Genomic DNA, 144,179 nt, shown 5'->3' with positions numbered 1-144,179 from the left:
TAATTAGCATGAAACATGTTCTAATGGGTGTTTACCAAGTTTGTTCAAATAAAAGCCCTGGGGTCAAAATTGGCCTCGCCCCGGGGGTCATTGATTTTCCTTATATATGTATAGCAAAAACTTAAAAAATCTTCTTTGAAAAAACCCAAATAGCTAGAGTTAAGATATTAAGCATGAAACATCTTCTAGTGAGTGTCTACAAAGTTTGTTCAAATAAAAGCCCTGGGGTCAAAATTGGCCCTGCCCCGGAGGGGGGGGGTCATTGATTTTCCTTAAATGTGTATAGCAATAACTTAAAAATCTTCTTTGAAAAAAACCCAAAAAGCTGGAGTTTAGATATTAAGCATGAAACATCTTCTAGTAAGTGTCTACAAAGTTTGTTCAAATAAAAGCCCTGGGGTCAAAATGGCCCGCCCCAGGGGTGTCATTGTTTTTAACTATATGTGTATAGTAAAAAAAAAATCTTCTTTTAAAGAACCCAAAGAGCTAGAGCTAAGATATTTAGCATGAATCATCTTCTAATGAGTGTCTACCAAGTTTGTTCAAAGAAAAGCCCTTGGGTCAAAACTGGCCCCGCCCCAGGGGGTCATTGATTTTCCCTATATGCAAATAGTAAAAACTTAAAAAATTTTCTTTTAAAGAACTCAAAGAGCTAGAGCTAAGATAATTAGCATGAAACATGTTCTAATGGGTGTTTACCAAGTTTGTTCAAATAAAAGCCCTGGGGTCAAAATAGGCCTCGCCCCGGGGGTCATTGATTTTCCTTATATATGTATAGCAAAAACTTAAAAAATCTTCTTTGAATAAACCCAAATAGCTAGAGTTAAGATATTTAGCATGAAACATCTTCTAGTGAGTGTCTACAAAGTTTGTTCAAATAAAAGCCCTGGGGTCAAAATTGGCCCTGCCCCGGGGATGTCATTGTTTTTAACTATATGTGTATAGTAAAAACTTAAAAAATCTTCTTTGAAAAAACCCAATGAGCTAGAGCTTAGATGTTTAGCCTGAAACATCTTCTTATGGGTGTCTACCAAGTTTGTTCAAATAAAAAGCCCTTGGGTTAAAATTGGCCCTGCCAGGGGGGGGGGGGGGGAAGGGGGGGAGGCCTATATACAGGTGAGCGACCTCAGGGCCATCATGGCCCTCTTGTTTTTCTTTTTACCACCAATTGTTTTCAAGGAAAACCTTGAGATCTTGGTTTAAATCTTGGACTACTTACATGTGATACTAGTATCTATTTCACTTTAAATTAATAAATATCATAATGATGCTTTTTTAAACTTTCAATCTTATTTCTTTAGAACATAAATGATAATTCTATTGTAGATTTTGAAATGATATTGTCCATTTTTTTAGCTCCCCTTTGCACAAAGTGCCCATATCTTTGCAGAAATGGCTCAGATATGAGGTTTTGTGATTATAAGAATTCTGTAGTGCATCATTATTCACAATTTGTCCTAAAACTGCAAGCCAGATTTTGACCAAACTTTACAGAAATGATCCTATAGAGATGGCTGTCTATGTAAAATGTTTAAAAGACCAGTGGGATGGATAAGTTGTCCACTAGATATACAAATAGACATTAAAAACATTATCTAAAAGTTTTGCCTCCACAAAAACTAGAAAGCCAAAGCTTTTTATATTCATTGATGTTTGATCACCTTGTTGTCGTCTAAAATATTTATTTAAGTCATGCCCCTGGTGTCAAATTTAACTTGCAGGGTCACTTAGTTTTATTTATTGATTCATTTATTTGATCAGTTATATTTATTTTGATTTGTTTGTTTGTTTATCAATTATTTAATTATCTGTTTTATTAATTTACAATATCACAGTCAGAATATTTATAAAACATGACACTATATACAAGCTCAATTTATAAAATTATAACAGACTTTAAATGTTTAACATTTGAGTGCTTTCTTGTTACTGAAACAGAAATACATGTATATTTAAATCATTATTGATTTTTTTCAAAGATTTGTCTTCCTTTACATCATCCATTATTTAATTAATCGTTATTTAATTAGCACATTATTTAACTAGTTGATTGTACTGTCTCCCCTGTCATTTTATCAGATGTGTTTTATCATGTGTACAGAAAAAGATGAAGTTTAGGAGTACTAACAATTGTGAATTATGTATGAAGTTTAGGAGTACAAAAATTGTGAATTATGAAGTTTAGGGGTAATAAAATTGTGAATTATGAAGTTTAGGAGTACTAAAATTGTGAATTCAAATTTCTGGAAAAATATTTGTGTAATGTGCAGTGCAAATTGAATACATGAAGGTGATTAGCTAGTGCGAAAAAATGAGGAAAAAATCTTATTTAAATATTGGTAAATAAAACTAAAAAATAAGATTTGTTCTCCTTTTTTCTCAAAATTTTAACTTAAAACTCAGTTTGCATGTGGTATGGTCGTTGCATGTTTGTAAAATATGTTTCTATTAGGCCATTATCCCAAATTAACTGTGAGATAATCCTTACTATGCTTGAACATACACATGTACATACGTACTATGTAACTAAGTGTTTCCTTTTTCTCTTTATCATTTTATTTCATCCTTATTGGGACTTTAATCATTCCCATCAATTCGTCACCTTAATACAGTAACAGGTTAACTCCGTATATAACTAAAGTGATAAATTTATCATTGGTCATAAAATTGTGATTACGGGCAAATTTCAGATAGAATGCTTAAAAAGGTTGTTGACTTCAAACCATTTGCCCCTCAGTGCTGTCAGAAGTGGTAAGGCACTTTGGATTTTTCATGTGGGGAAAGTTACCAATAGTTTAAAACGGGACTTTTTGATTTTTTTCTCCGGGGTGCCTAAAATTTAAATGCACAAGAGGGGCCTTCAGGTATTCCTTTCCCTAGAAAAATTTTAAAAAGGGGGGAAAAGGGTCGCCAAATGCCCTTTTTTATAATGAGTGTGTAAGCCCCAAACAATCTGTCAAACAATTACTATTTCTGTTAGATGAAAAATGAGTAATACTTCAGGTAAAAGCTACATCTAGTCATGTCACAACTTGTTCATTATAAATTCTTGTTTTGTACCATGTTCTTTTTTATGTTCTTTTTTATACATCACCTCGTAATTTTGTTCTTTTATAATTTTTATTTTTAAGGTACAAACTGGCATTGACACTTTATAACAGGCTACCTTCTTACATTTGTTCATCCTTAATTAGAGTCTGCACCAAATTATTATACATTTCAATTTACCACCCTTTCAAAATGCTTTTTAAATGTTTAAAGTGAAAAACTTAAAAGTACCTATGTTGCAACATAAAAATTTTCAGAGAAAAAAAAGAACATACCAAAAATATGTAATATTCTGAGTGATTTTAATGCACCAATTATTTAGCATATTTATTATACCTCCTGTTAACTATTTACTATATAGCCTAATGTGACATGGAATTATTGCGATTTATCAACCCATTAAATTAATATCACCTGGTCAATAAATTTTTGCAATATTCTTCAGGGGCGAGTATTCAAAATAGACATAATAAAACGTAATGTTCTGGTAAGCTCTCCTGGCCTTAATCAGTGATGAATGGCGGTGAAAAAATGATGTTCAAATGTTTGTTCAAAAATAATGTCTCTCAGGGTAAGAGTGCATAAAATTATTAGCAACTGGAGAACTGAAATAACATCCTTGACTCCTCCTCTATTGTTATTTCAGTTCTTGGGTTGCTAATATATTGCACTATTACCCTGAGAGGCGTATGTTATTATTATAATATTGTTCCATCTTAGAGACTTGTTAATTACATTAAATAATGCTTTTTGACCTGACCAAAGAGGCTGGGTGATTTTTACACCATTTCTCACATATCTGCAATAGTGTTTTGTTTTCTTTTTTTTATGTCAATTTTTGCAATATATTTCAAAGATTATTTTATGCTTAACTGCATAGATAAGCAGTATTTTGATTTTACAATGTGATTAATGTGCTAAATATGATAGCATAATGTTTATGTTAATCTATTTATTTTTTGTAATTTTTTTTCCATATATTTCTATTTAGAAAAGCTGTTTACATTCTTTTCTTGTTAAAGTGATTGAATATTTATGTACATATGTATATACAAGTATGTTTGTATTATTAAGATAAGAAATAAAAATTCATTACAGGCTTACAGTGGGCACTTGAATATTTGTTGAAACATTGGTAATATCCGGCTGTGGCTGAGTTGTTACGGTTGTTGACTTCAAACCACTTGCCCCTCACTGCTGTGGGTTTGAATCCCAACAGGAACTTTGGATTCTTTCATGCACGGAAGCTATCCAGCTGGCCTACAGAATGTCAGTAGTTTTACTCAGGTGACCATGCGTGCCTGAAATAATGCATGGAAGGGCACCGGAGGTCTTCCTCCACCAGTAAAAGTTGGAACTTAGTCATATAACCTATACTGTGTCGCTGTGACGTAAAACCAAATCAAATATTCATCTACTAAAACTTGTGATTGTATAAACCTCAAAGTTCTTAGATTAGTTTTCATTGGTAAAGATGTGTGTATAATTAAGATAAGTTTTTTTTTTCAAAGAGAGGGTTTATTTCACTAAGAATTAAATTTGTGATTTAGATTCCCGGAAAATATGTGAAACAAGAAAGCCATGATGGCCCTAGATTGCTCATCCCAGATTCATTGCTACTTCATCAAAGTAGTAAGTAATTACATAACACTGGTAGCGTAATTTTTGTTCACAACTGCATAAATCATAAAATATTTGTAGAGCTCTGCTAGGAAATGCTTCATTGTAGTTTTCAACAAGACTTGAATGTGCTTTCTTATAAGTCAGTATCAACTAAGAGACCCTAGGGCAAGGTTGACCCCAGGGGCATGACTTAAATATAACTTTTCAAGGACCACAAATTGATGGTACATGAAAATATCTAAGCTCAGTAAATTTAGATTTTGTTACTAGTTTCTAACAGGTAGGATGGTTTTTGAGTTGGAGATAGATGTTATGTTGGAGTAAAATAACTCAAAAGGCTTCCATCCCTCATTTTTGTGAGTCAAAGAATCAACTACATTAGTCACATTGATTTAGAATAACACTTTATTTTTCAAGTTTCAGGCCCCAATTGGATACCCTCGTTTATTCGCCTCCGTAAAGGGTACGAGATGGTCAGGGTCATCACCCTTAAACCCAACATTATATATCTTACATACATCATATTCTTATAATCAAACCATCATATTACACTATACATTCTATTATTGTTCATATCATAAGTTAAAACATATGTACAAAACTAATTTATATATAATAATAATAAAATCTTTATTTAGAGAAGGCAACAATGTTTACACAAAAAAGAGAACATGTAAACTAATTTTCAGTACCGCCTTCTGATTTAACTACATGTATAACAAAGACAAAGAATAACAACGATTTAAAAAAAATAAAATAAAAATACAAATGTACTTGTAGATCTATACAAAATTTGAAATTTATTTTGTACAAACAAAAATTCAACAAATATCTACTTTAATATTAAGCTAATATATTTTCATTCAATTATCCGACTGACGCTAGTATTAAATTAATCATAGTAATTATAAATTTACGTATTGCGCATAATTAAAAATAATAATACCAACAACAGCTACAATATAAAGTAGTTTCAGTTTGCATTTCAATTTTCATTAATTATATAAGTATATGTAATATGCAAAAACATATATTAAAATTGTCATGAAGAGAATTACTCAATATCAATTGAAAGTGAAGTTTTTAATTTATTAAGGATCTTAATAAAGGCCATCTATCATTTTCATCTTAGTCAATTAGGTTTTTTTTTAAATAATATATTCCATGCTAATTCAAGACTATTTTTAAAATCAATACATGTGATAACAAGTTTTAATCTCTTAAAGTGTATAACCAAATAAAGTTAATCTAACGCATTATTTTTATAACATTCATAAATACTAAGTAAAATTGATAAAACTCAATACAGGATTGGAGCAATACCTCTTCAGTAGACACTTGCAGAAATCATGATCACAAAATAGACAAATATTGATATTTTTTCGGTAATTCTTACATATTTCATTCATTATCATACATAAATTGGTGTGAAGAGATTGATAAGATGCTTTAAAGTTCATTTCGTTGGGTGCAAAGGCAAGACTTTATTAGCATTTAATCATTCAAGCCCCTTGTCTCGTATATACCGCAATATGGTATTAAGTGTGGTGCTTCAATCCTTTTTTTATTCTCACTGAAGTTAAATTATGTTGCTTCTGTAAACGTTTGGTGGAATCTCTATAAAATTGTTACACAGAATGTCTCTATCATAGATATAGATTAGTTATGTTAATATTTCACACAAAATTTAGGACTATTCAGTTCAGAACAATCATAAAACAAAAAGAGATTCGTTGTTGAAGTGTTGGAAGTTGTGGATCAATAAAATATGAATATAAAATGATGACATGGCGTTGCTCAGCTGATGATAATGTCATTAGTGGTCATCATGATAAGATGTGATAAAGTCTCTGAATATCTACGCGTTTGATACTCTGGACAATGATGTTGTGTTCATGATAGTGATGGCATGTTAAATAATTAGGATGATGTTATGTTACGTGTTCATGATAGTGATGGTGTGTTAATTAGGACGATGATGATGTGTTATGTATTCATGATAGTGATGACGTGAAAAGCGCTCAAAATGGTGATAAGGTGTTGAACACTCAGGACAATGATGATGTGTTAAGTGCTCACCATAATGATGACATGTTAAGTGCTAAAGATAGTGATGTGTTTTGGCAAAGTTTTTTTTTTTAAATTTTTACCACATGCATTTTGTGTTAGTATTTTAACATTATTAAAGTGACACTATGCCCATTCAAGGGTATACAGTGAGTGAACAGGTGAAAGTAAAAATAAGTTTTTATATTGCCATTATTCCTTTAAATTTAATAATTTACTTCACATAAACAATAAATAATCCCCAGATGAAACAGAATGTCTGTAAATATCAATTAGTGCTCGCCAATTTTTTTAAGCCAATCACCGACAAGGATTTTTCAAATTTTCAGGTTACAAATCTTAATAGAACAGATTTTATATAAACTGGACGTTTTATATTATAAAACGCAAGTGGGCGGAGCACTAAGCCGGTTAGAGTGCATATTGGATGTTCCTCGAAAATAAGAAAGCTACAGTCGCTTCGCAAGCTCCGCTCCTTTTTAGCTTTCTTATTTACGAAGAACACTCAATATGCACTCTAACCTATACTTAGATCTTATCTGAAACAGTAAGTTTATAAAAAGAGTGGGGCAGTCTTTTTTATATTTTAGGCAGATTTTAAATTTTATCCTAAATATTTTCCAAAATAAACTATTGGTCAAACACCATTGTAACAGTCAATCTTTTGAAATAAAAAGTCAATTCAGCCCAACTTGACTATGAAAATATGAGCATTATAATGTCACTTTAAGTAATATTATTAGGACCCTGAGTAAACACCTTTTTCTTCCACTGATACATATATTTTGTTCATGTTACCTTTAGTTCTGTTTAAACTTTTAATGCTGTAGTTAACAATTTAGTTTTACATAATAACCTTTGCATAATTCTCAAAACTTTTTTACTTTTCTAAAAGCTTTATTGTACAGTCTAAAATCTGCACAATAACTACCAGTATATTATGTGAAAAATGTGAAGAAAATAACACCATATATTCCCTTGCCCTTTTTTCTAATCTACATCTATCTGAAAGTAAATCCTAAACTTTGACCAATACAAATTATAACCATACTATATTACATTTGGATTGTATAATAACTTATTTATCGAGTAACAAATGCTTAACCATTTTAATATTTTCTACAAATTTTACAAAGTAACCAGACTGGTTCACAAATACAATAGTGTACATTAATATCACAGTTGCATTCATCTTTTCATGACAGCTAAGCCATCTGTTGTGTCTTTAAAGGCACATTAAGCCTCAGAACATTTTAATTTCTGTAGAAATAGCAAACCATGTGTTTCCGCCTTTGGCCTCTTGCTTATTTGACATTCTTCAGCCCAATAACAAGGCCATTATGAAAACACTTAATTATTAACATTAAAAATGTGGAATTAAAACATGTAAGATGCTTATCACCTGAAAAGATAGAACTAAATGTGAAACTTGTGTGATAAAATTAGCAAAATATATATATAGTAGTATTTTGACTTCCATGCAAAATACTAAATCATTATAACTGTATTAATTGCCCAAATGTAAAAGACACAAAGGATGGCTCAGCTCTATGAACATTAAGTAACATTTTAGAAACTATAACGAGACATCAAAACTTAAAATAACAAAAAATATATTTGCACTTTTTAGGCTAAATAAGCCTCAAAAAATATAATCTCAATGTAATACAACAGAACTTTAAAATTTCTAAAAAAATACATAATCCATTTGCTTAGTTATGCAAATTTTCCCTCAATAAAATAGAAATACTTAAAATTCACTAAAAAAATTGTTTCTTCACAAATTATGTCTATACGGTCAAAATTTGTAAGGTAAAACCAACTTGAGGTAACCTTTATGTACATGTATACTACATGTTACACAATAGTGCTGGTTATACTGGTGATGGGATAATTTCTCTGTAAGCCGAGTTTCTGTCGTATACACCAATACCACTGTGTTAAAGTGATATCCCATGATGCCTTGTTCTTACTATAGACATTTAGGTATATTCCAAGCACAACTATAAGTCCTGACCATACATACCTAAAACAAAGATACATAATATAAATTATATATTATTAGAACCATTATCAATGAAGTTGTCTTTTAACTAAAGTTATCTACGAAGTTGTCTTTTAACTGAAGTTATCAATGAAGTTGTCTTTTAACTGAAGTTATCAATGAAGTTGTCTTTTAACTAAAGTTATAGCTGAAGTTGTGATTTAACTAAAGTTATGAATGAAATTGTCTTTTAACTAAAGTTATCAATGAAGTTGTCTTTTAACTAAAGTAACCACTGAAGTTGTGTTTTAACTAAAGATATCAATGAAGTTGTCTTTTAACTAAAGTAACCACTGAAGTTGTCTTTTATCTAAAGTTATCAATGAAGTTGTCTTTTAACTAAAGTAACCACTGAAGTTGTCTTTTATCTAAAGTTATCAATGAAGTTGTCTTTTAACTGAAGTAACCACTGAAGTTGTCTTTTAACTAAAGATATCAATGAAGTTGTCTTTTAACTAAAGTAACCACTGAAGTTGTCTTTTAACTAAAGATATCAATGAAGTTGTCTTTTAACTAAAGTAACCACTGAAGTTGTCTTTTATCTAAAGTTATCAATGAAGTTGTCTTTTAACTGAAGTTATCAATGAAGTTGTCTTTTAACTGAAGTTATCAATGAACTTGTCTTTTAACTGAATAATATCCACAAAATACTTTCTTTTTTGGGCCTATAAAATGAATTATTAACAATAATAAGCATTTAATTTTCTAACAGCAATCAATTAAAGCATTACATTTCTAAAATATAAAACTAAAATATGAAAATCAGACTTACTGATATGTAAATGGCTTTGTAAAAAACAGGAAAGATAAAATAATGGTAACAGCCTTCCGGCATGTGGTCACTGAAAAACAGAAAAATATCAATTAGATTCATTTATAAATTCTTAATTTGTAGTGTAATGTAGCTGTGAAATTTTCACTAGCCCAGAAATAAATTTACCACTGTCAGGCTGGTGCCAATTTTGATGACTGATTATGAGTATCTTAACCCATTACCAGATAAACACTCCTTTTTACACCTTTTTTCACGCCCCCCCCCTCCCCTTTGTTGTCTCAAATGGTGAAAAAATGCCTTATTTAGGCCCCCAACACTTGTTTTTGTTTGAGAAATGTTGTTTAAAAAAGTGACCACTTTTTCGGTGCCGCCCCCTATCCAAAAGATACATCAAGGGGTTGCCAGAAGGGGGATGTGCCCCCTTCTATTTGGGGGATTGAAGGGCTAAAAATGACCCCAGGTCGATCATATGGTAATGTGTAACCATTGCTGAAAAGTCTTTGACTCTATCTCAATCCATTGAGAAGTTGCAGCATTTTGAAATCAATTTTGATGGAAAAAAATCAACACAAAATAAGAGTTTTTGGCTTTTTGAGATGTCCCCTCGTTGCCATGATAACAGGAAATTAAAAACTGAGTATGTTGTTACAGAGGCAATGGTTCAGTCAACATTTGTGCCAAGTTTGATTAGTATTGAAGCAGTTTTAATAGTTTTATAGCAATTTGAACTTGTAACGTGAGACTTTTCAATGAAAACAGCCGTTTTTCACAAAATGCTCATGTGGCAATGGGTTTAAGTAACTCCTATTTCTAAGTCACAACAACACTGTATAGGCCATATGGTAACTTTTCAGTTTTACTGGTGGAGAAAAACTTCAGGTGCCCTTTTGTGCATTACCTAGAGCACAAGATGGCACTGAATTTAAACTAGTGACATTTTGTAAGCTAACTTGATAACAATTTTGGTAAAGCTTTCTGTAAGGAGCATCTTAGGCAAGTTTCATCATATTTTGTCACTTAGTTTTAGAAATGTTGTGTCAGAAACACATTCTGGTCACAATTGCTGACATTGAGAGTGTTGTGCTTAGGTGAAATAAACATTTAATTGAATATATGAAGAACATTATTAATTGGAGTACCAAGCACACATGTAGAACCACCACCTTTTTTGGGACAGGCTAACTAGATAGTTTCAACAAATCCATTCCTACCCTACATATAATCTAAGAATGGTCAAAATTTTGTTATTAGAAAATCTTTGATAAATGTACTTAAGGACGTTTTCAGAGTTTTCATATAGACATATAGGCAAAATTAAAACTGTTCAATAGAACTTCTTAAAAATTGGCATGTTGTTAGACTATAATAACAGAAACATTTTAAGCGGAAAAAAATTGGGGTTACCATTCTTATTTTCGAGTTATCTGCCCTTGAATTGGACTTTTTCGTTAAATTCAAGGGCAGATAATTTGCAATGAAAAAAAAACAATACATTGTTTTTTCTTATTTTCATGAAGCTTACCTTCGTTTTAGTCCATATGCAAAATTTCAAAATGGGATTTAGAGTGGATAATTTTTCTTCCACTTCTTCTTTAAACCTGTGCATATTTTTCTTAAAAAATTAACAGAAATGATATAAGGAATTGTATGTTATTATGTATCATACTCAACAGTAAAAAGAAAAATATAATTCAGAAGAAAAAACAAGAATTCATTTAAGTATGTATACGTTATCTGCCCTTGAATTGACCTCAAATAAGTAGAAAATTCTGATTCAGGGGCAGATAACTCAGAAACGAGAAAGGTGACCCCAAATTTTTTTTCTCGCTTAAAATGTTTCTTTTATCATATTCTAGCAACATGCCAAGTTTAAAGAAATTCTATTGAACAGTTTTAATTTTGCCTATATGTCTATATGAAAACTCCCGAAAACGTCCTTAAACTTTACCTGTGACTGCTATCAGAGCACCAAATGATTTGACTAGAGTAAGCACAATATATAACCCTATATATCCAGAAAGAGAAAATATCAGACCATAGCCATATGTCTGCATGGGGTACTGAAACAAAATAATAGTAAAATAATTGACATATGATTGTTTATCAAAGAAAGTAACCACTATATGAAATTTACCATTAAACCCTAATAAACACCCAGCGCCACTTTTGACAATTAAAAATTAAAACTAGAACTCCGCAAGTCGGATGTGTCGCCTTGTGAACAGTATAGTTTAGGAGAAATGACCAGGACAAAAATGAAATATGAAAACTAACAAAGGACTTTAACTCAAAAATTAGGAAGTGCAGAGCAGCAGTCCTTGTGCACTGCACTTCGGGTTATTGAAAGAAGCATGCATACCAAGTTTAAAGTCAATCAGACTTATAGTGACTGAGTTATGCTCCGGACAAGCTTTAGGGGATGCCGACACCGACACCGCCGACAAATGTAACCCCTATATGTCGCCTTTTCAAGGCGACACAAAAAACCAATAAGTTAGTCGTTTATTGCTAGAATTTAGATGCTTTTTAATATTAAGGCCCTCAGTTTGTTTATTAGAGAATAAGGTACTTATTAGCATTAGAGTGCCATTTAGCAGATGTAAAACCTAAATGTTTTTTTTTTTTGTTTCTTTTTCAGGAAGCCATTGGCAAGATTTCATGTAGCACATCTCATTTTCCTTTTCCAAATATTTAAATAACAATGTTGCATTCCAATATCCAACAAATATCTGTTACCAACTTGTGCATCAGACTGGAAATATTAAAATAGTTGTAGAGAGCAACACCGGGGGGACCATGAGTCCACCTGGTTAGCTCTATAGGAATAATGTTGGACTGTGAATCTGGCGATCCTGGTTGGATTTCTGGACCGGCAGGTCACATTCGTTGTGACTGATCATGATATAATTTCAATGGTCATTGGCACTGTTCCTCAGCTTTGGCATGTACAGAAGTTATCAGTTCCTTGCAAAAGCCAAGGCAACTAGCACTGGTAAACTGCTCGACAGCCTGCCCTGTAATGATATGGTGGCTGAACTGTGCTCTGGTAAATTCAATGTCGCTTACTGCTGTGATCCGGAATGAAAACTACCAAAACCACTACCACCGGGACCATTTCTGTGAAGTTTGGTTATTAACTGAAGTCTACCATATATGGCATGTTGTCTAGGAGATGCTGTATTAAAACATTTTGGATCAAACCTACACCAGTGTAACTTTCAATGTGAATATCACAAAAGCTTTTATATGAGTATTTTGTAATTTGATGTGCTAAAAATAGAAAGCTTCTTATCAAAATAAAACAATGTAAAGATTTGACTTACCTCTTGACACACTTTGAATGCAGAGACAAAATCACCAAGTAATAGGATACCAATAAATATATACAACAATCCCAGTGAATAGGAGTAAAATACCTGAAAAATAGTATTTAAATAATCTTTATCACAAAGCTTACTATCCACTAGTATGTTAATTTTCATAATATGACAAAAAAAGTCTCTGTCAATGTCATTTGACAGCTTCTTTATTTCTTAAAGCACGCTTGAACTTAAAATATCATATTAAGCTCTAGGCATTCTAGTTTGTAAGTAGAAGATTTTAAAAGATTTCGTTTAAACAACTCCTATGACTTTATTTGTTTTGATTTTAACACTTTTTAAATGTTTTTTTTTGTTTTTTCTTGGTCACATCTTGACAGTTGGTCCCCCTGACCAGCTTTCCAGGATATTAGTAACTAACAAGTAGTTACCAATTTCTCCACAAGTGACAGACTACTAATCCAACATAATTTGAGCGAGCCTGTCATGACAAAACCAATATAGTGGGTTGGCGACCAGCATAGATACAGACCAGCATGCGCATCTGTGCAGTCTGATCAGGATCCACGCTGTTCGCTATCAGTTTCTCTACTTGTAATAGGGTTTGTAAGCGAACAGCATGGATCCTGATCAGACTGTGCAGATGCGCAGGCTGGTCTGGATCCATGCTGGTTGCAAACGCACTATGTTGGTTTTGTCATGGCGCGGTTCATTTCTGAATCAGCATCCACAGAAGCTATTGTATAAAGAAACAGTTGATAATAATGGAAGATGGATGCCGAGAGACAGACAATTTATACAATCGCATAAGCTTAGCACTTAGTGCTCAGATGAGCTAAAACTTTAAAATATCATCATCATTGAAATAAAGTTATAGAGATTTTTCTGGTAAAAACATTACCATTTCTGAATTTCCTGCAGAATATTGCTTTAGTGTTTTTTCTTGAAAATTTCCAATAAGTCCATCAGCACATAGGGCTAGAGTTATTAGTATTACACCTGTAAATAACCAGAACAATTTGGTTCACACAGAATTTATTTTACAACGTAGTTTGATTCTGTAGGAAGCTATAAGCTCATAGACATACATTTGAATTAATTTCTGGAATCAACCAGTACTCAGCAATGAGTGTAAAGTTTTTTGCTCAGGGAAACAATAAATTGCCCCTAGCAATTTTTTAGCTCACCTGTCACAAAGTGACAGGGTGAGCTTTTGTGATCGCTTTTCGTCCGGCGTCCGGCCGTCATCCATCTGTAAACTTTTGCTTCAAATGACATCTCCTCATAAACTACTAAGCCAATTTCATCCAAACTTCACAGGAATGTTCCTTTGGTGGTCACCTTTAAAAATTGTTCAAAGAATTTAATTCTATGCAGAACTCTGGTTGCCATGGCAACCGAAAGAAAAAACTTTAAATATTTTCTTTTAAAAAACCCAAAGAGCTAGAGCTTAGATATTTGGCATGAAAATCTTCTAATGAGTGTCTACCAAGTTTGTTCAAATAAAAGCCCTGGGGTCAAAATTGGCCCCGCCCCAGGGGGTCATTGATTTTCCCTATATGCATATAGTAAAAACTTAAAAAATCTTCTTTTAAAGAACCCAAAGAGCTAGAGCTTAGATATTTGGCATAAAACATCTTCTAATAAGTGTCTACCAAGTTTGTTCAAATAAAAGCCCTAGGGGCAAAATTGGCCCCGCCCCAGGGGGTCATTGATTTTCCCTATATGCATATAGTAAAAACTTGAAAAATCTTCTTTTAAAGAACCCAAAGAGCTAGAGCTTAGATACTTGGCATGAAACATCTTCTAATGAGTGTCTACCAAGTTTGTTCAAATAAAAGCCCTGGGGTCAAAATTGGCCCCGCCCCAGGGGGTCATTGATTTTCCCTATATGCATATAGTAAAAACTTAACAAATCTTCTTTTAAAGAACCCAAAGAGCTAGAGCTAAGATATTTAGCATGAAACATGTTCTAAAGGGTGTCTACTAAGTTTGTTCAAATAAAAGCCCTGGGGTCAAAATTGGCCCCGCCTCGGGGATCATTGATTTTCCTAATACAGTCTAACTTGCCCATGCGACCACGTGTATTAAGCGACTTTTGTCTTAAACGACCACTTTAAATTCCCCCCGATCATTTTCTCTCTATATCTTTAATGTATTAAGCGACTTTTGCTCAACGCGACCAGCAACCGCTAATTAGTCACCTAATTGACATCAATCTTTTCATTAAACGACCACTTTTACCTGTCAAGTAATTGTGTTTTTAGAGAACGCCACCTCGTTATGTCACAAGGGTCAGCAATCAAAACACAACAATAAACGTGTGAAAAACTCTATTTCCCATACCGTTTTAGCGTATGCAAATGAAGTTAAGTATACGCGTGACGTGTATTATCCAGTAATATCGGATAAACAATGCAACGCTCCGCCCATACTGAGATGGTGTATGGGCTTCGCTTGTTGACATTTAGACTGCACTGAATTGACCTTGAACTTGATCAGCCATTAAATTAATCGTAACAAATAGATGTAGTTTGTTTATTTCAAATGAAAAAATGCACAACAGAAAACATCTTCACTAATAGGGTTTTCGTGTTGGAGACAAGGAAAAACAACGGAGAAGTTAAAAAATTCTGGAAAAAATGTCAAACATGTACGTAATGGATCAAAACTGTTTTGTCAATAAATATCAGAACGTTATTTTTACATTTGCATCCGTTTAGATTATCGGAGCGTACTTATTATTCAACAGTTAAATTAAAATGAAGTTGAAAAACAATCCCATCGAATAAAAAAGATGTCATTTATAAATTTTGACTTTTATATCATGCTGACTGTCTTAAGAGACAGTTTCATTAAGCGACCGTTTTTGGTGTTTCCCTTGCCCGGTCGCTTAATACACGTTTGACTGTATGTGTATAGCAAAAACTTAAAAAACCTTCTTTGAAAAAATCCCAAATAGCTAGAGTTTAGATATTAAGCATGAAACATCTTCTAGTGAGTGTCTACAAAGTTTGTTCAAATTAAAGCCCTGGGGTAAAAATTGGCACAACCCCGGGGGTCATTGATTTCCTTATATGTGTATAGCATAAACTTAAAAAATCTTCTTTGAAAAAACCCAAATAGCTAGAGTTTAGATATTAAGCATAAAACATCTTCTAATAAGTGTCTACAAAGTTTGTTCAAATAAAAGCCCTGCTGGGGTCAAAACTGGCCCCGCCCAAGGGGTGTCATTGTTTTTAACTATATGTGTATAGTATAGTAAAAACTTAAAAAAATCTTCTTTTAAAAAACCCAATGAGCTAGAGCTTAGTTGTTTAGCATGAAACATCTTATGGGTGTCTACCAAGTTTGTTCAAATACAGGGCTCACACTGGCTCAAATAAAATAATAGCCAATATTTTCAACTTAAAAAAATAATAGCCAAAAGTTCAGCAGACTATTCACGATTTAGCGATAAACAACATAAGCACTTGATTGAATAAACATTACATTTATATAAAACTTTTTCAGTTTTATAAGGATTCTCAAATAAACTGATACATTTGTGTATATTGATAACTACCTTTTTTTAGAACCACAACTTTAATTGTTATTATAGAACAGAATAAAAACGTTATAATTAGTATAATTACTGTATAACAATAATATTAAAGATTCATTATAACTTTACATAATGTTGTTATCAGACAACTTCTTTTGTTTGTTCTAATCAAATTTTGTCAGCTATAACCACTGTTCACACAGAACTGGAGTAGATCTAGGTCATATTAGCCTAATAGAAATAACACAAGTTTGCAAACTCATTCACAGAATGCAGTCTTTTTTCTGAATAATTTACTGAAAAATATCATCATCACCAATGTAATACAATTTTTCTGCCATAGTAGTAAAGATTTTTAAACAAAACATAGCTTATTTCACCTTTGAATAAATATCAAAATTATCGGTGTTGCGAAAATATGTGACAATCAGATTTTTCCTGTTTTCTGAAGAATTAATATTCACAATTTTGGTTGTTGTGCAAATAGTTGTTTGGAAGTTAATACTTTTTAAATATTTTACCATTGTTTTTCACTGGCGATTTAGTCAAGTGGCTCAAAACAGAAAAAAAATCAAAATTTACAATTACTTCAATTCACGGTAAATTTTGGGTAAGTCAATATCCAGTTTATCAATTTTAAAACGATTTTTGTGGCTAATTGACGGATATTTGATGGCTATTACAAATGCTGGACAATATCTTTAAAGTACTTATACAATTATACATTTCACATGTATTTTAACACCTCGGGCAATATAGTAAACAGCACGTGACCGGTAAAAAGTTGTCACTCAATTAAATCGCACCCCGCTGTTGTTAATTAGGTCTACTGCATTCTTTATCGATTTTTACACCTTTTATAAACACTGTTGGAAGTAAAAAATAATCGCCAGGATTTGTAGCCAAAATGCAAAAATAATCGCCAATCTTATAAAATAATCGCAAATGGCGACTATGGCGACCGACAGCGTGAGCCCTGAAATAAAAGCCCTTGGGTTAAAATTAACTCTGCCGGGGGGGGGGGGGGGAAACTTAACATCATGAAACATCTTCTAATGGGTGTCTTAATTCCAAGTTTGTTCAAATAAAAGCCCTAGGGTTTAAACTGGCCCCGCTTCGGGGGCCTATATACAGGTGAGCGACCTCAGGGCCATCATGGCCCTCTTGTTCATTAAATTTATGGCCTTACAAATTTCTCTGATAAAAATAGGCTCGAATAGATTGAAACAAGATATATTTTGGTATCTAAAGAGAATTTGTAAAGAAAAAATGGATAGGTAATAGTATTAAGATGTGATCTGGTTTGAAACAAATAATAATTACCTTTAATTGTGCCAATTTAATTCAACAAAAACATGCAGTAAAGTCAAAAGGGAGCATACTTCAATTAACTCTGTTTGTCATATAAAATTGTGACAAAGAATAAAAAATAAACTGTAAATAAATGTAATAAGAATTTGACAAACCATAAGTATTAAAGGATGGAGAGACACTGTTATCAGCCAACGTAAATAGTATTAAACCAACAACCATCATCAACATGGCTGTTACATCTAACGGTGAGTATTTCTTTCCTGAAATATATTTTAGTAAACATTATTAAAAGTTAAACAAAGTTATTTAAATCACTATAACTATTAACTATACACAATCCTCAGTGCTGTTTATGTGTATTGCTTAATTTATTGACATATCAAGGGTCAACAGCAAAACTGTTGTAAGTCTTAATTTCATATAAGTTACTGTAGTTTTGCAATCAATTATATAGAGGATATTTGTTTGTTTGTGTGTAAGATGAAATTTTATTTCATCGAGTGGGCTTTAAAAACAGTATTCTCACGAGTGGCGAAGCCACGAGTGAGAATACTGTTTTTAAAGTTCACGAGATGAAATAAAATTACATCTTACACAACAAACAGACAAATTTTTCTTTTTATTTTATGCTTAAAAACAAGTTAAAACGAAATTTCCATAATTTTAACTTAATATTAAAACTGTTTCCCCCATTGAGAGCCCCCATTTATTCGGAATTTCTCATTAAAAAAAAAGAAGTCTTGAGCTGAAAAATAAGTCCGCCAATCAACATTAAATGACGGTGATATTTATTAATTTTATTAAAAAATATGAATGATCGCTTGTTTTGATAATAAAAAACAAACAATTCTTGTAGGAGAAAGAAGTCCAACCATCCATCCATATTTCTGTTACTTAGTGCGAATTTATATTAGACCTGGCTTTGTAAATTGTAAGCGGCAGCCATTTTTTAAAGTTGTGTATTTCATGGGAGGAAAATAATTGTGTAAGATTCAGAGGGATATAATTTGGATTTGTTAGTCATACACATTCTTAAAAGAAAGAAAACTTATTTGAGGATTGTAACAGACAAAAAATAAGTGTTGACAGATGTGAAAACATTCAGAAAGGAGCTAGGAAAATGGAAAACTTGGAAACCTGCTCAAGAACGCTGGGTTGATTTAACTTATTCTTCGAGTTATGGCTGTCAATGCTTTCAATTTTTCATAAAGCATACGGCAGTTATTGCTCGTAGGATACTTTAATATGCCCAAATGTCATCAAGAGCAGTTTTGCATGGGGAAGGAATGTATTTTTGAGACTGTCAAAATGAAACAAAAAAACGAAATTTGGTGATTGGAATTTCATGAATTTGAATGAATAGAAGTAAGTTTTCTTCTTTTTATTACTTTTGACATTTAAGTTATTTATCAATTTCAGTTTTGCTTTTTCTTTAAACAGCCTGACATTGTCAGAATTGTCAGCAAAAATAAAATTGAGGTACCACAAGGGGAAAATCTTAAAAAAGTAGTTTCGTCATTGAAAAGAGTGAAATTATATTTTGATAATTTTCACTGTGAAATTACCAAATATAATTTTCACGGATAAATCAGTAATCCACTGAAAAGCATAAAATAAAATGACTTTTTACATCAAAATTTTTATGTTTTTGATGTATTTTTGTTGTTATTTTTTGGGGGGTTTTCTTTTGGGAGGGGGTTGTTGGGTTTGACATCACAACAACACAGTATAGCACATACATGTACGGCGACTTTCCAGTTTTACTGGTGGAAGAAGACCTTAGCTGGATAACTTTATCACATGATGAATCCAAAGTGGTTGGTGCAGCTTAAAGAGATTTGAAGTACCCTGATGGTCTCACACAGAATTTTAGTGGTACAGATAATTTTCGAACAGTTGGATCACCCTCTAAGAAGACACAGGTTGTTGTGCATGTCATCATCTATAAAATTTCTTAAATTTCTGTTTTCTAGTGTTTACAATAGATACAGTACTGGACACGCGAAACCCGCACAATTCGCGTATTCGCGGCGAACTCTCATGCTTTATAACGCGAGCGAATTCGCGGCAACTTGAGACAATCGCCGCGAATTCAACTCGCGGCGATTTTGCCGTGAACATTTGCCGCGATTCGCGGGGAATAATACATGTTCATTTATATAATAAATGTAGATCTATTTATAAGTGTAGTCTGTGAACTTGAAACCAGATTATACATGTACAAGTACGAAAATTAATTAGTAGATCTACATGAAGTTGTATCAAGAAAATCTTGTAATTTGCTAAAATGCCCTTTCTCTATTTATCTTTGATGCCAACAGCAAATATAAATAACCACGGCCGGAAATCAAATAACACCGTTAAAAAACTTTCCGTGAATGGCGGAATCATGACCTCAAGTATAAATGCGACGCAGTACAAGTATGCGGCTCCATCTGCAGGTAAATAGTGTGCATGTACACGTGTAAAACTATTTTTAGGGGGGGGGGTACATATTGAGTTAAAGTAGAGATATAAATATAATATATGTGTAAAAAGATATTTAGTTACATAAAAAGATGCATAATTGATACGACATTAACTTGTTCATTTCTAAATGTAGTGGATCACCGGGACATTTCGTTCTCTCGGGTGATCATTACTCAATTTATTACACGTTTGTAAAAAATAACACACGCAAGATTTGTCTGCTATAATTTCTGAATGGCGGATATTTGCACCCCTGTTTTAAAAATGTTAAAATATTTAATTGTTAGTTACCGAAAATTATCGCCGATTGTTGAAATTCCATAGCGCTAAAAGACACAAAAACACTCGCGCAAAAAGAAGCATCCATAAATAAAAGGAATATAATGTTTCCCATTGTTAAATAATGAATACAAAATTTACACACGAAATGACCCTCTGAACAAATGACTGGTCGGCTCTTCTGAAGAATCTTTGATGTTTACACACCTGTAGTTGTTGCCGAATCATCAAAGAAATGCCGACACTCGATTGACTTTCACCTCTTTTTTATATCAGAAAAAAAACTGTCATTTCTTTTTGTCAAGGAATGATTACACATGTTTAATTATTGCTCAAGTAAAAAAAAATGTTGGATATTGATTGTGTCAATTATTGACATATTAATCGTAAGTGCATTTTGATTGTGATATTTTATTTACATTTTAATGATCTTGAAGATATTGTGCAATACTTGTGTCTGCTATCAAAACCAATAATGCATATGAAAGGATATTTTTTTCCGGTCAATTTTATGACCACGCTTCTACCAGAAATGTTTTATTGCATGGGCTTATATAGTATTTAATCAGTGTCGTCAGTCATAAAACAAACGAAACATGTACCCCAAAGCACATTAAAATTACCACATGGTAAACTAGTGACCATATAAATGCTTTACAAATATTCATTAATTTGAAAAAAAAAAATTTAATCCCGTTTCACACCTTAATTTGATACGTGCTATTATTAGTTAATTCAACTTAATTGCCGCGCGCATGCAGTACTGCGTGACGTAAGGAAAATATCCTTCCCTGGTTGGTCGCTATTTATGTAAATACTTTAAATAGTAACACCCTAATTTTATGCACAGAATGCCCTCATGAATGATCACTCGTTACTTTACATATTAAATGTGTGATTTAACTCCGATTTTATTTTTGTTTTCGAGGGAATTTTTTGGGTCAAATGCCCTGGCTGATTTGGCGGGAATAAAAAAAAATCTGATTTGCATCTTGCTACTCATGCACCTGGCATTTTTTACACGTGAAATTGAAGGTAAAGAATGTCAATTTAAGTGATAAAACTTTTACAATTTTCAAAACAATCATAATTAGCGTATTAGACGTAATAATTAGTTACATCTGTGAATCGGTGCTAAATGTCGCTTTGCATTGTTCTAAAAAATAGAATATGTGCGAAAGTAAACAATGGATTTTAATTACATTTGTATTATTATTCAAAATAACAATTGGACAATTTGTTTATCGTGCGTTCTTTGATGTAGTACCAATTACCTTTTGTAATTTCTATCTCGTTTTATTGTTAACTAATTTTCACCAGCACCTGATTGCTTTGTTTTAATATACAAAATGTATACGCTGTACATGTTCAAATGCTAAATATTTATAAATATACAAGACGTTTACAAGATTTTTTTAAAGTTTTCAAAATTAAAGACCACGGGAATTAAGGACCAAGTAGTACTTTCTAATACAATTATTGCTGAAGATTCGCCGTAAATTACGGCGATTCATCGCGGCGATTTTTCGTGACCCGCCACGAAATTCGGCGAACTTGCACGCGGCGATGTTTTACCGCGAAGTGTCCCGTCGCGACATAGACTACACTCGCGGCATAACGCGACTTTTGCGGGTTTCGCGTGGCCAGTACTGTAACTTAATATTATTAATAAATACTAAATATTATTAAATCTAAGGCTTAATTCCATGTATTTCTGGATTATCTCTCTTGTATTTGAAGTTAACTTTAAATTTTCTTGGCAAATAAAATAATGCATAATCCAATGCATTACTTTTTTAAGAAATTGTTATTAAACTTGATACATCATCTCTTCAAAATACAGTGATGAACAATAAAATATGCATTAAAAACATATCATACCTTGAATCAAAACACCACCAATCATAACTGGTATAAGTTTACAACACTTAAATATAACCTGGGTAGGGTAGTTGAGATATCCAACTGACGTGTTGGAAAGACCCATTGTAGCTACAGTCAGAAATGCTAGTAAACAATACATTTTCAAAGGAATCCTGAAATTAAAACAATTTAATTTTAGTGCTTTATAGTTGAGAAAATTTATTCTGTTTACTTGAAATAGTAGCGTAATATTATGTTCTGAAACATTTTATTCTGTTTACATACAATATTCATGTGTGTTAAAATGCAGAGCCATTCTATGTTAAAACTTTTTTGGGAATTGACCATTAGATTATAGAAACAACATAATTTTACTATTTATTAGTTCTATAAAAAAATTTCATTAAATTTAGCTTAATACCCTTTAATATGATGCTCTGTGATGGTGTTGCTCAATACTAAAAAAGACCATCTTTAAAAATCAACTTTCATGGAAAAAATCTATCAAATTTATTGAACCCATTTAGAATGTCCAGGATTACTAGGAATGAACATATATCTTTCTCATTATTATGCCCTGCACAAAAATTAAGTATGAAAAATTACAAAGGGCAATAACTCTAAATCTACACCTTCGAGAGATATAATTCTTACATACTGTCCTCCTCCTGAATAAGTTCTATCCATTTACAGTATAAAGTTTCCAGCTGCTATTCATTTACTAGTCAGTTCCAATAGCCACCTACAATGCTATGTAACCACTTCCACCTATATAATCACTTCCAACTATGAAACCACTTACGGGTATACACTTAAACAAAAATTTTAGGTCATTTCAATATCCTCCTTAGTAATAAATCAGTGTGATACAATTTAGTTGGAATGAACTGTTTTACTGCCAAAAAAGACATTAAATTTAAGCATTTATAAAACTATCACTTACTTTCTTGAACGATCTCCCGTAGCAACCATTTCTATGAGACCAAAACAAGTATAACAAAAAAACTGTACAAGCGTCAGATACCAGCCATGTGGGCGAAACTCCTCAAGTCTGAATATTAATTCCTGGAATATATATAAGACAAGAGCTGCTAGTAGGACAACTTGCTCAACTATTCTCAGTATTTCGTAGCAAAACAAGCAAACTTCTTTGAATAGGTAATCCACCCCCTTATGAAAAAACCACTTGAATGAAGCATGTTAATAATCTAATGTACAAAATAGGAGAGAATGTGAATTTGCTTTCTTAACGATTAATGATACAAACCCCATAATATCGGAAAATGTTGTGCCGAGCAAAATTGTTTTGATATCTTTGTGAGATGTAATAATAATAACATTACTTTCTGAACCCTTTTGTGAATTAGGATTCCTATTCTGAACACTGTGAGTTTGCAAAAAAATAACATTGACATTTTCTGTATTTCAAAGAAGGGAATGGCGAAGGATAGTAATCAATTAAACATCAAAGCACAGTATTACCTGAAAATATCCATAGATGAGATAAAAGAAAAATGTCGCTGAACACAGTATCAAAAATTGTGCAGTACTTGAAAAATAAGTTAAATCCACAAAAAATATTTTCATTTCCTTTTTCTTGTCAACTGTTTCTAAATTATCTCCCATTTCAATGTAGGTAATGTCCCTTAATCCAAGAATCTGTCGTAGGTGACTTTCTGTTCTAAGCTTTTTGGAGTCCCTTGACATACTTTATGCAAATGATAAAAATCAACCTGCAAAATGAAACACATATTATTAGTAACACTAATAAATATTTAATTCACCAATTTAACAAAACTTGTAAGAATATGCAAATAACTACATATTGCCAAAGGCTACAATAATTTAACATTTATCTGTAAGTCATATAATTTTAAAGTACCGTAAAATTCCTATTAAACTCCCCTCTCCTAATAAAAATAAAAATTTAACTTTTTATTAACCCTTTCACTGCCATAGGGACGGCATATGCCGTCCCTATTATTTTCGGCGTATTTGCCATATGGACGGCTTTTGCTGTTTCTATAATAATAATAATAATTATAATAATAATAATAATCATCATAATAAATATATAGATAATTATACCATCGCCAATAATTATTATTATACTAGCAGATTTGGAAACATTTATAATTATTATAATACTAATAATAAATAATCATAATAATATTAATTTATAATAAAGTAATTTCTTAGAAAATCTTCTCACTTCTGGCAAATAGGTGATCAATACATAAATAACCCTCTGGCAGCGTAAAGGTTAAAGATAACTAATGTACAGGTAGACAGTTACTAGTAAACCTATGTTGCTATTTTTGAAATATACTTAAAAAGGATCAAAGACTCAAGTTAGATTAGTATCACAACCTGGTCATTAAATCAGAAAAGCGCAAGCGCTATTTGCAAAAGGCGAAAAATATTTAATATATTTTATGCTATTTTCATAATAAAGAAAAGGGAAATTATAAAAAAAACATACTAAATAAATACAGTGAGAAAGTTGGATGAATTAATGAACACTGACCTCTCTCAAATTAAATAAAAAAAACTTTACATGTTTATAAAAATAGTCTTAGAAAAATATTAACCTAAATATTATGTTAAATTTTGATAAATATATTTAAAAAAATTTGTTTAACTTTTATTTTGTGTGAATGTTAAATTTCCTTCTGTCTATGTTAAAAGAATATTGTGAGATGCGCGAGTTACATACTATTTACCTCGTAAACATTTGTAATTTGTTATTTACCTCATATTAACAATTGTATTGTGTTTTGAGTGAATAATAAAATCTTGAAAAATCTTGACAATTTGTTCTTGTCAATAAATGACTGTCTGCTATTTGTATAAGCTGAAAAATAAAAGTATACTAAAAAAGTTTAAACTTTCAGATTTTATTATCAGTAGCAACAAATGAATTCAAACTGTTTTTTTTTATGTCAATATTCATGAATACTTATAAGATCTTTTTTTACTTGTAATAAAGTTTTGAAAACATTGGAAACTTCATTACAACCACTAAAAATAAACTTTTCAACCACTAAAAATAAAAACATTTTGAAGTTCATTTTCCACTTACTGTATATACATAATAACAAGAGCGATCAGTGATCACATGTGTCGCCTCATGATGGCCAATTTCATGTTGGGACAAGTTTTGTGACAGACGGACAGACAGACGGACAGTGCACAACTAGACTTGGTACTGATCATTCCTGTAAAGTTTGGATAAAATTGCACCAGTAGTTTATGAGGAGTAGTCCGGACAAGCTTTTGTGTATCTGGCAACACACAGAAAAAAACACCTTTTTTCAAAGGGCCATAACTCGGCCAAAAATCATTCAACCGGAAAACCCGTGCAATATGTGCAAGGACTTGAGCTACAGATCAATCATGTAAAGTTTCATTGAAATTGTATTAGTGGTATAAGAAAGTAGTCCGGACAAACTTTAAAAAATAAAAATTATTTAAGGGCCATAACTCTGACAAAAATCATTGAACCGGAAAATGCTGACAATATGCACAACTAGACTTGGTACTGATCATTCCTGTACAGTTTGGATGAATTTGCACCAGTAGTTTATGAGGAGTTAGTCCGGACAAGCTTTTGTGTATCTGGCACACACAGAAAAAACACCTTTTTATTGAAGGGCCATAACTCTGCCAAAAATCATTCAACGGGAAAACCCGTGCAATATGCGCAAGGACTTGAGCTACAGATCAATCCTGTAAAGTTTCATTGAAATTGCATAAGTGGTATAAGAGAAGTAGTCCGGACAAACTTTTAAAATTAAAATTATTAAAGGGCCATAACTCTGACAAAAATCATTGAACCGGAAAATGCTGACAATATGCACAACTAGACTTGGTACTGATCATTCCTGTAAAGTTTGGATGAAATTGCACCAGTAGTTTATGAGGAGTAGTCCGGACAAGTTTTGTGATGGACAGACAGACGGAAGTTCTAACAGGAGAGTAATTATGTGGCTACTCTATTGTTCTCTCTATTGTTCTTTTTAGCCACACAAAAGAAAATAGCCACATAAAAGCATTACGGAATGAATGACATCAAAGAGAAAGAACAGTTACCTATTGTCCCTCTAGCCACAAAATTACTCTCCTGTGAGTGCGGACGGACAGACAGACGGACGGACGACCGCGAAGTATACACATATAAGGAAAATCAATGACCCCCAGGGTGGGGCCAATTTTGACCCCAGGGCTTTTATTTGAACAAACTTTGTAGACACTCATTAGAAGATGTTTCATGCTAAATATCTTAGCTCTAGCTCTTTGGGTTCTTTAAAAGAAGATTTTTTAAGTTTATACTATATGCATATTGGGAAAATCAATGACCCCCTGGGGCGGGGCCAATTTTGACCCCAGGGCTTTTATTTGAACATACTTGGTAGACACTTACTAGAAGATGTTTCATGCCAAATATCTAAGCTCTAGCTCTTTGGGTTTTTTAAAAGAAGATATTTAAAGTTTTTTCTTTCGGTTGCCATGGCAACCAGAGTTCTGCATGGAATTAAATTCTTTGAACAATTTTTAAAGGTGACCACCAAAGGAACATTCCTGTGAAGTTTGGATGAAATTGGCTTAGTGGTTTATGAGGAGATGTCATTTAAAGTAAAAGTTTACAGACGGCCGGACGCCGGACGAAAAGCGATCACAAAAGCTCACCCTGTCACTTAAATTTGTGACAGGTGAGCTAATAAAATGTATATTTGTCAATCCCAGCAGTCATGTACTGATCATATATATCAAAAAGCTGTTTTAAAATTTTTTTATATTTAAACGTCTATAATAATACGTATTATACTATAAGTACTGGTGAGGTAAGGACCCTACTGGAAATAAGTGCTTGCACTTTCGTAGGTTATCCTTGACCCCCCAGTCTAAAGAAAATCAATTAATCAATCAATCAAGGTGCAAAATCTATAGATATGGTAGCCTCTTTGTACATGCACAGATCATTCTTTGCCGAAAACAAATCAAGGATGGACAGCAATCCAGTGAACATATTAAAGCAGCACGCCTCCAGATTAATGCTTATTTTCATGAAAATTTTGAAAATGTAATTAATAGCATAATATTGTATATTAACCAAAAGAAAGCAAAAGCCAATTTATACATTAGATTACCAATGGCACATACAACCCATGTTAATTACAAAAGGTTGTCAAAATATGCAAAAATTGCCCTTACTGCGTTAGTAACACAGTATAAATATAGTTACACATAATGAAAAAAACAACATTAATTGCCCATTACATCTAAATTATTACTTGAATCTTGAATCTTTCTACTTTTCCTTAACTCTTAGGATACATTTATTTTAGTTTGAATTTATCAAAATATTTTTGCTCATCTTGAGGCATGCTGCTTTAAAGGTGGTAAGTTGGGCCATCCTTAAAAAAAGGTTTGTTTGCAGTAACCCGCCCCAGAATTCTCAAGGTGGGTAGGTAGGTAGATTTTTTTTTTTTTATTGAACTGTACTCCCAAATAAACATGGAATTTCAAAATGCTGGAAAATAAATGCTTTGATAATCTGGTAACAATTAATAAATTGATAACTGAATTCTAATTTAATAAGACCTATATTTTATTTCTTCTATTAACCTTTAAAAGTACAAACACAAAGCACAAGGCATAATTTTCTGATTCAAAAATTTTTTTTTTTATCCAGACCATGAAAAAAAATTTTGAGTAGGGGCAAATTTTGTGAGTCGGTCGCATTACTGCAAACAAACATTTTTTTAAGGATGGCCTTGTGTGGAAAAAGAAGTATACCACAGTAGACTAGAATGTTTTAGCTATGTCTTTTTTGTAATGTTTTTTTTTTTCAATAATGTCAACTCCACAATAAACTAAAAAAATATTATTTCATATCATGTTATGTCACACAAAAAAAGTACCGTTTATGTAGATTTAGAAAAGAGAGTACTGATACGGATACACACAGTGAAACTACATGTATATATGACTTAATAGGAAAAAAAAAATTTTCTCTAAAAAATGTGATATAAAATAACATGACATTAAATTGATTAAATACAATTTATTTCAAGTGTGTTAGTTAATATATATTTTGTAGTTTTGGACATTCCTACTGTTGTTTTATTATTGCATCCCTTGTATGAACAGGAGTACCTCATGCAGTAACAATGCATGGCACTTTACTTCTTGATATAAATATAAAAGTTAAAATTACACAAAAGTTTGGGTACTTCCTAAATAAGTTATAAAGTGAAGAACAGAAGAAGGGGCTCTAACTCTAGACACATGTAAACCAATTGGTTATGTTCCTTGTCATACAGTTGTGCCATGTTTTAATAAAAAGCCCGAAAGCGTACAATACACCCATTGACAGTCTCTAAATAACCAAGGTATATCATGTGAAAAAATACCAGTTGTTTATGTTTCCCTATCTTCGAGTAAAATTGATATCTCTCATGGTAAAAGTTAAAACAATACAAATTTATCCCCTTTTAAACAACTAGTTTGGGGCCATTTAATGTCCGATTTTAAAATTTATTAAACCAATGAAAAGCTTGTGATCTTTAGCTTCATCTCAGTATATATTTCAACACATCGATTCGTTTGACACTACTTAAGGCATTTCAATTTACCTTCAAACCTACAACAAGTCAGACGGTGACCATTTTACATATAATTCATACAGTGAGACACGCAACCTATTATCTTTATTTGCAATTATACTGATAAGAATAACCTGTTGTCTGCTAGTTCGGAACTGTCAATTGTTTGGCTACATTGACCTTTTCTAAAACCTAGCTAAACACCGTTTTCTGGTCAGGGCCTAAAAACCCTTCTTTGTAGAGGCCGAATATAGGCTGCTTCCCTAACCAAACTAGCCTCTTTTTTTCCCCAGTTTGGTCCTCAAAATTCCCCAGTCTTTTAAAATTTCCCATAGAATTTAGAAAAAATTAAATGATGGGGTTGAATTAAGGTTTTTTACTGCCATATTTGTATTGCCCAGTGCTTTTTGCTTGTCTATTTTGAAAAACTTGTTAAAAGTTTGTGTTAAATTTGCAACCCCTTTTCCCAAAGTATGCCAAAATCACGAATTTTTTTCCCCAAGAAAAAGGCTGAGGCCCCTTCCCCAAAATTGGTGTTTTGGCCCTGGCGGTACCTTGCGGATTTAGCTCTTGGGAATTACACCAAATGAAGTACATAACACAGTTACATGATATTTCTATTTTTTATCATTATTTTACCGTTTAAGGTGAAAAAAATTAATGTATTTGAAATTTATCAATATTCCTTTAATATCTATTGCAAATTTTTCAAAAAATAAAATTGTTTATAATGAAAATCAATCAAATAAAAACAGCCGTAGTGGAATCTTCCATAATAAATAAGGTTATTTTCTGCGAAAACTTGTGTATTTACTTTATTTTTTGTATGCAATTATTCATAAAATGATATTTAATTGTTTTCTAACAAAGAAATATTTGAATTATTTCACTTTAATGAAAAAAGTCCAAAAACACCTCAAGTTCGTTATTACACTCCATTATGTGAATTCCCCAGAGCTATGTACAGAAAGTACCGGAAAACGGCGTTTAGCTAGGTTTTCGAATTCGTGAATAGAACCCATAATACGGGGAAGTCAAAGGCCGGGACCACGAAGCGGGCCCGGGCTTTGGCTTGCCCAGCTATAGACTACACGTGTATATTTAAAAGGAAATCAAATAAAAATCAATTGAAAAATATATAGAATTCCATACCTATCAATGAAATTTTCAGTGTCAGTTCTAGTTGGGCGCCGCCATTTTCAATGTAACTCAATGATAAAATGTGAGATATTCCAATAACGGCAATCGCAACTTTTCGGATTGATAATAATCATTGAGTGTTCCGAGTGAATCGGAAGTGGTGCATGAAATACCGAATGACACATTTAAAATGGAAAAATAAATGATTTTTTAACTGACTTAATTCCCCGTTCATAGGCTATGCCTAATTTCATATTATCATAATTCATATAGGCTTACCAGAGCACAGTTCAACCAGTACAAGATGGGTACACTTTCTGGAGGAACTGATAACTTCCGTACATGCCAAGGCAGAATGAATCAAAATACGTTAACTATAAAGCGGGGCGAATCGTCATAAAATGGGCGAAAAGTTATGGGACGAATCATCAGCGGGGTGAATACTGGCCGGTCGAATAATGTAACATTATCATTTCAGTCGATGTTAAAACGAATTATTCATTTTGTTATAAAATACGTTGGTGCAGAATATGAATTGAATGCATACTAACAGTTATTAAAGCCTTTCTTTTGAAAAATGAGAACACGTAAACCAATTTCAATACAGTGGCTGCTGCAGCCTGGTTCCCAGTCTAACGCAGTGATCTCCCCTTCTTTCTTGGGAATACGAAGGCAGCACACCACACTAAATGAAGTCGCAGCTTCGAATGGCCAGGGAGGATTTCATGGATATAGTGACTATTGTGGATTTAAATGACTGGTTGTCTTTAAAATGCATTTTTAGCATGAAATTTGTTTTTGTGACATGTAATATGATCATTGGCAAATTCGAAAACATGATTAGAAATCACATGCTGATAATTATTGATGTCAAGGTCGCCATTGTTTGTAAACATTGCTTTTAAACAGCATGCTCGGTGAAAACAAGTAATTTTACAGGGGGGTACAAACTTTCAGCAATAGCAAAAAATCTACAAGGCCAAGCACCTATTTCTTTGTGATATTTTGCATGCATAGGGAGTTGCTAAAGCAGTGACAGAGTTTTTGTAGACCGTATATTTGCAGGTATTTTTTGCCGGAGGGATGAAAAATGTTGTTTTGGGTCTCGGACCACTATAGATTTTTGGCTTTTACGGAATGAATTGGAATTTTTTTAACTGCCTGACTGTTGAACATGGGATGATTTCATTACAGATTTGCAATGGTATGACATATATGTTCTTAACAAAATGTGTTTTCTTTTTCCAGGTTGTGTAGTTTGGGATCAGATTTATCAGACATATTGCTTGTAGGACATTGACGGCAGAAACTTGAAATTTAGTGTGGAGTGCTACCTTAAGGTAAAATGAAATTTTTTCAATGCTTGTTTTTTCTTATTAAACTTTGTGTAAATACTCTAGAATACACACTGACTACAATGATGATGAAATTTCATAATAATATTAAACACAGTGTATGAAAGTCAGCTTTAAAAAGGGGAGGTAACTCAAATTCCAGAAATTCTTTGTGAAATGTATTAAAGGTGCTGTGTCTGCTGTGTTGATTACACCTACTTATTCTAGGAGATACAGCTTTAGAAGAATGCTAATTTTCACATATAGAGCTATGAAGGTTAAATTAGATGTTGTTTTCCTGCTTTTTGTGACTTTAAATTTAGGAAAAAGGCATGCATTTAATGAATTTCAGCTGTATGTGTGAAACATGGCCATCCGAAGTGTTTCGAGTGATGCAAAATCATTGTATGGAGGTAAATTTTTGCTGGAAATCACTTTTAAGGGCAAGTGGATATATAATCTAGGTTTTCTGGTGAGATTGTGACCATTTTAAAGCTGAGCGAGCAAGATCGACTAGTCGGAAAATTTGGTTTTTGCACTGTCACTTGGTGAATTTCGATTCCCTAGGAGACCCACATTGTGATGTCTATAATGCTGTGAAGGCCCTGACAAATGCTTTGTCTCTTTGTTTTTGACTTTACACATAAACCTATATGAACATTGTGCATGCCAAATAGATTTTCTACTGTGTAGGACTGAAAAAAATAGCATATATTAGTGTCTGGCAGGAACATATCTGATATATTTTGTGCCCCCCCCCCCCCCCACAGTGTCACATGAAGCCAGTTTATTCTTAAACTGTATGGCAATTTGTTGAATATTTCTTCCATATCATATGACATAAGGATATATTTGTGCAAATTAGTTGTATAGATAGTATGGAACCCATTTTTTCTACACCTTACATTGGGAATTCTTTCTTTTTCAACATGTACTAAAAACAGCGTGCCGAGGGCTGAAAATGGGGTAAACGGTATAGTTCATTAAAGGCACATATAAAGAAAAGCAAACAATTCCTAGCAAAATTAAATCATTTTATTTCTTGAAATATGCATAAATTTGCAGAAAAAGTCTGTATAAAGTTCAGCAATCAATGTTAAGGTGCTCCTTAAGGCAGCACACCACACTAAATGAAGCCGCAGCTTCGAATGGCCAGGGAGGATTTCATGGATATAGTGACTATTGTGGATTTAAATGACTGGTTGTCTTTAAAATGCATTTTTAGCATGAAATTTGTTTTTGTGACATGTAATATGATCATTGGCAAATTCGAAAACATGATTAGAAATCACATGCTGATAATTATTGATGTCAAGGTCGCCATTGTTTGTAAACATTGCTTTTAAACAGCATGCTCGGTGAAAACAAGTAATTTTACAGGGGGTACAAACTTTCAGCAATAGCAAAAAATCTACAAGGCCAAGCACCTATTTCTTTGTGATATTTTGCATGCATAGGGAGTTGCTAAAGCAGTGACAGAGTTTTTGTAGACCGTATATTTGCAGGTATTTTTTGCCGGAGGGATGAAAAATGTTGTTTTGGGTCTCGGACCACTATAGATTTTTGGCTTTTACGGAATGAATTGGAATTTTTTTAACTGCCTGACTGTTGAACATGGGATGATTTCATTACAGATTTGCAATGGTATGACATATATGTTCTTAACAAAATGTGTTTTCTTTTTCCAGGTTGTGTAGTTTGGGATCAGATTTATCAGACATATTGCTTGTAGGACATTGACGGCAGAAACTTGAAATTTAGTGTGGAGTGCTACCTACTGATAAAGCGGTATAGATGGATACCGAAAATAAGCTATTTTCGCGAAAATAAGATCTCGCTACGAAAATAAGATTTATTTTTGAAATAGTGCATTTATCTGTTTAAATAATTATGTAAGTTATATATTTATGCATTCTTTGGGTGATTTTACAGCAAATTGAAATTTCAGAACCAAAAAAATATCTAAAAAAGTGCATTTTGAGCCGAAAATACATAGCACGAATATAGCTCAAATCGCCGTGTGAGCGAAAATAAGATCGGGTCTACGAAAATATGATATAATATAATGCATTAAAAATGCATTTTTGTTGTTATTAAATGATTTGTATGAATGAAATTATATAAAATGAAATGTTTTGTAATGAAATATTAAACGTTTGTTCGGTAAATTTGGTAAATATCCCAAATAGTATAGAAAGAAGGCATGCGAAAATAAGGTAGACAGACGTTTCACTATTGAGACGGTTCACACCAAGACGGTTCACACCAAGACGTTTCACTCCCAAAAGGGAGTGAAATGTCTTGAAGACGTTTCACTCCCTTTTTATACCAAAATTTTTCTAAGACTGATGATATACTAAAATAAATAGACTTTGTATTTAATAAAAATTAATTACACTTTTTGTTAATGACTGTTTACTCCGTACTTAAGTTTGTGTATCATAATTGTTATCCCTGTTTCTATATTTATTATCGTACATGTGGAACAGGTAAGAATGCATTATTTCGTTATCATAAATACTTTTTAAACAGTAAATTACATTTTCATAAATACTTTTTAAACAGTAAATTATATTTTATAGACAAAATTCTGAAATTTTAGACCCTGTATTATGTACGTATATGTAGAAGGTTTAAACCTTTGTCAAGCAGTACCTATATAGATAAGTAATTTAACTTAATGGCCATTGCAATCAGAAATGCCTTTAGATAAAATTAAAATAAAAGCATTGGGACTTTTTCAATATTTGTCACGTAAAATCATTATTTTGTGACTAAAATTCAATATAAAAGAAAAATTGTCTTTCATAACGTGAGCCATCTTAAATCATAATAAAACTGATGATATTAAAGAATAATGATATTAAATATCAGAGAAGTTGCATGAAAACATATTAAAATTTATATACATTGTGATTCATGTTCTTCTTCTCTTTTTTTTTCTTTTTTTTTTAATTATTTTTTTTGTGGGGAGGGGGATATATGTTGGAGACTGGATATAATTGTATTATCTTTACAGCTGTTAATGATAAGAATTCATAGGTGATTTTCTTTGCATTAAGTATATATTTGCATTCTGCAAATTTTCTAAAATAATTTATGTATATATCGGATTAAATATTATTTTTATTTGTTATATAAACAAAACTTATAATGGAGAAGTTTCTGTTTCCAAGACTTTTGTTTTAATTGGATGTCATCTATAAACAATTTTTATGGTCCAATAAACAACTGATTAGTAAACTGTTGATGCTAAAGTGCAGTGTTTATACAACTGATTTAATAGTGATGTCAAACTGTTAGTTGTTGGTCTCAGTGTTTATACAACTAATAAGGTGATGAGATTACTGTGAACACCACAATTACCTACGTTTGTTTAATGGCTACTTTTTAATAAATTGATAAAGAAAAATTCAAAAGAATAATTAATTTTATACAAATCTTTTGCATATTATTGTTTAAGACTTACATGAAATAACAAATATTTTAATTTTATAATACTATTACTATATAATTGATATTTTTTATTATTTTAACAATAATTTTTTTGATAAAAATAATTGATATCAAGTTAATGACATTATTTCCATGTGACTTATTTTTTACTAGTACTAATGACAATATTATTCTCAAGAGTTTATATTATAGTTTATATAAATTACTTAGTATGAATTCCTTTTTAACAATAAATTATTGTGTGTTTTATTTTGAGTAACCAACATCACCTATTAAACCATTTTTCAATGCAACAAAAATAAAAAAATGTATATTACAGAACTTTAATTGCTTATCTACAGCAGAAAAACATACATCAATATAAATAATCAATCCTGATATGGCTATTAAAAATGGAAATAAATTTGTTAACTTTCCTAAAAAATATCTAAAAAATGGGAGTGAAACGTCCATACAATTGACAAATTGGGAGTGAAACGTCTAGGTGTGAACCGTCTTGGGAGTGAAACGTCTCAATAGTGAAATGTCTTGGGAGTGAAACGTCTGACATTCCGAAAATAACCCAAATGGCCACTACGAAAATAAGATCATACCTTATAAAATTGTATTAATTGCAAAAGTAAATCTTCTCTTACAAAACAAGAAAAGGTAGTGGAGTGAAAAAGCATCAAAATAAAAGCAAGAATTAACCAGTGCGAAAAATAACCCAGAAACAACTACTACAAGAATAAGATCTACTGTATATAGAATATGTACGAAAATAAAATCTATAGTGTACTCTACGAAAATAAGATCTGTAAGACTAGTATGTACATACGAAAATACGGTTATACGAAAATAAGACCTCTTAGTAAATAATACCTGTATGAAAATAATATATGTATGAAAATACTTATACTTGCACGAAAATAAGATCCAATTGAAAATCATGATGATCTATACGAAAATAAGATCTGTAAACAATAAAACCTGTATGAATTTTTTATGAATATGTTTTTTGCCAAAATAAGATATATATACGAAAATGAGCTATGTTTAAAAAAAATACCTGCATGAAAATACTATATGTACGAAAATTAGATCCTATTGAAAATGTGATCTATACGAAAATAAGATCTGTAAAAAATTACTGTATGAATTGATATATCTGCACGAAAATAAGATCTCTGCAAACATAAAATCTGTATGAAAATAATTTTTTAAATCAATTATTGATAACAAAAAAAAACGCTTTAAATACATTATATCAAATATAAATCTTATTTTCGTAGACCCGATCTTATTTTCGCTTTACACGTCAATTTGAACTATTTTCGTGAGAGTATTTTCGGCTCAAACTTCACTTATTAAAATTTTTTTTTGTTCTGAAATTTTAATTTGCTGTAAAATCATTCAATGAATGCATAAATATATAACTTACATAATTATTCAAACAGATAAATGCACTATTTCAAAAATAAATCTTATTTTCGTAGCCGCTATCTTATTTTCGCGAAAATAGCTTATTTTCGGTATCCATCTATACCCCTGATAAAGGGAAGTAACCGCTCCTAGGAGTTTGTCTGGTTCCCTGCTACTTCGATACAACCAACAAAAATACTGTAAGGTCAGACTTAAGTATTGAATTTCCCATAGAGTAATAGTCCCTATAATCGTACCCTAAAATTGACTTTTCGTGCTAAAGATCACAGGGACCCAGCACAGTGTTCGGACAGTGTAAAAAAGTAATTCTAGAAAAAAATATATACTGTATATATAATATATAGACAAGGGGTTGAATTCGCCAAATCGGCCATGTATGCCACTAGTCCAGTATTATTTATAAGTCAAAATTGCAAAGTCATTCTTACGTAAATCATATAAAGCTACAAATCAAATTGCAGCTAAATGACATCACTAGACGTTGACAATAACATAATTGTCCCCACTTATACCGTTTATGAACCAAAAAAAACCCCGATATTTCGGATAGAATATATCGTATTTTTGCTAGGTCGGACACGACCGCGTAATTAACCTGTCCCCACTCGATTTTCTACGAGTAAAAACGCAATTTCAAACCATGTCATTGTACCAACCCGCAATAAATCGATAAATCAAAACCAAAGAAACAACACTATCCCAACACTGTGCTGGGTCCCTGTGCTAAAGATGTGATTTTTTAGACAATGAAATGCCTGAAACATGAAAATGATCTTGATATCTAGCCAACCCTTTCATCTTTGCAAAATGAATTCAAAGAGAATTACTAGTACCCCAATGTTCTGCTGATCACAGGACTGCCATACACTTTTTTTATTATTTTTTTTTGAAAATATCCAAGCAGGGTCTTTCAAAAAGATTTGTTACGAAAATCTTCGATTAAGGAAGTCTCCGACGTTTGATAAGACAACACCAAAATCGTAGGTCGATAGTACGATAAAAACGGTCGAACGATCGTTGATAAGACGGGCCCCTGATCCCAGCCAGAAATTATCATTGAGACTTTAGCTACAGAGACCTCAGCGAACTTGTTTATGGTATTGCTAGACCTCTTCGCACAACGTCAAAATAAATGCAACATTTAAAGTTATGGAACCCGGAACTAATTACAAGACTCGTGAAATTTTTCATTTTCTTAAGAAAATACAGTTTTCATGCTTAAAACATTCCATTTTCATCCAATCTCCCCTTGTCTCATTTATTCTTACGGTATTCCCAGCATTATGTTACTACACAATATACAAGGGGTAGAATCACGCCGTTCGTTACTCAAACAAACAAGATGGCGGATGCAGCCAAAAAAATAGGGTTTCCCTTTTTTCTCTGAAATACGTGATGTTCTAATGTAAAAGTACATATAACAACCTTCTCAACAATTTCCTTGCACACAGGATTTTATTTCATGATGTTTCGTCCCGTACTTCACCTGAAACGCGCGTCACCAGATTCGAAGCGAAAGAATTTTCCACCGAAAAAGGCTAATAAGGCCTAATTTAGTAAGTGTGTACCTTGTAATGAGTCAATTACTTTTAAATGTGACTTTGTTTTTAACGGCATAATTGTACAAAGTTACATTTCAGAAAGGTATAGTGTGACTAAAAGGTTGGTCTAGCTCATACACATACATAAACTTAGGCCAATTGAAAACAACAACAAATATAGATGTTACAATTTTAAAGTTGAGAGCATTAAAAAATAGGTATTTAACAGTCATATATATTTTTTGGTACGGGAGGGCTTGTGTCCGCCTTGTTGATTTCACGGGAGGGATTTTGTACGCCAAGTCATTTTCACGGGAGGGCAAGCTTATGTCTGCCCTGTCATTTTTACGGGAGGGCTTTTGTCCGCCTGGTCATTTTTGGACGGGAGAGCTTTTGTCTAGGAGAGCTTTTGTCCGTTTCCCGACTGGCTGATTTAGGGAATAAAAGGCCTAATTTAGTAATTTACATGATGTACACGTTCTTGATTATTATAGTCTATATATTATAATAAGGCCTATAATTTAGTAATTAATTTACATGATGTACACGTTCCTAATAATTATAGTCTATTATAATAAGCCCTAAATTAGTAATGTACATGGTGTACACGTTCTTGATTATTATTGTCTATTATAATAAGGCCTAATTAAGTCATAGTCATTTAGTATGATTTACATGATGTACACATTCCTGCATGATTATTGTAGTCTATTATAATATGGTCTAATTTATAGTAATTTACATGATGTACACGTTCTTGGTTATTATAGTCTATTATAATAAGGCCTAATTTAGTAATTTACGTGATATCATTATAAGGCCTAATTTAGTAATTTACGAGATGTACACGTTCTTGATTATCATACTCTATTATAATAAGGCCTAACAGTAATTTACATAATGTACACGTTCCTGATTATTATACTCTATTATAATAAGGCCTAACAGTAATTAACATGATGTGCACGTTCCTGATTATTATAGTCTATCATAGAAAGGCCTAGTTTAGTTATTAACATAATTATGATATATATATATATATATATATATATATATATATATATATATATATATATATATATATATATATATATATATATATATATATATATATATATATATATATACGCGTTCCTGATTATTATAGTCTATTAATATAATACGTAACAGTAATCTACATGATACACACGTTCCGGATTACAATAGTCTATTAAAATAAGGCCTAATTTAGTAATTTACATAATGTACACGTTCTTGATTATTATAGTCCATTATAATAAGGCCTTACAACAACAACAACAACAACAACAATCACTTTTATTTTCCAGTCAGTTTACAATAGTAACAACATGACATATTATCAATATAAGTTTCAAACAGTATGTGGGTTTAACTTAGAACTAAGTTTTTCAGGGGGACAGTAAAATAGATTATGAAAATAAAAATATACATAAATATTTATATATGGCATTGTCATATTGACTTAGACAATTACGACAAATATTACTGTGGATTGTATAAATAGCCTCTTTTCTGAGTAAAATTACCGTGGGATTTTTTTTAACTACAGTAATTTACGTGATGTACACGTTCCTGATTATTATGGTCTGTTATAATAAGGCCTAATTTAGTTATTTACGTGATGTACACGTTCGATCCTGATTGTTATAGTCTATTATTATAAGGCCTAACGGTAATTTACATGATGTACACGTTTCTGATTATTATAGTCTATCATAATAAGGCCTAATTTAGAAATTTACGTGATATACGTAGTCTATTGTTCATCGTCATCAGCATCATTGATCAGCATTTTTTATACACATTTAAAATATTTTTATTGACTTGACTTCAAATAGATTAATTATTTAACAAATTAATAATTGATTTTTTTAATTTAACATCCAATGAAATTAGTTGGTATATATCCATACACTGTTGGTAGGATTGGCAATGTGTCAAGAGATCCTATTGGATGTCGCTTCCTTGTGACGTCACAATATTGATGACGTCTTGACAACAGCTGTATTTTCAAGATGGCAAGCGTGATAAATGATTTAAGATTTTCCCTACAACGTCTGCGCATGAAATATGTAAGTAAAATCACTTATATAACTGATGCTTTACTTTTAAGTGCCCATATCTGTATAAATTAATACATGGTATTATTGTTACATGTCAACTTTGTATGCAATTATCTGCTAGCAGCTACACAGTAGGCTAACGACAAATATTGAAATAAGAACGGGGTCGGGTAGCCTAATTAATTTGGCGTGAACGGTTTGACCCATTTTACAGACTTTTTTTTCTTACTGTCAAAAAGACAGCGCCCGTCCAAAATTATCTCGGTGTCTCTTTGACAAGTCTAATTAGTTGGACTAGGGGTCGGGGAACATTCATGTCATTGCATTTATAAATTTGAATTCTGATTTTTATTGTCTTCGCCTAGATCTTCTTTGTTTCCAATAAATCTTATATCAAATTCCATTTTGTGAACCTAAAAATAAGGATTAATACAGATTTTTTACAACTTTATAATTAGAATCTACTTTAATTTGGCATCATCATCCCACAGGAACTTGAAATTCTATCAATAATGACAATATTAATGATAATATCCAAAATATACCTCCTATACAGTATAAATAAACACTGTGTTTATTTATACTGTATATCGTATCGTATCGATTTATTCAGGGAATAGACATACATGTATACACATACAATTTTATCACAGATATCAACTTGAATATAAATAAAAACACACATATAAATGCACAAAAATAATTATACGATTAATCAATAAGTATGTTCTATGTAACCCTAGGATTGCCCATTAAGCTAAAAGCTTATTTCCAATGGGGTCCATTTTCTGTAAAATTATTACACTAATTAACTTACATAATGATAAATGAATTATAAAGAAGTTAAACTTAATGACAATTTTCAATAATCAAAACACATTTTTCAATATAATAAGACAAGTACATTGTACACAAACAAAATGAAAAAAGTTTCTTTTAAACTAAAACATATCAAGTACACATAAACATGTTTCAAAACCTTATCATAAGATACACATCAATTTAATAATAAATAAACATATTATTCACTTGTTTATCATTTTCATTACTTAAAAAAAGTTTTACTTTCGTAAATATACGAAATTTAAATACGTATTATTTATATAGTATAGGGGGTATATTTTGGATATTATCATTAATATTGATAGAATTTCAAGTTCCTGTGTCTGTGATCATCCACTTCATCATTTTCATCGCCATCATTTTAAGCACCGTTTTATGAGGTGACTTGTTAGTCTGTGTAATGGAAGGAATGAATAAAAAAAATATCAATACAAATTTCAAATAAATAAAAAAAAAAATTTGTTTTGACCAACCAATCAGAATATTTGTTATATATTCATACGCTGTTGCTACGGTAGGCAAAGTGTCAAGCGATCCTATTGGATGTTATTTCCTTGTGACATCACAATATTTATGACGTCTTGACAACAGTTGTATTTTCAAGATGACTAACCTGATAAATGACTTAAGAATTTCCTTACTGCGTCTACGAATGAAATATGTAAGTCAAATCACTTATATAACTGATGCTTTATGTTAATGTTTACAGATGTATAAATTAATACATGATATTATTGTAACATGTCTACTTTGTATGCAATTTTCTGCTACAAGGAAATGGCAAAGGTGGAAGGACACCAATGTCACACCATTCATGTCTTTGAATTTTGATATTTTTTTTTGTCTTCGCATAGATCTTATTTGTTTCCATATAATTCTAAAACAGATTCGTGTTCAAAGCCTTGGTATTGGCCGTGTTGTCACTCCGGTATTTAAACTCTGGTATTTTCGATTACGGTAAAACTCTCAAGTAGGGTAACAATTAATGAATATTATCAAATAGAATCTAATGACATAAAAAAATCTTTTGGATAAAAAAAATCTTTTGGATTTCCTCAGATGTATGTCTATGTTGTTTCATACTGTTTTGGTGACACTTTTGCTTGTGTCCCTTGTTGTTTTCTCGTCTACGTTAAGTATCTTCCCCATTACCCCTAGTTTTTATTTCTTTGATTAACCTCCCCCCTACCCCCGGTCTCCTGTCCCCTTCCCCTTTGACTTTGTGGGCCTATTATTCAATCATTTATTTGTTTTGAATTTATTTGAATTTCTAATCATTTACAAATTATTTATCATTTAGTGATTAACCTGTCCGTGCTCTGTCTTTGCCCTAACCTGTTTTTGCTTGGGGTCCGCCTGGGCTCCTTGCCACTGGTTCTTGTTGCTTGGTCATATGGGGGTTGCGTTCATTGAACGCCGCCTTTCCTTGTTGATCTTGTTTATCATATTTTGACGAATTCATTTGCAATGTTTGACAACTCTTGTCTATGGTCTTTGAATTGGTCTTCTTGTATGTCTGACAGCAATAGTTCTTTTGTAAATACACTTATTCATGTCTTTAAAAATATTTCTTTCTTCAGGTTTTCTCTTGATGTCTAGTACAGGGTACAGTCCTCTATGAAATGTGTTACTGTTTCCACTTCTCCACAATTACACAGACTTGTGTTTTTAGCCCCAATCTTGTTCAAATAATCATTGAGGCAATATCCACTTTGTAGTTGAAGTAACTGTCTTTGGTTGCTCAAGCCACGGAAGTTAATTTTTTTGGGATGGACTTGAGGCTTGAGTCCATAGAGATTCCTGCCAGTTTCAACAATTTCCCACCTTCTCTGCCGTTTAATGCAGACTGATTCTCTAGCTGAGTGGCGAATGTCACTTTGACTTGTTACAATGAGTGAATCTTGAATCTTCTGTTTCCATTTCCTCAGCTTCTTTTGCTGCTTCTTTTGCAAGTCTGTCAGCAATGTCATTCCCTTTTATGCCAGCATGACCTGGAGTCAAAATTAACAGTAACGTAAGCTAATTCAAGCTTCGACTAGAGTATCTCTGTTGACAGGAATTTGTGTGTCTTATTTTCCCAGCCGAGATCAATAATTCCAACAGCTGATTGACTATCACTAAGTAACTTTATCTTTTTTATTTCAAATCTTCCTATCTCAGTTAGTAGGGATTGAAGTGTTATTTTAACTACTAGAATTGATGGACATTTTTATACTGGTTGTTTCAGTTTTATAACTTCTGTGTTTGGAAAAAAATACAGGCTCCAGCACCACATGGACCTGGATTTCCTCTACAGGAACCAACAGTAAATGCTACCGCTGTTTTGGTATCTACATAAAAAAAGTGATGAGATGTGTTGTCTTTCATCTTCTTCTTGTTAAAGAGTTCTTGATTTGGAAGACCCTAGATTGTTCCAGTAATCTGGTCTGGTTCTAGATGGTTGCAGGTATTCAAGATATGAAAATTCTGGTTCAATACTGTTTAGTGTGATGGTGGTTAATGATTTCATGTCTTCTACCTGTGTGAGCATGCAAAAGAATGGAGATTGGAATTTTTTCTTGTAACTTTCCATATCTTATCTTGACAGTCTTTTTAGACTTTTTGCATGTTTTTGCCTGATATTTTTTGGGCAATTATTTTCCCCGCATTCTCGAATGGTCATTTTTTTCTCGCCTCAAATCAAGTGGAAGAACTCCAGCCAATACTTCAACTGCTTCTTTACTGGCTGTGTTGTGTAATCCACGGCAGTAAGCTAAACCTTTCCTTTGTATCTTGTCCAGGGGCTGACAGTTGGCAATCTGCCAAACAGTGAATGCATACTCCAACTGAGTTTAAAACCAAGCTTGTATAAAGATTTATCATATTTTTGACACTGATCTTCTCTGCTTTGGCTACTGACATCAAGGAAGCCAATGTTTTAGTGCATTTTCTTCCAGTGTATTCTATATGTTCTTTGAATGACAATTCAGAATCTAAGATAACTCCTAAAATGTTTGCTTTATCTTTCTGTTGCAATATTTTCTTGTTTAAGCAGATCTCTATTTGACCTAAGTTTTTCTTTTTTCCTATTAAAGATGGTGTATTCAGTTTTATCTAAAATTTATTTCATTCTCCATTCTTTGTCCATGTGTCCCCTTTGTATTGATTGATTTCTCTAAATCCATGTTTATATTTCCAGACATCCAAATAGTCCCATCATCTGCAATTTGATACTATTGCTTTTTATGTTTTGAAATATATCCAGTTAAGTATAGATTGAACAAAAGAGGGGAGAGCACTGAGCCTTGTGGTAATCCAATTGAATTTGGGAAGGTATCATCCCATTTCCATGTTACAACAACATCTTGCTGATTTTCCAGTTAAGAAGTTGGACAGCCATTGCCACATTTTTCCCTCTTTTTTCCCAATCCTTTGTAGCTTAACAAGCATACATCCCTCCATACACTGTCAAATAAAATAGTGATAAACAGAATCCCTAAAGAAAGCCAAACACGGCAAAAAATTGTAAAAATGTTGCAGGCTCGGTTGATTAGCCTGTTCATGGACGGTACTGGAAGGTGCAAGTCACCGTCCACGCCCCTAGCACCGGCTTAAGCAGAATTCAACATTTAAACACAAAAACGGTGAATTTTGAATTTAGAAACATCCGCAGATGTGTTCATACGGCGGTTATCATGGAACCTTCAATGTGACACAGTATAGTGTCATTCCATGAAAAGCGGCGTATGGTCCCCAAGAAAAAGAATGCTTGTACCCTAAACGAGAAAACAATGGGCGGAACTGAATAAAATGGAATTTTGAAAGGGGATCTGAGGTTATGAAGCCTGCATATCACAGACAAGACGTCAAAAGACAAATTTAAAAAGCAGGCAACATATCCTAAGGGTGATTATACAGTATTCAATTAGGAATACTGGTACCACCCATATTGAAATAGGCCAAATACAAGAAACTAAAAAGACCATCTAATACGTATACATAACAATAATGTCGTGCTGAACGATCTTCAAGGATCGAAAATATAACATCATTGATTAAATGTACGGGGAGACTTTTTACAGCCCCCACACGGCACAAATAACACGGATGTGACAATGAAATAGTGATAAAAAGAATCCCTAAAGAAATCCAAACACGGCAAAATTGTAAAATGTTGCAGGCTCGGTTTGATTGAGCCTATTCATGGACGGTACTGGAAAGTGCAAGTTACCTAGCACCCCTAGCACCGGCTTAAGCAGAATTCAACATTTAAACACAAAAACGGTGAATTTTGAATTTAGAAACATCCGCAGATGTGTTCATACGGCGGTTATCATGGAACCTTCAATGTGACACAGTAGTGTCATTCCATGAAAAGCGGCGTATGGTCCCCAAGAAAAAGAATGCTTGTGCCCTAAACGAGAAAACAATGGGCGGAACTGAATAAAATGGAATTTTGAAAGGGGATCTGAGGTTATGAAGCCTGCATATCACAGACAAGACAATGAAATAGTGATAAACAGAATCCATAAAGAAAGCCCAACACGGCAAAATTGTAAAATGTTGCAGGCTCTTTTCCAAGTCTAGAAATACATCTAGTGTGCACTTTTTTCATTAAAACCATCAAAAATACTCTGCACCAGCCTTAATAGAGCTTGTGTAGTGCAAAACCTTCTTGTTCATCGTCTATGATGTTCTTGTATTCAGAGTATGCATATAATCTGGCAAATACTATTTTCTCCATACATTTCCCAAGGACACTTGTCAAGCTTATAGGCCTGTAGGATCCTGACTTAAAATAGGACTCTTTTCCATGTTTTTTTTAAAGAATTTGACTGTTGCTGTTTTTCAGGCCTGGGGAAGAATACTGGTATCCCAGGAAAGTTGAAAAATATATGTGATGGCTTCAAGAAGGTGGTTATTTGAGTATTAAAGTAAATCCGTGTATATTTTATCTGGTCGATCCAGGTGCTTTATTTTTCTTTAAATGCTGGATAGCTGCTTCTACCTCTTGAACTATAATAGGTCTATTAAGAAAACCTTGACTTTCATCTTCTTTTGTATCATGATGTTTACTTTCTCTGATGTTAAACAGTTCTTCTTCAATATGCTTCTTGAAATCTTCATCAAAGGTTACATTTTGTAGATGTTTATCACTGAACAAGGTGTCTTCCAGTAGTTTAATTTGCCTTTTCTTTTCTATCAAAAATCACATCACCATTACTGTTTACAAGGGGGAATATAGTATCTACATCTTCTACTTGATAGGATGTTAAACTCTGAAAGTACCTTCATTTCTCTTTTGGAGTATCACACAGATTTATGTTTTCACACAGCATATCAGCCCATTCATCTTTAGCTTTTTCAATTTCCTCTTCATATTTTTGCTCACATTCTTTCAATTTTATTAAATTTCTAGGCGTTTGTCTTTGCTTGAAAACCTTTTTTTAATTTATTTAGCTCTGTTTTGATAGTTTTTACTTCTTCGTTGATCCAGGGTTGGTGTATCCTTCTGTTGCTATATTTGATAATTTTTCGGGGTACAGCTTCAGCCATACAATTATGGAAAATTTCCAAGAAACAGGAATATATATCTTCAGTGTTTAAATTTTGAAAGTTTTCAGATTTCCATGAGGAAACCCCCTCTTTAGTGCTTACTTGCCATTTGAGGATGTCCATTTCTTTGATACAAAATTTTTCTTTTTCAACAGGTTTCTGATTACAGTAGTCATTTATGTCCAAAAAAACTGCTATATGGTCTGATCTAACATTTTCTTGATTTAAGGTTTGACACAGTCTAATGTCTTTGTTCAAAGGTCCTTCGGGATCATTGATGCCAGCACTATTAAGTGTTGAGAATTGAGTACCGCTCAAGCCGGTGCTAGGGGGCGTGAGGGATGTTGCACGTATACATTATCCCTCATGTACAGACTCAATCAAACCGAGTCTGCAATTCTCTTGTAAGTTTGTTGTGATTAATGCTTCCGAGGGATCACTTTATTTCCAGATTTTTTTTACAATAAACAGATCAATAACAGTATTATAACACTGTTACTGTTTCTTCTTATAGGCTCCATATCATTTACACTAATAAAGTTTTCTGACCATAGACAATCCTCCAGTTGTTCCCCTGCATTATTATTCAACAAATTTCCCCACAGTTTACTCTTTGCATTAAAATCTCCTGTTAGAATGATGTTTTTAAACATACTGTTACATATTTTTAATAAAGATATAAGTAGAGGTATTTGCTCCAGATTACGTGGTGCAATGTAAGCTGTAATTAATAGAATTTTCTCCTTTTTCCTCAGTTTCAAAGTGGTGCATATTGCTTCTAAGTTTTTTATTTCAAGATTTTCTTTTCTCTGCATATATATATTTTCTGATGGTTAAGCTAAAACTGCAACACCTCCATGACTGTCATTAGATCTAAGTTTTGAAAATGATTTCCAGTTTAAATATTTAATTTCCTCTTTCGTGGTCTCCCAAGTTTCTGTTAGGCAAAGAATCTCTAAATCATAATTTTGTATAAATCTATAAATGTCTGTTTTTGCTGTATTATAGGATTGACAATTAAGTGTTATAATCTTCATATTTACTAAAATTTCACTAAATAACAAAATTAAATAATTGTTTGTAGGGTAAGCTTGCGCCTTCTGTCTTGGTATACGGGACAGTCTGATGATGAAGCTCTATGGGTTCCTTTACAGTAGGCACAACAAGATTGGTTTTTGCACTGATTAATTGTATGATTGTCCTCGCCACAGTTTTCACACTTAGTATTAGAATTACAAAATTTAGCTATATGGCCAAATTTCATACACTTGAAGCACCTTATTATTCTAGTGTCTTTTTCTCTTTCAACAATAGTTTTCCTATTGTTAAATCTCAGATCAAAGTTTTTATTTATGGCTTGATGTAGTGATTTTGCGCTAGAGAAGGTAATTTTAGCCAATGGCATTGGTTTACCACCATGTCTGTGAAAGCACCTTTTTACTGATTCAATTTCAAGAGAACTATCCAATAGTATATGTCTCACTTTATTTTCAGAGAATCTTGGGTGAGAATCTTGGGTCAATGTTCCTCAAATAGCCAACCTTCTTTTCCTTTTTCTTTACAGGCTGATGAACTATTTCACTTTTCCCAAAAACAGATTCAGGCCAAGTATCTTGAAGATTTTTTCTTCTGTCTGGATTTTCACAATGTAAACAATACCACCTCTTGGAAGACTATACGCAAATTCTACACATTCAATTCCTTTTTCTTTTATTCTTTTTTCAATGTCTTTTGAAGAGCAAAATTTTTGGCAATCATCTATAACAATAACACTATCAATATTGTCAGAAAAAAACTTACTTGATAAATTCTGACTGGTACACTTTGAAGAGTCGTCAATGTTATTTTTTTTTGTACATGTAGTTGACAGATCAGTAACTGACAGTTTTTGAGCTTGGAATCTATTTGTGGAATAACGATGGTATCAGGTGACACTCAATTTTGGTTTTTTTTCTTGCTTGTATCAAAGTTGGTTCATAAGAGATCTTTATTTCTAAGCTGAATTGTATCTCTTATCCAAGGGGAATTATCTATAACACACAATACACAAGGATACTTTATGAATCTGAAGACTTTAGCACTTTCAGGGTCTAAACAAGCACACTGTAAATGCCACCACTTATGACAATAATCACACTTCAGCCAGGTAGCTTCTGTATATTACACAACTTGTGGGTCTTCCAAGTAACACCCTGCACAAGTAACTTTGAAGAATAATTTTCTTTTCCTACATGACTTTTCTGCGCTGATGTTTTTTTTTCTGATTTTATTCTCTTAATCAAGTTACTGTCACATACACTAGTAAAATATTTTTCTTTCTTTTCTGAATCTATATATAGTTTCAACTCTGACGTTAGTTAAACTGTTAGGACAAGCAATTTGATTTTTATTTTTTAGTAATGGTTCATTTTAAGAATTAGTACAATTATTTTCAGTTTCAATTTCAGGTTTTTTTTCCATATTTTTGCCTCGCTTTGGTCGAAAGTCTTGCACTCTTTCTCATTTTGGTGAATTACATTTTTATGAAACAGAAAATCTAAAAAATATCATTAATTTTCAGATAAATACCTTTTTCTTGAGAATGAGAACAATTCTTACTTGAACCTTGACCTTGATCTTTATTTATGAAAGCTGTTTACGGTTCTTAGCAACGCTGTTGTTGTCAAACGATGTTTTCACTATTTTCTCGTTAATTTTGAGTCTGTAGGAGTCCAAAATGATGAAATGTTTCTTTTTGTAGTACCTTGTAGTATTTCCAAATGAATCAAACTGATTTTCTAGTCGATGTAACAAATTTTTAACTTCTGACGTATCGCTTATATACACTTCCGTTGTCAGCGCCCCAGCTGTCAAACTTGTCAAATTGAAAATGTTGATAAAAAACAGGAACTTTTCGGTTTTTGAGGGGGGAAAAACAAAAGTTATATGAAAAAGGTATCAGTTTGAAAAAATTGTAGTAGAAAATATGCCAAATATTCCTTATAAAAGATAAAGTTTCCTTTTAAAAGGAAAGGCTTGCACAGTTGTGCCTTCATCCCAACCCTTTAAAATTGTTTTTTTGTTTGTTTCAATTTATTATCACAATTTTTTTTTAATTACGGTATTTGTATATCATAAAGGGTTTATTTAGTTGGTTTATTTTTTGAAAAAAACGAATATTTTTTGCCAAAACGATTTGAAATCTATTCTCTATTGTATAAAACTAATAAAGAAAATGATCAATCGTAAAAATACTAACGTGGAGATCTATCTATCATACTGAACGGAAACAAGTGTGCACATTTCATTTCCCCTTTTTCGCAGAGAAATCATTCGTTTGCTTTATAGACAAGTAAATGCACTAAAATTCTTCGTTACGTGGTACCAATTAATAAGCATGTATCAACTATGTTATACGATCACAAATACGATGCGCTATCTGTAGATCAGCACGTGGCAAGGTTAATGATATGCATGGGCTATTTTTAGATTACCTCACCAAGAAGTTGAATTGCGTTCAGTAGATCTAAATATAACTCGATCATGCGTGATTTGGTAAGCAGGACCACCCTTTGAAGACGGAATACTACTACAGTCACCACTTTCTATTGTATAAAACTAATACAGACAAAAAACAATTATAAAAGAAACTAACTTTTGCGTCTTGAAAAACAATTGAAACGGAACGATTTCGTTTATAATTTATTACGGTTTAAACCGATAAATCAAGTAAAAATAGAAATCCTATTTATAAAAACAAACTGAGATTACCGAAGTAACTAAAATAGCTTAGATTTCCGTAATATTACTTCGTCTGATTCCGCAGTATGACGAAATCGCCCGAATTGTCACGATTGCAATCGGAACTACATCGGCTATTATCATTAATCCGAAGAGTGACGTAAAAGGCCGAAAAGGTGCGATTGGCACGATTGCAGCTGGTTTCCCGTTCAATCATGCACTAACAATTGGAAACAGGAAACCACCTTCCCGGAACAAGTTATTCAAAACAAATGTTTTGCTTGAATGAGTCGCTGCTTTTTAAAAAAAAAAACCAGAGTCTACGCATGCGCAATGTTTATCATGTTTTACATTTTTTTTTGCACTGGAGTTTACATTGTGCGAAAAAATATTCCTTTAAACGGAAATAAATACGCAACGGATTCAGTAGATCTACCGCCTGGAATAGACCCCGGGGGTCTCAACCAGGAGTATATATAACATTGACCTTGATATATAAAAGACAACTCTTAACCGGAAGTCCCAATCAGCTGTTTACGGTTCTTATTAACGCTGTTGTCAAACGATGTTTTCACCCATTTTCTCGTTAATTTTGAATCTGTAGGAGTCCAAAATGGTGAAATGTTTCTTGTAGTATTTCAAAATGAATCAAACTGATTTTCTAGTCGATGTAACCAATTTTTTACTTCTGACGTACCGCATATATACACTTCCGTTGTCAGCGCCCCAGCTGTCAATCTTATCAAATTGAAAAAGTTGATAAAAAAAGGAATTTTTCGGTTTTTTGGGGGAAAAAAACAACAAAAGTTATATGTAAAAGGTATCAGTTTGAAAAAATTGTAGTAGAAAATATGCCAAATATTTCTTATAAAAGAACATTTTTTGCTAGAATGAGTCGCTGTTTTTTTTGTTGTTGTTTTTTTTTAAAAAAAATACCAGAGTCTACGCATGCGCAATGTTTATCACAAATTTGTTACAAATTTAAAATTAGAATCTACTTTAGCTAAATTTAGCTCCATTATCAACATCATCATCAATTAACATCATCATCGTCATCTTAAATCTTTATTTTCTTATCATTATTTAAATAGTTTAGTTTGGTTTGTTTGTTTGTAAATTGATTACATTATTATTATATTATTATTATTGTTGTTATTTAATAATGATAATAATAATAATAATATTAATAATAATAATAATAGTTCCTATAAACTTATACAGTATGCTAAATCTAGACTAAAATATAATTCATTTGCCAAATTTAAAACTATATTTAATATTGCAGGTCTTAACCCTTAATTTAACGATTGATAATATAAAAATAACTTTTAATCTTATTATCTAGATCTCTATCATATCTATGGGCTTTGTGTGGTTGCATTTTCCTGATTTAAATTTAGTACTGTTTATTCACAGAACGAAACCAGGAGGGTTTTGATGTTACAAATATAGCCAGCACGGACTCACTTTAAGCTAATGGCATAGTTCAGCTATTATCCCGCCAGTGGTTACATTGACTGGAAGGAATCTTAAGTGACAAGTATTTTAGAAAATCAGGAATTGAGCTTCAGTACTAACTGATTATTTTGCATAATTATTCATAATAAATATTTTAGTAAGTTTGTATAAAAGGGTTGCTGCAGTATGATAAAACTCCTGAAAGTCTATATCACATACAACAATAAAGATGCCATGTTAAGGTATTATGCACTTTCCAGATGAGTTGCTGTAAGAGTGGAGGTGCAGATCAAAACACAAAAAATGCTGTAGTAGTGCATACAAACAAACACGGAGGTACACTTAGGCTTGGAAATGGTAAATAGATTTGATTTTTGTAATATTTGATCATGCTGTAATCATGTATGATGTACATCATTCATTATGGTGTTAATAATCATAACCCACAACCATTACTTGTTTTATTCATTGCGATATGACGTCACTATGGAATATGAAAAGAGAAAGCATTTTCGATATGAAATGAGGGCTGGAGATGAAGCTGAAGAAAAAAAAACTTTTTACTTCTTTCTTTCTTATGTCAAATATTCAAATGTCTTCTGTTTTCAGTTGCTTAATTCTTCTTATCACTTATTTATACTACTCTGTCTATTTCTGTTTCAGTCTAAAACTATCTTTATTCTAATCTATCTTTCAGCCATATCTGTATCTTCTATCTTTTCTACTAATCTACTCTTTCTGCTATATCTGTATTTTCTATCTTTTAGTCTCATATCTATCTTTCTGCTATATCTGTATTTTCTTTATTTTTTCTAATCAATTTTTCTATTATATCTGTATTTTCTATCTTCTATTCTAATCTATCTTTCTGCCATATCTGTATTTTCTATCTTTTATTCCGATCTATCTTTCTGCCTGATCTGTATTTTCTATCTTTTATTCTAATTCATCTTTCTGCAATATCTGTATTTTCTATCTTTTATTATAATCTATCTTTCTGCCTTATCTGTATTTTCTATCTTTTATTCTAATCTATCTTTCTACCGTATCTGTATTTTCTATCTTTTATTCTAATCTATCTTTCTGCCATATCTGTATTTTCTATCTCTTATTCTTATCTATCGTTCTGCTTTATCTGTATTTCTTATCTATCTTTCTGCTTTATCTGTATTTTCCATCTTTTATTCCAATCTATCTTTCTGCTATATCTGTATTTTCTATTTTTTTTATTCTAATCTATCTTTCTGCTATATCTGTATTTTCTATCTTTTATTCTAATCTATCTTTCTGCAATATCTGTATTTTCTATCTTTTATTCTAATCTATCTTTCTGCCTTATCTGTATTTTCTATCTTTTATTCTAATCTATCTTTCTGCCTTATCTGTATTTTCTATCTTTTATTCTAATCTATCTTTCTGCCTTATCTGTATTTTCTATCTTTTATTCTAATCTATCTTTCTGCCATATCTGTATTTTCTATCGTTCTGCTTTATCTGTATTTCTTATCTATCTTTCTGCTTTATCTGTATTTTCTATCTTTTATTCTAATCTATCTTTCTGCTATATCTGTATTTTCTATCTTTTATTCCAATCTATCTTTCTGCTTTATCTGTATTTTCTATCTTTTATTCTAATCTATCTTTCTGCTATATCTGTATTTTCTATCTTTTATTCTAATCTATCTTTCTGCTATATCTGTCTCTGTCTAACCAGGTCCTCTCACTTACACGTTCGGAAATACGAACCAATTCCGTTTACCCGGAAAGTATGCCGGTGTTCAATGTACGAGCATGGCCCTAGCAGCAATTATACACCAAAAATCTTACCCTAACTTGACACCTGCTGGAATAAATGCTATATTAGCTGAAGGAGACAAACTACACACTAGACTACGGTATGCAATCACAACATATAAAATATCGAATGAATATTACATATGTATTTAAAATACAGGCACAGTTGTTTATGATCGCGAGTTTGATGCACTGATCTGATACACGTTCATACTTGTTAGTTGAAAAATAAGTGATGACTGGAGCATTATAATCAAAGAATGATGCTAATTAATGACATTACATGTATATAATTGACCGCAAGAAATGAACGAATTCTTGATATTCTAATCTAAACTAAATGACTAAAGAGGAAGTCGACCTAACTTTGTTTTACGTGTACATGTAGGCATTAGGGACTTAGAGGTACTGTCCATCTACAGATCTCTCAAATTACTCACGCGATTCTAATTGTAATTTACACAAATATTGTCGATTATCAACTACGTTACTTTCACGAAATTGTTTATTAACATCATTTTTCTATGATTGTTATTTTCATGAACAACATATTTCTATAATTTGTTATTTTCACGAACATAATTTATTAACAACGAGTTTCTGTTATTGTTATATATATTCATTAACAACGAGTATTTTTTAACTTTAGGACTTTTTCTGGTTGTTATTTTCACGAACATAGTCATTATTTATGAACAACGACTTTCTATGATTGTTATTTTCACGAAGATGATTTATAATTAACAACGATATTCAACAACAATTATAACTCAGCATATATTGGTATTTATTTGTAATCATTTTGTAGAGATGACATAAGAATAAGCAAAAACCCCGACAGGAAAGTTGCAATAGACGAATTTCCAAGCGACAGGTATTTGAATGTTGGAAATTTATTTGGAAGAGACACATATGTCCGCTTGACACGCCAGTGCGAGTATGTTTTCACCTCGATGATTGAAGGTTTCGATGGATTTCAAACCATAGAGGTAAGTACTTTATTTCCTTTAAAAAATATATAATTTACATTATAATTTAAAGGTATTTATTAGTTACTCTTGAAGAATGATTTTTTAATGATAGTTTGGTAATATTAGGTACTTCATGTTCAAAATTCTATACAAGAGTTTCACGAAAGTTACAAGTAAATAAAAAAACATATATGTCGTTAATATCTGAAGAATATTCTGCATGAAATAGTAATTTAGTAAATTAATGTTGCATAACATGTTAAGATTATCTGTAATGCCCATTACAGGAATACGTGACACATTGGTTTAATAGAAGGAAGATGCGAAAGCTTGGGTTTTTGGTGACCGTTGGTGTGTATTCGCATGGTATAGTAATCAATGGAGATGGAAGTGTCAGTTTGTTTGACTCCCATGGGCAGCTGAAATACGAAGGAAAATTGATCACGTCTTTGGCCGGAGCTTTGAATTTTCCTTCGGTCAAAGAGCTTGCTGTTTTTTTGATAAGTATGTATGGTGAGGGCAGAAGCGCTGCAATTGCTCTGGTCAGTGTGCGTTCCCCCGGATCATCTCGCAGAGGGGTTTGCAAGAATGCCACTGATCATGAGCAAGCTGAATTTGGTTATCAACCATTCTGCATGAAAGCAACTGACACTTCGGCGAGCTATATCCTGCCAGAAATCCAAATAGAAGGCGAGAATGTGAATGAGAATGTGAAAGTATTGGAGGAAGATGATGTGTCACCGTATGTTATGCTTTTAGGAGGTGGGACTTAGAGGTAATTGATTTATTCTTGTATATGTATATAAACTCTGCATAGTTTTCAGCTTAAACATAGTTTTGTTAACTTCATAGAATTTAGAAAAGAAATTATAAAGGAGTATATTTTTGTTAGAATTTATTTTGATATATGCATGATTACAATATTATTTACAAATCATAATTTTGATTTAACAGCGCAGGGCCGAGTGAGATGGAGGAGGGAGGAGACGGTGGAGGGAGGGGCTAGTATAAATGTCGTGATGCATAAATGGTATGTACAATAAAGAGATGGTCTTTGGCTTTCAGCGTTCAATCATACACAAATAGTCTATATTTAAATTATAAGTCACAATTTTAGATATTTTTTTATAAAAAAATAAAAATAATATATGCTATAGATCTACATCATGAGTACAATATAATTTACAAATTATAATTATGATTTAACAGTGCAAGGCCGAGTGAGATGGAGGAGGGTGGAGATGGAGGTGGGAGGGGCTAGCAAGTTCTGTCGGGATGAATAAATGGTATGTACAATAAAGAGATGGTATTTGGCTTTCAGCATTCAATCATACAATCTATCTATAAACAAATAGTCTATATTTAGATAATTAGTCTATATTTTAGATATTTTTTCATAAAAAATATTAAAAATAATATATGTTATAGATCTACATGCACGAGTACAATATAATTTACAAATTATAATTTTTATTTAACAGTGAAGGGGGAGGGAGGGGTTAGCATGTTCTGCCGGGATGAATAAATGGTATGTACAATAATGAGATGGTCCTTGGCTTTCAGCGTTCAATCATACAATCTATCTATACACAAATAGTCTATTTTTAGATAACTAGTCTATATTTAGATACCTAGTCTATATTTAGATACCCAGTCTATATTTAGATACCTAGTCTATATTTAGATACCTAGTCTATATTTAGATACCTAGTCTATATTTAGATACCTAGTCTATATTTAGATAACTAGTCTATATTTCGATAACTAGTCTATATTAAGATAATTAGTCTATATTTAGATACCTAGTCTATATTTAGATAATTAGTCTATATTTAGATACCTAGTATATATTTAGATACTTCACTATAAAAAGGGATACTGCAACTGTTACGTACTTTTCTTACTATTTGTTTATTGAAAGCATATAGTTTTTGTTAGAATTTCTTTATCAAATATTTATATGATCTATGCAGGAGTACAATATTATTTACAAATCATAATTATGATTTAACAGCGCAGGGCCGAGTGAGATGGAGGAGGGAGGAGACGGAGGAGGGAGGGGCTAGCAAGTTCTGTCGTGATGAATAAATGGTATGTACAATAAAGAGATGGTCTTTGGCTTTCAGCGTTCAATCATACAATCTATCTATACACAAATAGTCTATATTTAGATAACTAGTCTATATTTAGATAATTCACTATAAAAGAGGATACTGTAACTGTTATTTTTCTCACTATTGGTTTATTGAAAGTATATAGTTTTTGTTAGAATTTTTTTTATCAAGTATTTATATGATCTATGCATGAGTACAATAGTATTTACGAATTATAATTTTGATTTAACAGCGCCGGGCCGAGTGAGATGGAGGAGGGAGGGCTAGCAAGTTCTGCCAGGATGAATAAATGGTATGTACAATAAAGAGATGGAAACAACACAAACCAAACAGCTATTTATTGCACTGAACAAAAGTCAAGACAAACTGAAAACTCTTGAACACAAAGTGGAAACTATACGTAGAAAGAATAAAGTTGAAATATATTCCTTTGTCCCAAACAGCTTCTTGAAAAACATTAATAAAATTGACAGTTTTGGAAATCTAGAAATAGAATGGAACAGAAGAGCATCTGAAATGGGGATGCCTGGATTTTCCTTTGGAAAACAACCTGTTTATGAGGGAAAACACGTTTGCCCAAAAAATGGTTGCCTCCAAGTACAAGAACTGGTTGGTTCAGGGAACGGATTCGAAAGTGTGTCTATAAGCTTATAGCTTTCTACACAATCGAACTAAAATAAATTCTGTATAAACCAAGTACACTGTAATTAACAACAGTATAATGCTGTATACTGAAGAAGACCATAGCACATGTAACAGAGTAACAGAGGAAGGATAAATATTACAGATATTGCAACTACTGGCGAGTGATGAAAATATGTTTTAGCATTTAAAGTTCACGTTTATAAAATGTTTGTTTGTTTGGTTTAAAAGGTGCACCAACACAGTTTAGCCTGCAAGTCATGTGGAGCCAAAAACAGGAAAAGATTATTTTGGCTTACCTCATGTGTTACAAACTTTAAAGCAACACCAGTGTTCGAAACCATCCCACCTGCTAGAGCTAAAAGATGCAGTTGTTCGAACCCATCTAGTCGCCTGTTACAATTACACAGGGATAAAAGGTGGTTGCAATTCTTATGCCTCAACCATAATAAAGGCAACCCATCAGCCACAAGGAGTGCATTTATAAATAATGTTTGACAAATAAATACATAATGTTACTTGCCTTGTCAATAGCTTTTACTGAAAACCATGTACTGCTATTTATAAACTGATTGCCGGTCAATGTTCAAATACAAAAAAATCTCAGTATCTCAGAAAAGACCAAATTTATTTCACAATTTATGAAACTCATTGATGGAACATCATTTCACATTTTGTGAACATGGGGCTTTAAGGTAAAATTTTCTTTCATGATCATATGGTAATCAATTGAAATGTGTCTCACGCAGAAAAATAGAAATTGTATCTATGATGGCTGAAGGTATGAGAACTGAAAAAATGCTTCTAAAATAGACACCAATAGGCTTAATACTAATAATTTTTAATAACACTTTTCATTTTTATAACATTGCCTTATTAATTAACCATAGATTTAAATGAGCCGCGTCATGACAAAACCAAGATAGTGCGTTTGCGACCAGCATGGATCCAGACCAGCCTGCGCCTTTCGATGTTAAATAGAAAAACTTTCATTTTGATATATAATGCTTTGGTTGAATGCATACTAACCGTTATTAAAGCTTTTCTTCTGAAAATCGAGAACACGTAGACCAATTTCATTACAGTGGGCTGCACCCTGGTTCCCAGTCTCAACGCAGTGACCTCCCATTCTTTCTTCGGAATGTACAGATAACGGGAAGTTACCACTTTCATGAGTTTGTCTGGTTCCCTGCTACTTCGATACAACCGACAAAATACTGTAAGGTCAAACTTAAGTATTGATTTTCTCATAGACTTACAGTATGAGTAATAGTCCCTAATTATAATCGTACCCAAAAATTGACTTTTCGAGCTTAAGATGTGATTTTTCTAAGAGAACGAAATGCCTGAAACATGAAAATTATCTTGTTATAGAGAGCCAACCGTTTTATTTTTGCAAAATGACTTCAGAGGATTACCCCCTTTTAATTGAACTTTTCTGTTGATCACATGATGTAGGACTGCCATAACTTTTATTTGCAAATATCCAAGTCACAAATTATCAGTTATGCTTGTCTAGTTTTACATATCAGTAGTAAGTGATATTTTAAACGAATATTTGCTTATATATATATATATTTGTCTTCGAGATGTGATAATAATTTTTTGAAGTTCATGTAGGTGGTCAGTTAGAAATGTACACTACATACATGTATATGTTTAACGTCGAACATAGAATTTTCACTTTAACTACGCTCAGGTTCAAAAGCATAAAGTTATAAAAAAATTCTTACATAGAGGGGGGGGGGGGAGAGAATGAAATGCAAGAGATAATCAAGAAATGATCGAACTCGGAAATAAATAGAAAAACGTATTTTAATGCCATATTCGGAGCCCAAATTGAGTGAAAGGCTTTGCTTTTCCAATTTTCACAATCGGAATAATTAATTATTCAGGAAAAACGAAGCGAATGATCTGAGATTTTGCACAAACGTAATTGGTTTATGATTAACATCAAATGGAACGTACTTCTTGATCTCAGAAAATTGTTTTTAGTCCCGACACGTCTTAAAATATCAGTAGGGTTCCTTTAGTCTTTAAAAATACTACATATATAAGCATATGCTTCCACCCATCAATTTTAATGAAATTCATGATCAAAAAATGTTTAATCTAAACATTAGTATAGATCTATGCAAGTTTCAGTAAAAAATCAGATGATCAATCTGACAAAAAAATGATTTTTAAGTGCTTTTAAAAGATTTTGTTAATCAAACTTTTAGTTTAAGTTTAAATGCCGACAACTTATACGGTAGTTTTACGTCAGCTGGAAGTGTATGTATGGTATGTAAATGTTTCATGTAATTTCTTCAGTCAGTGGCCTAAAAAAAGTTTTGTGCGCTGAAGAGCAAAGATTGTCTATCATTATGAAAGTTCAGATATTTTAAACGGTGCCAGAGATACGGAAAACCATTAAGGTCTTGTGGCAATAGCATCTGTTTTCAAAAGTAAAATTTAGGTTTTTGAATCGATGTTTCTTTATTTTTTTCAATTATCACAAGTCATATATAAGTTCACAAAAGTCAGTAGTGAATTTAGATCTGGTAAAAAGGGTCATATTTCCAATTTGCGTTTCTGCGTTTTGTGCCTGGAGCGCCATAACACACAGAATGACATATATATAGACCAATGTGATATAAAAATGGGAAGTGAGAGCTTTCAAACACAATTCCAATCCTCTTAGAAAACACTTCCGGTATGTATTTTCATAATCCGTTTCACACGTAAGTCTATGCGCTACATCCATCTGCCCTGTACATGTATATCCTCTGATTATAAATGTCAATTCTTGCTATAATTAAGAGTTCCTCCTGGCTAAACTCAAGTTAATGAAATTTTGAGTTCATACCATGGATCTTTGCCTAAAAAGGAAATGGCATTAAAAATGACATCCTTAAAAATGGCAGTAGATAGCTGTACCTTTAACAATGGTCGGAAGTTCGGAACTTTCAGTCGATGAACACTTTTGACGATACAATTACATTTAACATAACATCATGATAAATACATTGTAACAGGTACCAGAAATATAATTAAGAAATAATATATCCCAAACTGTGATTTTATCGCTCAATAACATCACTGTTTGGAGTTCGGATGCGAGGAATTATATCACGAGGGCGTAGCCCGAGTGATATAATGATGCGCATCCGAACGACAAACAGTGATTTTATCCAGCGATAAAATCACCGATTTAGATATATTATTTCGATTCTAACACGACATAAACAAAAAAAATGCTGCCGTACCTGCTATTAAGCAAAATTGCGCCTAATTTGTTTCCGTACTTAATGTCAGCGCGTCGGATTTTATAGTGGTTACGTCACATGTATAATGATTACGTCACATGTCTAAATATAGAACGTCAAACAGTGACTCTATTGCATAATAACACACACTTTCGGTTCTTCTATGTTCAATAGGGAAAAATGCGGGTCGTGTTAGAATTGACAATCATCTTTTCGTTCAGAGAAATCACTTAAAATTAAATTACATGTATATCTTATTACATAATCTTGCCGTTACAAACAAAAACAATAGTCTAAAACACTATAGCGCATCTTAATTATTCTTTTGAAGAAATAAAAGTTATGAACTTAAATCAGTGATTTAGTATTACCATGAACAACATGTGATTTCCCGACGAGCTCAAAACCGGCCTTCGTGTAAAGAGGTATTAGGTTCGATTTGCAGATGAGAAGTATCCCTGTTACGTTCGCCTGTTCTGACTTCACATTTTCTATAAATAACTTCAACATCTGCAGCGCTATACCCTAAAAGAAATAAAACCTTGTTAAGAATCAAAACTTTCACATTTTCAGTTGATTAGGATCGTTTACATAAGAACAGTACGTAAGTAAACGAATATTGATTTAAAATTTGTTTTATTTCTTTTATAAGGAATGCACAATTCATTAACAGTTATACTAGTAAAATCATATAATGCGCTATACGATAGCTTGTAATGTTTGGTACTCTTTATAGACAGTAATCCAATGACATCTTAGCCATGATATGAACAAATTACACAAAGTGTGTTTTTGATTTTTAATTTGATAATTTTTTTTCAAGTACGCTGGAATTTATATTATATTTAGGCGAGAATGGTGTTACAGAGAAGTATATATAGACTTGCTATAGTGATGACATAAGTGAATAACGAGTACATAATTCTAAACAGCCTATTATGACATAGTTTATTTTAGTAGATTTCTTTTATAAGTGTAAGTAAAATGCATTTTCAAAAAATGGACGGCAAGTCATGCTCCGAAGGACAGAATTGTATTGGTGTTAAATGTTGAAAGCTTACGTAAGTTATCAGGTGGTCATGTACTTTCAAAGTTTACAGGACCTAATATCATGATCATATGAATAAATTTCGCCATTACTGTACACTTGTACATCACAAATGTAACACTTCCTAATGCCTAGTCTGATGTGATATTCATTATAATGATAGGTTTTATTTTGATAGATCTACGTCTTTTAATGAATTTATTTCATTTCTACTTACTTTCCGTCTTTGGTTTCTTTTAACAACAACAGAATGTATACAAACACTTTCTGAAATGAAACAAGATGGTCATTATGGATTTGCATCGCTCACCTGAGAACCTTTGTTCGATAATGGCATATTTTCTTCTAGCCAAATTAAATCTGTCTGAACGGTTTGATGCATTTAAGAGAAGTTTCCTACCGTCATTGATGATCCACATGTTGACATAATTAAAAAACAACAACTAACAACCCTAAATTTTTTTCGCAAAACACTTACCACTGGACAAATTAAGTATTTTGGATTAGGTATAAACAGGCAAACATCATCGCACCATTAAGAGAATACATCGTATCTTGTTTAAAAAAGTAAGAAGTCTTAAATGTGAGCATTGGAGTAGCGATATACATGAATTTACACCTATAGCTATGACCTATAAGTACAACTTGCTTTGTGGGCAACGGAGCGCCCGTGCCGAGTGATTAAGGTCATGGAACCACTTGCCCCTCGACGCCGTAGACTCGAATCCCAAATATAGATTCTTTCATGCTATGCGACGGAAGCTATTCAGATAGCTTACGAAAGGTTAGTGGGTTACTCACTTTGCCTGAAATAATGAACGGAAAGCTGGAAAGTCGCCGTATGACATTTAATTTGGCGATTTGACTTAAAACAACAAAACAAGCAAACAACCATGTGTCCAAAAATGGATACCAAATAAAGGACAAGAAAATAAGTTGAATATATATGGCCCTTACCTCCATTTGGTATGTGCATGTTCATTGACTCATGTGTCAATTCTTTTCCATGATATCGGGTAGCACAAATAAACTGAAATAAGAAATTTAATAGTTTGTTAAAATGATAAAGTAAAAATAAACAAGGTGCGTCTATAAACACAATGTCCACGACCTTAACCTGCTATTACAGAAAAAATATGGTAAAACTTCCTGCTGAATTTTGAAGTTTTGAAGGTCAAGTTATTTTGTTATCATGGTCATGATGGTTACACGTGCATTTTTATATATAATACAACCTCTGCAGAGCGTACCTCTGTATGATAATAACCTCTTTAATTACTACATCAGATTAATATTTCCCAAAGTGATACTTTTACTTAAAACTTTATTTCATACAAATACTATATGTGCATGCAATTCATGCTGCAACTCTGAAAAATAAACACTTACCCCCACGAGATTCCCGTGCATGTATCCACCTAGAAATAGATCAGGAGCCTCTTTGTGTCTGTATGTAAGCATGTCAAAGCTGGCAGCTTCGTCAGCAGGATAACCTGTGAAAGATATAGCTTAGAATTATTGTTGATAAACATATGAGCCGCGTCACGACAAATCCAGCATAGTGTGTTTGCAACCAGCATGGATCCAGACCAGCCTGCGCATCCGCGCAGTCTGATCAGGATCCATGCTGTTTGCTTACAGACCCTATATAACAAGTAAAGAAACTGATAGCGAACATCATGGATCCTGATCAGACTGCGCGGATGCGCAGGCTGGTCTACATCCATGCTGGATCGCAAACACATTATGTTGGTTTTGTCGTGACGCGGCTCATATAAACTTCGAATACAGGCAAATCTTACTTCACATGTGAAATTCAAATGTACTTGAATGAGGTAGAGATAATTCGTTTTCAAATTTCTCTGTCTTAGCTGACATTGTAATGTCTAATTCCAAACCAAACCAAAACCCAAGTGGAATTTTGATTCCATTCCAAGATATTCAGCATTTCTTGTAATTATAGTCTGACATGGCGTAATTAACGGACTGCTGGCCTCGGTATTTTTTCAACACTTTCCCGAGAGTTTTTTTTTTTCATGGGATGCCAGACATTAGAACAATACTTCAGTTGGGGACGGTGTTTGTGTTGCAGGCTGCAGTTTTGGTCTTAGTGTTTTGACATTTCTTTGAATGGAACAGAGAGAGAATTAATGTTGCTTTTCAAGCGATTTTGTTGATATGTTTGGACTGAATTTAGATATGAACAGATGATAACCCATTTTGACTCTCATCAGTGCTGTGTATCCTATATAATTATTATATCAGGGAATCCTTCTTCCTAGAGATTTTTTCGATTTCGTGTTGATCTCGGTTATCTTCCACTGACAAGGCTCTCGAAACAATGGAAGGAAATAAACAAAATGTATTTTTGAGAGGTGATCAGAGGAATCTATCCATTTTCTCTGTACATAAATGAAAACGGCCGATTTTACCGCGATACATATGGAGTTTGTCACTAAAACAAAACATACAACAGGTTTTGACGCATATATGGCCAAGAAAATAAATAAGGTTACGCATTCGCTGTTTTTACGGAAAATACCTAGAAGTTGCGATTGCATCATCGGGTTCTTTTCTTCTGTTTCGTCTAATGAACTGGGATTGCTCTTGATCGAGCATATTAATCACGAGTACGTACAGTACAAATGGTGGCTGTACAATTAAGGGTTTAGGTTGGTTTAAACATATCTATAGAAGCTCGATTGCGGAACAAGTCCCTGCAACTTATATTAATCACTTTCGAGTCCGTTTCCTGGAACCAACCAGTACTGGTGTCATATTAATAAACATGGTCGTGACCCGATTATAAGGCTCGAACCCATGATCCCTTAAATTTTGGTTGAGAATAATAAATGATAAATAATGCAGCCCCCTCTTGGTGGTCTATATGCTATGAATGCCTACAGTACGTGTGTAGGTTTTGGAATGGAGCTATCGCAAGCCTTAATTAAGTTACTTTGAGATCTGCATGGTTCCATTGGCGTTTAGCTGAAGGGATGAAGATGAAACGAAGATACATTTGTAATCTGCTGCACAGAATGGCTTAAATAGTTTGACGGCAATAGATGACGAGAGGTTAGAATATAATTATGAACTAAAATATCTAATTAAACTTTATTCTAAATTAACGTACTGCATGTATATAGTCCCTGGGATGTACTATAACGTATTGTATGTTCCAGATAGTCCATATCTAATGGTGCATTCCAAAACAAAATAATTAACTTACTGTCAGATTCCATAGAAAATATACTGCTTATTTCAAAATTTGATATTTCCTTCATAGAAATATCTAAAGTTGATTTCTCAATAGACATTTTGTACACGTGTTTATCTGGCTGTCAAATATCTACCGGTGTACTGTGTTGTCACATGATACATCACGTGATCGCTTGAAGGGAGAAACTATTATATGTTGAAAACTAGACAAATGAATTTAAGAAGACAGTATTTTATCCGATCTTTGATTGCATAGAATATTATATTCTCCATATATTAATAAGTTTCGATGCTAGTTTTAGTGATTTAAATCACAAGGATTGTCTTTGGAAAATTAAAGTACACCAAAATAATTTTAACATGTTGTAGTGAAAATGGCCGACACTGGTGACAACATACACGCGATAGCATCATATTTAGGCGTAAAGTGTGGAAAAATAACATACGATGGACCAGAAAGAGTATAAAAGCCTTTTTGAACACCTATGATATTGATAATTTCTTTATTAAATAATAGTATAAGTGAATCTGGTTCAGATATACCCTGAAGTACATTATTCCAGTTAACTCGGCCCAAGTAATCTCGACCCTTTACAAACTCGACCATTTTTCTGTTGCTGGTAATAATAACTGTTAACATTTGTCATTTTAGCTGGCCTGTTTCGAAGAAGTACGAAACTTGGAATACCTGATTATCAACGTGCAGTTGTATAACAAGGGGCATAATTCTGAAAGCTTATTAAAAGTTATTTTCAGGAGTTAGGCCCCTTTTTAAATTGGAATTGTTGGCATAATTGCCTAAATTTTCAGTTTTAAAAACTATGAAACTTGGAATCCTCGTTTATCATGACTAGGCACATTTGTTAGACAAGGAGATTTATTATGAAAGCAGTATTTTTGGAGTTATGCCCCTTTTTAACATACAAAATTTTGAAATTTTTTGTCAAAGTTGCTTATAAGTTGAATGATTTTTCATGAAAGATATCGAAATGAAACTTGGAATATTTGACACAGTCGTAAGACAAAGGGCATTATCCTAAAAAAATAATTTTGAAGTAATGTCCCATTTAGCTTACAATATTTAAAAAGAAAATTGGTTATTGATAGACATTGCCCTTCACAGATGAACATTAAGCATAAGGCTGCATAAGATGCAATTGTTTTCAATTATTATCACCCACATAAAGAATAATGCTCATTAACCTTTTCCCTCATATAGACATGTTTTGACGGCTTTTTGTCCCCCCACCCTTTTTGAGACCTCAAACAGTGAAAAAATGGCCTATTTAGGACTTTAAACACTGTTTTTCGTTTAAGAAATGCTGTTTAAAAAAGTGACCTTTTTTCGGCGCCGCTCCCAATCCAAAAGATACATCAGCATTCAGGGAGATGCCAGAAGGGGGTTGTGCCCCCCCCATCGCCAAGAAAATTTTGGACATGTGATAGGCAAAAAATGGCCTCACTTGGGTAGATCTTAGAGTAGCGTGTAATCAACGCTGAAAAGCCTTTTACTCTATCTCAATGCATTGAGAAGTTGCAGCACTTTGAAATCAGTTTTGATGGAAAAAAACAATGCAAAATAGTGATTTTTTGGCAATTATGAGACCTCCCCCTGTTGCCATGGTAACAGGAAATTTAAGATTGAGCATGCTGTTACAGAGGTTATGGTCCAGTCAACATTTGTGCCGAGTTTTATCAGTATTGAAGCATTTTTCATGGTTTCATAGCAGTTTGAACTTGTAACAGAAGGCTTTTCAATGAAAACAGCAATTTTTCACAATATGCTCATGCCTGAGATAATGCAGCAAGGGGCACCTGAGGTCTAAATTCTCCATCAGTAAAGCTTGAAAGTCAGTATAGAAAATTAAAAAATGTCTTATCTGTGTAATTTGTTAAAAGTACTCTAAGGGAAGCACTATGCAACAGAAATCTGCAGAATCACTATTTACAGCTCATTAAGGTGCAAGTTCACTTTTTTATTGCAGATCCCTGTGATGAAAGGCAAAACGGGTACCAGGAGAGGATTTGTTTCTATTGTTAAACATCTTACAAGAGCAGCAGAGAAGAAGCTGCTTATTGGTGAGTATATAAAAATATAGAATTTATGGTAGATTTTCATATGCATTTGTACATAATTTAAAACACTTTTCAAGTATCAAGGAAACTTCATTTTACCATATCAACCAGTTTACTTCTTATTTCGGGGCATAGATCTATTAGTTTAAACATTTTTTTATTTTAAACAACTTCATATAGTATAAATACAAATATATGTAATACCATTAAGTAATGCACATGATACAGGCATGAGATACAGGCATGAATTGTTGAAAAAGCTTTGGGTCTGAAAGCTGAGCTTAGAAAGGTCTTCTTATAGCTTTACAATGCTTATATGATATGACAGTATACATGATTTGCTTGAAATTATTTATATATTAGATTTTACATCCTTAACATTTAAAAGTTAAGATTGTTTATTTCATTCACATGTAGTTGTATATTATACAAGTTACATTACACCAAAGGGGAGCAGTGGCCTAGTGGTTAAGGTGTTTGCCTCTCAACCCAGGGATCATGGGTTCGAGTCCTAATCAGGTCACAAGCATGTTCCTTCATATGACAGCAGTACTGGTTGGTTCCAAGAAGTGGACTCGAAAGTGATTAATATGATCCACAAGAACTTTAAACCAAACAAGTTACATAAAAATCTCACTGAACTTTATTTTTGTAGGTGAAGAAGCAGCAGAGAAAGCTGTAGTTGATCAATGGCTGGAATATAAAGTTTGTCATTTAGACAGATGCCCTTCTGATAAGGATAAATTTATCATGTTAATGGTAAGCTGCACAAAGTTGTTGAACTTACTGATTGTCTTTGATTACCTTTGCCATTGTCTTGTTTGTAGTGTGACCAGATTCTGTACTTGTTGTACAGTTCAACTAGAGTATTTTAAATTATTTTATCACTTATAATAAATTTCACTCCTGGTCTAATTGGGCACAATGGATTTTAGCATAAATTTGCATGCTTCATACAGTACATATGAATCCATTCAGTGTAATTTTTAGTTTGCATACTTTAAATTAATGGTCAAATGTTATACCATTTCATGATCCTATTTCAATTCTATTTTGTTATATCTCAAGAGGATATCATGTACTTTAAGAACTTTTTTTGCTTGAAATTGTTTAATATTATGAGTGTATTAAAGTATCATTTGAGTGAAGATACCAAAATTTTAACTTTATTATGAACAGATTACATACTAAGTCATCAGTCAAATGATTTGAATCATATGACAGGGGATACCAACTTGATGAATTTGCTTGTTGAATTGACAGTGTTTTATGAGTATACATGTATATTAATTGGTTAATATGATAATTTATTTCAGGATTTGGACCACTATTTGAAAGATAAAGTGTATTTTTTACATCACAGATTAAGCCTGATAGATCTAGCATTGTTTTATACTCTCCAACCAACCTTTGTAAGTATTCATTCAAGTATTCTTTGACATTATTCTCTAATCTTAATTTCAAGCTGAAATAAAAATCACTTTATAGGTAACAGAATGTACAGTTTTTTCTAAAACTACAAAGCCCAAAGCAAATATCTGTGGTATAAAGCATTACTACGGTATGTATTTCTATATAAAAGTTACATTTATCATATACTACACCAGCACAACTAATGTTTTTATTTGTTGATTTTTTTTTCATTTAAAGACACACCGATACTGTTAATGTCACATGGGATACTTTCCAGCTCTATTAGAGGGTGCCCTTTTTGCATTATTTCAGGAACAAGCAGGCACCGGAGTAGATCACTGACTTCCTGTAAGCTTGAATTCTGTAACATCAAAGCATGGTTATGACCTCTAGCAAAACAGTTCATTCATTTTATTTTAATGTAATAGCCCTATCTAATATTAGAACCAAAAACAATGCAGTTTAGTCATAAAGCAACAGGTATGCCGCAACTGATGAAAGAAAGAATTGTTAAAAAGAGAAGCCAGAACTGAGCTTGCAGTTACTTGAAGCTAAAACTATTTGTTATATGACAAGGGATATCTATGGCTAAGTGGTTATGGTTGTTAATTTCAAACCACTTCCTGCTGTGTGATCCTAATCTGCCAGCGGCTTGTATTCTTTCATAGCTAGCTTATGGAATGTTGAATGTTCTACTCAGGTGCCTTCTTGTTCTGAAATAATGAAGGTAACCAACTTAGAGACATACATGTAACTCTGGCATTGGTATTTTGACTGAATTACATCCCTTTGTTCTTGTATATATGTTAAGGTAGGTTCTAGGATGGTTTTACAAGAATAAATAAAGATAAGATTTTTATTTTCAGGCTGATCTGACATTTTATGACAAACAGAAATTGATGCATTTATCAAGATGGTATAATAATGTAAGTGTTTCTTACAAACATCAATAAGCTCAGTATGAAGTGTCCTGTAATGAAGGCTTATATTATTTATGTATATATCGAAGGGACAATATTCTATAATTACTGTATATGGATATGAAAAGATGAATACTAAGTAAGGGCTTTTGTTTTCAATAGATAGTCTCTTTGCAGTTGTATTGTCATGTATACAGTAAAACTTTCACACGAGTAGTTCCAATCTCAAATAGAACTTTCTTGTTTCTTGAAAATGTTTTGACAATGGGAAAACTTTGATTTAGAAAGAAACTTTGATTCAGAAAGTATTAAAGATTATAGGATTATATTTGTTGGAAAATAAAAAACTTTTGTGAAAGCAATTTATAGACATTCATAGACAAAGGGTTATATCTTTCGCTAATTATTTATTTGTGAAATTGCAATTTTAAATTGTTCATGGAATCTGTATTCCCTGAAATCCAAATCAGTAATAACATGTAGTAACAATGTATTAAAAAAAAAAAAAAGTTGAAATCATGAATTTGAGTTCAAGAGGTTGAAATTGTGAATTCATGAAGTTTAGATCTTGAAGTGAATGTGAATAATGAATTTCAGTCAATGAATTCGAAATTGAAAATTCATAAAGTTGATATTGTTAATTCATGAATTTGAAATACAATTACATGTATACATGTATTGGAAAAACGTCTTGAAATTGTTTATACCATATATGTGAAGTTGAAATAATGAATTTGAGAGTTGCATTGGTGACTGACATTATAAAAATTAAATGTCTATGCCTATATTCGTAGATACATTTATATTGAATTAAAGTGCCGACAGAATTAAGGTTTGTGGTATTTTTTCAGGTACAACAGTCACCAACTATACGACAGTCATTCCCAGCAGTAACATTTTCAAAAGTACCCCTATATTCAGGATCAGCTCACTGACCAAAAAGATGTTGTCTTGACTAATTGACATTTACTTTTGTAATGCAACTACCTTGATTAAAATCTTGAAGGTTTAAACAATCAGAATATATTGCTGGATTGAACAATATGTAGTTCCTATTTGAATACATACCTCATTGAAAAGCTATTTTTTTCAAATTTATGGTATTAACTCAGGGTTTTCATCATACTTTACAGATTGGCGATCTATACATGTATCATTGGTTGAAATGCAGTTAAAATCTGCTGTATTTACAATTATAATATCCCCCAGCCCCCTTGCCAGACTGGTTATTTTGGTTGGCACATATGAATAAAACATTGAAGACTTAATTATGCTTGAGGCATGTTTGAAAAATGTTGGTTTGTGTGTTTTGTTGGATTTTTTAGTCATACCAGACACTGTAAAAGTCATATGGCAACATTTCAACTTACCTTGTGTAGGAAGACCTCAAATGCCAAGTTATAGATTCTTTGGTATAACTATATGTACTATTTATATGTACTATTTATAGGCTTTATGCTGTTTGTAATAAAACATGATATACAGCAAAAGAGATAAGTTTACTATACCTTGTATTTTGAAGTCAGTAATCATAACTGTAATTTTTGTGCCCTCACTTTAAAGGCATTTAGATTTACTCTTGACTCACATGTAGTAAAAATTTGCGATTTTCAACTTGTGTCACACATAGCTCAAAAAGTATTTGACAAAGGGTCTTCGTTTAGATTTATTTAGTATTTGTAGAGTAATTGTCCTTGACTTAGAAAAAATTTACAATTTTCAACTTGTGTCACATGTAGCTCAAAAAGGATTTGACATACGGTCATGAAACTTTACAGGAATATTGATCAGCATGTGAAGTTGTGCACCTTGGTTTCGCTTGTGAATTAATATGTTTTGTCAGAGTTATTGCCCTTGACTATGTGAAAATTTTCAATTTGTGTCTTGCGTAGCTCAAAATGTATTTAACCGAGTCATAAAACTTAACAGGAATGTTGGTCAGCATATGTAGTTGTCCACCTTGGATTTGGCATGTGGATTTATCCAGTATTTGTTGAGTTATTGCCATTGACTTAGTAAAAACCATTTCATTATGTTGTGGAGTTAGAATCAATCAACTTTGCAGTAATAATGATCAATATCACTGTGAAGCTATGCCCCTGGGATTTTTTTCCAGTTTTGTTGGAGTTATTGCCCTTGACTTAGTATAAATTTGCAGTTTTCAACTTGTTTATGCATAGCTCAAAAATTATTTGACCTGTAGGCCTTAGAGTTTACAAGAATGTTGGTCAGCATGTGTACTTAAGCACCTTGGGGTTTGCTAAAGTTATACCTAGAGTCATAAAATTGACAAAACAGTGGAGTGTTGGGGCACCCGTGTCCTATGGACACATTTCTTGTTTCATTAACATTAACACATTCTTTTCTCTATCACACTTGTAAATCTCTTTATTTTGTGTAAATGTGTTATGGACATTATTACGTAAATGCAAAATAAAATCGGGGAAAAAAATATTACCTGTAACACAAAGGGCCGAGTTTGTATAGAACCAAGATGATGACTCAGGGTCTCAAGTCAGTCTAAGGACCAAACTGACCTCAATTCCTAAATTATGATAGTGGTAAAATGATACCTCAGGCATTTTGTTATGATGATCAATTACAAAGCAAGAAATAAACATTGATATTTTCATTTTTAACTTTGTGAATTTTTTGTGTCCGTCTGCTTAGCTCAGTATGGAGAGCATTGGATTTGCAATCAAGGGGTCGCTGGGTTGATCCTCTGGCGAGATGAAAGATTTCTCTGACAACTGATCTCAGGCATTGAGTCTAATGGTCAGTTGTTTCTCAAGGCTGAACTGATAATATGTGGGGTAATGGTTAGTAGTAAGTGACTTGTGGAGAAATTGGAAACATCTGGTTTAGTTATGCAGGAAAGCAGGTTATTTAGGGGTTCCACCTGCCAAAGTATGACCTAAAATGTGTTGAATCAATATAAAAAAGGAACAAATGTCTCAAGAGGCCAATATAAAATAAAGAACTGCTGACTGGTAAAGGACCCAATTTATTTGTGCATATCATTGTTGGCAGTTTGATATTTCTGTGTAAAACAGTTACTGTTCAGTCAGATAAAAGGTGTATGGCAGCTTTTGAACAGAGTAAAGTCATGGTGTGTAGGATTCATCAAAATGCACCTAATACAATTTGAAATGGCTAGATGTCAATGTACTTTTAACAGCTGCTTTTATGTTCAGAAGTCCGGTTACCTCTCTGGCGTGGGTTCGATCCCCGGGAGATGCTTTTGTAGTTTAGCGTGGAGGAAGGTAGTCTAGTACTGGTGTAACTTTCCAGGAACGATGGTTAGGAAACTACCCGCCTATATGACTGAAATACTGTTAGAAAAAGGTGTAAAATCGAACAATGTTCAGAAAATACAGGAAATTCAAACTTTACAGCTAATTTCCATGGCCATTGGTTATCTACACATACTATTTATAATAGGAAAACATTACTGAATATGACTACCATAATTTTGTCAAAATCTTCAAGAAACCTTGAATAAAATTTTTGAAAGCTTTTAATTTTATAATTAACATTTTTAATTTTATAATTAACATTTGTCTCACAGGCCTATCATTCATTTTGTATAATAAAAGGTATTTTAATACTTACATAATGAGATTATCTTGACCATCCCTTATTATTAAACAGGTATTTAGTGGGCCCTGTTTAATTAAGGGACCCCTAACTTCAAGCCTAGTGACATTGCATGTAGCTAAGCAATGGGCAAAAGCATAATGGTGATTGCATGCACAAACTGAGCAATAGAAAATATGAACGTTAAAGATTAACTGTTTGTAAAAAAAGATCTGTTTACAGATAATTTAAAATAGTTGTACAAAATATATGAAATGGCAAAGAAAAATCAAACACAACGTAAGAATTTAGTTATATTTCCAAATAATTTTAAAATTATTATTACATGTACATGATATTCTGTCAACAATAACATTACCTGAAAATTATGTCTACAAATTAAGTGACAAAATGCACCTTGCCTTAAAGACTGCTTACCATTTTAAAGAAAAGATTGTGCAATGGACATAATGCATTTCAACCACATCTTTTATTAAAAATATACATGTTGATTAGCTTAATTAATCAATAAACAGGGAGAAAACAGACTGGCCATCAAAGGAAAGTAAAATGTTTCAAACAAATTTAACTTTTCTCCTTGGAATAAAAGCATCTGATATAGAAACAAAGATATATAAGAAATGCTAAAATAAATTCGGATTTTTCATGAAAATACAATTTTGATACACAACCAATATTTTGTGATCGTTTTCTTTAAAAGCTGGAATAAGTAATATGAAAAGTTCAACTAAACACTTTGAAACATTGCATTATAATGGTCATTTATTGGGGCGGCCTATGAAATAGAACATTCTATGATATATTATTTCAGCAATATGCACCAATATCTTTTTTATCCCCTACCAGTTCACTGGAGAGGACTGTATGTTAGCTCTCTGTGCATTTTGGCGTCCTTGCTGAAAAATGGCACCATTAAGAATGTAAGAATAAAAGGTAACAAATCATTCAGCAATTTTAGGTCTCTGGCTAATAATGCATCGCAAAAAAAGGATCATAATTATGGTACTTCAAAAAGTACTTTAGTACTTGAAATATCAATATTTTCATAAAACTTTAAACCTGGCAAGATTGCAATATTGAGATTATGAACATCAATTTATTTTGTTCCTTAGTTCAGAAAATGTGGTTGCTATGCCAACTAATAGCCTTGAAATTCAAAAACTTCTTAATCCTTTGATATTACAAAAAGGACTTGTAATAATTTTATGAAACTTGACAACACGCATAGATGACAATAGGGTGAACTTGAAAAAAGGATCTGCACCAATACAAATTGTGGAAAAAAAGTGGACACAACATAAACAAATACATGGAAGACTGACAAGTTGCTGTAAAAAAAACTCTACTAAGAGCACTTTGTGCTAAAGACAGCTAATATAAGAATCTAACACCAGCTGCTGGTTCAGGCTGGTAATGAGGCTCTGCTGAGTTTCGGCTAAACAGTTACCAGAGATACTCCCATCAGTGATTCCAGCTAGTATAAACTACATAATAATTGTATTTGATTATTTTCTTGCGTATTAGATACAATTGATGAATCATATTTTCAGAAAGTAATTATGAAAACTAATAATTGTAGCACATTTTTCTTATGAAAGCGTGTCAATTTTCACCTTCAAATGTAACATCAAAATGATATCCTCCTAACTTCCTAAGAATGCAATTCGTAATAGGCAAACAGGAATGGTGTCATTTATAGCATCAACTTGTGTAAAATAGCATTGTGAAATGTGTTTCTCTAGCACCAGTGTAAACAGTAGAAAGTCCTGTCTTAAAAAGTCATAATTATGCAAGAAAAAGGCTTATGCAGTCCATGATAAATAGACTTAGTATGGCAATATATAATGTAACTAGACTGAAAGACCTGCACTTCAATGGATATGTATAAAATGAATGTTTATAATCACTCATTGAGGAATATATACAAAGGACACTTCGTGACAACCTATCTCTTCTATTCCTTTAAATTGTGATAAATATTTACACCACAAATTTCTGTGTGAATAAAAAATCCGAAATCCTTGATCATATAACATTTTCAACACTCCTAGCCCTTGTATTAACTCTAATTTTTCTGGTTCTCCCACTATTGCAATATGTAACTCTATAAGAAGTTGTTTAACATTTTTCACACCCCCTGTCTCAAAGATCTGTATCAAAGTTTGCCATTCAAACTTTTCTGTGTCAATTTTTAAAATGTCGATTGTGTCCTGAAATGGGAACAAGTAAATAACGAGAAATTCAAACATATTGAAAATGCAACATGAATATGTAACACCAAGTAATTTTTAAACAAAGCATAAGAAATAGGCTGATATCTACTGTCATTTTAACATTATTGATATTTACGTATTTTAATTTACTAAATAACTTGGCTTGAAAAGGATATATATGTAGCATAAATTATATTTTAATATTAAACTGTAGCACTTTCACTTTTTTATATTCTCATCTTTTCCAACCAGGATATCTCAAATTAAAATAGTCTTGGTCATGTTTTAATCTACACAAAAATCATTCATCAGTATTTGAGATATTTTCAAAATTAAGTACTGACTAAATAGCAAACAGTGCAGACCATGATCAGACAGCATGTATGTGTAGGCTGGTCTTGGTCCGCACTGGTCTCAGGGATAGATTTAGTTATGGTCAGCAGGGCAGACATTTATGTAACATAAGTAATTTTATATAGATAGTAATAACTAAATAAATTATCTCCCATTGAAAATCGTCATACCTCCACATGACCTTGCTTCACCAGAATATCATGTAGTGTTGAAACTTTCCAACCATTTCTCAATATTTGGGTTTGTTCTGACAGCCCTGTATGATAAAACCATTGTCTATTTCTTCTCTCACCTTCTGACATGTTCTTCATACTGAAAGAATAGTAAGTCTACATCATGCAACACTGACAACAGTCAATAATAAGCAACTACACAATCTCCCCGAATAGCTCCAGTTATGAAAAAGGAAATTTCTCAAGGAAAACTGTTAGCACCAGTATATTAATTGACAGAACTATGCCCTTTGGTATTTGTCAGAAAAAATATAAATAACTTTTTAATAAGCATGTTATTTTATAAAATTGAAAAATATTCAATTTGCCAATAAAGGTTAAACAAATACTGTATATGTATATGTAATTGCAAAACCTTCACCTAAAACCCAGTGACCCAAAAACTCCACTAGAAGTTGGAGGAAAGCAAGTATCAACCTACTAAATATGAAATAAATTACTTAATTAATAAAGACTGTATGAGTGAATTTTAGTACCAGTGACCTTGACCCAATTGACCCCTAACTTAATCATGAAAATCATTGGTCTACGAATATTAAAAGGTCAATTACTGGTTAGCCAAGGTCGAGTAAAGTCTGTTCTGCTTGAAAGTCTTGTACAAATAGTTGCTGTATTTAAGTATGAAGTCAATCCATTAAGAAAATAAAAAATTATGGTTAATGTTTTGGTTAATGTTTAAGTTTGAAGATGGCAACGGCAATCATTAAATACCATGACTGTTACAATAGCTTAAATTGATTTTTTTTATTCAAAAATGTCCAGCTAATATACAAAGGTAAAATAACAGTGTGACAAATTAAAGAACAGAATCACATTGTCTGTTTAAGTTATTTCTTACCTCGGATCAAACGAGTATACCATACAATTGTATCTGTCTGCCATATGATCATCAAATGTAAAATCATTATTTATCCTGAAATATACAATCAAAATCAATCATTTGATACGTTTGCAGCAATATCTTTTTATCTATTTTTAGCCAATCTTTTTAATTAATTGTCAAGACTGACCCAAAAATGAAAAGCCAAGTTTAAATGATTTCAACTGCAAAACATGATTTTCAATTTATGTTTACTTCCTTATAAATTAATTTCATTTAAAATGCTGCAGTTGATCCAAATACAAACATTAATTTTTAAATCCTTTGGACCTCAGTGGAGTTCCAACAGTTAAACAGAAGGCCACCAAAGGACCAATCCTGTGAAGTCTGGTCAAAATCCTCTTTGTGGTTTACAAGGAGCTGTTGTTAAAAGAATATGTGGACAATAACAAACAACAACAACTGTGCAACAGACAGATGCATTGTCATCACAATAGTTTAAAATCCAACTTGCAGTTAATGAAATGTTGTTGACAGATATTGTGAGTATATACTGACAAACAATGTACAACATTCCATCATAAAACCTCACCAGAGCTCAGATGAGCTAAAAATAATAAAGGAAAAAGATTTCAAATACCCAAATGAATACACAAGGCAGGGTTGACTAGGTCTAAATTCCCTGTCGTCACAAATCTCCCATCCTCCGTCTCCTAGGCTACCAATACGTACAATACGTCTACACAATACCTGTACTTGATTTATATATCTGGAAATATATATAAACAGAATAACGATAAATCACCTTTGCCTACATTTGATATTTTGACAGCGATTTACCAATCATAAAGTATGCAGTGATTGAGAAAATAATCAAATGCCTTGATATATTCCCTGATGTATGGTAAAAAAAATTGCTTTGAAGCTTACCTTACATAGAATAGGAGTGAAATGAATTTGTTATCATTACTTAAAATGGTAATTAATTACAAATTGTTCATAAATTTGAGCAAAATAGCACTGTCACAGTAAAAGATTTCCTTTGAGATAAATGACATTCATTTAAGATGCTGCAAACCATATATCTATGCTCTTGCTTTTGGTGAAGAAAATCGAACTTTTACACTCCTATGTTGACTTCATGCATTGCAGGAACATTTCTTTTAAGTTTCATCAAAATTGGGACAATGGTTTTAGAAGAGATGTCATTAGAATGAATTGTGGACAACCAACTAACGATGGAATCGGATGGACAGCCAATAATCCTAAAAGCTCACAATAAAGTGTCAAAGTGTGGTGGGTCAGCTTAAAGCAGGCAATGCAATGAAGAGTTATAAAACTTGGCCTACTGTACATTCCTGTTGTGACCTTCCATTATACTTAAGTTTATTTCAACTTTCAATTAGTATCTCTTCTACAAATTACAATGTAAAACTTGTTAGTTTCAGATATTATTAACACTTCAACTGCTGGAACTGGAAACGATTAGCCAATGCCACAAATAATAGAGCCAGGCCTGGGCCTACCATCCATGCAGTCTGACCAGGCTTTATAATATTAGATGTCCAACTTCCCATTTTTATCTTAATTTCCTCAAAATTTTAATGGACAGTTCCAAACTGGAAGATGAACTAGTCAATTTAAGAAATTTATAATGACAACTGTAGGACATGGACAAAGTGATTCCTATAATTAGCTCCTTCCTTAATTTTTATTTTCAAGATCAGTTCTTGGTGATAAAGAAATTGAAATTTAATACAAACCTATGATATAGCTGAGCAAGCTCTCTATGAGACAACTGTTTCAATTCTGGAATAGTGGGCAAAACTGTTTCTTTCACCTTTAATAAAAACAGGTAATTACAATATACAACAAGAATTATAAAATATGAATTTGAAATTAACATACATGTAGATGTCTTGTCAATAATGGTAAAATTACAATAAAAATTATCTTCTCTTGATAATCAACAGCAAAATACACGTTTGTCCTCCGTTTCCAATGCTGAGGATAATAAATTAATATCACAGATTTTAGTTCACAATTAAATCAACAGGTAATACAATGTATTTATTATTAGTATTACTGGTTCAACTTAAAGATACATGAAGGCCTATGGTTGACCCAATACTTAATAAATTTTATATTAATCACAAAAGGAATTTTAAATGCAAGATTGGAAAGCCGTAAGATGAAGACTATGTATATTATGTGAATCTAATGTCTTAAATTTATCTAACCAATATTATGATTTATAAATGAAATAATGTTAGAATTAATAGATGCAAATGTATGTAGACCTAGCTCATACATTTATGATAATAATAAATTATAATTGTACAATATGCAAATTTCATAACTTAATATTATACATTTTCGCCCAATTTACTATTATATTAATAAATATTTAATTGTATATGTCTATGCTGGGTTCATACATTATCAAGTTTAGTATGTTAACTATTCAGTACTAGCTAAACAATAACAACAACAACAAGAAAGCAAACATTTTGAAATATTAAAACACAACAATACTTTACCTGCTCTACGTCCCAGGTAGGTTTGAATGGAAGAAAACCTAATATGTAAAACAATAAACATATGGAAACAAGGAATAAAGTCCCGAAGGCAGCGTTTGACAGTGTCTTACAAGACCGTTTCATCACTGCAAGAAACTATATTGATTCGCCCTACTGACGATTCGCCCCATAACGATTCGCCCCGCTTTACCGAGTTAATGACCTTGATGTGGTTCGGTCCGCATTATACTATTCTCTATATTTTTTTCGGAAAAGTAATTTGCTTAAGGATTTTTTATTCATATATGGTATTTGGGAATATATTTTGTTTGATATAGTACGCTCATTTAGTGACTTTACTTAATTTTTGCAAAGATAGTCATGAATAGTTTATTTATAAAAATGACTAGATTTGATGTACTTTACCTACATGTATATTGCTTTACAAGTATGTATATATGTTTGTACAGTCATCAAAGATATGATAGTATATTTATTTATGAGTAAATATACTTGATGGTTGGTCACACTTAATATAATCTCACCACGCAACTAGATTAATAAGCCAATAATGGGCAATAATCCAATTTTTATTAATTTTGCATGAATAGGTTTGGCCATCATCCCCTCCCCCCACCCCTGACTGTCAACATTGACCTATCCAAAATTACCATGATGTCTCTTTTACATGTCTGATAACATAGACTAGATCTCAATGTAATATCTAATTATAATTGTTATTGTATGATTTTTTAATCTATTATTTCATAGTTTACTTTCAGACAGTTATGGAACTTGGTCTTGAATTTGATGATGGTGATTTTACAGAGAAAGTCAGACAGACTGAAACTCTTACATCTTACAATGCTAAAGTGTGCCATCCTGAGGTATTCATATAAAACAATAGACTTGCACCTGGTATTAAGAATATTTTGTGTTTTCACTGCAAATCCAGGGGTTCCAAATAAGATATTTACAGTTTAATTTGAGTAAATACATCGATAATTATTAGCATTAACACATTGATCACCATCAGGCAGGACCATAATAAGCTATATCTTGTATATTGGTAAAAGAATATGTAAATTGTTTGTAGCCTGGGAAAAACCCACTTTTGTTGAGTTCTCAGAATAACATGTACATGTATTAGACTCGGAGCCCGTGATAGAATTTCAAACAGAATTAGTAATTCTAGTCTGAAAGTAAATTTGTTGATGAGATTTGAACAAAAGAAACACATTTCTTTTTTCTCTTGAAAAAATCAAGCATGCCAAATATGTGTTTTGAAGAAGGCAATTATTTTTGCATCATTGCAGTTGTTCCAGAAAGTTATGCTGTTTTGCAATTCTATGATGTTCAAATGCTAAATTGTTGTTAGTTATAAGTTTAGTAAATGAACATTAAAAAATAGTGTAAAAATATATACAATAACATGCCAAAATAAAACATTAATTTATTAGACCACTTAAATCATTAAAATCTACCATTTGGCCATGTCGCCAAAACACTTTTGCATATGTTTTAATTTGGTATATTCAGCAGTTACTTCCAAAATTGTAAGATTTAAATTTTTTCTTTGCAAATTTTCTCTAAGAAAGCACCTTGATGAACTCAACCTGTCAATCCATTTTCAGGCCAAAAGTCAAGGTCACTTGGACTTGTAATTGACATAGAAACTTCAAACATTGTATGAATATGCACCTTGATGAGTCCTACCCTCCATACTCATTTTAGGTCAAAAGGTCAAGGTCATTTTGAAATTTAATTTACAAAATTTGAAAATGTGCAGTTCAGAATGCTAATGACTGTTAAAAGTGAAGTGTGCTGCTTTTTGGACAGCTCTTATTGCTTCATGATACCCTGTTAACAAAGTGTCATCTGGCGGAATCTGGCAGTTCTAATGAAATATAACTGAACTGTATCTTTAAAGCCATGCAGGGTATGGCATATATTGTATATCTTTCAATTCATTATTATTACTGCAACAAATATTGGTGTTTTAATATACTAGTAGTAGTATTATAATGTTATTTTTACAGTGGTTCTTTTCTGATCGTGCGGACAATGGGAGAAATGATATGGCAACAGTGTACAAGTTTAGAGGAGATTACCATTTTCAGAGGGAGAATCACAAGTCTGCAATCCATTGTTACAAAAACAGTCTAGGTAAAAAAAAATTCATGCATGTATTATAAAAATACATCATTTTGTTAGCTTTTAGCTCACCTGAGAATAATAAAGATATTTGATTTGTTACTTTTTAGCACATCTGAGCACAAGGTGCTCATGGTAAGCTTTTTAAGATTATTAGCTGGCTTCCGTCCATCCATCATCTACATTTGTTTCATATGACATAATAAATCCTTGTAACCACTTGCCTAAATTTGATTGAACTTACCTTAGATTTCATAATTTGTACCGGAGTACTATTTGAAGTTGTTCAAATGGTTCTGGCCCATTGCATTCATGAATCACAGAAGCTTACGATAGATTTTAAAAGTGTAATTGTAACCTTTTAAAAAAAAATTTCGAAAGCATATTTTGGGTTTGCAGGGATCTTTTTAATTTAAATTTCTAATCAACCCAAATTTTTTGCAAAATTTCAATCCCCAAAGGGGGCAAAAAAAAGTCCCAAACCCCCGGGGTCAAAAATTTTTACATAGTCACATATAGAATTCTTTTTTAAAAATTTAATGATATGACATAATAATGTATGACATTACAGATAGACTAGGTGAACATAATCGTACAATGCGACGAGAGCTGATGGAATCATTGGCCAGATCTCATATGAAAACTGGAGAGTTTCAGGCATCTCAGAAATATGTTGAAAATGTGGTAAGTATATGTATTTAAAATTTAAATTTGACATCATTTAAAGGACGGGCAAGACTGTGGGGTTATGTACAAGGCTGTGGGGTCATAGGAGCATGATTTATAAGAAAGTACACTAGGCAATGCTACATTCTAAATGTCTACGCTTGAAAATGCTGAGACTAAGATTTTAATAGGATTTCCATGCTGTATGATCCCCAGGATGGGGTCAGTTTAGACTCTGGGGGCAGGTTTATTATTATCCCCCGCCGAAAAATTTCAGCTGAGGATATAGAAATAGTCTCCGTCCGTCCGACCTTCCGTCCGTCCTTCCGTCCGTCCGACATTTTTGTCCGGAGCATATCTCTAAAAGTATTTGAGTTATCAACTTGAAACTTCATAGGTGGATAGACCTCATTGAGGAGGAGTGCAGTGCACAAGAATGATAACTCTACCTTGCATGATTTTTGAGTTATTGCCCTTTGTTATTTTTCAAAATTGATTTTTGTCCAGAGCATAACTCCAAAAGCCTATGAGATATTAACATGAAACTTCATAGGTGCATAGATCTCACTCAGGAGGTGTGCAGTGCACAAGAATGATAACTCTACCTTTCATAATTTTTGAGTTATTGCCCTTTGTTATTTTTCATACCTAATTTTTCACCTGAGTGGAGCTTAACTCAAAAAGTGTTTGAGATATCAACATGAAATGTCATAGGTGGATAGATCTTATTGAGGAGGAATGTTGTGCGCAAGAATGATAACTCTTCCCTATAAAATTTTTGAGTTATTGCCCTTTTTTTTTTTCATGCTATTTTGTCCAGAGCTTATCTGAAAAAGTATTTGAGGTATCAACTTGAAACTTCATAGGTGGATGGATCTCATTGAGGAGGAGTGCAGTGCACAAGAATGATAACTCTACCCTGCATAATTTTTGAGTTATTGCCCTTTGTTATTTTTCATTCTATTTTGTCCAGACTTTATCTCAAAAAGTATTTGAGGTATCAACTTGAAACTTCATAGGTGGATGGATCTCATTGAGGAGGAGTGCAGTGCACAAGAATGATAACTATACCTTTCATAATTTTTGAGTTATTGCCCTTTGTTATTTTTCATACCTAATTTTTCACCTGAGTTGAGCATAACTCAAAAAGTGTTCGAGATATCAACATGAAATGTCATAGGTGGATAGATCTTATTGAGGAGGAATGTTGTGCGCAAGAATGATAACTCTTCCCTATACAATTTTTGAGTTATTGCCCTTTGTTTTTTTTCATGCTATTTTGTCCAGAGCTTATCTGAAAAAGTATTTGAGGTATCAACTTGAAACTTCAAAGATGGATGGATCTCATTGAGGAGGAGTGCAGTGCTTAAGAATGATAACTCTACCCTGCATTATTTTTGAGTTATTGCCCTTTGTTATTTTTCAAAATTAATTTTTGTCCAGAGCATAACTCAAAAAGCGTTTGAGATATCAAAATGAAACTTCATAGGTGCATAGATCTCACTCAGGAGGTGTGCACTGCACAAGAATGATAACTCTACCTTTTATAATTGTTGTGTTATTGCCCTTTGTTCTTTTTCATACTTAATTTTTCAATTCAATTTTTTTCTCAAAAAGTATTTGATGTATCAACTTGAAACTTCATAGGTGGATAGATTTTACTGAGGAGGGATGCAGCACACAAGAATGAAAGCCTACCCTGCATTATTTTTCAGTAATTGCCCTTTGTTATTTTCAGCCATCAGTATTCACATAGGTTTCAAATCTGTAATCACTATATCCATCAGTTTACATTACAAAAGACCTCTTAAAATGGAATTATTCCGCTCTACTACATATACATTCTTCCAATGAGCAAACACATTCGGCGGGGGATGGCCATGTTGACATGGCTCTTGTATTGCACTGCAAGTTAGGTGGATGGATTATTGTTTGAATACTAGATACAATGTATTTGTTTGACATGGATCATGTCAGTTATGTATACATGTATATATTAAGGAATGGGGATAAGGATGAAAAATGTCACATTGTCTCCAATATCCATGTAGCAGAAGATACAGAATCTGGAATGGAGAGGCTTTTTAATCAGGTTTTCAACGAAAGTTTTGATGGGAGTCATCTTTTGGTTTCCCCTCAAAAGCTTGAGTTTGCTTTGACCTTTTGACAAAAAACTTACTGTGTTTGGAATTGCCACTTAGATATCTGCAAGCAAGGCCAAGGTCATTTGCTTACAATAGAATTTTCAGCTTCTATTCAATAACTTCAGTGCACTTTGACCTATTGATTCCTGTCTCATCTAAACTTGGTTTTTGAAAACCTGGTTTTATCGCATTGAGGCACTACTTATTTGTTTCATATAAAGTAAAAAAAAGCCGACTTTAAATGATGAAATTTTCAAGAAGTCACAAACCTTTCTTTCTTTTTTTCAGTTCATAGATTGCCTTACTCCAGAAAATTACTGCCAGACCTTTCTGTTGCAACAACAATTGTACAATAACTCTAGGGACATATTAAGTAAGTTTCTACTTGCCCTTCAAATGCAGCTAACTTAATACTCAAATAACAAAGTGATGGTGAAACATATGGACATAGTTTTATATAAAAATTAGCTTTAAATTACTGTCAAACTTTGATCAGGCCAAATGCTAATAAACAAATATTAAGAGGCTCACATAATATAATTTTATTAACCCTTCAATAAATTCAGTACTGAACCTACACTCATTCAATATCCTCTATTTAATACACCAAAAACAAGATCATTTGTGATATTAAATTTGTATAATAAGATTTGTATAAAGTTGTAATATATTGTTTTTCCATGTAGATGAACTGGGTGTTCTGCAGAAGTTAATTACTTTACATCCAGTTAATGCACAGATTTGGCTGAAACTTGTACATGTATATGAGAAAATTAGTCAGAGTTTGAAGCTGCAGGAAGACAATAGCAAGAATGATACCAATGATGAAACAAAAAAGTTTGCTAATGTGTCAAAGGATAATGAAAATGAAGAAATTACAAAGAACAGCAAAGAACTGTCTTGTGAAAAATGTGCAATGAATGCTAAAAGATGTGAAGAGAACCATGTATGTACAAGTTATGATAGTTTAAAACAGTCTAATACACAAGATACAAGAGTAGATTTGATTGGACCCCATGATAATTTGAAAGAGTCCAAAGATGACAGTGGTGAAACCTCTGTAGCAAGTTTACAAGAGGCTAAAGAAAATGTGACAAATCATATTGATATAGCAAGTTTGAGACGTAGTATAACAGAATACCCCATTGATTTGATGTTACTGACATGTTATATCAGAGTAAGGTATGCTTTACTTCTCATTACATTATTATTTACAATTACAGGCAAAATGTTGAAAGGAGCTCCATTGAGGTTTGAAAGCCTAAAAACAAATTTTAAAATCGTAGATCATCCAGGGCATTGTTATAAAGAAATATACTCAGAAATAAATTAAAATCAATATTTAATGTAAATCTTGGACTAATTGAGTGAAAAAGGGTTTATGCAATTCACTTTTTAGTTATTTTTACACAATAAAAATAATTTTGGATAAACAGTGGAGCCAATGTTTGGATTTTATACACAAAAGTTATATGTATAAACCATCATCAAATGGTATTAAAAAAAGTAAAACTTTTTAGAGCAGTCATGTCAAAAAAAACCCCTCAATGAATTCCCTTTAAAATAAATTATGTCTTAAATGGATATAATTTTGATATTGCTGGATGTGCAGTAATGTTGACAGTAACATGGACTACATAAAATTTAAGATATAGAATATCAACAGGAAAAAGATATTTACCTTTGAAATCATGGGCATGACCAAATATTAATCGAACAATAGACCATGTAATTAGACTGGTACAGGGGCCTGGTTTATATAGACAACATTTTGTTCATAATTGAATTTTTAAATGTGGAAACGTTAATGTTATATCATTTAGAATAGGAAATAGTTTCCCTCAAATATCATACAACTATAAAGATGTATGTATTTTATTTTAGATTAATACTGTCATGTGTACAAGGTACTGTGGGGTCATTTATAAAGGACAAGAACGTACAACTTGTTGCCGAAGTAAGTTTACCAGTTTATTTTGCCATCATCATTAAGTAGAAAAATATATACATGTTATAAATATTTTTTAACCAGATTTTCTGAAAGAAAATACTGATTTTTAAAACTGATGAACATAAATAGGTGGCTTTTTTGCTGACATAAAAGCTTTCTTCTGTGCTCAACTTCTCATACATTTGTCATGGTTCAGAACTGTTCACTATTTAGGGGAGAAGATGTGTTAGCGGCTGGATAGCTCAGTCGGTAGAGCCGCGGTACGATATTCCGAGGGTCCCGGGTGGAGTCCTGGTCAGGCTGCACATTTTTCTCACCCTGTGATACATTTCTAAAAATATGTCAACAAAACTTTCACAAAAGTAAAGTAAAATACCACCTGGTGAAAGAAATAGGAATTTATTGCTTTGCTTAGTGTCATATTTGTAGAGCGTATTATGATTAAGCCTATAGTCCTCAAGAATTGGTGTGAAGGTTGGTTGTAAATTAAAGACTGCCTTGTTTTGATGTTGGTCGCTCAAATGTCAAGGTCACCATGGCCTTGACACGTTAAAGCTTGTAAGACCTTAAGTCGTTAGAGTTGGTTTCTGATGGTTGATCTTGACTAGTACAGATCACCCTTATTGAACTTGAGGCCAGTCAGAAAAAGGTCAAGGTCATCTAATTTTATTCACAGGAACATTGCTCAAATTCTTGTTATAAACACTTCTATTTGCTTACAGTATTTTATACGAAAACCATTCTGTCCTAAGGTACATGTATGTGACTTGGTGTCTATGGCCTGCTTTGTTTACTTTATTAATGACAGTTGTTTTCATTCTTTCAGATGAATTCTAAAATTGAAGATTTAAATGTTGAAGAAAAGGTTATGGAGATAGTTACGCAGGTAAATTGTTTGTTTTTTTTAAAAAATGAAATATTTAACCCTTAACCTTTCGGAAACGTAAGCGATTAATAGCCTTAAGCACCAGTATAGAACCGGCCAGTCTTTCAGAAAACTCTTGTCTTAGACCCCTCATGTAAGACAAGTTCATGTCCTTTAAATGATGTCATTGCCACGCACCTTTTATGAATGAATTGCGTTCTTAGGATGACATCATTTTACCGTTATGAATGAAGTTGTAAGTTCATACGCTACTATAAGAAAAAAGTGCATAATGAGAATATCAGTTTTCGTAATTTCTGTTTCGAAAATAATTAACATGTAATATGCAAGAAAAAGAATCAAACACTGGGTGTCGATACAGAAGGGAACATCTAGCTCTGTGGTAACTGTTTAGTGGAATCTCGGCAGAGCCTTGTTACCACTGTAAACAGTTACCCTCGAGCTAGATATTCTGGTCTGTACCAGGATCCAATGTAACATTCTTATAATATGAACAGATAAACTAAGCTCCTTTTTAAATAAAGACAGTTATAAATAAAATATATGCTTGCCCATATGGTTCATTCAAGGGCCGAGGGTAAACAAACAATACACACACACTGTAGGTCTGTTCTAAATATGAAATTTTGATTTCTAAAAATTACTATTATAAAATTTTTTTTCCAGTATATAAACCGTGACATGTTTGAAGACGAGACTGACTTTGCGGATAATAAAACAGATTCAAATCAGGATGTTAAGGTATAAAGCTCACTTAAAAAATATAACTAGATTTTATTCCCTACTGTTCATATTGATAGATACCAGGATCAGCACCTACATGTATGTTCATTATTGTTGTAAATTGATGATACTCTTTTGATTTTGATGTATAAACACTTAACTTTTTATGATACTTAAAAGTCTAAATTCCGGACTTGAAATCTTAATCTATATGAACCAAGATATTTACAAAGTCTAGTATCATTGAAATTCTCTGAAAAGATTTTGCTGTGGAGATCATTTATTAAGACAATTATTGAGCATCATTTGATTAAAATATGTAAGTAGGAGCCGGGAGAATGGCATATATCCCCACTCTTAAAAACGCTCCAGGTGTTTCATTAATACCACTTAGTGTTTGCGTCAGAATTTCCAAAAAATCACTAGGATGTCTTGAAATAAGGAAACAACAGCTTGCCCCTTTAAGGATTTGAACCCACCAGGCCAGCAATACTAAGATTATTGGTTTGTGTTTACCACTCGGCCACACGGTTCATTTCTAGTGACTGACTTTATCCATTTTTGGTAAATCATGAATATTATTTCATTGATTTCTATTTCAAGCAGAAATATTAACACTTGTTACACATACTTTTATATTTTCGCATCTTATTTTAATGAAATTTAAGTTGACAACAATAATCAGAAGAATTGTACAGTTAACATATTGCACATATAATTTATAAACTGTATCTACAACATCAATATATTATAATAACAACATATAAACATTATCTTTTTACCAAAATCTACATTGAAAAGTAACTGTTCTTAATAAGGAAGCTTTAATATCAAGTAAGTTTATGAGTTTTGGAATTTAGTTATTTTTCATATTTCAGGCTACAATGGACAATTTGATCACTGCTGACAAGTTCAACAAAAGATGGTTTTCCTGGATCAAAGAAATCCCTTGATATTTGAAATTTCATGTATATAATTAGATAGTTACTAAAAATTAAATAAATACTAAGTCATGTTAAGAAATGACTAATATATTCACATATGTTAATTTATTTTCCCAGTATTTCACTTTCCAACTATTATTGGTATCTATTAAACATTCTGCTAATAAGTGCACAGTTTGACATACTGAAAGTCTTGAAATGAATATACTTTTGTCATTTTTGGTCCCAAAACCTACAAATCACGTGTTTCCTTCATGACATTTTTAAGCACACCACTGGAAATCCATCACCTTTATGTTTACTAACAAGGTCCAGTAGAGCTTGCTTCTTGTGTAAAGCTCTCGATGATTCCAGTTCATATAATGTACACAGGTTAAATAAAATTCCCTCGTGCAAGTTTTTATCTGGATTACTATGTACCAAAGCCTCCAGTGACTTGAGGGCATCACTCAGTCGACCAAGATACAAACAACAGACTGCCATATTGTTCACAGCCTGAAATTGATATGATTATTTTGATAGTCATAAGTACCACACACACTAAGTCATAAGTACCACACACACTATAAGTTTTAAGTATTCACTTGTACATGTTTTGAAATCTACCCTTACTTGTACAGTAAAATGAATTTTTTAAAGGCCCATTTTATTTATCAAAAAATTATTTTTTTTACTATCCTGTTAAAGCTTCCAAAATAGCACTCATTAGCCATATAACTGATCCAGTTTTTGCTTTTTTTTGTCTTTTTGGCCATTAGTAAACTAAGGTACTAAGATAAAATGGAGTAATGAAATGCCTTGGTATATTGACGGTTTATCAGAAAAATGTACCTTTTGTTTCAAAAGAAATTGGTGATTTCAGGAAATATAGATCCTACTTACTGAAGTGTTTGAGGGATCTGCTTCCACAGCTTTTCTAAAGTTTTGGTATGCTTCATTGAAGTTATTTTGACACATCGCTTCAAATCCTCTACAATAAGATAGTGAAATCATTGTAAAATATTTTACTTCATGAATCAATGGCTACCACCTTAATAATTAGTTTTACACAGTTTTTCTTTTTTCTACTACAAGTGTGTGTTTACTGAAAGTGTATACACATTTTAATCAAAGATTTTAAGATTCAATTTTTGTTCATTACATTATCAAAAAAATTTTGTTCATTATATTATCAAAAATTAAGATTTAAACTATTTGCATCTTACAGTAACTAAATAGACAAATTGAATGAAACCCCATAAATTTGTGTATTCTAAAATAACTTCATAACAAGAGGTGTCACTGTAAATTGAATAAGCTCCTTAAATATAGAATTGAAACTGAACAATGCAATGCAATTATCTATCTTGGACTAAAGAGTAGTCTTGTGACCTTTCATCTATATTTTAAGTTTCAAATACTTGTACTAGTTTCAAAGATATCGAAGAAAAACTAGTGTTATCATTAAAAATGATTCATATCCCCACTTAAGCTTGCTTTCTACCATGTCCTAACTTTAGTTACTATCCAGAAACAATACAACAGACCAACAAGCTCTCTCCTGTATAAACTCCCCGAGTATTACAATCAAAATGAGATCAAGCAAGTCCTAAATAAAATGCATGAAATTATGTTTTGTGGGGTGTACAATATATAAAGATACATATATATGTATATACATGTACTTTTTATCTTTTCCTTTGTAGTTTTATATCACATAAACCATGTAAAGGTTTACAGTGACTTTCCAGCTTTACTGATGGAGGACAGATTGCAGTTTTATTAAGCATGGATAGAAGTCTCTGACTGGATTTAAACACACAGATTTGACTTCTTGAGACATGGATGCCCCACAACAAGATATAGTGTAATAAATAACATAACTTACTTGTTCATATGAAGTGTTGCATTCATAACGTTATTGCTAGCGTCACTGACAGACTGTACTTGCAAGAAATATTCTGCTGCCCTACTCATGTTACCAATCTAAAATGTTGAAAGTTATATATACATGTACATATATTATTAACTAAATAATAAGTTGATAAAACTATGGATGAGTATACTGAACCATCCACAGAAATTAACATACATGTCTTTTCAAAAACAAAATCATGATTACATATCTTGTAATCCTTTTTAAATATTTTCTAAACTCAGTCCATATCACTTGTTTACATTCTGAGCTGTTTATTGTTAAATTTTATTCGGATTGAATGGACTTCAATGGATTTGCCATGCTTTGACCTTTACACAGTCAATGAAAAATTTGATTTCAATTTCAAAATTGAGCTACCATCAGTAAAGAGCCTAGTTAGACTGCATGGTAATACAGGCTGGCCTGACTATATACTGATGGCAAAGGCTGATCACTTTGGGTCCCAGCAGGTTTACAGTTTCACTCAACTCTTCAATGAAATACAAGTCAAACATATTTTGTCTTCTTTTCATTGAAATTCAGTTTTGAGAAACCTGAAGTGTGTTTAAAATAAATTATTTATTTATTCACACAAAAATGGTTATTATTGTAACATCTGTTTCATACATAAGCATACACATTAAGATAAGGAAATAAAATATACGGTGTATATCTGTGACTGTGTGACTGTTGTATTACTTGAATTGTATAGACCGAATTTTTGTAATGGTAACACAAACATGCACAGCACTTTACTTTACTCTGGTAACAAGATATACTAAATTCATGCCAAGAATTTTATGTGCTGATTCTATCTAAGTATTCTCTAGTAAAGCAACAGCGTGGAGAATAGTCCAGTACCTGAAGATGAATTCTACCAAGTCCACTAAGCAGTGCTGTTTTATGAAGCCTGTCTTTTTCCAGTAAAGTCTCGTACAAACTAAGTGCTGCATCATAATCCTGGAAAAAAATCAGATCTGCATTTATGCCAACTTCAAAGCATTTTAAGGTCAACCTATCCAGATTTCCTGGATAACTAACAAGTAATTACCAATTTCTCAATGGCCATAAATATATGAGCAGATCTAGGGAACAAGTCACATGGACAAAATTGAAACGAATCTGAAAAATTTCAGTAGAGATGATGATCATAACAGACAAAAGATGCTAGCCATCTGCCTCTATTCTTACAATTCAACTGAAACCTCCGGTACATGTGAACTAAAAAGAAACAGTGAAAATTAACTTACTCTTAATGAAATTAAAACATTTGCTATCAAATAGAGGATCCTCTTTTCTCTCGTCTCCCATAGTTCTTGTGATGCTGAAAAAATATGGCTTGCATGAATTCCTTTTAGAAATATAAATCGAAAGTCTTTTTGGATGGTTGGGTTTTAATCTGTAAAGGTCATATGGCAACTTTCCTGCTTTACTGGTGGACAAAGATCTCATATGCATTATTTCAAGATTGATCTTTGTATTTGATAACCTTTTTCTTTCTTAAAATAGAAAGAAAGCACAATTTCATCAGATCACACTGCTATATGGTATTTGTTTGTTATTTTTTAATGTGTGTGTTTTTTTTTTTAATAATATTAACTCTAAGCCTGCTTGTACCTATGCGACCATTGCAGATCAAAATCAGCCGGCACATCTGTGTCATTGTCTGCACTGTTAGCTATTCAGTCTGAACATAATTTTAAAATTTTCCCTCAAAATCGTGAGTGGTTTCGTCCAAATTGAAATATTGGTGAGTCCATTTAAAGATATTTATTGCAGTGAGGGTTATAAGAGATTATTATTCTTATATAAAAGTTACATATAATGGTAATATACTTTATTTAGAAAATGTGCATAAGAATGTGCTTCAAAAACACTGGCAACTTGAAAAGATTCATTTTTAATAAAAGACAATTTTTGTTACATGTAAGTCTTTTGATTTGTTTGTTGTCTTGTTAAACTTATACTAACAAATCTTCACACTTTTATATAAGAATACACATACCTTTCCTACTATCTGAGCTTATTGTAACAGCACTTCCATCTTCAGCCAAACCCTCTTCTAAGTTCTTTATAATCTGAAGATAAATAATAAATAATTATATTCCTGAAATATAAGTGTCAAGATATGTGTAGACAACAGTTTGCAAGGTAGTGGATATACATGTAAAATGCAGTATGACACCAAATGTTCCTGTTAATATTAACCCATAACCAGCTGAATTTTGTAACAGATTTACCCAAATTTGAATTTGATGCAGTTCATTCAAGTATTTAAGGGATTTCAATATCTACCAACAGTACAGAGCCTGGTTAGACTGCACAGATGTACAGGCTGGCCTGACTCTATACTGGTGGCAAAGGCTGATCACTTTCAGCTCCTACATGTTAAGGATTAAGTTTTTAGGCACCAGTAGGCTCACTGGTGTCTTTACAAGTTTCAGGCATGCTTAACAGATTCATTAAATAAACTTGACAACAATAAAGGCACTTTTATAGTTCATCATAATGAAGACTGTGATAAATGAAAGTTCTGCCTTAAGGTTAAAATATGGAGACTCACAGACACTTGTGATAAAGTTGAACAGAGAAATATCAACTATTCCCTAGAGTCTACACTGTTTAACCTTACAAAACTACAATGTACAAAGTACAATGTGAAATGGGAAATTTTGTTTTTCAGTGGTACCTTTTTAGTAATTGCCATCAAATAGTAAAATCTATCCAGCGTTTCTTGTGATCTGCCAAGGTGGTGGGGTAACTCTGCATGAAGAAGTCTCATACCAAAAGATACCATAGATCCTGTAAAAGTAATAAAGCAAACGATAATTGAAATTATTGTCTGAATTTACCTTGAAACATAACACCAAAACTTCCATTTTTAGTTTTTATTTATCATAATATATTTATCCATTGATTAAAGTTTTTCAAAATGTACAGCCATAATAAGTGAATAGGTTTTACAAAAAAACTTTTTCTAAGAGTTTAACGTATATTTAGATTTTTTAGTTTTATATTTTGATTCTTTTAGAGGGAACAACACTTCAACACAAAGTCTACCTCACAAAAATTGAAGAAAACTAAGACGGCCCAATCTGATTTAAACCAGCTCTAAATAATGCTCCACTTTTAGATCTGACCACAAGGTCATTTCTGGTGAACTTTCACACAGCCAATCATAGACGAGATTTCATAATTTTGAAAGCAAAGTTGTTTCTAATTTTAACCCTGGGAAATCCAATACTGAGTAGGTAATTTTCATGATTTCATGAACAAACATGGCGTTGTCTATATGACAGGTTAACTGGCAAAACAATCTTGCCCATTAAAAATTTTCTGTATTATTTCAAGTTATTCTTCAAACATTTTTTTTTCTAACAAAAGTCAACAATTTGTTTAACTTCCATGGATAACTGTATTTTGATACTTCTTCTAATGCCTATGTAACAAGAGCCACTGCCGGGCGGGGGCAACGCTCGACTTTTTACTTTTTCTTAACGCAAACATAGAAAGGTTTGAACATATCTTAATGTTGCCTTTTTATAAATTTAGTTGGTCTGTCTTGTCACATAAGTTTTGTTTAAATATTTTGTATATATATATGAATAGAAACATTAAGCAAATTTCTAAATTAGCAACATTACGCAATTTCTTAAAATAGCAACATGACGCAATTTCTTAAAATAGCAACATGACAAAATTTCTAAAAATAGCAACAATGACGCAATTTCTAAAAAAAGCATCAATGATGCAATTTCTAAAAATAGCAACAATGACGCAATTTCTAAAAATAGAAAAAATGACGCAATTTCTAAAAATAGCTACAATGACGCAATTTCTAAAAATAGCAACAATGACGCAATTTCTAAAAATAGCAAAAATTATGCAATTTCTAAAAATAGCAACAATGACGCAATTTCTAATAATAGAAAAAATGACGCAATTTCTAAAAATAGCTACAATGACGCAATTTCTAAAAATAGCAACAATGACGCAATTTCTATAAATAGAAACAATGACGCAATTTCTAAAAATAGCAACAATGACGCAATTTCTAAAAATAGAAAAAATGATGCAATTTCTAAAAATAGAAAAAAATGACGCAATTTCTAAAAATAGCAAGGACGCAATTTCTAAAAATAGTAACAATGAAGCAATTTCTAAAAATAGAAAAAATGATGCAATTTCTAAAAATAGCAAGAATGATGCAATTTCTAAAAATAGAAAAAATGACGCAATAATTTCTAACAAGAGGGCCATGATGGCCCTGAGGTTGCTCACCTGTATATATGACCCCCTGGGGCAGGGCCAATTTTGACCCCAGGGCTTTGATTTGAACAAAATTGGTAGACATTCACTAGAAGTTGTTTCATGCCAAATATCTTAGCTCTAGCTCTTTGGGTTCTTTAAAAGAAGATTTTTTAAGTTTTTACTATATGCATTTAGGGAAAATCAATGACCCCCTGGGGCGGGGCCAATTTTGACCCCAGGGCTTTTATTTGAACAAACTTGGTAGACACTCATTAGAAGATGTTTCATGCCAAATATCTAAGCTCTAGCTCTTAGGGTTGTTTAAAAGAAGATATTTAAAGATTTTTCTTTCGGTTGCCATGGCAACCAGAGTTCTGCATGGAATTAAATTCTTTGAACAATTTTTAAAGGTGACCACCAAAGGATTATTCCTGTGAAGTTTGGATGAAATTGGCTCAGTGGTTTATGAGGAGATGTCATTTAAAGCAAAAGTTTACGGACGGACGACGGACGTACGCCGGACGAAAAGCGTTCACAAAAGCTCACCCTGTTACTTTGTGACAGGTGAGCTAAAAATAGAAAAAATGACACAATTTCTAAAAATAGCAACAATGATGCAATTTCTAAAAATAGAAAAAATGACGTAATTTCTAAAAATAGAAACAAGAGCCACCGCCGGGCGGGGGCAACGCTCGACTTTTTACTTTTTCTAAACGCAAACATAGAAAGGTTTGAACATTTACTAACGTTTCCTTTTTATAAATTTAGTTGGTCTGTCTTGTCACATTAGTTTTCTTTATATATTTTGTATATATATGAATAGAAACATTAAGCATATTTCTAAAAATAGCAACAGTACGCAATTTCTTAAAATAGCAACATGACGCAATTTCTAAAAATAGAAAAAATGACACAATTTCTAAAAATACAAAAAAATGACATAATTTCTAAAAATAAAAAAGTGACGCAATTTCTAAAAATAGAAAAAATGACACAATTTCTAAAAATAGAAACAATGACGCAATTTCTAAAAATAGCAACAATGACGCAATTTCTAGAAATAGAAACAATGACACAATTTCTAAAAATAGAAAGAATGATGCAATTTCTATAAATAGAAAGAATGACACAATTCTATAAATAGAAACAATGACCCAATTCTATAAATAGAAACAATGACGCAATTCTATAAATAGAAACAATGACGCAATTCTAGTTGTTGTTGTTGTTGTAAATATATATATATATATATAGACACACACACACACACACCAATAAATATATAATTATGGTCATTTCATGCACAAATCTGAGAAAATTCAGTAATTTAACCTTCAAGGTCAAGGTCATTAAAGAGCCCAAGCAAATTTGGGTTTGATAAACAACAAGGTCTGGTCCTTAAGAATGTTCTCTTATAATATGAAGTTGATCCCTTCAATAATAGCAAAGTTACAGTCAGTTACCGCCAAAACAATGAAAATTTCAATAATTTGACCTTCAAAGACAATGTCATTAATGAGTGAAGGTCAAGGTCTTTCGGTATATTTTTAACAGTAATCTTTGAAGATTATTATGTTCAAGTTTCAAGACAATCCATTCAAAAATAACAAAGTTACAGCCAATAAAAGCCAAAAAAATGAAAATTTCAATAATTTGACCTTCAAAGTCAAGGTCATTTATGAGTGAAGGTCAAGGTCTGGCTGGTTATTTTTAAGGGATATCCTTAAAGATTATTATGTTCAAGTTTGAAGACAATCCATTCAAAAATATCAAAGTTACAGCCAATAACAGCATGAACAAGCAAAAATTGGACTTTTAACCTTGAAGGTCAAGGTCATTTATGGATGAAGGTCAAGGTTAGTGTGGATTACTGAAAGGTCTAGTCCCAAGGGTTGTTGTGGCCAAGTATGAAGACAATACACCAAGAAATAAAAAAGTTATGATCCAGGTACAAGTTTGCGGACGGGAACGGCAACGGCAACGCCGACCTGACTATAACAATACCTCTACTTTTTTTTTCAAAAAAAAAAAAGTCGAGCTAAAAACTGATTTGATTGCATGGCTAAAAATAGCTTTTCAGGAAATCTGAATTATAAAGAAGGTGAAACTTATATGGTCATCATCAGATATACATAAAAGAAATAAGTAGATCAGAACATTAGTCAGACTGCAAGAGGGCCATAATAGCCCTGACTTACTAACCTAAGAACCATAGCCAAACTAAATGATAATATTTAGATCACCAGGTCAATATCTAAGCATATGTGTTGAAAATGTTCATTTCATGCTTAAGCATATTAAGTCCAAATTTGAAAATAGAGACTACAAAATTAAAGAATGTAACAAGAATTATAGGTCTTTGACAAGTACTAATCAATTATAATCACCCAAGACATTTTTCAAATGAATACTTCACTGCAAATATTACACTAGGAATTTTCTTACTTAACTTTCTTACTTTGCAAAGGATCATAATTCAATTAATTTAAATACATGCCAGAGTTATGGGTCTTATATTTAATGGTATTAACTTAATAATTCAAAAGACATGGGTAAAGTTTAAGTTATCAATTTATTTTTTTTCTTCTTATCTTAAATATTAATTTATGGGTGAAGTTTCTACAGAATAACTTCAGTGGTTCTTTAAATTAAATTGTACAAAATGTTGCATGTGTGTGACAGTGTCACACACATGCATGGGCGAGTAGGTTATCCCCACTATTCTCTGAAAACAAGCTCAAACATGTTATTCTATCAAGTAAACTTTTAAACATCTACTGTAACAATAATATCTGAAGTACTATCTACAAGTTTTGTTATACATGTACCTCTTTTTCCAGGGAACTGCTGTGGGTAGAATTCATAATATATATCCGGTGAATCGAGGTTTTTAAATGCCACAAATTCCGACTCTAATACACTGTACATACGCAATTTCATCATCAGACTAAATCGACAGTACCATAGCTGAAAACAGCAAATAAATTGTCCATGTAAAAAATTATTATTTCTAGTAAATCAACATGAATTTGAACCAAATTCATGTGATTTTCAATCACATGCACATGTAAATTTACATGATTTTCAATGAAATGTTACATGTAAATTGACATGATTTTCAATGAAATGTTAAAACTATTTGTTGCAAGTATTACAAAATAGCATTACTTGTACCTGTATTTTACTGAATGTGGTTGGATAACTTTTTGTAGCAGTCTCATACCAAAGTTAATTTTATGTTGTATTACAACTGTCTATACAAAGGTACATATAACAGTTTAACATTACTTTTTTTACAGAGAAATAACTTAGAAACTATTTGAACCCTTAACCTGCTGAATTATGTGGATTAGTCCACTTACATTTTTGGAACTGCCCATTATCAATTTTGGGGATATCAAGATGAAAATTTATGTGAAGTTGGTCAGTCTGAGCAGCTCTGTACATTTGGCTGCCCAACTTCAAATTTTCATCATGATAACTTCAAAATTGATAACTGACAGTTCCAAAAAGTGGAAGAGGACAAGTCCATTTAAGAAATTCAGTAGATTAAGGGTGAAAAGCATGCCAAATAATAATACAACGTGAGGTCATTTACGACATCACATCATTAAGTTGGTTTCCAGTACTGTGCACGCTGGTATTTCACTGAAACAACGTAATGGGTTTAAATTCAAAACAGTGAAATTATCAGTTTTATATGTCACTGATAATTATTTCTATAAATCACCAAAAAGCATGTAATCAAGGTTATTATATGAGTAACCTGTAGTGTATCTGGTGTATGTACTGTAGGTGTGTCCCCAGGTTCTGCCTGCCCTATATCCGCCAATAACTTTCCTGTCAAATCTACAGCTGATCTGTAACAACCATTTGACTGAAACCAATCAAGTTATAACATGAGCTTTTTAGTCTGTATATTGTATGATTTAAGTACAGCGATCAATATTCACATTTTTTTTCAGATGTACAAGGCAGATTCTAGGTAATGGTCAATATGTCTGTGGAAATTCAAGATTCTAGATTGACTGACTCTAGCTTAACATATAACAATATGCTTGTTATGGTGAACAACTACATCCTTACAAGGTGATGCCACATGCCAAATACTCTAAGTAAAGTTATATCACCCCATGCCAAATACTCTAGGTAAAGTTATTTCATAGGAAAAGATTTTTAAGACATGTTTCTATTCAAGTCTATGTAAACTAAGTGATCCCCGTGGGGTGGTCATTTTTTTACCCCAGGGTATAATTTGCAAAATTTTTGCAGAGGTTCACAAGGAAATGCTACATGCTAAATATCTGAGCTCTGAAAATTGTAGTTTCACTCAAGAAGACTTAAATGTATTTTACTGTATAAGTTAATATAAACTTAATGACCATTGGGATAGGGCAAATTTTGAAAGTAAGTGCACAATTTTTATAAATTTTGTACAGTTCATAAAGACCATTCCTGTGAAATGGGCTCAACCTTGTGGTTTAGGAAGAGATGTTCTTTACAGAAATTGTGGACAACCAAGTACACATTGTCATATCAAAAGCTCACCTCAAAGGAGTTTGTGCTCAGGCAAGCTTAAATGTGCTCAGGTGAGCTAAAATATTATATGTATTTTCAGTGTGATTTTTGAAAACATTTTGGAAAACACTATGTAAAGACAGATCATTAGTTCTAACATAGTCAATATCTTACATTTATTTTAGTCCTATCAACCTGTAAAGAGGATTTACGACTCCATTGATATCTTTCAACGTTCTCCCAAAAAAAAAAATCAACATTCAATGGTCTTTCTTTCTGACATTTAACTACAATAAAAGAATTTCACACAGTACCATGAGAACTTTTAATCCCTCAGCATCCTGGGTAACCTTGTTGGCTGTTAGGACCTGTCTTTTTAATGCCTCTTGTTCACCCATGTACCTGTATACCAAATCTCTAACAGGGTCACCCTGTAAATAATTATATAATATATCATTGTGACGCTGAAGGAGAAATTTATCCATAGTTATGTATATGTAATAAGGAAATGAACCAAAAATGCCCTATGGTTCCCAATGAAATTAGAAAAAAGAGCTCCACATGCAGTGTTTATGCTAGTGTGTTAAAAATTCTTAGTTAAAAAATATTGCTTTCAGAATTATGCCAGTTGTCTTAACAACTTCATCTTGTCATGATACTGAAGAATTCCAAGTTTTATCTTGATACATTTCACAGCTATCAAAATAGTTTTTTAACTTCACTAGTTAATGCCCAAAAGCTTAAACTTAACTAAAAAGGTTAACCATCACTGCTTGAGTGAGTCATGACAATAGCTCCATCATTCCTCATTTTGTGAAGCTAAAAATAGATTAAACAGTTACCTGTGCATCTACAATAACTAACGATGGTGAGCAGAGTAGCTCTTTATCTGGGAAGTATGTTCCTGGTGCATGGGTTGTCATGGAGATAAGAATATTCTTCGTAGCTTCTGATGGTAACCAAGCATCATGTTGCCTGTCTGAATCACTCATATGTAGACCGATAGAAAATAAATCATCACTGGAGTGAGAACAATTCTGGAACGCTGTAACAAGATGTTCAGGGCTGGTCGGCGTGCTGGTAGAAGAAGGCTCTTGCTCTGTTCAAATAAAGGAAAGTCTTAGTATTCTAAAAAATTAATAATGATATCACATTTTTTTTATATAAAATTGACATAATACAGATTGAAAAGATACGGAAAACATACCAAACTGGAAATATCAATAAAAGTGATAATTATCCCAATAAACAGTCCTTGACACATAAAGGGAGATAATAATTATTTCTTTATTTTCTGAGATTTGTATTGAAATAATGAAGTCAAGACATTTTTATCTAAAACAAGCAATTATAAAGTTTTCAACAGGTCTTCCACTCAAAATTTTAATTTTCAGATTAAACCAAGGGAGATCATTGTCGCAGTTTTATCTATTTTTCAAGTTTAAGTTTAAATACTGAGGAATTGGTGCTAAAGGGCGGAAAATCGTATGACAGATATCTGGCTTGCAGGCTCTAGCATACTTGCATTAGCATGAAATAATTGTCATAAGCTTTCAGGGCGAAGGGAAAGAAATTGTATCAATAAGTTTACCTGATGCTTTATTAAATAATGGTTGATGTAAAGGGCTATCTACTGGTGACAATGTAGTTGAAGGAGGAAACACAGGTTGATGAACTGGTGTATTTTCCACTGATCCCTTCGCCTCTGCTTCACTATTCATCACTGTGCTAGGTGTCATATCTGGTGTTGGGAGAGAAGATTCGGTCATTTCAACATGTGCTGGAATAGACCCTGGCTGAGTAATACCATTATCTGATCCTTCCTCCAAATTTTCTGTGATAACTCCTTGACCCAGACTTGAAGAGTGTCCACTCGAGATCGACACTTGACGACCAATACCTAGTGAATGTATGCTATCTGTTTGACTTGTCTGTCGGAAGTAATCAGTAATATTCTTTTCTGTCATAAAAGATGGATTGGCTGGGGACATTCCAAGAGCATCCAAAGCTTCTGTATCAGCAGCATAAGCTGTAAATGACTCAAAGTTTTCTTTTTCTTCAATGTCCACTGGAGTTTCAACAGACTCATCTTTATCGATGGCTAAATCAAAATCTACATTTAACTCTTCACTTTTTCTATGATTGTTATTAGTATTTTCTTCTTCTGGTGTATCATCTGTAGTTTCGTCTAGCAAATCTTTTGAATCATCCTGTGTTAGATTTGTCATCTCATCACCAATATCACTAATGTCTTTTCCAGCCTCAGCTGCGAACTGTAAATAATCACTATCATTTGAATTTTCAGTCTGAGTACCACCAAGGGTATCAAATACATTGGTTGCAAAAGGGTCATCAGTATATGTTTCTTTTCCAAAATATTTACTCAGTGACGGAGGTGAATCTAGTTTCTTATTTACCAACTCCTGTCCCTCACTTGTACCAACTTCAACATCATGTGAAGCCCCTAAATCTGGATCAACAATTTTCTCTACAGTTTCATTTACATTACCCTCTTCATTAAATGTTTGTTTTTTTACTATTGCTTCTACAGGTTCTGGCTTTGCACCCAATTCTTCGCCTGTCGGCCTCGTTTCTGCTGTTTCCGCCATTGTATTGATATTGAGTTCCTCTGTTGAAAGTCGGAAGTCCACATCTTGTTCAGATACAGGAGGGTCAAGGTAAACAGAGTCCAGAGTATCTGTAGTTGCCGAGTGGCGCATACCACTAACAATGCCTTATAAAATAGAAAAAGAGAAAAATAATAATATCATTAAAAATAAATTCACTACCTTTTACTCTCCTTAGTTTCTTTAATACTTTCTTCATACTATTTCTCTTGTCTTAACAAACTCAGAATAACAACCAAGTGATGAATACAGTGTATATAAAAGCACAATCATCTATTGTGTTAATTTATCATTTTATCAGCCAATAGTCAGTTAATATCAATGTACATCAAAACAGTGGAATATATGAAAACACAAGTTAATAAGATAAAAGCCAGCTGTTGAATTGTACATTAAAATTATATATGCTAAAAAAGAAATCCAGAAAAAAAACCACATAAACATAGGATCAATGAATGTATATTATTTCATTAAACTTTGTCAAACTAACATGTATACATGGTACGCATTCGTTGCTCTTATAATAATGATACCTTCATGTACTTTATTGGTGGGGAGGGGGGTGGGGGTATTTGTTGTTGTTTTTTTAATGATTATATGTATGATTTTTAGAGAGGGAATAAACACCTGATAGTAATAATGCATGTACATACATGCACTTTATTATTATTATCATTATTAATTTTGTACATGTTTATGATTTTTTAAAGAGGAAATAAATGGGAGTGAAAAGATTGCGATGTTTTATACTTTCAAGATTTTTGCAATGGCATACTTTTATTTTTTTAATGTCCACTTTACTGACAATGAAAATTCATTAACATATGATGTTTGATTTTTATAGAAGTAAATAACTGTGATTTTATTTTTTCAAATTCTTCTGTAAAGTATTCAATATTATGAATAAACAAGGCTGTGTAGTCACAGAACTTTCTTTATATAAATTTGTTAGACAAGATAATCAGATATTGATAAACATTGCAAAACCTTTCCTCTAAGCCTCTCATATATGAATTCAAATTCTTGGAAAACAGATTAACCAATATTATCTGAAAGAAATATAAATGTTCTTAACTCTAAGCAATTTATCAATCAATGAAGTTTCAAGCTGACACAGCCGTATCCTAATGACATAAAGTATGAAAACTACAAAGGGCAATAACTCCAACGTTTTGCAAAAGAGCATCTAGCTTCTCCTCAATAAGATCTATCTTCCTGTGAACTTTCAACTTCATACTTCTAATAGATTTTGAGAAATGTTCTAATACAAAATTAAGTATAAAATGTTACAATTTATCAAAGGGCAAAAACTTCAAAATTATGCATAATAGAGTTATGGTTATTGAGTTCTGAGCCTTAAAGTTTTGCCAAGAACAAAAATTAAATATGAACAAAAAGACAATCTGCCGTCCAACAGAATCTATAAAAAGAAGATTATAGTTGACATTTAGACATTCACAGGAAAGACATGTATGCCCCCAAAACCAACCAATTAGTCATCTGTTAGGTTATTGGTTAGAAAGCATCTTGATAAACAATGTCAGTTGGCCCTGACTTTTGACCCAGTGTGACCTCAAAAGCAATAGAACTTTGTCATCTTCTGGCCAAGACCAATGCATCTGTGGAGTTTGAGGGCCAACGGCCTATAATTATGTTGTCAGGTTATTAGCCGGAAACCATTTTAACAAACAAAGTAAATGTGATATTGACCTTTGGCCCAATGCTCCCAAATTTAAAAGGGATCATCTACTGTCTAAGACCAAAGCACCTGTGAAATTTGAGTGCGAAGGGCCCAAGGGTTGTTGAGTTATTGGTCAAAAACCGTTTTGATATAAAAGGGATGACCACCAAAATCAAAAGCGCTTGGGTTGTCGGGTTATTGTACGGAAACCGTTTTTAACATACAGGGTTAATGTGTTTTTCACCTTTAACCTCTTGACCCCATAATTCATAGTGTTCATCTCCTGGCAAAGCCCAATTCATCCGTGAAGCTTAGAGGCCATGGGCCCTTATGTTGTGAGTTATTGGTTGGAAACCATTTTGATATAAAAGGTCAATGTAGCCTTGACATTTGACCCCCAAAATAATTGGAGTCATCTCTTGGCCAAGACCAAAGCACCTGTGTAGGTTGAGTGCTAAGGGTCCAAGGGTTATTGGTCAAAAACCATTTTGATATAAAAGGGATGACCACCAAAATCAAAAGCGCTTGGGTTGTCGGGTTATTGTACGGAAACCGTTTTTAACATACAGGGTTAATGTGTTTTTCACCTTTAACCTCTTGACCCCATAATTCATAGTGTTCATCTCCTGGCAAAGCCCAATTCATCCGTGAAGCTTAGAGGCCATGGGCCCTTATGTTGGAAACCATTTTGATATAAAAGGTCAATGTAGCCTTGACATTTGACCCCCAAAATAAATTGGAGTCATCTCTTGGCCAAGACCAAAACACCTGTGAAGGTTGAGTGGAAAGGGTCCAAGGGTTATTGTCAAAAACCGTTTTGATATAAAAGGGATGACCACCAAAATCAAAAGCGCTTGGGTTGTCGGGTTATTGTACGGAAACCGTTTTTAACATACAGGGTTAATGTGTTTTTCACCTTTAACCTCTTGACCCCATAATTCATAGTGTTCATCTCCTGGCAAAGCCCAATTCATCCGTGAAGCTTAGAGGCCATGGGCCCTTATGTTGGAAACCATTTTGATATAAAAGGTCAATGTAGCCTTGACATTTGACCCCCAAAATAAATTGGAGTCATCTCTTGGCCAAGACCAAAACACCTGTGAAGGTTGAGTGGAAAGGGTCCAAGGGTTATTGTCAAAAACCGTTTTGATGTGAACCCCAAAAGCAAAGAGCATCTACTTTCCAAGACCAATGTTACTGTGAAGGGCTCATGCTTTGCTAAGTAATTGGTTCAAAACCATTTTGATATAAAAAGTCAATGTGCCATTGACCTAGTGACCCCAAAAACAAAAGGTTTCATCTACTGGTCATGACAAATCTCCATAACGAGTTTGAAGTTCCTAGGTCAAAGCATTTTAAGTATGGTCTTGGGACCAACCAAACAAATTAGTTAGAGCCCTAGACTTGTGATAATGACATTGTGGATTTGATTTCAAAGCTAGCCAACTAAACAATCCTTTGGATGAGACTTTAAGTATGAGATCTTAAACACTTGGCACACTAAAGGACCAGGAGAAACTTCTGGAATTGGGGCATCTTTCTGTATCTGTAGCTTGCACTATCCTACTAAAATCGAAAATGACTAATACTCTTCTGGCGGACTTACCTATATGGGCAACCCCTCGCAAGTATAAATAAACTCAAATACACTCACAATAATGGGTTAATGCAGCAGCAGGATTTTTTTTTAAGGGCCAGCCATTTACACATGCTATTGAATTGAAAAAAAACTTCATGTATCATCAAATAATATACCAATAAAAACAAAATAATATGTTTGTACCAGTAACCTTGTACAGAAAATCATCAGACTTGATTCCTCTTATTTTCATGAAATACATGCAGTCAGGTAATTGGTGTGAATGAAAATATATTTGATGTCACAAAAACTGGACAAACATGCTGTGAGGAGCAAGATCACTCTTCATATTATTTCCTAAAGTTAAGCTAAAAATAGATGAAGGAACGCTAAAAATAGATGTAGGAAAGCTATAAATAGAGGACATAAGTATATTTACCTGTAGAGAGATGATGAGTCTGTAGTTCTTGGAATTGTTTCTCTTCCTCTGTTTCTTCCTCCAGCATATCTGTTACATTCTGAGGACCTACTTGATCTGTCATCTCTATTTATAGTTTACCTAAAATATCAATACAATCTCTCTTTAGAAATCTATGTGACTCAATATTTTGGGACAAATTTAAATTAAGTATAAATCAATGACTTAATGTTACCAGTAATTAGCATATTGTCAGGACAGTATATTGCATGGTTTTCAAATAAAATTTGAAGGATACATTTTGTGTAATAGAGTCCGCCACCACTGAATACTCATAATCAGTCTGTTTACTTCTAACGATTGAAAATCAGAAGAAAAGCTTGTGTTTCAGGTTATGTATCAATTGCGCACTTTACACATATGTGCCAGATGCCAATCATTGTGTTTCATTTTTTAGGGATAAACGCTTTCATCGAACAGGCTTGGCATTTTAAAATGACTTGCCAATTATGTGAATACTCACCTGGCATTAAATGATTAAACAAGAGCCATGTCAACATGGCCATCCCCCGCCGAATGTGTTTGCTCATTGGAAGAATGTATATGTAGTAGAGCAGATAATTCAATTTTAAGAGGTCTTTTGGTAATGAAAACTGATGGCTGAAGTGATTACAGATTTGAAACCTATATGAATACTGATGGCTGAAAATAACAAAGGGCAATAACTGAAAAAATAATGCAGGGTAGGTTATCATTCTTGTGTGCTGCACCCCTCCTCAGTAAAATCTATCCACCTATGAAGTTTCAAGTTGATACCTCAAATACTTTTTGAGATAAGCTCCGGACAAAATAGTATGAAAAAGAACAAAGGGCAATAACTCAAATATTTTATAGGGAAGAGTTATCATTCTTGTGCACAGCATTCCTCCTCAATAAGATCTATCCACCTATGACATTTCATGTTGACATCTCAAACACTTTTGAGTTATGCTCCACTCAGGTGAAAAATTAAGTATGAAAAATAACAAAGGGCAATAACTCAAAAATCATTCTTGTTCACTGCACACCTCCTGAGTGAGATCTATGCACCTATGAAGTTTCATGTTAATATCTCAAAGGCTTTTTGAGTTATGATCTGGACAAAAAATAATTTTGAAAAATAACAAAGGGCAATAACTCAAAAATTATGCAGGGTATAGTTATCATTCTTGTGCACTGCACTCCTCCTTAATGAGATCCATCCACCTATGAAATTTCAAGTTGATACCTCAAATACTTTTTGAGATAAGCTCCCGACAAAATAATATGAAAAAAGAACAAAGCGCAATAACTCAAAAATTATATAGCAAAGAGTTACCATTCTTGCGCACAGCATTCTTCCTCAATAAGATCTATCTACCTATAACATTTCATGTTGACATCTCAAACAATTTTTGAGTTATGCTCCACTCAGGTGAAAAATTAAGTATGAAAAATAACAAAGGGCAATAACTCAAAAATTATGAAAGGTAGAGTTATCATTCTTGTGCACTGCACACCTCCTGGGTGAGATCTATGCACCTATGAAGTTTCATGTTGATATCTCAAGGCTTTTTGAGTTATGCTCTGGACAAAAATTAATTTTGAAAAATAACAAAGGGCAATAACTCTGCACTGCACTCCTCCTCAATGAGGTCTATCCACCTATGAAGTTTCAAGTTGATACCTCAAATACTTTTTGAGATATGCTCCGGACAAAAATGTCGGACGGAAGGACGGACGGACAGACCGACGGAGACTATTTCTATATAATATCCCCCCCGCCGAAAGATAAAGGAGGCGGGGCATAATAAAAAATAAGCAAATTATGTGTTGCCTGTCAAGCTGCAGACATGGCACTAACAAGATTTCAATAGAGCTTACAGTTTCACATCTACATATATACATCAATGTGCAGTTTATGTTTACAAAATCAAAACAGGCCCAGTGTTCACAAAAATTTAAGGATCAGGCTCAAATTAAAAACTAATATTCTTCATTGTTTATCCTCATAAATTATATATCTAATATTGCAAGTTTATGAAATTTTAGATAAATTTATTGTAAGATAAGGGAATTTTACAGTTGATCCAAATCGACAGGACCTAAATGTGTTACTCATAAATTCTATAAACTTATTTGTCAGACATGGAACAGAGCAAATGTCACAAAAACAAACTTTTACTATTTATGCCAACAAATCTCAGTACATGTAATTCACTAAAAATGTATCAGTTATTTGGTATAAGATTTGAGTAGGAACATTGGATTTATATTTCTTTGTCCCTGATTTGAACAACAAATTATATATTATAAGTCATTTTGATCAAAGTATATTGCCCTAAATTTTTATACCTACTGGTTGGGGACCACCAAAACCGGACAACCACCAAACCTGAACGGCCCATAAAATGCTAAATTTAGTATTTTCTTTGTAAAGTGGTTGTCAGTCACTTTTTTATCAACAATAAATGCATGTTTCTTCTATAATTAAAGTAAATAATTTTATTTCAACCTCCTTAAATGGTAATATTTCAATGTCTATTTCAAAAATGTTGACATTGAAATTTTGGGGTCAAGAAAGCAATGCATGACCTCATATACCAGCTATAATCATTTGCGAGTAAACAATAGAAAATCCAAAACTTTAGCATTTGCTGCTGAAATATTGTTTATCATGTTGAAAATCACAAATCAAAACACCCAAACTTTCAAATAAAATCATGTCATGTACATATCTGTCAAGACACATGGTACTGTAGTGAAGAAAATTTAGGTAATTTTGATACCCTCCCTGTAAGCCTCAGATATAAGTGTCAATGCAATCAGAAATAAACAAACTAGTTTGTTAGTTAGGAGAAGAACCTAGCTGAACTGTGTCAAATTTTTAGGTCTCTATGTTAAAAATTATAAAATCTGTACGGAAAAGTGTTCAAAAAGTGTCTGGTTGATGGTCCCCGACCAGTAGGGTATCAAAACTTTGATAACAAGCCTGTTATTCATATTATATTACTTGCATTAAAATTGCTCATACATAAATAAGCATTGTATATATCAGTGTATGAAGTTCAGTCAAAGAAAGATATTTTATTTAAAACATTTCTTTTATGAAATTTTTCCCAATCCGTAATTGCATGTCCGAATAAGTTACATCCGAAATCAGATCTATTTTCGACAACACATGAATGTATTTTAGTATTATCAGTGTAAATAAATGATAACTATCAACAATTGATTTTACGATAATCGATTTTATAGCAAACAAATGTTTTTTAAAGTTTAAACCCTTGAATAGTGTCCAGTTTTAGCAAGTATTTTCATTGCAATATTGCAGTAGGCTGGAAAAATCGGCAATGGAGTTGGACTTCCGGTTTCACTTTATGCAAGTATAATTAAGATTTATTTGCTAATAAAAGTCTGTTTTCAGATTTATTCAATCATTTATTGAGTTTCTACTGAAAAATTAACAATTATCGCGGAGCATCAGTATTTGACAGTCAAATTCTGTTCTCAGTTTTTGGTATTAATTGAAAATTTTACAAATTTCAACCGGCCTTGGCAAAAGGTGTTTTTAAACGGTCATTTCGGCCGGCGGCCGGCTCTTATTGAGAACCCTGCGTAATAGCCTTTGCCTAATTTCATATTAGGTAATCTGCCAGTCCCACTTAACAGTGACAATCACATTATTGTTCCCACTTAAACTGTTGTGGGTACCATTGTTTCTTTTTAAGTATTTTATCCATTTTGTGCGGGCAGTTACTCTCACAACTCTGGCAATATTTGGAACTGTCACTGTGTTTTTGCATGTAGAAAATTGATTGCGGTCAAGTTGCACAAATGTGTCCGACCTAGCAAAAATACGACATGTCTATTTGTTGTTCAAAAATGGTTGAAGTGGGGACAATGATAATGGTATTGTCAACATCTAGTGATTTCATTTAGCTGCAATTTTTCTTTAGTTATCTCCCTTGCAGTAACAGAAAACGAATTTCTTAATCATTTTTTTGTTTCCTATACAGGCAGACAAGACAAAATTATTAAATTAAGTAAGAAAATGCATTGACTTTTTACTATGGCTAACGTAAAATATTCCAGGCAAATATATCGATTTATACCGTTTACGATCTGAAAGTTCATCTGTCAAACATCTGAAAAGGGGAGGTAACTGGCTGAATTTACGATTGTCGCAAAAAAAGGGTCTCTCACCTGTGACCTACTAAGTACAGATAATTAAATATATTAGAAAGTGAATTCAAATAGTTTTTTCAATTACTTCATTTTCCCCCAGATTTATTGGCAAGCAAATCAGGATGTTTACGACTTCGTATTGGAAATGTATGACTAAAATACGCAATGGTGATTTTTTAGGGTTTGCCTAAAATACGAAAGTGAGATTTTTGACGAAAGTGAGCAATGACACCATGGCTTAAAATCTATAACAGGGATCCATATAGATTACTGAGTACCCTGTTAATTCACATTTTCGTGAAAATGAGATTACGTTGGATATCATATAATTAATGACTAGGCTATGTATGCTGCATTGCTAACTAAAATTTGATACGGTAATCAAAAGAAAAGACGAAAAAGAAGTTGCAGGAATAAAAAAAAAATATTTTAAATAAACTATAGCTTAGTGTTCATAAAATACATTCTAGTCTAAATAAATAATAATAAATAAATAAATAATGATATATGTGCTTGCAATAAATTATCTTATCTATATGACTGTGCTTGTGTATTTCAAATCATTTTACAGCTTTATCATAGATGAACAATATTGAGTCTCTTAATCTAGTTTTCTTTTATACAGTTTGTTTGTTTGTATGTTAAGGATAGTCTGTATGTAATGTCGAAAATAGCTTTCATAGTTAGTGTTATCACGGATTTATATTACATATTTTTATGTAATATAAATCCGTGGTGTTATTATTTTTTCTGTGAATAAAATATAAAAAAGGCCCCCTTGTTTTTGTCTTGATTTAAATCTTGTTTTTGTCTTGAATGATTTTTGCCTTAAAACCCTTTTAACCTTTAAATTTCTTCCCCTTAAATTGCCTTACCCCTTCCCTTAATTTAAATCTTTATAAAAACCCTATTCCTTCCCGTAAAACAGGGAAAACTCAAAATATTTACTTTATCAAAATTCAAAAAAGAAAAGGAAGGCATTTTTTAACATTTTTAAAAAACTGCCCTAAAAATTACACCCGGTTGCAATAAGAGACATCGCTTAACTGTCAAAGACTAATGCAAAAATTTTTAAAAAATTTTTAAAAAAACAACCAGCTCGTTGTATTTTTTCATAAAAATTAGGGGTCTCGTTTATTGCAATTACATGTATCAAATTTTTTTTGTAAAGAATTTTAATTTAAAAAATTTTTTTGGAAAAATAGGGTTTGGGGTTTTCGTGCAACAAAGAAAATATATTTTGTAAAAAACTTCAAATTAAAAACTTATTTATTTTTTTTAGTTTTAAAATAGGGAAAAAACTATTATCAATTCAGTTTGCAATTAAATTGTTGATATTATGATATTCTAGGGAACAAATAAAAAGTAATGCCAATACAGCCCCAGCCTCCGCATTACATTTATGTGTATAACTACATGAACATGAATTCAGGGAACTCAATATTAATTAAAGTCATCATTCATCATCATAGTGTATGTGCTGGTCTAAAATATAGATTTTTACGCAGTAAAGTTAAACATAGACAATATAGATTTATAACTTTTAATTGTTATTGTTGGGTTTTACGTTGCACCACCACTTTAAAGGTCATATGGCGACTTTCATTAGATTAGTTTTATTTGCTTTGTTTTTTATGGGGGGAAAGGGTTGTAATTATGTATTTTTATTTCTATGGACCCCATTGGAAATAAGCTTTTAGCTTAATTGGTTATCCATAGGTGTATAGTACCTTTTATTATTTTTTATGACAAAAGTGTGCTCTTTTATGCTGTTTTTATGACCTCATTATATATATATGATTTATATGTTATCTCTTAACTGTGTGTTTTATATTATGTACCATGTGCTATGTTCCTTAAATGTATAAATAAATAAAAAATAAAAAATTCCCAACTTTACATGTTCTTGTGATGGAGGACCTCAAGTGCCCGTCCTTGCATTATTGTATGCACAAATGGACACCTATTTAAGTAAAATCACCGATGTTCCGTAAGCTAGCCGGATAGATTCCTCACACGGAAGACCCCAAGGTCCATGGTGGGATTTAATTCATTCTGGTAAGGGGCAATTAGTTTGAATTCAACGATTCTCACAACTTAGCTACTTACGCAAATGTAGACGATATAGAGTAAAAAGGCATGGATATAAGACTGTTTTTGCAAATTCAACTTCAAATTTGAAATGAAAAAAAGGTTATTAGGTTTTTTATTATATTTATATATACATGTGCTTACAAATGTAGTGAAATTATGTCCATCCAAGTGTAAATCGTTGGTGGGATTTTTTGTGCATCTATAGGATACAAATAAGACGCTTTCTGCATACTATTTATTTTTCTCTACAGACAGAACCCTGCTTTAACTGCAATAAATATTATTTCAGAATAAGGTGTCAAGCTACTTTCGCTTTTAAAATTCTTGCAATGTTGGTTAAACTCCTTTGCGCTCGTTGCGCCAAAAATCTCCGAGATGCATTTTAGTCATACCGTTTAAAACGTAAACAAACAAGGATGGAAGACGAAGCTCCAGTGATATATGGGTTAGAATTTCAGGTACATTTGCTTTATAATTGCAAATGATAATGTAGAACAGAAAGAAAAAGTTAACAATCATTGATGTCATGGTATACAATCTTTGCGGCGATTCAACAAAACTTACTGCAATGTAACGATTCGCCCCACTAACGATTCGTCCCATTGTAGTGAGGATTCGCCCTGATTATAATATATTAAACTTTTTTAATTTCCTTTTTATGGTAACATGTTAAATTATGTTTTGTGTATTTTGTGGATGTATTTAGTATTTTCGCTACAAGTCAACCCGGCCCCAAGTCAACCCGGCCTCAAGTCAGCCTGGCCCCAAATTGGTCAACCCAGCCCCAAACCAATATTATTTCTGGTCAACCCGGCCCCATTTTTTATTTATTTATTTATTTATTTTGCTTTAGAATATAAACACTTATCAAGAAATAAATAAAAATTAACAACAAAAACAACAATAAAAGTTTAACGAATAACGATGATATCTTTTATTATTTATTTTATATAAAAACTATCAATATTAACAAACAAGCAATACATGCATAGTTTACTGTTTTTACCGTCGCGAAAATAAGGTGACGTCTGTCTTCAACCTTAACCTCTCTACAATAGAAGTATTAAGAAAAAACTAAACTTTTTCATTGACAAATCATGTGTTCTAATCATTACTATGTTATTGTATGTTAAAAAAGAGAAATTACCAAAAGCACACTAAAGTGTTTCCTTTAACAGTTTTTAAGTAAGATTAATTATAAATGTATTGCAAGTCACTGCCTCCTGTCTGTCACGCACAATATATCCACAATCAATACAGTTATCTGTCATAATGACATAAAATGATTTAACACAAAACACTATCAATTTCTCAAACACTTATTGATATTCCAATGCTTTTTACACAGTAAATATTCTTTGTAAATAAGTTTATAAAATATGAAACAAATATTAATTATACTGAAAAACGTATTCAATAAAAACATTCAAATGAACTGAAAAAAAAATGTTGTAAACTTAATTTATGCAAACCTCGGGGCTGGGAATCAAAACTGCGTCGTATCCTACAAAATGTAAACAAACGCCGCCATCTTGGAGCGAAAAATGTATGTTTTTGTTTATAACTCTTTTTGTTGGAGATGACTGAAAACAAGATATATGTATTAACACGCTACACTATTTTCCGCTTCGTTCGGTATATGTTGCTTGCACAACAATTTTGTAAAACAAAAGTTATAGCGAACTTGCAACTCGAAGCGAGGCAGAATTTTTATGAAAATGTGTGGATACGACGCAGTTCATATTGCTTTATCTATCGTTTTTTCCTTGAAATCAATTATATACTCGTTTTCAGAGTTCACCATAAACGTCAAAACATAATTTTGCATCATTTACTAAACTTTCATTTAAAAGAGATGTTTATTTTCCAAGAAAATAATGATTTTTACGAAATGATACGAGGCAGTTGAAAATAAAATATGATACGATGCAGTTGTATTTTCATTGCAGGCTGAATATTGGTTAAAATATTTAAATTATGTGCTAGGTATGCCAATAACGTCCTACAACATTTCTTGTTTACAACTTAAGTCAAAAGCAGAGGTCACTCATTGGTTTCATAAAAATGGAAATGTAATACAATTCTATTAAGGCTGCATTTTTCGGTCGCATTTTAGTACTAATCATAATCATCTACAAATTTCGAAAAAGCTGTATCAAATGCAATATACATTGAAACACGTGATCGCACACCCATATGACAACGTGTTCTACTGTTGCCTTAGCATGCTTATAAACTTATTCCCGTGAGTTCGAAATGGGAGTGATTACTATTTTTGATACAAAATTCAATATTCCAGTGTAACCTCCACTGGACCCTGTATTAATCAGGAATGAATTTTTTCTTAAAAAAAAAAGGGAAAATATACAAATTTTGAAAAGGTCTCTCGCTATCGGGAATGCGCAAATTGCATGCCTACCGTTGTTACTTGTAATGAGCAATAATTTCCGTCAATTCCGTTATTACTTTTGTCTTTTACGTGCCAATTGTATTGTATTCATTTTCTTAATAATCGACGAGGACAGATGAGCTTTATTATTTGAAACTGAACATTAAATTTTTAAAATAATATTATAAATGGTTAAGCTACAATATATTTTTGCAAGTAGGTTATGCGTTCCGTTTAGTCATTTTATGTTCAGCGCCGCGGAACTTTACCCCTGCGTTTCTTTATCGCCGATGAGGAAATGTCTACGGGATGTATTTTCTATACTTGCACTTGAGTATCATTCTTCTCCATCAAAAAACTTTTCAAAATCGAGTTACATATGATACAACTACAAATTATTTTGTAAAAAAGGTGTCCGTTTTGCAAAGGTATTTTACGCTATGCACCGATAAATTTGATACAGATATAGGCAGACATGATCTTTCAACAGTATTGAAGAATTATTAAGTTTTCACAATATTGAACAGAAAATGTCAGATTATCGTATCGAATTTTCAACAGACTAGAGACATGACATCTTAACATACCTTCATACTAAAGTGTGATTTTTATTTGATAATGAATTGCCTGAAAACTTAAACAAAAGTTTTACCCCCTGTTTACATTGAAAATTTCTCTGCTATTAATACCGAAATAAGAAATTTAAATTTTATTCTCTTTATAAATATTTCAAATATTTATAATCTTAAAATTTCACGTCAGAAGTTAATAAAAAAGCTGCTTATTTGTACAGCTGACGTTAACAAATTTTGTTGAAAAAACAAATCAGACAGGTGTGTCCGACCGAGGCCGAGCTGTTTATGTTTACTGAATTCAAATCACTTGAACTGAACTGCTATGAATTCGAAAACCACCAGGGACTTTTTATTCTTTTGTGTGGAAAACCTATCAAGCTAGTTTCAAAATGTCGACGGTTCTCTGCAGGTACAACATTTTGCCTGAAATAATGCACAGAGGCGCACCTGAGGTCCTCGCCCCTAGTAAAGCTAATGTGTAGAGTGAAAGTTTGAAAAGAAACCACAAAAAAGCAGTCAATACCCAGAACATGCAGAACCACAGTTAACTTAGAGCGTAGCTAGCCAAAATGAATTTAAGTTAATAGATTTCTACAATTTTTTTGCGAAAAAAATTAGGGATAATATTGAACATACAGGAAAATATAAGAAATTATTTCAGATATTATGATCAATAAGGTAACATGTTCATGTTTAACTGAAAAGTAGCTTCCGCAATGTAAACTTTCAAATTAAATGTTATATTGGATATGACACATAGTATTCTAAATAATCAACAGAACATTGCTTTACACCGCAAATGATCTGGGTTTTTATCTAGCGCAAGTGATTATTCCATAAAATAGAAATATATTGCCAAACTTATCCCTGTTGAAAAGACTGCCAAAAATACAACTGGGTTGTATCATATTTTATTTTCAACTGCGTCGTATCATTTCGTAAAAATCATTATTTTCTTAGAAAATAAACATCTCTTTTTAATAAAATTTTAGTAAATGATGCAAAATTATATTTCGAAGTTTATGGTGAACTCTGAAACAAATATATAATTGATTTGAAGGAAAAACCGATAGATAAAGCAATATGAACTGCGTCGTATCCACACATTTTCATAAAAATTCTGCCTCGCTTCGAGTTGCAAGTTCGCTATAACTTTTGTTTTACAAAATTGTTGTGCAAGCAACATATACCGAACGGAGCGGAAAATAGTGTAGCGTGTTAATACATATATCTTGTTTTCAGTCATTTCCAACAAAAAGAGTTATAAACAAAAACATACGTTTTTCGTTCCAAGATGGCGGCGTTTGTTTACATTTTGTAGGATACGACGCAGTTTTGATTCCCAGCCCTGAACCTTTTAACTCAAAATTCTATGCATTTCTTTCTAATTATTGCATTAACACTTATGAAACCATCTTTAATTTACATCGAATTTAAAGGATTTGTTTTCACAGCTATACCTTTTTTGTTAATTGATTGCTTTAAACTGTTTGATTATCACATCTGAAATAATGTTGAGTTGCATATAATTGTTTATGTTATATAATTATTCATTATCACTATTGCGTACTAAAGTCTTAATCGGTGCAATTAAATTTACCGACACTTTTATGCCAGTTCGAGTTTTTTTTAACTTTTGATCTATAGTTAATAATACTCAAATAATAATTTTATTCCATTATACAACAAAATGACCTGAATAGTTTTCTTTGAAAATTACATATTTTGGGGCCGGAATGACCGATTTTGGGGCCGCACTGACCAATTTTAGGGCCGCATTGACCAAATAAAAATACTGTGGGGCCGGATTGACCAATTCTGGGGTCGGGTTGACCAATTTTGAGGCCGGTTGACTTGGGGCCTGGTTAACTTGAGGCCGGGTTGACTGTAATTCAGTATTTTCATAGATGGAATTTGATTTTGAGATTATGACATATGTAAGAACAGCCTGGCCTATAAGCCAAGAGAAAATGCCCCAGTGATTTTTCTCACTTAATTGGAAAGAGGACTTAGCCTCTTGGTTTTGGGAAAAAATTTTGCTAAAATTGCTAAATTGGGATGCAAAAAAGCGGTTTAAAGTTCAGATTTTTGGGAATTTTAAGAAAATTTCGATTGGGAAAATGCCATTTACATTGTGTTATGATTATCAGAGTCTGTAATACATGTATAAGCCAAAAAGTTACTGGGCCCCTGGCATAAATAGGGAAAAATTTGGTTTGAGAAAATACTGCATATGCCACATAGGTGAATGACCTTTGTCTGTCAGTCTGTCTGTCAACAGCATTTTTGTGTCTGCTTTATTACTTTTAAACTAATGAAAATGTTTAAATTAACTTTGCACAAATGATCACCATTACAATATGTACAACCCTATCAATGTGTAGAAGGCAAAAACAAGGTCAATACCCTGAAGGTCAAGGTCATATTTAAAGGTTAAATGTTAAAAATGTCAGCATTTCATGTCTGCTTGATAACTTTAACTAATGAAAAGTTTTTATGATGACTTTGCGCAAATGATAACCATTATGAGATGATGTGCATTCAGAGCAGACCCCAACAACCAGGTTGCTACCAAAATGGTCAAGGTCATTCTAAAAGGTCAAATGTAAAAAAATCATAATTCATAACTTAAAAACTAATGAAAGTTTTTAAAAAAAAATGAACAAGTGATCATCTTTATGTTTATGATGCGGTGTTTATGAGATGATGTGCAGAGCACAACAACAAGGTTGTTTGTTACCAAGGTTGATACCCCAAGGTCGAGGTCCCTTTCACAGTCAAATGTAAAAAAGTCAGCATTTTGTGTGTGCTTCATAACTTGAAATAATTAGAACATATAAATCACTTAAATTAATTGCAGAGCACAAAAATCTGGTTGTTATCCCATTGTCAAGGTCACGCTTAAAGGTAAAATATAAAAGTCCACATTTTGTGTCCATTCCATAACCTTTAAACCATCAAAAAGTATTTAAAATCACTTGGACGAAATGATCACCATTATGATATATGCGCAGAGCTCAAAACCCAGGTTGCTTCTTCCAAGGTCAAGATCATGTTAAAAATTGTACAGCGGCAGCTGATAAAATTGTCCCTCAGACTGCTTTGTTAACAGCTTGATGAAAATCACAGCTTCATGTAAACATGTAATGTTAAGCATTTCATGTTTTGATATCTCAAGTAATGAGTTTTTATCAGATAATAAAAATGTTCCCTGTAAATTGACTTCCACAAATTGTGTCAATATCATGTTTCTTCCACAATTTTATGATGAAAAACTTCACAATTTCAAGAAAATCATGCTCTGTCTTTCACAATTTTAGGGCAAAAAGCTGTATTGAAAATTAACATCAAGGAATATTCCATTTTATATCAAAAGTTCTATGAGTGTATATTCTATTTGTCAAGAACTCCATATTTATGTTTTAAAAAACCCTATACATTTTGAAACAGGAAACAATAACTTATATTGATAATGTTTTCCCCATAGTATATCCCCCCATTCCCCATTTGCAGGTAAAAATTCCCTACATTTGAATACATACATGTATCAGTGTGTTTTTTCTGATTTCAATGGAAAAAAGACATTAAAATTCCCAATTTCTAATGTGAAAATTCCCAAAATGACTGTTCAAAATTCCCACAAGGCAATGAGATTTCTCTTATCAAACATGTTTATATAAATCACCACTCAATAGTTCTACCTAGACAGTGGAAGCTGTTAGCTGTCTTTATTCATTATGAAAAATCTTATTTGTAGCTGAAAAAATGCTTAATAAAAATTCCTAATTTGAGTCAAAATAACACATTTTCCCAATCAATTTGGTATCGGCACCATTCCCAAAGTAGAGAATAAAAACACTGTGTATAGAATGTTCAAGTAGTTGTACATTAACTGCATGTATCTATATGCTGAATGATATGGAACTTGAACCTACATGTATATTCAATAAATCTACTAAACAAGACCTATTTTGCACATTTTTTAGCTCACCTGTGCTCTTTTTAGAGGTCAGCATTTGTGATGGCAGTATGTCTGTCATTTGTCATCCCTTGTTGTCTGAAATTTCTTTAAACAACAATTCTTCCTAAACCGCTTGATGGATTTTGACAAAAGTTAAGAGTAATTATTCTTAGGCAGCCCTCTTCAGAAGTTAAATAAATCAAGGTAGGCAAAATCTGATTTTCACTTACTTGTCCGTTTTTATGTGAAGCATTTTTTAACTTGACCATATGATATTTACATAGGTAATTCTTGAAAAAATTTCACTTGTTCGTACAGGCTGTTGGACAACCTTGGCAATACGGACAATTGATTTTGCTGGCCCTGTAAATGGTTCCAGTCTAATGCTTAAATAGAGCACAGGAGCTAAAACAAGAATTTAAAAAGAAAATCTTAAAAATTCTTCTTAGAAACTACAATGCTCAGATCTTAGAATGATATTTGACATGTAGCATCTCCTTGTGGTCCTCTAAAAAGTTAGGTGAATCTTGTTTCTTGGGTCAAAAATGGCCCCACCCTAGGGGTCTCTTAGTTGACAAACATCATTCTGTAGGTTTATGTAGGAAATAAAACATTTAATGTGCATGAAATTCCCTTGTACAAGGGAACTATATTCCACCTATTACAGGTACAGGTATAGAGAGAGAGAGAACCCTGATTGTTTCCAGCTCCTTGTAATAATTATATATATTTGAAGTCCTGACACTCCTTTTAGGCATCTGATTCCAGTGATTTTTAGCTCACCTGTCACAAAGTGACAGGGTGAGCTTTTGTGATCGCTTTTCGTCCGGCGTCCGTCCGTTCAAATTTTAAAACATCTCCTCATAAACCACTAAGCTTTCACAGGAATGTTCCTTTGGTGGTCACCTGGGGTCAGAAAATTGGCCCCGCCCCAGGGGGTCATTGATTTTCCCTATATGCATATAGTAAAAACTTAAAAAAATCATCTTTTAAAAGAACCAAAAGAGCTAGAGCTAAGATATTTAGCATGAAACATCTTCTAATGTTTGTGTTTACCAAGTTTGTTCAAATAAAAGCCCTGGGGTCAAAATTGGCCCCGCCCCAGGGGGTCATTGATTTTCCCTATATGTATATAGTAAAAACTTAAAAAATCTTCTTTTAAAGAACCCAAAGAGCTAGAGCTAAGATATTTGGCATGAAACATCTTCTAGTGAGTGTCTACCAAGTTTGTTCAAATAAAAGCCCTGGGGTCAAAATTGGCCCCGCCCCAGGGGGTCATTGATTTTCCCTATATGCATATAGTAAAAACTTAAAAAATCTTCTTTTAAAGAACCGTAAGAGCTAGAGCTTAGATATTAAGCATGAAACATCTTCTAGTGAATGTCTACCAATTTTGTTCAAATAAAAGCCCTGGGGTCAAAATTGGCCCCGCCCCAGGGGGTCATTGATTTTCCCTATATGCATATAGTAAAAACTTAAAAAATCTTCTTTTAAAGAACCCAAAGAGCTAGAGCTAAGATATTAAGCATGAAACATCTTCTAGTGAGTGTCTACCAAGTTTGTTCAAATTAAAGCCCTGGGGTCAAAATTTGCCCCACCCCGGGGGGTCATTGATTTTCCCTATATGCATATAATAAAAACTTAAAAAATCTTCTTTTAAAAAACCATAAGAGCTAGAGCTTAGATATTTGGCATGAAACATCTTCTAGTGAATGTCTACCAAGTTTGTTCAAATAAAAGCCCTGGGGTCAAAATTGACCCCGCCCCAGGGGGTCATAGATTTTCCCTATATGCATATAGTAAAAACTTAAAAAATCTTCTTTTAAAGAACCCAAAGAGCTAGAGCTAAGATATTTATCATGAAACATCTCTAATGAGTGTCTACCAAGTTTGTTCAAATAAAAGCCCTGGGGTCAAAATTGGCCCCGCCCCAGGGGGTCATTGATTTTCCCTATATGCATATAGTAAAAACTTAAAAAACTTCTTTTAAAGAACTCAAAGAGCTAGAGCTAAGATATTGAGCATGAAACATGTTCTAATGGTTGTCTACCAAGTATGTTCAAATAAAAGCCCTGGGGTCAAAACTGGCCCCGCCCGGGGGGGGGGGTGTCATTGATTTTCCTTATATGTGTATAGCAAAAACTTAAAAATCTTCTTTGAAAAAACCCAAATAGCTAGAGTTTAGATATTAAGCATGCAACATCTTTAAGTAAATATCTACAAAGTTTGTTCAAATAAAAGCCCGGGGGTCAAAACTGGCCCTGCACCAGGAGTGTCATTGTTTTTAACTATATGTGTATAGTAAAAACTTTAAAAATCTTCTTTTAAAAAACCCAATGAGCTAGAACTTAGATGTTTAGCATGAAACATCTTCTTATGGGTGTCTACCAAGTCTGTTCAAATAAACAATTAAAGCCCTTGGGTAAAAATTGGCCCGAAAGGGGGGGGGGGGGGCTATATACAGGTGAGCGACCTCAGGGCCATCATGGCCCTCTTGTTCTCACTTAAGGTAAATTGGGAAGAGGCCTTAGCCTTTTAGTTTTGGGAAAAATTATTGCTAAAATTGCTCATTTGGGAAGTAAAAAAGCAGATTTAAGTTCAGATTTTTGGGAAAACTGCATGATTTTAAAGAAAATTTCAATTGGGAAGAGGCCCTTTATCGAAGTCTGTTATATAAGCAGGAAAATCACTGGATTCAGTTATGTTAATATCGGCCATCTTACTTAATATAGTTAGTTCAACACTGAACAGGAATTACTGTGAATGTCACTTTCAGAATTTGTATCTGTAAGTAAATGTATTATAAATTCTGTTTTCCAGGCACGGGCCCTAGCAGCTCAGGCTGGTGAAACTGATGATATACGATTCATCGTTGGTACACAATCTCTCAGGCAGGAAAATCAGGTAAGCTATGTTTCTAATTTGCTTTTTTTAAGCTCACCTAATCTCTTTATGCTCAGAGGTGAGCTCAAAATGTGCTCAGCAGCAAGCATTTGTGATGGCAATGTGTCCATTATTTATGGTTGACTTGTCCACAATTTTTTAACAACATTTTCTCCTTTACAAATATACCATGTAGCACCTTTTTATGGTCCTCAGTCACAAATGTTCAGATAATACCACTGCGATCAGTGATATTCCTGCATAGGAGATCACCAGTACTAAATAAATGGGTAAATAGATAAATAGTAAAGCTAAGGTTTTTACAAATCTGGACAACCCGTCAACGGGTATGTTTTTGTACATAGCAAACAATGACCTTGAATATGACTGAGTGACCTACTTTTTCCTGTTAGAAATTATGACCTAGTTAAGCAAAATGGTTCTCAGGTGAGCAATTTACTGTCATTGATATAAATATTAAGTCTTTTCTATTGAAACATGTCTGTTTTTAACTTTTTACTAACTTATAAGATGTGGAGAAAAATAAGCCAGTCCATTTTGTAACAATGTAGCTGGTATAAAAATGGTATTGACCTCCTTTTGTTTTTCTTTTCTTTAGGTGCATCATATAGATTTTGATGATGAAAATAATGTGATAAATAAAAATGTATTCCTACACAGAGAGGGTGAAATATGGCATATCAGTGCATCAACGGTGGATAAAAATCTCCTTACAACCTGCTATAATAAAAGTATGTTACACTTAGTTTTTACATGAATTTGTTTAATGTAATTTGCCCGGGCCCAATTAACTATATAAGACCTGGCACGTGAGCTTGACCTTTACTGTGAAGCCAAAGGTCAGTTTACGAATTTTGTTTAAATTGTTATATTGTTATTTATTTAGTGATTTGATTTATAGTTTGACAAATCACCTCTCGTGACAAAATCTACTTGTTGAAGAAATCAAATATGACCTTGACTTTAAAATGACTTTGACTATCAAGTTATTGAATTTAGCTTTAAATTATAATAAATTTGTTATTTATAGACTCATTTGATTTTAACTTGGATTATACAACATTTATGACAAAACTGACATGAAGAACTTTTTAGGTTTGACTTTCACCTTAAAATGACCTGTACTGTCAATGTCAACTTATGGAATTTTGTTTAGATAATTACTTTGTTATTTATGGTTTTGTGTAATTCTTTGACTAAACACCATGTAATGACACAATAGAAGTGTATATTAGTCAAACATGACCTTGGCCTTAAATGACCTATACTGTTAAGGTCAAATTATGGAATTTTGCCTTTTGAATTTGAAGTTTGTTATGTATTTACTGATTTGATTCATGCTTTGACAAAGCATCACTAACTATGACTGAGTGTTGAATTTCATGTATTGAAGTTTGATCTTGATAGACCTTCATTGTCAAGTTTTTTTTTTTAATTTGGCTTAAATTGCTATTTTGTTATTATCAATACACAAACTTGATTCATACTGGGACAAAATATACTAGACATCACACTGACTTGTTGAATAATTTGAATATGTACTTCATCTGTATATGACCGTGACTGTCAAGGTCAAATATGAAATTTTTATTAAATTTTATTTAAAAAAAAATGTTTTCTTAGAAAACCATGTCTATTAAAATGCTCTTCCTTCAATGTGTTTGCGTTTGTGTGTAATTAAGAAAATGGTGAGCATGGTGCTGCTTGATAGTGGCTCTTGCTCACTTTTATTTTGACGGTTTAATAATTTTTATTTTGTCTTTGCTAAAAGACTTTATTTATTTTATGGGATTTTTTAAAATGGTAATGCCTTTCTTTACATTGCTTTAATAAAAAGTCAGTTACAAACCTGATCAATAAAAACATTGATATTCTAGCATCAGAAAGTAAAGCTGAGATGCGAGCTGCATTATGGAGATTACCCGGAGATTTTGATGATGTTCAAACATCAGATGATCACTCGTCACATCAGTCACTAAGTTTATTATGTCATCTAGAAGCCTCAGACTATGGTGATATGAAAAGGTAGGGAACATTTTTTATCATTGTAGGTCTTATACCTTTAGTATAGACAGAAAAATTAATATTGTTTTATTTCATTTACAAGGGTTGGTTTAAAAAGATTATTAGAATAAATGTTAACCCTGTGTTATTGAAATATTAAGGGGACTCCACTGAGGTTTTTGACATGACAAGGACTGGAACTATTTTCGAGATTAATATTCTATTCAATGTAGGTCTAGACCAATATTTGTGTGCAAATTTTCAGATCATTTGATCAGTAGGCTTTCTTGGAATGATTATTTTAATTGTGAAAATGACCCAAAAATGCTTTTCACCCAAATCGAGCTAGGAATAGCGCAAAATGCGCTTTTTCAATTTATTTTTGAGTATATTTCTTAATAAAACTTTTGCAAATTTTTCTGTTTTCAGTTCACCAGCTAATTTATGTAAGAAATTCAAATTTTATGTTTTTAGGCCTTAGGACCTCAGTGGAGTTCCTTTAATAATGCCTACTTACTTAGTACTATTGTCTTTCTTTCAAGAAGTATTGAGCATTTTTTGTTCTACTTCTTTAAAAGGGAAAGTTTTTTTAATTTCCATTTTGAACATTCCTAGTAAATTCCTGGATAAGATTCTGTATGCAAGATCTGAATTTACAACCACTGAGGATATCCACTTAAAACTTCACTGACCAATGCTTTTATTTCTATATGATTGGTTTTCAGTGAGTGAGTTATTCCACTTTGTGAAAATACCTATTACCCAAGTTGTTATTTTAGCAACAGACACAAGACAAGGGTGGCAAAATCAATTGTCCATATTGCTCAGGTTGTCCCAAAGCCTGTACTGACAAATTGAAATTTTCAAAATTTTACTATATAAATATTCCACAGACAAGTTAAGAAATACTTCAGATAAAAACAGACAAGTTTGTCAAAATAAGATTTTGCAAGCCCTGCAAAGAATAATTTAGATCATTCATTTTCATTGGCAGGTCTTGTTTTGAAACAGCAACTTTTGCATCATTTCCCTAGAAGAAAATGGAATACTAGAATAAATATGTGTAAAACCATGAAAGGCAAAAAAACATTCATAAACCATCTGTTCAGTAGAAGTTTCACAGGTTTACATGGAAAAATGTATCATAAAGAAAAAAATCAGAATTGTAAAAGTTGATTCTACTGTTTTGACAAGCTCTTGTGGTTTTAGATATTTGGATTCAATGATATAATTGAGCCGCGCCATGACAAAACCAACATAGTGTGTTTGCGACCAGCATGGATCCAGACCAGCCTGCGCATTCACGCAGTCTGATCAGGATCCATGCTGTTCACCTACAAACCTTATTACAAGTAGAGAAACTGATAGCGAACAGCATGGATCCTGATCAGACTGGGCGGATGCGCAGGCTGCTCTGGATCCATGCTTGTCGAAAACGCACAAGTTGGTTTTGTCATGATGCGGCTCATATATATATAAATGATTTTCAGTATAATGTGGCATCCAACAGGTGATAATACAAACGTAGTAGGTTTAGCAGACAACCATATCATTGTGTGGGATGTAGACACATCAGGAAATACAGCACAGGTATTTTTTAATATTTTGATCACTTTATCTGTTTTTGCATGATTGTACTTTTTTATTGTCTTTCTATGTAAACCATAACAAGCTTTTGTCTGTGTATTTTCAAAATGTTTACATATTTTATGTCATTGTTGTGAATCATGCTTTTTTATGTGTCCATTATAGTAGACTTACAAAAATCTTTGTCTCAAAAACCTCAAGTCCAGTTTAAAAATCTTGGCAGGATTGTTACATTGATTGTATGGAAATTTGGCTTGCAGCATGACCTTTTGGTATTCTACCAAAGTTGTATCAATTATTGAGTAACGAGCATGTTATATAAAAAAAAGTTCACAACTCAATTTTGTTGTTCTTTACATTACTTGTTCTTTTCAGTTGTTAGGCCCACATTCTTATCAAGAATTTGAAAACTTTAAAAGCTGTTTCCTTGCAGATGTAAAATCATTTGGAGGTTCAATGCTACATCTAAAGTTAATTATTTCTTTAAAAAAATTACACAAAAGTGTTATATGACAAATTTAGGGTAAATATTAATTAAAATCACAGCCTAACAAAAATATGAAATAAAAAAAATGTACTACATGTATATTTTTAGATGTCAAGTTCAGCTGGTTTAGAGAGCAAAGGTCAGCCAAAATTGACCTGTAGTAGTTGGGACCCGCACCATAACTGTGTGCAGATAGCCACAGCCAACGATACATTTATACGAGGTTGGGATCTTAGAACAATGCAGTATGTCATACTATCTTTTGGATTCTTTCCTTATTACTTTACTTACATTAATGCTTACCATGCTTAATATCCTAAATAGACTTGTCTATCTTTCAATCTGGACAAATAACAGCCATCATATTTAGGGAAAATTTCAAGATGTGGAGACAAATATTTACTAGTAGTCTGATATACATGAAATGCTTAGTAGGGCTTCCGTGGCTGAATAGTTCAGGTTGTTAACTCAAGCCACATGCTTTTATTGCTGTAAGTTCGAGCCATGCAAGCATTGTCGGATTCTACATGTGAGGAAGATATACAGGTAGCTTACAGATCATCATTGGCTCTACTTAGGTGCTCCTTTGAGCCTGAAATAATGTACAGAGGGGCACCAGAGTTCTTCTTCCATCTTTACAGCTGGAAAAAGGCTATATTACCTATACTGTGATGTAAAACTCAACAAAAAAAAAAAAACAAAACAAAAACATGAAATGTTTGATAATGTTAGGTTTGCTTTGGTTTCAGACAGACCTATGTGATAGAAAATGCCCATGGTCAGCTGGTTAGAGATGTAGATTTTAATCCAAATAAACAATACTACCTTGTTAGCTGTGGAGATGACTGCAGGGTCAAATTCTGGGATGTTAGAAACACTTCTGAACCAATGAAAACCCTCTCAGATCATTCACACTGGTAAGTATTGACTTTGTTGTGCCCCTACAACTTTATTGGTGGTTTGGTCAAATATATTTGCCGTTGTCTGTCTGTCTGTCACATTGTATGTTTTGTTCCCATTTCTGCTAGGTATAAATGCTAGAGCCATGAATCTTTTAAAGAATATTTGTCTGCATGTGAACATTTATCAGAGATCAGCAGGGTTATGGGCCCTGATTTAGAACAATTTAGTATATTTCAACCTACAACTCCAAAATTATAACTGTCATGTTTATACACACAAGGAAATGTACAGAATTCTTTGTGGCTAGATAGGAAAAATGTGGTGGCATCCATGTCACTTTGCTAGTTATCGTAATATCTCTTATACATGTATATAGTTTTAGTGACAATAACTGGAAAGGGTCATGTGTATGAATATTGCATCTAAAAACATTTGTGCCTCAGGAAAAAACCCAGCTATAACAAGCATAGAAATTCTGCAAATTAGTCTTCTCTCTGAAAATTTTTGCATGGCTCTTGTTTTACTCTCAGTCTTTTATGAATATACATGTTCACATCATACCCTTTTACCAAGATTTTTCAATGGGCAAGGGAAGTAACTATGGAAATAAGTGAATAGACATGTCCAATGCTGTCTCCCTTAGAAGAACTTAGACAAGGTGATTGATTATACAAAATTAATGCATTTCAATTACAAAATGTAATACGTATTCCAAGTTTGAAGTGATTAACTTTGACAGTTTTTAAAAAATATACCTTAGAAGAAAAAAGTTACATAAAAGGGGGCATAACTTTGCATTAAATGAATTAAAGATTATTCTGAAATGTTGTCATATTTTGAAAGCCAACATGTATATCAAGTTTGAAATGAAAAGCTTTTATAGTTTCTGAGAAACTATACCTTAATAAATAGGTTAACTAGAGCTGAAAAATGTAAGTTGAAAAAGGGGCATGACATTGCATGAAATAATTCTAGGATTATTTGCCCTTTTGAAATGGCATCCTTTCAAGACAATAAACAAGTATACAAAGTGAATAAATTATGATAGTTTCTGAGAATTTGGGCCTTAACGAAAAAGTTAAACCAACTCATATGCCATCACAGACGAGAGTGTCATGACAATAGCTCCACTTTTTTGTGCCCCCACATTAGTGGCGGGCATTTAGATTTACCCTTGTCCGCCCTTACGTCCGTCCGTCCGTTCTCTTTTGTGTCGCACGTAACTCAAAAAGTATTTGACCTAGAGTCATGAAACTTTACAGAAATGTTGATCAGCATGTGAAGTTGTGCACCTGGGTATTTTCGTCTGGATATTTTTAGTATTTTTAGAGTTATTGCCCTTGACTTAGTAAAATTTTGCAATTTTCAACTTGTGTCGCATGTAACTCAAAAAGTATTTGACCTAGAGTCATGAAACTTTGCAGGAATGTTGATCAACATGTGTTGTTGTGCACCTGGGTATTTTTGTCTGGATATTTTTAGTATTTTTAGAGTTTTTGCCCTTGACTTAGTAAAATTTTGTAATTTTCAACTTGTGTCGCATGTAACTCAAAAAGTATTTGACCTAGAGTCATGAAACTTTACAGGAATGTTGATCAATAGAGTTAGAGTTATTGCCATTGACTTACAGTAGTATAAATTTGCAATTTTCAACTTGGGGTTTGCTTGGGGATTTATTAAGTATTTGTAAAGTTCTTGCCTTTACTTAGTAAAAAGATTTTTAGTTTTCAAAAAATATTTGACCTAGAGTCATAAGATTGACAGAACAGTGGCGCGGTGGGGGCACCCGTGTCCTATGGACACATTTCTAGTTTCTTTTCCATATACAGTGATGAGATAACATCATTTGGATAACCATCCAGCTTGAACATTTGAATTTTGCTATGTGATATTTTTAGCTCGACTATTCGATAAGAATAAGTAGAGCTATTGTTGTCACCCGAGCGTCGGCGTCGGCGTTGGTGTCCGCGTCGGCGTAACCACTTATGTTAAAGTTTTTGTAATAGTTCAAATATTTTCAAAGTCCATTGACATATGGCTTTGAAACTTGGCACACTTGTTCACCATCATGACCCCTACCTGTAGACAGGAGGAGGTAACTGTATCAAGCATTTTGACAGAATTATGCCCCTTTTTCGACTTAGAATTTACGTTAAAGTTTTTGTAATAGTTCAAATATTTTCAAAGTCCATTGACATATGGCTTTGAAACTTGGCACACTTGTTCACCATCATGACCCCAACCTGTAGACAGGAGGAGGTAACTGTATCAAGCATTTTGACAGAATTATGCCCCTTTTTCGACTTAGAATTTACGTTAAAGTTTTTGTAATAGTTCAAATATTTTCAAAGTCCATTGACATATGGCTTTGAAACTTTGCACACTTTGTTCACCATCATGACCCCAAACCTGTAGACAGGAGGAGGTAACTGTATCAAGCATTTTGACAGAATTATGCCCCTTTTTCAACTTAGAATTTACGTTAAAGTTTTTGTAATAGTTCAAATATTTTCAAAGTCCATTGACATATGGCTTTGAAACTTTGCACACTTGTTCACCATCATGACCCCAACCTGTAGACAGGAGGAGGTAACTGTATCAAGAATTTTGACAGAATTATGCCCCTTTTTCGACTTAGAATTTACGTTATAGTTTTTGTAATACTTCAAATATTTTCAAAGTCCATTGACATATGGCTTTGAAACTTTGCACACTTGTTCACCATCATGACCCCAACCTGTAAACAGGAGGAGGTAACTGTATCAAGCATTTTGACAGAATTATGCCCCTTTTTGGACTTAGAATTTACGTTAAAGTTTTTGTAATAGTTCAAATATTTTCAAAGTCCATTGACATATGGCTTTGAAACTTTGCACACTTGTTCACCATCATTACCCCAACCTGTTAACAGGAGGAGGTAATTGTATCAAGCATTTTTTTTTACTATCAAGCACTAAGAATAGTCGAGCGTTGCTGTCCTACCGACAGCTCTTGTTAGCTCACCTGAGCATATGCTCAGGGTGTGCTATTAGGATCACTCTTCGTCCGTCGTCCGTTGTTCGTTCACACTTTTAAAATGACATATCCTCTGAAACCATAAGGCAGATCATAATGAAACTTCACAGGGATGTTCCTTGTGTGAAGCCTTAACAAAGTTGTTCAAAGAATTCCATTCCATGCAGAACTCTGGTTGCCATGGCAACCAAAAGAAAAAAACTTAAAATATCTTCTTCTAAAAAACCCAAAGAGCTAGAGCTTAGATATTTGGCATGAAACATCTTCTAATGAGTGTCTACCAAGTTTGTTCAAATAAATCCCTGGGGTCAAATTCGCCCCGCCCCAGGGGGTCATTGATTTTCCCTAAATGCATATAGTAAAAACTTAAAAAAATCTTCTTTTAAAGAACCCAAAGAGCTAGAGCTAAGATATTTAGCCTGAAACATCTTCTAATGGGTGTCTACCAAGTTTGTTCAAATAAAAGCCCTGGGGTCAAAATTGGCCCCGCCCCAGGGGGTCATTGATTTTCCCTATATGCATATAGTAAAAACTTAAAAAAATTTCTTTTAAAAAATGCAAAGAGCTAGAGCTTAGATATTTAGCATGAAACATGTTTTAATAGATGTCTACCAAGTTCGTTCAAATATAAGAGCCCTGGGATCAAAGTTGGCCCCGTCCCGGGGGTCAATCATTTTCCTTATATGTTTATAACAAAAACTTAAAAGATCTTTTTTGGAAAAAGAACAAATAGCTAGAGTTTAGATACTAAGCATGAAACATCTTCTAGTGAGTGTCTACCAAGTTTTTTCAAATAAAAGCCCTGGGGTCAAAGTTGACCCCGCCCCGGGGGTCATTCATTTTTCTTATATGTGTATGACAAAAACTTACAAAATCTTCTTTGAAAAAACTCAAATAGCTAGAGTTTAGATATTAAGCACGAAGCATCTTCTAGTGAGTGTCTACAAAGTTTGTTCAAATAAAAGCCCTGGGGTCGGGTCAAAATTGGCCCCGTCCCAGGGGACATTAGTTTAAACATATTTTATTTCAAACATTTTCACACAAACATATATTACATACAATCAATAGTTACATAATATAATGCTGAAAAAAGGATTAGATCCGAAAGCATACAATGCTTATAGAGGTCAAAATTGGCCCCGCCCCGGGGGTCATTCATTTTCCTTATATGTTTATAACATAAACTTTAAAGATCAGGGGACATTGATTTTCCGTATATGTGTATAGCAAAAACTTAAAAATCTTCTTTGAAAAAACCTGAATAGCTAGAGTTTAGATATTAAGCATGAAACATTGTCTAGTAAGTGTCTACAAAGATTGTCCAAATAAAAGCCCTGGGGTCAAAACTGGCCCTGCCCCAGGTGTGTCATTGTTTTTAACTATATGTGTAAAGAAAAAAATTTGAAAAAATCTTCTTTTAAAAAACCCAACAAGCTAGACCTTAGATGTTTAGCATGAAACATCTTCTAATGGGTGTCTACCAAGTTTGTTCAATTAAAAGCCCTGGGGTTTAAACTGGCCCCGCTCCGGGGGCCTATATACAGGTGAGCCACTTTAGGGCCATCATGGCCCTCTTGTTTATTTAATGTCTTATTAGGGACACCATGCACAGAGGGTTTTTTAACTTGATGGGTCAAAAAATATTTTTTTCAAAATTTTATACCATTTGATTAAGCTTTATACTAGTATTTTGTGTGCAAAATTTCAAATAATCTAAGAACCCCACTAAGTATTTATTTTTATTGTCATTCAGGGTATGTGGTTTTAATTTTCTTTTTCATAATACCCCAGTCAATCTAAGTACAATTTTCAAATTTTAAGTTTTCATAGATTTTTGGAACCATTTCAATGTCATTTCTACTAAGTTTAAAAAATAAAATTCATATTAGTGCTGCAAAGGGTTAAAGTGGAAAAAAGTACCGGTAATCACAGATTAAACCTATTTCCCTCAAGAACAAAATTAACAAAAATCACATTCACTTATCAATTTCAAAATCATTTAAAAAAACAAACAAAGCAACAACAACATTGATTCATAATTTTTCAGGTAAAGCATTTAATGTTCCACTGTTTACAAGACTATTAAATTTTTGCAGACTAAATGAGATTTAATTAATTATAAGATAGATATTTTATCAGACAGAGATATCGATCTATTTAGCCGTTCCCGTCACCATTTTAATACAATTACAACATGTAAATGTTATATTATACTAGAGGGATTGTTAATTAAATTAGTTCATTCTGGAAGTCAAGTAGTCCATGATGTTGTTACATTTTGACCTTGCAGCTTATATACTTATCACATAATAGTGAGGATGGTTTTTGTTGTATAATGATATACCATTCATGTAATTCTAATCAACATAGTTTCATTTTGACTGCAATTTTTGTGGTCTGATGTAATGAGATACAGTGTGATTTTTTTTTGTAATACAAGATCTTCTGAGATAGTCAGTAATCTGAAAATTAATATGTATAGGTAGCTCACTAGAGCATCAAGTGCACATGGTTAATGTATAGGCTTTTAGGATCACTTTTGTTTGTCATCTCTTGCCAATTTTGAATTCATATAACTGCTTCAACTTTGAATTCATATGACTGCTTCAGCTTTTAATTCATATGACTGCTTCAGCTTTGAATTCATGTATACCTGCTTCAGCTTTTGATTCATATGACTGCATCAACTTTGAATTCATATATGACTGCTTCAGCTTTTAATTCATATGACTGCTTCAATTTATGTTCATATATGACTGCTTCAGCTTTTAATTCATATGACTGCTTCAATTTTGAGTTCATATATGACTGCTTCAGCTTTTGATTCATATTACTGCATCAACTTTGAATTCTTATATGACTGCTTCAGCCTTAAATTCATATGACTGCTTCAATTTTGAGTTCATATATGACTGCTTCAGCTTTTAATTCAGATGATTGCTTCAACATTGAATTCGGATGACTGCTTTAACTTTGAATTCATATGATTGATTTAACTTTTAATTTATATGACTGCTTCAACTTTAAATTAAGATGACTGCTTCATCTTTGAATTCACATCACTGCCTCAACTTTGAATTCAATTTTGAATTCATTTCACTGTTTCAACATTTGATTCGTGTGACTGATTCAACCTTGAATTCATGTAACTGCTTCAACATTGAATTCATATGACTGCTGCAACTTTGAATTCAGATGACTGCTTCAACTTTGAATTCGGATGACTGCTTTAACTTTGAATTCATATCATTGATTCAACTTTTAATTTATATGACTGCTTCAACTTTAAATTAAGATGACTGCTTCATCTTTGAATTCACATCACTGCCCCAACTTTGAATTCAACTTTGAATTCATTTCACTGTTTCAACATTTGATTCGTATGACTGATTCAACCTTGAATTCATATAACTGCTGCAACTTTGAATTCAGATGACTGCTCCCCTGAAAACACTAGGTTAAACTGAATGAAACTCGCCTGTTATATTCCTGGCATGAAGCTCTACTAAAGTTGTTCATATGGTTTCACAAGGTTTGCAGTTTATATTAGATCTGGGTCACAATTAAGAGCCAAAAATAAAAGACATAAACATTTGAAATCTTTAAAGTAAATCGTCTAATTCCCAAGACTTTAGATAATTTAGTATGTAACATTATGTCATCCTGGGATTTAAGTACCAAACCCAAACCACTGGGTTGACCCAGCAATGTGGGATTGAAGGAAATTTATCTCCATACATGTGAACTCACCCACTTTTAGCAGTAGACTCCCACTTTCTGCAGCCATATTTTGAAAGATTTTTCTTAAAATAAGGGGTATTTTCACAATTTTAAGAAATCTCCCTCTTTTTAATATCAGAACTTTCTTCTTAGTTTATTGCAAATTCTAAAATCTCCCTATTTTTGAAGAAAAATCTCCCACTTGATCATCAAAAAAAGTTCACATGTATGTATCTCCCCTGCTTTCCCTGCAATTGAAAGCTTTGGGGTAATCTTGGGGTTGGGCCAAGGGTTACAATTTATTGGTGCATTAAATACATAACTCTGTTTAGTGAGGTTAATTAATACAATATTACAATAGAATAATTTTATTTATTTCCTGTATTTGATCGGGGGCCTGTACATGATTTTTCTTATTATATTTGTGTCCTTGATAAAGCCAAGTTGAGATGATATAGTAAAAGTACAAGTAATTATTTTGTCGTAGTGATTATTGTCTAGCTGGTACATATAATAATTGAATAATTCACAAATTGATATTGAAATTGAATTAATAATTGTAATGCCCCACAACCTAGTCTTAGTGAATTTAATGAATAGTTGTTATCCAGAACTTGGAAAAATGTGGGTTTTTTCAAGCTTATAGCTTCACGGTGCACTACTGGTTTAACCTGTTGTGCTTAATATTTTCAAAGCTCAAACGATTAAAGTTTGTTTGTACCCCGGGGTAAGCTTGGAAAACACAAAATATTCTTAATTCTGGACTAAGTAATGATAATAATAATAATTTGAGCAGAAATTTGCATGCTTTCACTATACTTGAATCCTTAAAATTGTAAATTAGTAGGGTGACATAATTTAAATGAATGACATTAAATAAGGGTCTACTAATATTTAAATGTCTTCATATTACAAAAGGATTTCCTTTCTTATTTATAGGCTGTTTATGTCCTAAACTAATTGCTATTTTGCTTCATACTGCTCAATTTTATGGACTTTGTATCACAGTAAGTAAAGATACAAAATTCATTTTATATCATATGGCAGGGGGTCATCAACAAATTTGCTCTTTTTATCCCAGTAGTTCATATTTTCTGAATGTTAAGCAAAGTTCTTATACTCTCTTGCTGTGTATTTGAAGAAAATATTATACTTTTATCTTCTTATTTTATAATACGGTTATAAATTGCTGGTATTTTTTATGGTTGGAAAATGTCAAAGGTTGAAATTTATGACGGTGAATACAGAATTATTTCCTGATATTCGAATAACAGGATGTGAGCTAGAAATAAAACAGAAATGTATATGAATAGAATATTTAAAGAACTAGTCTGATAACTTGTTTTTATGGTCAGCACAAGAAATATGAATATCCGTCGTAAAAATTCAGGATTTGCATTTGTGTAAATCTACATGAAAGAGGAAACTTGATTTATTGACACCATCAAAATAAAGCTGACTTATCATTTATGTAAAGGACCTCAAGGCTGTTCACTGCAATCCTTGTTTTAGTAGTTTGACATGTTTGATATCAAAATATCTTAATTGATTATATACTTATATAAATGAAATATTGAGAAATATTGATGAAATAAAATGCTTAATATCATTTTCCGTATTTTGTATTTACTGTAAAAAATTTATTTTTTCACTGCAAACGTATTTTCCATATTTTCACTGGTGTCTTGCCAGACTCTTCTAAATTCAGCCAATACACAAAATTTAAGGGGAAGTCCTACAAATTATAATGTCAGAAAAATTGAAAAATGTGTATATTAAACAAAAAATTCAAGTTTCTTCTATAAAATGGGATTCATTTTCATTTTGTGGTATGAAAATTATCAGGCTACTTAACCACTCCTAAAATATTTATTTTCTTACCAACCAATGAAAATAAATACTCTATTAAAAGAAAAATCCTGAATATCATCTATAAATAGCAATGGAGGTCCAAATTCAAAGCAGTTTACATTTTCATTATTCATATGTAGCAAGGTTAATGTATTATAAAAGATATCATTTTATTGATTTTTTAAAAGAAATGAAATAGACTGGTTTTACTATAACATGGTGTTCGGACAGTCTCTTAGCCATTTGCTGATGGGGGAGGGTAATTAAGTAATAAACTTTAAATGTTTGTAAAATTGTTAACCCTTAAACTGTCGGAACCAAAACAGATAAAGCCTTTGCCACCAGTATAGAGCCAGCCCAGCGTGCAATTCTGTCTTGTAACTGCAATCTGACCAGGCTAAATACTACTGGCTTACTTAGAATTAAATCTTAAAATTTGCATCCTGATATTCCTTAAATTGATAATGGCCAGCCCAAAGAAATGGAAGATGGACAAGTCCAATTTTTAAATGGGTTGAATGACGGTAAATTTTGCTGAAACTTCACAAACAAGTGTGTTTTTGGATATAGATAACAGAAATAAACCACTCTTTACCTATTCTCAAACATGCCCATCAGAGTCTGAAAACCTAAAGAAAGCTTGATTTAATGATACCTTTACTTTAGATTTATAAATTTTTCACAGGGTATGGTCTGTACGGTACAACAGATTTCACGATCAGCTAATTCTCTCCTCCAGTAGTGATAGCCGTGTAATCTTGAATAATATTGTTTCCCTGTCATCAGAGCCGTACGGTCATCTTATAGAAAATGATGATGACGATGATGATGATGATGAAGACGAGAATGAGGACAGAGCAAGCAGGTATTATTGTGTTTATTATACAGTTATTACATGGGTGCTTGTAGAACAGTCAAAACTGTTTCCTAGAGGTATCAGGGATGACATTTGGAACTGTTGCCAGAGGCTGATGACAGAGGGCAAATGTCATCTCTCATACCGAGGGACAACAGTTGTTTTCTGTTCCACAAACACCCGTGGAATAACTGTTTTATAACCTAATACTTTGCAATCAGACTACAATATATTGCAAAAAAATACTAATATCATTTTTAGCTCGACTATTCGATAAGAATAAGTAGAGCTATTGTAGTCACCCGAGCGTCGGCGTCTGCGTCCGCGTCCGCGTAACCACTTATGTTAAAATTTTTGTAATAGTTCAAATATTTTCAAAGTCCATTGACATAAGGCTTTGAAACTTTGCACACTTGTTCACCATCATGACCTCAACCTGTAGACCAGAGGAGGTAACTCTGTCAAGCATTTTGACAGAATTATGCCCCTTTTTCTACTTAGAATTTACGTTAAAGTTTTGTAATAGTTCAAATATTTTCAAAGTCCATTGACATAAGGCTGTAAAACTTTGCACACTTGTTCACCATCATGACCCCAACCTGTAGACAGGAGGAGGTAACTCTATCAAGCATTTTGACAGAATTATGCCCCTTTTTCGACTTAGAATTTACGTTAAAGTTTTTGTAATAGTTCAAATATTTTCAAAGTCCATGGACATTTGGCTTTGAAACTTTGCACACTTGTTCACCATCATGACCCCAATCTGTAGACCGGAGGAGGTAACTCTAGCAAGCATTTTGACAGAATTATGCCCCTTTTACAACCTAGAATTTACGTTTTTAAAGTTTTTGTAATAGTTCAAATATTTTCATAGTCCATTGACATATGGCTTTGAAACTTTGCACACTTGTTCACCATCATGACCCCAACCTGTAGACAGGAGGAGGTAACTCTATCAAGCATTTTGACAGAATTATGCCACTTTTACGACTTAGAATTTACGTTAAAGTTTTTGTAATAGTTCAAATATTTTCAAAGTCCATTGACATATGGCTTTGAAACTTTGCACACTTGTTCACCATCATGACCCCAACCTGTAAACAGGAGGAGGTAACTGTATCAAGCATTTTTTTTTACTATCAAGCACTAAGAAAAGTGGAGCGTTGCTGTCCTACTGACAGCTCTTGTTTTACAAGTGTTTAATTGTTGACATGTGAATCCTATGTTTGATTTTCTAAAAAAAATCACTACAGAACATTGAGCTGAGCGACGCCTGATAACCGAATAGTGTTGGGCAGAGTTAACGGAAATACCAGTTGATGTAAACAGTTAAAAATGTTGACTGGTCAACAGTTCATTTAATCAATGTGCATGCAAGAATTTCAGTGCGGTTCAGTATAGTTGTTGTAAATAAGGAATTACTATTTAGAGAAGGCATTAGGTAATAATTGGAATTAGCTACCAGTTGTTTCTCAGGCTAAAGTTGCATAGTAAATCAATTTAGACAGTTTTCTGTATAACTTCCCGTTGTGAGTTATTCATTAACATTTAAAACTTTTCATGCATTTGGCTAGGAGGAGTAGTATTTGATAGATATTCTTTCACTTTTCAGTTATTACGTTAAAGTTTTTCTTAAATTGATGATCAACTTTTTTTTCCTACACTGAAAAATATGTGTACAAGGTTAAAAAAGATGCTATTTTAAAGACATGAGCTGTATCGTGACAAAACCAACATAATGGGTTTGCAACCAGCATGGATCCAGACCAGCCTGCGCATCTGCACAGTCTGATCAGGATCCAAGCTGTTAGCATCAGTTTCTCTACTTGTAATAGAGTTGGTAAGCGAACAGCATGGATCCTGATCAGACTGCGCGTATGCGTAGGCTGGTCTGGATCCATGCTGGTCGCGGACGCAGTATGTTGGTTTTGTCATGACGCGGCTCATATATTGATTGTTTTTACTAAAATATATATATTATATATTGATCTTGTAAAATCCCACAGGGAAGCGAGTCCACCAAAGGATGGTGTCATAGCAACATATGAGGAACACGAAGACAGTGTATACATGGTGGACTGGTCTACTGCAGATCCCTGGGTGTTTGCTTCCCTCAGTTACGACGGCAGACTGGTTATCAACAGGGTACCACGGGCAGAGAAATATAAGATTCTCTTGTAACTAACCAATTAGGAGGCAGTAACTCAAACAAAAAAAGATTGTTTCTGACTGACTTAATATGTGCAATATTATATTGTTTAATAATCATTCCATTAAAGACTCTTTTTAGCAAATGGTTTTGATTTTTAACAATTTTGTTTTGGATCAAGACAAAGGCAGATTATATCCCTTGGAGATGAAATGATGGGGGTATTTTATTATCCCTCAAAGATGAAATCAATAGGGATACTAAATAATTCCTCAAAAATGAAATTAAGGGGGATATTAATGAATTATCATTCAAAGATGAAATTGTGGGGAATATTGATTTATATCCCTCAAAGTTGAAATTGACTAGGGAAAATTGATTTATCCCTCAAAGATGAAATTGGTGGGGGAATATTAATTTATCCCTCAAAGATGAAATCAACTAGGGAATAATGATTTATCCCTCAAAGATGAAATTGACACAGGGATATTAAAAGGACATTTCCTTTTATCCAGATCCATATACTGTTTGAATTGATATTCCAGTATTCCTGAAACTTGACAAGAATGTATAAATGAATGGGGATCTAAAACTTCAAAATTCACAAAGAGTTTTTGAGTTGTGGGCCTTTCTTATTTACTAAATGGGATTTAAAAAGGAGAATTACCATTTTGAACCATATTGTGTTGGTTAATATAATATAATATGAAAACCATTGTGAATGTATATAATACATGTAGTAAAAAGATGATACTTATTAAATAATATTGAAATGTGATTTTGCATTATTGAGTTATGGCCCTTTGAAAATTTAAAATTAGCTATTTTAGAGTTTTATTTCAGAGTAGAGCTTTTGTGATGGCATGTGGCAATTTGTTTTGTTGTTAAGTTTTTTAACAACATATCAGAAAACACATGAATTGCAGTAATCTGTAGGTGAGCCCCCATCCCCCACAGTAGTTACTCTCTGGTGCACAAGAAGCTAATGGAGTGTTTCAAATAAGCCTAAAAATGAGGTAAAAAATAACCACTCTTTGGCACTTGCTTCATTGACTTGTATAGGAGTATTATATGGAAACCAACCTGCCAATCAGTATTTTGAAATAATTTTGCAAAAATATTCACCATTTTAATCCGATGCGTCATTCACCAAACAAGACACTATCTACAAGGTCAAGGTCATATTTGGAGATCATAGGTCAATTGACTTATGGAGGGTATATTTCATGTCCAGTCCATATATTTTTACATCAAAGAATTTGAAAAAAAAACAACTTTGGCTCAAATGTTCACCATAAAAACATATGCCATGCGCATCACTCGGACCCTTACATCTACCTAATGTCAAGGTTACACTTTAAGATCAAAGGTCAACATTGTCTTATAGAGGGTATATTTTTTACTTTTTTATGCATCCGGTAATTTTGAAATAGCTTGCTTAGAACAAATGTTCACCATAATGAGATGATGTGTCATGCGCAAAATCCAGACCCCTTCATCCGTGTCAAGGTCACATTTGGGTATCAAAGGGCAACATTGTCTGTTATAGGGACTGGTTTGTCTCCTATCCTGTCATCAGGGCCAAGGTCACCCTAGAGATCAATGTAAACATGGTCGGTATTTCCCTTGTTCAGAGAATAACTCGGAAAGTAATTACAGAGATTTAATATGTAGACTTGTAGATGACAGTAAGTGGCAGCTTTAAGATCCATATTATAAGCAAAAAAACTGATATGACTGGTTTTTGTTACCTTATATTTCATATATTTGTGAAGATTTAAAAAATAACCATAAAGGTCAAGGTCATTTACTAAGCCAATGTAAAGACAAACCATTCAGAAATTATAAACAAATATGACAAATGGTAAAAGTTTATAGACAGTTCCGACGTCATGACTCGAACATTTTTCTTCCATAATACAGTCGAGCAAATAGGGAAGATCACTTGTGCTATTTTTAAAGTGGAGATTTTTACCACTGTCCAACTGGATTTTCTGTTCTATTTCCCGCCCTACTGTTACTTGTGTAATAAGAAATATTATGCTCTTATTCGATGCTCTCAAACGAGCAAAAATGATTTATTATTATTTTCCAACATGCACCTGCATTCAAGCACCTTTAAAGAAAAACATAACATAAAACAAGGTTAGGGGGCATGCCGTTAAGCCGTCCTGTTTATTTGTCAAAAGATTACAGGAAACAAAATAAACAACTCCATTGATCAATACAAAACTACAAGTGTACTTCTAAAATTATCGTGCTCTGCTCTCGGACCCAACCAAACAAACCTTATGAAATTCGATTTCAAAGAAATACTATCTTTAAGCAATCGCAGGTAGAATTAACAAATATAATATAATTGGAAAAAGCCAAAATCAGAAATGCTGCGAGCGGGCTACCGAACCCTACTCTGTATAGGAAGCTCCAAAGCTCTAGATCAGCGGCTGCTTCAATTGCCTATATCATATCCCCAATTTTGAGTCTAATGAAAAAAAATAATTATATGAAATGCATTAAGTTCAGATTGAATCAAAACGTGACATTGTTATCTTCACTCCCTTCATTTATTATTATTTTTAATTTCTTTTTTTACATCCATGTTTAAACGAAGACGAAGAATCTGAAATAGACAAAACAAGATATCAAAAATCTGTTTAATTAAGGTTATGTTAAATCCATAAATTTATTCATGATAATTCGTAATACATATATATGAAAATTATATTTAAAGAAATTTCACAAATGGACGGCGTGAACGTAATGCCTCGAATGCCTATATTTTATCAACTTACACGTAAAATCGTGCATAATTACCGCCAAAACTATTACCAGAATTGCCGTATATGGAACGACACGATGTGTGCACCGTTTTATAACGTTGACCTTTTGAATTTTGTGCGACATTATAGGATTGAACATTCTGGTTCATCAAAAGTTTAGAACGTCTGCATAAGGACAGGCCGTCTGCAGTCTGAGAACTAAATGGCTTAAAAACGCTGATGCCATTTCCAGACAATGTGACCAGTTCACATAAACTGATAAGTCTGACGCGTCATGCTATTATTGAGTTCAATTAGTACAGCCGTCAGATGTTTGGCAAACCTTAGTCGAGTACAAAAATAAATGTGAATCTAATAAGTCGAACAATGAGATATTCTCATAAAATTTAGAAAAAGCAAACTCTTTTTGCTTTTTGCTTTAATGATCTTACGACCGATTCGTAAAAAATGTCTGTTTTTTAACACATGAATATTAAACACACTTATAGTTTACAGAATAAAATGCCCCGAAAACAAAATATTAAATGCCGCTTTTTTAAGTACGGATTTAACAATTTAACAATGATTTCCCGCATCATCTGTTCACGCTTAATGAAATATACAAACATATTTCTTTCACACAGGTATTTTTGAAGTATTCTTTTTCCATACTGTTATAAGTACAGGCAGCATATTCGTCCGTTCAAATGCATTTTTAAGCTTGTATGAACGCTGGATTTTGTTCTTTGGTTTCGTCCTCGTGCACAATCCTTTTTTGAAGCACTTCTCAAGAAGTATTAAATATATCAACACGAAACTTAGAATATTTTAAGGTAATGCAAAGTTTAAATTTGATCCTTTGAACCAGTTTTCATTCTGTAGACCTGTAGTCATATATCTATTTGTGTAAATCTCTAGCAAACATCGTCGGTGGTTCTACTCAGGTGCCCTTTCGTGCCTGAAATAATGCACGAAAGGGCACATTAGGTCTTCCTCCATCAGTAAAGCTGGAACGTCGCCATATGACATACAGTATGCTATGCCAGTGTGACTTAAAAACCCAATCAAACAAACAAACAAAATAAGCAATCGTCTTTAAAGCAGATTCATGCTACTTTACATGAAAAAATGATGATGAAGTGCAAAAAGAAAGTATTTTGCACATTGCGAACAGTATTTACAATCCACATAAATTACCAAAAAGAGGTCAAAATATGCAAACGAAACCCCAAACAGTTTATCATAATTATGTCCCCTTTTCAACTTCGCTTTATCAAGTACTGCGCTACTTTACGGGCAGCTCTTGTTAACTTTAACTTCTTTATTTCGTGATGGATTTACCTCGAACTTCAAATTTGTGTTCTTTGTCATTACCCTATACTCATGTGTGGTAAGGCTCATAACTCTGGCATCAATATTTCCTGAATTATCTTCACCCTTAAACTTATAATGTTTTTCAAAGATATTTAATTTTTACTTAACTTTTTTTATTTCTTGAGGTATTAACTTTAAGTATATGTTGACTAGCATAAAAAATCAGGATTATCTCTCCCTTGAAATTTGATAATTATTCTGTTACCTTTTTCTTCTTTGCTACTAAAGACTTAATATAATTATTCTCGTGTATGGCATTCAAGATTAATAACTCTAGCATCTTTATTTCAAGAGTTATCTTCTCTTTGAACTTGGCATTTCCCAGCGTATTCTCCAGATCGGCACCCTTTGACCTTTCTCCACTTTCCTAGACTGAAAAAAAACACAACAACACAACTTTCCAGTGTTTGCTTAAACAGTCTAAGGACGGCCATTCTTTAGTTGTTGAAAGGTAAACCTAAGTTGGCCTTTAAATAGTGAAGCATTTAAAAAACTGGATTTAACGTCTGAAATTTACTATTTTTGTAGGAGATTATTAGAAGGGTTGAAATGAGTTTTTAAAAATCTTTTCTGTGTCTAGTATTTAATTACTTAGTATTCAGGCATGCCGTCTGCCGTCACAGCTCGGTCTTGATAGTTTTATGTTTATATAACATATTGATACATGTATATGTAGAAGTATTGTCTTAACAAATTTATACACGTAATCTACTGTGTGGTAACACATCTTCTTCATGTGGTCGCCATATAAGTTAAGTTTAATAAGCTTGCAATATATGATACGGTGACACTAGTGACATGAAGTAAAAGGCGCTTGTACTCGTAAGACGTAGAGGTGGGGACATTTCAACTCCACGAATTCAATTTCACGAATTCATCTTCATGAATTCAAAATTTTAACCTAATGATTTCAACTTTACGAATTCACAATTTCAACTCCACTTGTTGAAATCAATTCGTGAAGTTGAAATGTCCCCACCGGTCTTTCGTACTTGCAGTAAATAGTACAGTTATTCCATATATGCGCCTGAACTTGTTTTTGATATTATGTAATAGTTAAAATCTATGAAACGACTTAGTTACGAGCATATAACCCTGGCTGGGGCGACATCAAATGGTGTTTCTTCCAAAAAATGTCGAGGCCGTTAGATGTCGCACCCGCCAGTGCTATACCCCCGTTACTAACGAGTTTCATAATATACTATAACTGTTTTATCGCATTTTCATTGTTTATTCTTGTAATGGAAATAAAAAAACAAACAAACAGAAAAAATAAATGTGCACTTTTTTTCCTTATGCCCTTTCACTTTTTCACATTCTCACTCCCAGATAATATGAATTAATACCAGCTAATGATGTCGTGATGTCGTGAGCTACCTTGCAGCTATAAACAATGTCCAATGATAGAGATGGATTGTAAACTATAGTTTATGGAGGTTTCTTTTCAAATGCTCGTGTATATAATGGGTTAGTAAGAACAAATAAAAAGTTCCAAACCATGCGATAAATTATTCTAATAGAGACAGTATGATGATGATGTTTGATTTGTCTATGAGAGTAAACATTATCATGGTTATGTCATCCAAATGACGCGAGTCACACTTTCGTACAGTCATGTAATGTGTTCGATTCATGACTAAGCAAACTGCGTACACCGTATGCCTGTGCTGTATTTCACACCTCATCCCTACCTTAAATTCAAATGACATTATAGCTGTAAATGTGCCAGTTAAACTTTATGAAATATGAGAAACCGAAGAAAAAAAATATCATATTAATATAAAGGTTAGTGTTTATTAGACTACTAAGCATTTATTACAAAATTAAACTGGCCAAGAACAGTGTATAAGTAAGCATTTACTTCATTAAATTGGTCAATACACTTCAAGGAACCAACCAGTGCTGGAGTCATACGAAGAAACATAGTAGTGACCCGATTTGGAGTCGAACCCATGATCCCTGGTTTGAGAGACAGTCAACCACTCGGCCACCGCTTCCCTGGTGTTTAAAGCATTTGTAATAATGTGTTATCAAACTGCCGATTTACTAGATGATTCATTGATATACTGAAAAACTATTGGTCAAAAATAATTTCTAACACTAAATATACTTTTGAGACTCTATATAATAATAAAAAGCAGTGACCGTTTGTAGCAAATATGTTGAAAACTGGGCACTTTTTGATATTTTAATGAAGTTTTCAAAAATCAAATAGGCCGAACACAATGGAACATACAA

The 144,179-nt window shown here is 32.7% G+C and overlaps 9 protein-coding genes and 2 long non-coding RNA genes across 16 annotated transcripts; 7 read left to right on the top strand and 4 right to left on the bottom strand.

Annotated features, from left to right (window-relative positions):
* Positions 1-5,058: 5,058 nt before the first annotated feature.
* Positions 5,059-30,757, bottom strand: LOC132739498 (adenosine 3'-phospho 5'-phosphosulfate transporter 2-like). 2 transcript variants are annotated; one of them, XM_060727212.1, is made up of 10 exons: positions 30,646-30,757; positions 23,829-24,079; positions 23,290-23,411; positions 22,365-22,519; positions 17,888-17,995; positions 13,779-13,876; positions 12,881-12,973; positions 11,506-11,617; positions 9,555-9,624; positions 5,059-8,764 (listed from the first exon to the last, which is right to left on the bottom strand). In XM_060727212.1, the coding sequence occupies exons 2-10, from the start codon at positions 24,051-24,053 to the stop codon at positions 8,596-8,598; spliced, it is 1,152 nt and encodes a 383-aa protein (XP_060583195.1). In that variant the 5' UTR covers positions 24,054-24,079; positions 30,646-30,757; the 3' UTR covers positions 5,059-8,595. The 2 variants fall into 2 exon arrangements, with proteins under 2 accessions (XP_060583195.1, XP_060583197.1); XM_060727214.1 differs by lacking the exon at positions 30,646-30,757 and adding an exon at positions 25,099-25,327.
* A 72-nt stretch (positions 30,758-30,829) lies between these two features.
* On the top strand, positions 30,830-33,216 carry LOC132739499 (uncharacterized). 3 transcript variants are annotated; one of them, XR_009627017.1, is made up of 3 exons: positions 30,830-30,854; positions 31,343-31,434; positions 33,117-33,216. It is a non-coding gene; the product is annotated as an uncharacterized LOC132739499 (long non-coding RNA). The 3 variants fall into 3 exon arrangements; XR_009627016.1 differs by lacking the exon at positions 30,830-30,854 and adding an exon at positions 30,998-31,021; XR_009627015.1 differs by lacking the exon at positions 30,830-30,854 and adding an exon at positions 31,021-31,159.
* Positions 33,217-39,796: 6,580 nt separating this feature from the next.
* On the top strand, positions 39,797-53,449 carry LOC132739497 (uncharacterized). 2 transcript variants are annotated; one of them, XM_060727211.1, is made up of 3 exons: positions 39,797-39,940; positions 51,748-51,844; positions 53,202-53,449. In XM_060727211.1, exons 1-3 carry the CDS (start codon positions 39,884-39,886, stop codon positions 53,432-53,434), a joined length of 387 nt encoding a protein of 128 aa, XP_060583194.1. In that variant the 5' UTR covers positions 39,797-39,883; the 3' UTR covers positions 53,435-53,449. The 2 variants fall into 2 exon arrangements, with proteins under 2 accessions (XP_060583194.1, XP_060583193.1); XM_060727210.1 differs by lacking the exon at positions 39,797-39,940 and adding an exon at positions 41,272-41,435.
* Positions 53,450-53,621: 172 nt separating this feature from the next.
* Positions 53,622-56,572, top strand: LOC132739502 (uncharacterized). The gene is made up of 4 exons (XM_060727219.1): positions 53,622-53,665; positions 54,090-54,270; positions 54,540-55,027; positions 56,267-56,572. The coding sequence occupies exons 1-3, from the start codon at positions 53,622-53,624 to the stop codon at positions 55,023-55,025; spliced, it is 711 nt and encodes a 236-aa protein (XP_060583202.1). The 3' UTR covers positions 55,026-55,027; positions 56,267-56,572.
* A 2,669-nt stretch (positions 56,573-59,241) lies between these two features.
* On the bottom strand, positions 59,242-64,667 carry LOC132739495 (uncharacterized). Its single transcript, XM_060727209.1, has 6 exons — positions 64,534-64,667; positions 62,694-62,797; positions 62,262-62,334; positions 61,522-61,571; positions 60,628-60,781; positions 59,242-59,869 (listed from the first exon to the last, which is right to left on the bottom strand). Exons 1-6 carry the CDS (start codon positions 64,619-64,621, stop codon positions 59,829-59,831), a joined length of 510 nt encoding a protein of 169 aa, XP_060583192.1. The 5' UTR covers positions 64,622-64,667; the 3' UTR covers positions 59,242-59,828.
* Positions 64,668-64,739: 72 nt separating this feature from the next.
* Positions 64,740-69,956, top strand: LOC132739494 (eukaryotic translation elongation factor 1 epsilon-1-like). Its single transcript, XM_060727208.1, has 6 exons — positions 64,740-64,984; positions 66,509-66,602; positions 67,255-67,358; positions 67,916-68,011; positions 68,879-68,938; positions 69,784-69,956. The coding sequence occupies exons 1-6, from the start codon at positions 64,898-64,900 to the stop codon at positions 69,865-69,867; spliced, it is 525 nt and encodes a 174-aa protein (XP_060583191.1). The 5' UTR covers positions 64,740-64,897; the 3' UTR covers positions 69,868-69,956.
* Positions 69,957-72,811: 2,855 nt separating this feature from the next.
* Positions 72,812-78,879, bottom strand: LOC132739492 (uncharacterized). The gene is made up of 6 exons (XM_060727207.1): positions 78,690-78,879; positions 77,913-77,989; positions 76,790-76,918; positions 76,168-76,242; positions 75,267-75,408; positions 72,812-74,739 (listed from the first exon to the last, which is right to left on the bottom strand). The coding sequence occupies exons 1-6, from the start codon at positions 78,810-78,812 to the stop codon at positions 74,437-74,439; spliced, it is 849 nt and encodes a 282-aa protein (XP_060583190.1). The 5' UTR covers positions 78,813-78,879; the 3' UTR covers positions 72,812-74,436.
* On the top strand, positions 78,584-88,208 carry LOC132739490 (uncharacterized protein C8orf76-like). Of its 2 annotated transcripts, none has more exons than XM_060727205.1 (10): positions 78,584-78,705; positions 79,440-79,555; positions 80,708-80,834; positions 81,394-81,506; positions 83,921-84,005; positions 84,319-84,814; positions 85,517-85,589; positions 86,410-86,469; positions 87,136-87,210; positions 88,071-88,208. In XM_060727205.1, exons 2-10 carry the CDS (start codon positions 79,457-79,459, stop codon positions 88,143-88,145), a joined length of 1,203 nt encoding a protein of 400 aa, XP_060583188.1. In that variant the 5' UTR covers positions 78,584-78,705; positions 79,440-79,456; the 3' UTR covers positions 88,146-88,208. The 2 variants fall into 2 exon arrangements, with proteins under 2 accessions (XP_060583188.1, XP_060583189.1); XM_060727206.1 differs by having other exon boundaries at positions 78,606-78,705; positions 79,451-79,555.
* Positions 88,196-109,330, bottom strand: LOC132739489 (trafficking protein particle complex subunit 12-like). Its single transcript, XM_060727204.1, has 14 exons — positions 109,241-109,330; positions 105,129-105,248; positions 100,394-101,536; positions 99,645-99,901; positions 99,117-99,233; positions 98,051-98,161; positions 97,113-97,251; positions 92,723-92,835; positions 92,039-92,111; positions 91,284-91,357; positions 90,895-90,993; positions 90,004-90,101; positions 89,019-89,106; positions 88,196-88,631 (listed from the first exon to the last, which is right to left on the bottom strand). Exons 2-14 carry the CDS (start codon positions 105,229-105,231, stop codon positions 88,389-88,391), a joined length of 2,658 nt encoding a protein of 885 aa, XP_060583187.1. The 5' UTR covers positions 105,232-105,248; positions 109,241-109,330; the 3' UTR covers positions 88,196-88,388.
* On the top strand, positions 106,013-106,756 carry LOC132739493 (uncharacterized). The gene is made up of 2 exons (XR_009627014.1): positions 106,013-106,107; positions 106,561-106,756. It is a non-coding gene; the product is annotated as an uncharacterized LOC132739493 (long non-coding RNA).
* Positions 109,331-111,748: 2,418 nt separating the features above from the next.
* Positions 111,749-138,586, top strand: LOC132739488 (EARP and GARP complex-interacting protein 1-like). The gene is made up of 9 exons (XM_060727203.1): positions 111,749-111,865; positions 121,153-121,236; positions 121,835-121,967; positions 123,114-123,261; positions 124,731-124,830; positions 125,423-125,559; positions 126,064-126,231; positions 135,489-135,668; positions 137,666-138,586. Exons 1-9 carry the CDS (start codon positions 111,824-111,826, stop codon positions 137,838-137,840), a joined length of 1,167 nt encoding a protein of 388 aa, XP_060583186.1. The 5' UTR covers positions 111,749-111,823; the 3' UTR covers positions 137,841-138,586.
* Positions 138,587-144,179: the final 5,593 nt, after the last annotated feature.

This window comes from Ruditapes philippinarum, unplaced genomic scaffold, assembly GCF_026571515.1.
Source record: "Ruditapes philippinarum isolate M1 unplaced genomic scaffold, ASM2657151v2 ctg3000_1_1_1_1, whole genome shotgun sequence".
Classification (NCBI taxonomy): Eukaryota; Metazoa; Mollusca; class Bivalvia; order Venerida; family Veneridae; genus Ruditapes; species Ruditapes philippinarum.
This window is presented reverse-complemented; position numbering and strand designations above follow the sequence as displayed.

Bases quoted from the DNA above. Each gene is read 5' to 3' on its own strand.
- LOC132739498 (XM_060727212.1), bottom strand. From the start codon at position 24,053: ATGTCAAGGGACTCCAAAAAGCTTAGAACAGAAAGTCACCTACGACAG. The intron at 9,625-11,505 runs GTAAAGTTTAAG...TCTGTTTTTCAG, and splicing joins TGCTCTGATAGCAGTCACAG to TGACCACATGCCGGAAGGCT. The intron at 8,765-9,554 runs GTAAGTCTGATT...TCTTTGTTTTAG, and splicing joins ACAAAGCCATTTACATATCA to GTATGTATGGTCAGGACTTA.
- LOC132739497 (XM_060727211.1), top strand. From the start codon at position 39,884: ATGGCAAGCGTGATAAATGATTTAAGATTTTCCCTACAACGTCTGCGC. The intron at 39,941-51,747 runs GTAAGTAAAATC...TGCACTTTCCAG, and splicing joins AACGTCTGCGCATGAAATAT to ATGAGTTGCTGTAAGAGTGG. The intron at 51,845-53,201 runs GTAAATAGATTT...CTGTCTAACCAG, and splicing joins TACACTTAGGCTTGGAAATG to GTCCTCTCACTTACACGTTC.
- LOC132739502 (XM_060727219.1), top strand. From the start codon at position 53,622: ATGACTAAAGAGGAAGTCGACCTAACTTTGTTTTACGTGTACAT. The intron at 53,666-54,089 runs GTAGGCATTAGG...ATCATTTTGTAG, and splicing joins ACTTTGTTTTACGTGTACAT to AGATGACATAAGAATAAGCA. The intron at 54,271-54,539 runs GTAAGTACTTTA...TGCCCATTACAG, and splicing joins ATGGATTTCAAACCATAGAG to GAATACGTGACACATTGGTT.
- LOC132739495 (XM_060727209.1), bottom strand. From the start codon at position 64,621: ATGTCTATTGAGAAATCAACTTTAGATATTTCTATGAAGGAAATATCA. The intron at 62,798-64,533 runs GTAAGTTAATTA...TATCTTTCACAG, and splicing joins ATTTTCTATGGAATCTGACA to GTTATCCTGCTGACGAAGCT. The intron at 59,870-60,627 runs GTAATACTAAAT...TTTCCTTTTTAG, and splicing joins GAAATCACATGTTGTTCATG to GCAAAGATCCATGGTATGAA.
- LOC132739494 (XM_060727208.1), top strand. From the start codon at position 64,898: ATGGCCGACACTGGTGACAACATACACGCGATAGCATCATATTTAGGC. The intron at 67,359-67,915 runs GTAAGCTGCACA...AATTTATTTCAG, and splicing joins ATAAATTTATCATGTTAATG to GATTTGGACCACTATTTGAA. The intron at 68,012-68,878 runs GTAAGTATTCAT...TTTTATTTTCAG, and splicing joins ATACTCTCCAACCAACCTTT to GCTGATCTGACATTTTATGA.
- LOC132739492 (XM_060727207.1), bottom strand. From the start codon at position 78,812: ATGAAACGGTCTTGTAAGACACTGTCAAACGCTGCCTTCGGGACTTTA. The intron at 76,243-76,789 runs GTATTTGAAATC...TGTATATTTCAG, and splicing joins TGCCTTGTGTATTCATTTGG to GATAAATAATGATTTTACAT. The intron at 74,740-75,266 runs GTATGACGATTT...TTCCCATTTCAG, and splicing joins TGAAGCAAGGTCATGTGGAG to GACACAATCGACATTTTAAA.
- LOC132739490 (XM_060727205.1), top strand. From the start codon at position 79,457: ATGGAACTTGGTCTTGAATTTGATGATGGTGATTTTACAGAGAAAGTC. The intron at 84,815-85,516 runs GTATGCTTTACT...ATTTTATTTTAG, and splicing joins ACATGTTATATCAGAGTAAG to ATTAATACTGTCATGTGTAC. The intron at 85,590-86,409 runs GTAAGTTTACCA...TCATTCTTTCAG, and splicing joins ACGTACAACTTGTTGCCGAA to ATGAATTCTAAAATTGAAGA.
- LOC132739489 (XM_060727204.1), bottom strand. From the start codon at position 105,231: ATGACAGATCAAGTAGGTCCTCAGAATGTAACAGATATGCTGGAGGAA. The intron at 98,162-99,116 runs GTACTGTGTGAA...GATTGGTTTCAG, and splicing joins AGGGATTAAAAGTTCTCATG to TCAAATGGTTGTTACAGATC. The intron at 92,836-97,112 runs GTACATGTATAA...TTACTTTTACAG, and splicing joins GCAGTTCCCTGGAAAAAGAG to GATCTATGGTATCTTTTGGT.
- LOC132739488 (XM_060727203.1), top strand. From the start codon at position 111,824: ATGGAAGACGAAGCTCCAGTGATATATGGGTTAGAATTTCAG. The intron at 111,866-121,152 runs GTACATTTGCTT...TCTGTTTTCCAG, and splicing joins TATATGGGTTAGAATTTCAG to GCACGGGCCCTAGCAGCTCA. The intron at 121,237-121,834 runs GTAAGCTATGTT...TCTTTTCTTTAG, and splicing joins CTCTCAGGCAGGAAAATCAG to GTGCATCATATAGATTTTGA.